The sequence below is a fragment of the Lepisosteus platostomus genome, chromosome 13 (genome assembly GCF_059453375.1).
Source record: "Lepisosteus platostomus isolate fLepPlt1 chromosome 13, fLepPlt1.hap1, whole genome shotgun sequence".
Classification (NCBI taxonomy): domain Eukaryota; kingdom Metazoa; phylum Chordata; class Actinopteri; order Semionotiformes; family Lepisosteidae; genus Lepisosteus; species Lepisosteus platostomus.
Window position 1 is genome coordinate 18,510,787 of NC_142623.1, and position 121,967 is coordinate 18,632,753.

Genomic DNA, 121,967 nt, shown 5'->3' on the forward strand with positions numbered 1-121,967 from the left:
AGACATTTATAGTTCTGGAAACTATACATCTTGTGTGGGACATTAGATTGTGAGAAAAAATACATCATGCTAATAAAAAGATTGAATAATCTTATGTAATAATCATATGACCCTGTAACTCAACTCAACTGGCAACCTATTGAATCTAAGCAGGTGTGAGCCCAGTCAGTACCTGGATGGGAGACCTCCTGGGAAAAACTGGGGAAAATGGTTGCTGCTGGAAGAGGTGTTAGTGGGGCCATCAAGAGGGTGCTCACTCTGCAGTCTGTGTGGGTCCTAATGCCCCAGTATAGTGATGGGGGCTCTATACCGTGAAAAAGGTGCCATGCTTTGGAAGAGACATGAAACCAAGGTCCTACTGTAACTCTCTGTGGTCATTAAAAATACCAGGGTGTTTCTTGAAAACAGTAGGGGTGTTACACCCAGCATCCTGGACAAATTTCCCTCTGGCCTTTACCAATTCGCCTAATAATCCCCCATCAATAAAAAATTGGCTTCATCACTCTGTTCTCATAGCTTGTGTGTGGTGAATGTACTGACGCACTATGGCTGCTGTTGCATCATCCAGGTGGGGATGCACACTGGTGGTGGTGGAGGGGAGACCCTGTTACCTGTAAAGCGCTTTGAGTGGAGTGTCCAGAAAAGCGCTTTATAAGTGCATTATTCATGTTGTGCAGCAATAAACGACTTTTCACTTGGAAACTGGATTTAAAATATTCAGACTGAATTCATTGACTGAACAAATTTAGAGTAACTTCTTGTAGCAAGGGGTATTCTGTATTTAATCTTTAATCTGTGATCTGAAAGTTTGGAAGATATATTAAAACCCGGTTTCAACAAAAGTGAAATAGTCAAGCCTGTAATACTGTCAAAAAATGAACTTACAGTATGTTGGAGTCTCAGATGTAAAGACTATGGATCCCTTCCAGAGATCTGTTATGACTATCTGTTATACTTTTCTTTTGTCAGGAGCACAGTGATAGAACTGAAGCTCTTTATGTGTTAAAGTCTCATGCACCAACTCCTGAAGAGTCTATTCAGTTTGTTCTTCATCGATAAAAAACAAAGTAGTTAGTTGTGATGAAAGCACCCTGCAGCCTTTTAGAGTCAGGTCTTTTTATTGAACAAAATTTTAGATTAAGATATTTTTAAATCATATAAAATATTAAGAAGGACTACCTCAAATGAGTAGTAAATGCATGTGTCTAAAATAAGTGTTAAAAACAATTTATTTTAAATTATCAAAAGCTTTTGACAAATGCTAAGAATCTTACATATAATGTAATGCACATTTAATTTAAATTAAATTAAAGAATTGTGCTTTATCCAATGCTTCTTTTGCACAGGTAACTTCTTCATATATGAAACAATCTTCACATTTGTGAAAACAAAAACAGCTTTTCTTTTTTTTTAAAGGAAAGCATTACTTAAGTAGTTATACAGAAGGCATTATAACTAGTAAGTAAACATATACTATAAGTATATATAAGTTAGACATTAAGTTATAAGTTATAACTATAAGTTAGACATTATAAGGCATCATATAAATATATAAATTACATAGATTTTAAACATCTATATTCAGCAGCACAGATTACTTTTGGGTTGTAAGCACTGCTGCCTCACAGCTCCAGGGTCCTTGGTTTAAGTTCAGCCTTGACAGTCTGTCTGTGTGGAGCTACTGTAACACATTCTTGGTGATTTTCTTGCCTGTGTTTCTATTTCCTCTCATCTAAGATAAGATAAGATCACTTCATTGGCCATACACAATTTCTTGTATTAGGAATTTCTTTTTTTTCAAGCATACCCCAACTTGTTCTCCATGAGACCCACAGACAGGGAGAGAAGCTTGGGGTCAGAGCACAGGGTCAGCCATTTATACACTGCCCCCAGGGAAGTTGGGGTTAAGGGCCTTGCTCAGGGGGCCAAAGGAGTAGGATTCCTCTGCCGGCAGCGGGATACGAACCGGCAACCTTCCAGCCACAGTCCTTTCCTCTGTGGCACTGTGATGGATTGGTATTTCTATCCGGGAGAAGAACAAGCATGTTCTGGGAATGGAATTCTGGGATTTCAGTTCTATTTCTTCAAGTTAGGCTTCATAGACCTTGACATCACCAGTGACGTTGTGATAATGCATGAAGATTTCTTTCATTTCACTTGCACATCTTTTCTGAACGATCAATCCTGAACTCCTTTCACTAACTATACAACATTTCTGCCACATTTAAATCCTGTCTCAGTTCTGCTTTGTCTAGTATAACAACAAACTGAGTTGTGACATTTCCACATCAAGGCCACAAAAGTTCTGACCACTGTGTTCACCTTTACATTCGGCCAGAATACTGTATGTCTGATTACAATACTATTTTATTATGTAATAACTTTAAAATAATTTTCACTTATTCATATACATTTCTGACATAATGAGAATATGTGATTGTGAATATTATTTTGGGCCCCTATTCGGATGGGATCATCACAAGATGAAAATAATGGCTAAATATTCTTACTGAATTCAGATTGAGCTGTTTATTTTTAAGTGTGGCCATCATGGGAAAATGCTTGGGAACTGAAAATGCTAGACTGTTATCATTTGAAGTCTTTATTGAAAAGCAAGACGCAATACAATTCACAAAATAAATAATTATGATACTTAGGATGACAAGGTTCAACATAGTTTCACACCCTTCTCTTTTTTGTCTAATTCTTGGTAAAGCATGACAATTAGACAAACATGCTAGATTTTCATTAAATATATAAGTGTTGTTTCTGATTTTAAATCCAGGGACCTACATCAGTGCACATGAAGTCAGAACAGCTGGGATATTTAGGCTCTCTTCTCGCATATCCAGGGATTTTTCGTGCTGGAGGCTACAATATATCATTTAGTTTTGCTGTTGCTCAGCTTTCCACAGTCTTCTTCATCCTTATTGCTGGGCTCTCTAGCATTCCAGAATCTAAATTACAAAGATGTTAATATTTGTTTCCTGTGGGTTTGTCCCTTTTTAGAAGCATGTTTTTATTGTTTGCTAACACTCACAGGTGTGTGGTCTGTACAAGATTTGCTTTTAATTGTAAAATCTGGCTTTAGTGCTAGAGTGAGAATGTGGTGGATTTTATTAAAAAGACAACATCAGAGGTAACAGCTCACAATTAAACTTATGATCAGTAATGGCTACAGATTGGAATAAATAAACTGGTTTTGTCAGCAGACCTGACTGTATAATTTTAGTAATGTTCTCAACCAAGTAATCCACACCAGTTCTTATTTCCAAATTTCAGAGACCTGTAACAATCAAATAAATTAACCCTAACCAGAAGAAATTATAATACTGTAGTACTGGGGGTGGAAATCACTCAGAGATAAGTTGCTTATTTTCTCTGTTCATTACACAGAACTGTGGCAGAAAAGGCAGTGTCAGTACTTACTTGTCACTCATGTCCACTGGTGTTCTATCCACCCATTTCCAGGTCCCTTCAGTATCACGGTCACTCATCCTCAGCCAGTGGTTGGAAGAGATTTTTCTGCTTAAATGCAGCTGATGACAAGGAGTCAATTGTTGATTAGAACAATAGAAGTGTTTCCTATAAATGTACAGTAAGTACCACCCTACAACCTTTTGTGTTTTTTTAAACATATTAAACCAAGGGTAATATTCTTATTGGCCATTCTTTTGCATTCTAATATTCTTATTTGGAAAGCATACATTTTGAAAGAGACCTCTCCTCTAACTGGCATTAGAGTTGATTTAAAAGTGTTGGACTAATCTCAAAGTAGACAGATACAGTCCAGGAAAGCCCCAATAGAGTTACTTTTACAGGTCATTCTAAATTACATGGTATGTAACACTTATGATAGTCATTTATCAATTAAACTAGATAGATAGATACTTTATTGATCCCGTGAGGGAAATTGCAGTGCAACAGCAGCTTAACACACACAACACAGCCACAGTGTAACGAATTATATAATAATAGTACAATACATACAATACAATACAAGAGTTACTCACAGTCCGGACACACAAAGAACAAACTAGAACAGAACAGTACACAGAAAAATCGTATCACACATATGAATATAAATATAGATGTAAATATAGATATAAATATAAATGTATTGCACAGGTCCCTGGCATATATTGCACAAAAAATGGTTGTAGACGGGAAAAAGAAAAAGAAAGAGAACAGATGTAGCAGTAGATGTGTAGATGCGTTTAGCCCAGAAACAGGTCACTGTCGATGTTGCCTCTGCCAAGACGCAAGGTGGATGCGTTGTACAGTCTTATGGCAGAAGGCAAGAATGACCTCCTGTAGCGCTCCCTGTCGCACCGTGGATGAATCAGTCTATTGCTGAACGTGCTCTTCATTCCTGCAAGCCTGTCATAGAGGGGATGGGAGAAGTTGTCCATGATGGCCTCTAGTTTGGACATCATTCTCCTCTCAGCCACTACCTCCAAGGGGTCCAGGTCAGACCCAATGACAGAGCTTGCTCTCCTGATGAGCTTGTTCAGCCTTTTAGAATCCACTGCTCTAATCCCAGAGCCCCAGCACACCACTGCGTAGAAAATGGCACTCGCTACCACCGACTGATAGAACATATGTAGCATCTTACTACATACATTGAAGGACCTGAGCCTCCTCAAGAAGTAAAGTCGTCTCTGTCCCTTCTTATAGATGGCCTCGATGTTCTTAGACCATTCCAGTCTATCGTCAATGTGTACTCCCAGGTACTTGTACGAGTCCACCATCTCCACGCCACTCCCATGGATGTAGACAGGAGTAGGTTTGACCTTTTTCCTCCTGAAAACTACCACCAACTAGTACTGTTTCAGTGAAGGGAACACAGGCACTTGAGAGTTCTATGATATTCTGATTTTTCCTACTGATCTCTTAATTAATTTATCAAAAGCGCTTGAGTTAACCATATAAAATTATTCCAAAGCCTTGAGAAATTAATTTTTTTAAGTTACCTGTAAATCCTGCTGGACTGGGGCTCTCCAGGAGCCGAGTTGGAGACCGTTTCTCTAAGCCCTTTGATTTAAAATATTTATATCTACTGTATACACCTATTATCAAGAAGCCCCTAGAATCATCAAGATCATCCTAGAAGCACAGGGCACTAGGTGGGATTACACACTGGACTGGATGGCAGTCCATTATGCACACATGCACGTGTGCAATTAGGAGCTCTAACATTGCCAGTATGTCTGTGGAAGGAGGGAGTAAACTGATTCAGAACAAATGCAGAACAAATGTGAACTTCATACAGATGGCACCCTGTTGCAGGACTGAACCATTGACCCAAGAGCAGTCATTTACCTCAGTCTACATTTAATGTGGCAGTACAGCATCGGGATCTCACCACAGTGCCACAGGGTTCATTCTTGGGCCCTTTGCCTTTTATCTTTTGTTTTTATTTACTGTGTATGCTTCCTCTCAGTCAGGTTATACACAAACATGGTCAAACTCTGGTTGACCTCAAATTCCCTGAAGTTAAATAGCGTCAAAATAGAAATGTTACTTCTGGATAAGCAGGTGGGTAGCAAATGTCACCTGACAAAGCTTGATAGCCTCACAGTAATGGTTGATGGCTTCCTCATTCATGTGTCATCTGTAGTCACTCTTGATTCTCTCTTGTTTTTTGAGCCTCATTTTGCACCATATCAATCCTACACTAAGATCTCTACATTGGTTGCCTATAAAGTAAAAAAGTAATGTATTCAATATAATATCTTAATGGTTACTTTCAAGGCTCTTGTAGTAGTAGTAGTAGTAGTAGTAGTAGTAGTAGTAGTAGTAGTAGTAGTAGTAGTAGTAGTAGTAGTAGTAGTAGTACCCTTTCCTCTTCATTGTCTAAAATAGCGAGACAAGCTCTCTGGGATGTGCAGCGCTCTTTAGCACCGGCCCAGTCTTTGGTACTGTAGCACTTCCCATTGAACAGGTTCCACTCACAAGTCTTCATGGCAAGTACTAAAAGTAGGAAAGGAGAATTAGGTTTCCATCCCCTTTTTGTACATATTTCCTCTTTAATCAATGTCATCCTGGATTACATAAGGAATTAAAAATACATTTTAAAAATCACTGAACACCCCCAACTCTGCAAGCTTGGTTCCCCATTGTGGATCGCTGAGCCCCTAGAGCAGTGTTCACAAAAACAAGGACGCCATGGATAAATAGGTCACCACCCTATAATTTCTACAGTGCTGGACACTTTCAACAGTCCCTGAACAAAAAGGTGTAGAAAATGAATTGCCATTGTGGACATGTAATGGCAGTAACACTGGGATGGGATTGGTCTTTTGTGGTTCTCCTCCACCCTTGCAGCTATTACTACAGGGGGATACTAGTCTAGTCATACAATGGCCAGGGGGTTGGCCCTCAGCCAAAATGGATTAAGCCAAATTTACTGTGACTAAACCACTCTATAATACATTTAATTCCTGGGTGTTGTTATTCCTAGTGAACTTATTTATTGCTATACTTTGATCATTTTCTGTCCTGAAGCTGGTGGAGCTACAGCACCTACTGTAACAGATTATACCAGTATGACAAATGCCTACATCCGGATGTGTAAATAAAGCCATGATTCAGGTGATGATGCAGAACCCAGGCTTCTAGTAACTCATTCCCAACAGAGTCACATAACACAGTGTAGAAAGCAGAGCCGTACCTTGTTTTATAAAATGTTTCAACTCTAATCCATGATTTTTCATTGATACTTAGACTAAAACCTTTAAGTGTGAAGAACAACATTTAAAATCAGTCAATGCTCTTTTCAGCAGTGTCTGAGGATCCTTCCCTGTGTGTGTTTTACACACAACAGAGGCTGAAGCTTTAGAGCTGGACACTGAGCTTGAGTCTGAAAGGAGCATTCGGCCAGAATACTGTATGTCTGATTACAATACTATTTTATTATGTAATAACTTTAAAATAATTTTCACTTATTCATATACATTTCTGACATAATGAGAATATGTGATTGTGAATATTATTTTGGGCCCCTATTCGGATGGGATCATCACAAGATGAAAATAATGGCTAAATATTCTTACTGAATTCAGATTGAGCTGTTTATTTTTAAGTGTGGCCATCATGGGAAAATGCTTGGGAACTGAAAATGCTAGACTGTTATCATTTGAAGTCTTTATTGAAAAGCAAGACGCAATACAATTCACAAAATAAATAATTATGATACTTAGGATGACAAGGTTCAACATAGTTTCACACCCTTCTCTTTTTTGTCTAATTCTTGGTAAAGCATGACAATTAGACAAACATGCTAGATTTTCATTAAATATATAAGTGTTGTTTCTGATTTTAAATCCAGGGACCTACATCAGTGCACATGAAGTCAGAACAGCTGGGATATTTAGGCTCTCTTCTCGCATATCCAGGGATTTTTCGTGCTGGAGGCTACAATATATCATTTAGTTTTGCTGTTGCTCAGCTTTCCACAGTCTTCTTCATCCTTATTGCTGGGCTCTCTAGCATTCCAGAATCTAAATTACAAAGATGTTAATATTTGTTTCCTGTGGGTTTGTCCCTTTTTAGAAGCATGTTTTTATTGTTTGCTAACACTCACAGGTGTGTGGTCTGTACAAGATTTGCTTTTAATTGTAAAATCTGGCTTTAGTGCTAGAGTGAGAATGTGGTGGATTTTATTAAAAAGACAACATCAGAGGTAACAGCTCACAATTAAACTTATGATCAGTAATGGCTACAGATTGGAATAAATAAACTGGTTTTGACTTACAGTTGTAAGTTCTCCTGTTAATGTAGATCTACTTGGACTAAACCTGTTAACCACAGTTCACCCACAGCTTGTGAAACTGTAAAATAAATGTATTTTTGTCATGCAAAACCAGCAACAGTCGATGGTGTTGTATGTACAATATCATTTATGAGAATTGTTTATTTTCAAGTTGAAATATTGACCTGGATTGTGAAACAATGTTTTTGCCATTAAAACTGAAGGCAATAACAATGGGATGAGAGACAAAATCTCACAATTATTTTTCTACTTTGGTCATTTGCTGAACTGAAGCTAGTGGAGCTACAGTGCCTTGCGAAAGTATTCGGCCCCCTTGAACTTTTCAACCTTTTGCCACATTTCAGGCTTCAAACATAAAGATATAATTTTTTTATTTTATGTGAAGAATCACCAACAAGTGGGACACAATTGTGAAGTGGAACGAAATCTATTGGATTTTTGAAACTTTTTTAACTAATAAAAAAATGAAAAGTGGGGCGTGCAAAATTATTCGGCCCCTTTACTTTCAGTGCAGCAAACTCACTCCAGAAGTTCAGCTAGGATCTCTGAATGATCCAATGTTGTCCTAAATGACTGATGGTGATACATAGAATCCACCTGTGTGTAATCAAGTCTCTGTATAAATGCACCAGCTCTGTGATAGTCTCAAGGTTCTGTTGAAAGCGCAGAGAGCATCATGAAGACCAAGGAACACACCAGGCAGGTCCGTAATACTGTTGTGGAGAAGTTTAAAGCCGGATTTGGATACAAAAAGATTTCCCAAGCTTCAAACATCCCAAGGAGCACTGTGCAAGCGATCATCTTGAAATGGAAGGAGTATCAGACCACTGCAAATCTACCAAGACCTGGCCGTCCCTCTAAACTTTCAGCTCAGACAAGGAGAAGACTGATCAGAGATGCAGCCAAGAGGCCCATGATCACTCTGGATGAACTGCAGAGAACTACAGCTGAGGTGGGAGAGTCTGTCCATAGGACAACAATCAGTCTTACACTGCACAAATCTGGCCTTTATGGAAGAGTGGCAAGAAGAAAGCCATTTCTCAAAGATATCCATAAAAAGTCTCGTCTAAAGTTTGCCACAAGCCACCTGGGAGACACCCCAAACATGTGGAAGAAGGTGCTCTGGTCAGATGAAACCAAAATCGAACTTTTTGGCCACAATGCAAAACGATATGTTTGGCGTAAAAGCAACACAGCTCATCACCCTCAACACACCATCCCCACTGTCAAACATGGTGGTGGCAGCATCATGGTTTGGGCCTGCTTTTCTTCAGCAGGGACAGGGAAGATGGTTAAAATTGAGGGGAAGATGGATGCAGCCAAATACAGGACCATTCTGGATGAAAACCTGTTGGAGTCTGCAAAAGACCTGAAACTGGGACGGAGATTTATCTTCCAACAAGACAATGATCCCAAACATACAGCAAAATCTACAAAGGAATGGTTCACAAATAAACGTATCCAGGTGTTTGAATGGCCAAGTCAAAGTCCAGACCTGAATCCAATGGAGAATCTGTGGAAAGAGCTGAAAACTGCTGTTCACAAACGCTCTCCATCCAACCTCACTGAGCTCGAGCTGTTTTGCAAGGAAGAATGGGCAAGAATTTCAGTCTCTCGATGTGCAAAACTGATAGAGACATACCCCAAGCGACTTGCAGCTGTAATCGCAGCAAAAGGTGGCTCTACAAAGTATTAACGCAAGGGGGCCGAATAATTTTGCACGCCCCACTTTTCATTTTTTTATTAGTTAAAAAAGTTTCAAAAATCCAATAGATTTCGTTCCACTTCACAATTGTGTCCCACTTGTTGGTGATTCTTCACATAAAATAAAAAATTTATATCTTTATGTTTGAAGCCTGAAATGTGGCAAAAGGTTGAAAAGTTCAAGGGGGCCGAATACTTTCGCAAGGCACTGTACATACTGTACAAGTAATGTAAATATTATACATACTGTACACCCTCAAGTTCTGTTTTATAATGTGCAAAATGCAAATATCATTCAAGCAAGACCCTAGGCTTCTACTAACACATTCCCGTCAGAGTCTCCCAAACACCATTACGATGTAGTAAGCAGAGCCTTACCTTGGTTTGTAAGATTTTGTCAACTCTAATCTCAGGTTTTCCATTCATTTGGAAACTTGAGAGAGAAAAATAAATATAGACATGCTTAGACTAACTTTTAATTGTGAAGAATATTTAAAATTGTTATTTTCAGTAGTGTCTCAAGAAAGGAGCTGAAGTTGTACAATACATACTCGTTAGTGAAGACGTAATTGCACTAACCACAGATCACCAACAGCTTGTAAAAGCGTAAAATAAATGGATCTTTATAATACAAAACCATCTGTAGTTGATGGTGTTGTATGAACAGATCATAGGAGGTGATCATAGGAGGGGATTTCACTCATGAACTGTTTATTTCGAAGTTCGTACCTGAGTTATCAATTTTTTATATTAAAAAACTAAACCATTAAAACTAAAGACATTAACAAAGGGGGAAAACAATGAAATCTCACCATTATTTATCATTTGATGAACTGAAGCTGAAAGTAATCTAAACTATTATGCCTATACTCTAAACTGCTGTTTTAAATGTGTAAAACACAAATGTAATCAAGTGATGATGCAGATACCAGGTTTCTACTAACATTTTCAACAGATTCACCCAAACACAATTATGATGTAGAAAGCAGACACTTACCTTCGTTTGTAAGATTTTTTAACTGTAATCTAAGACTTTCTATAGATTTGGAGACTTGAGAGAAAAAAAAATAGACATGCTTAGACCAAAACCTTTCAAAAGGTTTTCAAATCAAAACATTTCAAATCAGTGTTCTTTTCAGTAGTGTCAGGAACAAAATACTGTACAGCCACATTACACTTCAAAAAAGTAGTTAGGCTATGTATTTCACATTTATATAACATAAAATGTTATATTTTAAAGACGTGACATTAAATTAGGCTGTAGTTTTAGCAAAATTGAATATAACACAAGTGCCACCTAGTGATCTGATTTGAGCTGTGCTGAAAATGGCCAGATAGGACTGTTTTATTACTGCAGTGTGTTTTCTGCTGTCATGGGTTTTGACACACATTCTAAATGGCTGCATTTGTATGCACTGGGAAGGTTTTTGCTGTTATGCAACAATCACAAAATAATTACATAATTACAAGTAAGCAGACATCACCTACAAAAAACTTTTATTTGACAGAAATTTTAAAAAATCAACAATAACAAGACACATTTAAAGCCTTCCTTTCAGCATGTCTTGTTTTCAGTCATGTAATAGTCTAAATGCTGTGAAATGCTAGTCTGTGTACATCATGTGTACTGTTTTGCTTCTTCCAACTTTACTTCTTACTTATTACTCTTCTGGCTTGTGCTACTCTTGTGGTTATATTTTATACAGTACATATTTTTTTATCTAATTGCATGTGTGCAGACTTAATGCAGACTTTGTATATATTTTAATCCCCCTGCTAAGGGCATCTGCTAAGTGTGTCATAATTTCATTCCAAAAAGAGCTCAAGGTGGAACTGGAGCCCCTGCAGAAGTTAGACGTCTTTAATCAAATTCAAGCAAAATATGACTATAAGGCACAGTTCCTCAAGGTAATACAGTATTATAATGATAAATGCATGCCATCCCAGAAGGAAATCAAAAAGACAATGTAAAATAACTTTTGTTTTCAAATGTACTACACTTCATCCAGACCTACAGTAGGCCTAGTAAACTGAGAGCCAGATAAAGGAGTTTGAGAAACGTCACCGCTTTCTTCGAGATAAAGAGGCAGCCAGAATAGCTGCACTGAGGGAGGATAAAATTAATTTACAGATGGAATTTGCTTACTTACTCTGATGGGTCTATACCTTCCTCTGATACAGCGTGTCTATGCCTAGGGTGAAGTCAAAGTCCATCAACAGATGACTTTCTATGAATCCAACAAGAGGATTCTTGATGACATGGCCTGTTTAATGAGATACAGAATGACAAGGCTTCAGTAGACTTCATTGAGTAATTGTGGTCAAACCAAGTTTAAATTGAACTGTTATTCCCTTTAAAACCTGCATGCAGTGAGCCTACCATTTATGTGGTCCTGGAATATAAACATTCTTCAAAACACTATTTAGATTTATTTATGGCAAACTTGGACCCCTGGTTTTGATTAAAGATTAGTTGAAGATGTGAAAAATGGAGACAGGAAAACAAATACAGTGTTAAAATTTGTGGCCTGTTGAGGTGGTGTTGCCCTTTTCCCAACTTAATATTTCAGTTACCTGACAAGAAGGAAACCCCAGATAGAAGGAACAGTTCCCCTATAGGACTGAGTCAAAAATTAATTGGAAGTGAGGAGGAGATAAATAATTATATAAAATCTTTTTTTCTTGTTGTTCATTGCATGACTTTGTTGCATAAATGCTAGTTATTCATTCTGGAGAGATTCTGGGGTTCAGTTCTCACTGCAAAACCCAGACACAAGATTCTCAGAAATGACAAACCTGAATCTCTTCTCCATGGAGTAGTCAAAACACCTAATAATTGAAAGTGTTTCTGCAAAGTTACAAAATACAAATGTCAAAATCAGAATAACACATCTGCAGATCACTCTGAAGAAGGCAATCTGAATGATACTTCAGAATTATAAAGACGTTAGCAGTGGTTATCAATAAAAACACAAGACACTTGCTTTGTCATTAATTTATATTATTCAATTATACTATATATATATATTTTTAAATTACATCACATCTGTTATATAACATCTTCATAATCCTGCTCTCCTGTAACATTCATGTCAGGTCCAAACAACCAAAAAAAAACAATTTCAATCTTTCCATTATTTTACATCCATATCAGTGCAAAAAGCTAAAGCAATCCTAAAGAAACAAAGTATGTACATCTATACTTAGTTATTTTATAATAATGTATTTTAGTGGTTTATTTGAGTTAAAGAACAATTTAAAAACTTTTTTTGGGTAAAAGAAATGCTTTCAATTATATCACCAAACCACGAGTCATATAAAAAACGCTCAGTCTATCAAGATTCAGTGCAAAAAAGAACTTAAAAAACACTGAATTCTTTTAGTTCTTTGTCTTGTGCAAGAGAATTTATCAAAACTGAGACAAAAATAAAAATAAAAGGGTAATCAGAATCTAATAAACCAAATATATATCCTCATTTTCTAAAGCAATGTGCCCATAAATATTATGGTTCACAAGCAAAACCACTACAAAGTAAAAACAGGAATGTCCCTATAAAACTGATATAACCAGTCATACACAGCTGCAATTCTTTTTTTCATAATCATAAAGGAGAAATTTTTTTTATTCAAAAGTGGGGATGGGCCCAATTTTATGACAGTTGTGAGTCAGCACACCTATTTCTTGCAAATCAGCTAAGTGTACTCTGAACAGAAACAAAGTTTGGAAGTAGTTAAAAAAAGTTTGAGGTTCTTCTGGAGCTTGTCTTAAACCTGGTGCTTTATCATTCTCTACCACAATAAAATCGGCAGCCCTCAATCACAAATTCAGGGACTATTCAGGGAGTTATCCACTGGATTGTTGACATTAATAACAGATATGGAAACCAAGAGATGGTAGGATGAGGAAGAGTATTGAACTAAACATCATGTGACTGTTCTGTCTTGTAACAGACTATTGTAATGCTCTGGTTTATTATAATAAGGAGACATTGCAGTAATACTGTGCAGACCTTGTTGAATCAAAATCATATGTCAATGACAAGAAAGTGTAGTGTAAGAGAAAGTGTATTTTCACCACAGTGTCGTAATATAAGGATGATAAGAAAAGTTTCACAAACTGAATTAGCTTGGAGGAAGACATGATTCTTGTTCTTACTGCTCTGAACCTAAAGAGCCCGTGAGCAATCACACAGCAGACCTACACTCATTCCCTGGGAGTGAAGATGTGTGGTCTTCCTCTTTCTGTGCCGATCAGCAGAGCTGGAAACTAGAAAAAACACATCCACCCTTTGCACACACTCAAGCTGAGCACGTAAACTTCAAACTATAAAATAAACGTCTCTCTTGCTTTCATTAGAGTTCATGAAAAAATAGTAGATAATAGATTTATGCACTTTCCTAGCAACTGGAGGCCTCTTGACCCTTCTCCATCAGCTTTAGGTTGGAATTTACAGTTTGGGACTTTAGCTGATGTATTGGGTTGCTCAGGCTGGAAACAGAAATCAACGTGATTTGAACCAGATCTCAACAGAGAGATGTTCAACAAACAATTGTTTAAAGAAAATAATCAGGCATATTTTTCAGAACAGGCTAACATCAGGCTTGCACCAAGGCTAGGCCACGTTACCCAGAATGCAATACACCAATGCCACCCACAGTGAACAGTGTTTCTCAATATTTTGGATGCAACAGCTCAAGTGCTGATTGATGTAGTGTTTTAGGAAAATTAATGAGGAGAGTGAGAGAGGAAAGTGCTCATGAAACCATCACAGTAGAACGGCAGAATTCTCAGAGTTGACAGGTTAACGATTGCACAGCTAGGAACAGAAAACTGGAAAATCTGTAAATGCTGTATGCATTTTGTTCTCTGTCTTGGATCTTTGAAAGATGTATGTTTAAGCACAGCAGCTGAAAAGGTTTGGTTCCCAGAGTTACAGTCTGTACACGTCTCCCGCAATGGGACTGGTTAAGCCAGTATAGACAAGCTGTGTTGAGTGTGCCAAGCTCTTTGTAAATGATGTCCCTGGATCGAAAAAATTGTACAAAATCCAAAACTTTCTGTAGGCAGTTATGGTCACTACTGCTGCTCCAGTGCCTCTGCTATGAGTCGGAGATCTCAGAGCAGGTATTGGAGTCACTGGTTTTCTTCCGTCGGTTCCGAACAGACTTCAGCTCATCCTAAGGACACAAGCAATGGAACACTTGTAAGTGATGGACATAATTCATAACGCAATGCAATCTGCTTCCAGGGTGCTCTTCACACAGAGACTCCCAGTGAGCTGAATCCTACAATAGTGTCCCAACCTTCAATTAATTTGCAACTGTCGCATAATTCTAAAAAAAAAAAAAACACAATTAAGATCCAGAATGCCTTTTCACCCACTCTAAGCCATATCCTAGATGGCAGGCTGGCACTTGAGCCAGTCAGGATGTGGTTGGTGGGAGGGAACATCCAAAGTATTGCAGTGGTCCAAGCAGACAGTCATGTAAGAACTCATGCGGTGATGGTCGCTGCTCAAATTACAGATTTAAGTGGACAGATAAGATTATCTGTTATTAAAAAAATAACAGATAAGATTAAAAACAAAACTCAAACTAAAACCATCCTTCTGAATTAAGACTCAGTCAAAAAATTATCTCAGCTCTGTCGGTCAAACTCTCTTTGTTAGTCTCCACCCAAAACGATTGTTGGTTAGCTGATCCTGGAAGTGACCATAGAAATTTGTGCTGCTTTGTCATTTCACCCAAACAGTTTATCCAAAGCTTATCTTAAAAAACTGACAGTGACTTGCTCCTACACTACTGACAACTGTTTGCAGATGCCTTTGGTGTCATCAAGGAGGGGCAGTTGCATTCAGCATATGCCTGGAAAAAGCTAAATATTTCAACACATTCTTTGTTGCAGAATGCTGAAATAATGGCAAAATGACAAACGCCATGATTGCTCATTGTGATTCCACACTGCAGCACCCTGGTTAGGGCACTTTACTGCAAGGCTGTGGGTGTGGGAACCAGTAAAGAAACAGTCAGGTCCAAAAAAAAAAAAAGACAACTCAAACATTTTTTAAACTAGCTAAAACCACTTTTTCCCTCAACTATGTACAGTATTTTTCAGAGTGCTACTCTCAGGAAGGTAAAAAGAGCAGAGTCCTTACCACCTCAAACACCCCATTCTGTCCCCACTCCCCGGGGGACTGATCATCCTGCTCCTCTGGCTCCTCCTCCTCTTCCTCACCCTCTTCCTCTCGTACCGTGTCCATTCCATCATCCTCATATTCCGTCAGGCAGTCCGATTCCTCTGCTAAATTGGAGGGGAACAAGGTGGGGTCTTAGTTCCGTGGCAAAAAGGCCACAAGTTTATTCAGACACCTTCGTGGCTTCTTCTTTCATCCTGTAATGCTATCAAAATACACAGCATTCTAATGGTTCACTTTTCTTGATAACTTAACATACAGATGCAGCCATTCAAAGTGAGCGGTACAGACACGTACTGCAGGTAATTGGCTGCGGTGTCGCGTATCATGACGTAAGATGACGCGGGGTACCGCGGTGCGTGATTGGTTGACCGACAGGGGCACTCGTGGTCCGTTGGTCTGTCGTAGAAAGACTTACTGTAAACGTTTTTACTGTGCCAGTTGTAGATATTGAATTTTACCACTGAAGGGAAATCTTAGTAGCTGAGCATAAAAAGAATAGGAGCATACTGTAACGCGTGTGAAGGCCATAAACGATATTAATTTTGGAACATAAACATACAGTATATAGCTGGTCTTGGTACTTTAAAGAAAAAAATACACACCAGTATTCCATTTCTCCCTAAACATTTTAAGCTTCGAAGTCTTTAACTAACGTGATACCGGAGTCAACAAGCATACTTTTAGAATTTGATTAAAAGGGAATATAATATGGAATCGCGTATTTAAAGAATTTAATAACGGTATGATTATATCCGTGTACTGCGACAGGGCTGTGTAGGGCTGTTTCGCCTGCCTGTTCATGCGAGCTGTCTTGTAGCCTACTGGTCTAGGTGCGTGACTACCAACTGGCAGGTTGTGTGTTCGAATCCAGCGGGTGCTGGACTTTTCTTTTAACAAACATTTCTTCGAAAAAATAGAATAGCGATATTATGGACAATCAATTGACTTTTATATTTCAAAATATCGCAACATGATCGATATTTGCAATATTTTGAACATATCTTCCCTTCTGACAGCGGTTCCTGCTTCTATTGTGTGTGTGTGTGCAACAGAGTAAATTTTTATAGAGAAATGGAGGCTGGACAGTATGCGTTACAATATAAACATTTATATTGATTTAAATCGTGTTCTGATTTACAGATACAGCCATTCAAAATGGGTGAGGTATTTCGCGGCATACCCCGGTGGGCGTGTCGCGGTATCACGCATTTCACGTGTGTCACGTGACTAACTATCCGGCGTCGCCTTGTAAAACCGCCAGGGGGAGCTTAACCTCTCATGTACAGCATTTGAGCCTTTAATTTTGAACTGTGTATTACAGCATGTTAATCATCAGTCATTAAAATGTTGGTATATTTTATGAAAGCAAGATTGCTCAGTTGGACAAAAGTACACAACCTACCTTTATCAGAAATATTTATGCATCAAAGCCTTTACTGAAGATATTACTAATAGTATTAATAATGGATGACTTTGGACAAGCTGTATACTCAAAGTATAATTTCTTTAGCACATTTGTACAAGCACTTGGAATCTGTCCAAGCCATACTTTGTCAGGCATTTTGTTTTACTTCAACGGGCATAAAAACTTCCTTGCTTTTAACAGGGCGTTTCATAATTTCTAGCTACGAAAATGATTTAAAATGCGAGACCTATCATTCAACTAGAGCTTAAAATATCACAAGGAAAAATACACACCGGTATTCCATTTCACACTAAACATTGTAAGCTTCGAAGTCTTTAACTAACGTGATACCGGAGTCAACAAGCATACTTTTAGAATTTGATTAAAAGGGAATATAATATGGAATCGCGTATCTAAAGAATTTAATAACGGTATGATTATATCCGTGTACTGCGACAGGGCTGTGTAGGGCTGTTTCGCCTGCCTGATCATGCGAGCTGTCTTGTAGCCTACTGGTCTAGGTGCGTGACTACCAGCTGGCAGGTTGTGTGTTCGAATCCAGCTGGTGCTGGACTTTTCATTTTTATTTATTTATTTTTTAATCGCGTAACATAAACATATTACCGTATGCAAACTGTACTGTATACAGTATGTATATGTATATTTAATGTCTTAACTGTGCCCGTTTAATTGAATTTAAAAAAATTATTTAACACGAACATTAAGCTGTTTACATCTTCCGCCTGAGAACAGTCACCCGTTGCTACCCAACGCAGAATGGTGATTGGCTGACACTATCTGACACCCCTCTGATTGGAGAAAAAAGACGTGCTGGTTTGCTATACATACTGTACCAGGAAGAGGATTTCTTTCTATTCAAAACGTGTATTTTAAAAGTTTAAGAAGTAAAAACCTTACAGCGTACACAGATTTCTAAACTGATCAGGATCGTTATCTTTGTCTTATGCATAATAATGTTCACCGCTCTGTCCAGCAAATTAATAATAAACTTTATTTTATATAGCGTTTTAAGTAATTAGATTGCTCATAAACCTAATCACTTGCTTTTTCTTTTTATTTAGGCTCAGATTTCAACTATAGATCGTATTATTAATAACCATAATAACAACCAACCAACAAAAACAACCATATAAACATAATGGTGGTGCTGGACCTTCCAGTTTTATTTATTTATTTTTTAATCGCGTAACATAAACATATTACCGTATGCAAACTGTACTGTATACAATATGTATATGTATATTTAATGTCTTAACTGTGCCCGTTTAAGTATTGAATATTCATATCTAATTTTACCACTGAAGGGAAATCTTAACATAAACATACAGTATATGGCTGGTCTCGGTACTTTAAAGAAAAAAATACACACCGGTATTCCATTTCTCCCTAAACATTGTAAGCTTCGAAGTCTTTAACTAACGTGATACCGGAGTCAACAAGCAATATTTTTAGAATTTGATTAAAAGGGAATATAATATGGAATCGCGTATCTCAAGAAATTAATAACGATATAATTATATTCATGTTGCAAAAGAACTGCAACGGACATAAAAACTCCCTTGCATGGTTTCATTACGACCAGAATCGGTCTTGAGATATTTTTAACTTGATTTACAGTATTTGAGAGGTATGTCTTAACACCAATACTACAGTGCTTAAGTACTGCTCACGTATATGTTTCTAGGTTTATATTATGCATTTCATACGGTCAAGTTACTTTTGAGCAACTAATAAGAAGCGCGAAACGGTATGCGTTTTACTTTCGTTTTGTGCTGGGACCCGTGGATTGATTAGAGATATCAAGTACATACAAGTCATTTTTTAAATGTTGTAGTTCGTCTTGAAAAAATGTTACGAGTACATCATCTATCAACAATTACACAGGTTCTGTTTCCATATTGCGGATTTTGGTTACGTAATATTATTTTCACGTTGTGAATATGATGGGATGTCTGATGGGATGTTTCTAAAAATCCATCCTCTGTAAAACGTCTTCTCTAGTTGTCCTGCATATGTATTCGCTAATGAAGCTGTGTGTTCTGAGCCTGGATCTCTACATTTCTGTATGAACCAGCTTAGAGGGCTAAATACAGCTTGTGTTTAAATTGAGTGTAAGGCAATTTATGCTTCTAAAGTCATGGTCAGCATTTATTTTTGTACTGTGCTGTAAACTTGTTCTGTGCCAAGTCACATTATTTTATAGCGTTTTTATAGCGTTATCAAATACGGTGTTACTGTAGTTTACTGAGTCCCATGTCACATGGTCTGCAATTGAAACCTGTAAAACCGGTTTAATTCGTCACAGCCAGCACTCTTCAGGTGTGAGAGTCTTCTGCTCAGAATGAAACGCTAAAATGTTTGTGTATATTCTAATGGTAGTGGGGGCGGGGTGTGTGGGAACAGGTTTGGTTGAAATTGCATTGGAGATCTATGTTCTTCACACCTGAAACATTTTCTCTGAAAGCATTTTCTTCGCAGTTTAACCGATCTTGTTACAGCATGTTACAGTTTACTATTATTAACCATATTAATTTTAAGTGCTTAATGTAAAATCTTGTAAAAATATATTTTCATTGTTCAAATATACATTAAGTCTGACTATCATATAATAAGTTAAATACAAAACTAAAGAAAAAATAGGGTTAAATATAATTCAAAATATTTTGCTAACAATGTTAACTGTTTATGAATAATAAAATGTATTAACTAAGGAGTAGGATGGCACAGTTGTTAGTATGTTTTTTGTTTTGTTTCTTTTTCATAAATACAACAGTAGTACCTGATGTCTCAGTGGCTTTCAAAATTAAATTATGCATGCAAACCTGTGAACTAGAAAGATAACCAAGATATCCATCCATTATATTCCATAATATCCATGAAATATATGGCGCTGAAATACAGTATGTGTGACGCATAAAAGACACCAAGGGATTGGGTGAGCTCCCATCACAAAAAAAAAAACTGCGAACCTGCACTACAGCGACCATAGTACAGTATGGAGACCAAGGCGTTTTACGGGAAGAGACGGGGTGCTTCTGCCGCCCCAGCTTCCAAAGAGCGAAGGGTAAGCAAATACAGCAGACTTCATCTGAAATACGCGATAACAGCGCATATTACAAGGTATTATTGCCGTTTTGAATTTTAAATTCAATTATAATTATTTCTTCGTAGCCTGTTCTTCAAGAAAACACCGCACATGCGAAACGATCTCCCACCAGGACAGTAAAAAAGAAAGCGGTAAGACGGAAAAAAAGAAAAGTTTATTTTGACTTCTGTTCCGCGACTGATGAATACTACTGTGTGACTTTATTTCTTACATGAATTATGTTATTTTGCCACAGGCCGTGGGTCTCTGCTCTCGGCCACTGGCCAGGGTGCCAACCTGTAGAAGCAGCACCTGTATGGAGACATTTCGGCAGCAGCGGGAGCATTACGATGCATTACTGGGGAGGATTGGGAGGCTAGAGTTCCAGCAGTCAAACAGTTGAGCAGCTGTCTCCCGAAAAGTGCCTCTCCCCGCCGCGCAGGCTGCAATGCCTGGCGGAAGCTCTGCCCCCCGCAGAGCACACACCGCCTCAGGACACTCCATCCCGGCCTCTCAGTTCACCACCGCGCAGGAATCTGTTGATGCTGTCCCCGCCGGCTATCTCCCCCCAGGAAGCACAGCGGAATTCACAGATGCCAGTGGGACGAATAATTCTCCCAGATGTCCAACTGCTACCCATCACCCAGGAGATGGAGGGGGGGTTGTACTTGCAGTGCATCGGCATAGACGGGAAAGCAAGAGCCGACCGCTACGCCGCCCTCGTGTTTCGAAATCTTGTGACTTTTGAAATTTACTGGGGGTGGACCACGTCTGTAAATTTCGATGGGTCCAGAGGCAAAAGTGCCTTGCCTTGCAATCTCCGGGAAACCATTAGTACGATGGTGAATCGGAGATTCTCAACCCTTGCTGCGTACGACTGGAAAAGAATTCGTGATCGGATCAACGAAATGCTTCGTAGGAGGAGGCGGTCTTTTCCTCTTGTCTAACAGTCTGTCCACAAACAAAACATTCCTGTTAGACAAGAGGAATTGAAAAAAAACAATTTTGTCAATGAAAACCGGTGTGTGTGTCTCTCCCTGCTGGATGTCCCTCTCACAAACTGCTGAATGAATAAAATAATTTTATTGAAAACGAGTTTGCGATTGTCTGGTCTTTAAATTCTTGAGATACGTGATTCCATATTATATTCCCTTTTAATCAAATTCTAAAAGTATGCTTGTTGACTCCGGTATCGCGTTAGTTAAAGACTTCGATGCTTAAAATGTTTAGGGAGAAATGGAATACTGGTGTGTATGTTTTCTTTAAAGTACCGAGACCAGCCATATACTGTATGTTTAAGTTCCAAAATTAATATCGTTTATGGGCTTCACACGCGTTGCAGTATGCTCAGGCACTAAGTAAAAGGAGATGCTTCGTATTGCTTGACTAATTTTAAAAACTAAGTTATAAATGCAGACGCTCCTTCGATGCGCTGCTCTGGTGCGTCGGCTCCTACACATTGCCTGTCTGCCGTAAGCGTTACAATATACTAAATACTAAATACTAAAGCCAATACTGGCTCAATGGGCTTTGACGTGCTAATGCGTTGGTTTAACAGTCCGGGTGTGGCAGGCTTCCAATGTCAACTCGACTCGATTGGAAGACAATGAACGTATTTTAGCCCTAAATGAATTAATAGCAAACATGGTTTACATAAAATACATTTTTCCAAGAAAGTTTATAATAATATGATCTATAGTTGAAATCTGAGCCTACTTTAAAAATAAAGGAAAAGCATTTTCAGAGAGCAATCACGCTGTGTTTATGTAGAAAAAGTGATTAGGTTTATGAGCAATCTAATTACCTATTCGCTTAAAACGCTATATAAAATAAAGTTTATTTAGAGATGAATGATCAGTGTCGCAGTTTAAATAATGTGAGTCAGGAAACTAACACAGCGCCACCGGATTTAATAACGCAATAAAAACGCTATAAAATAATGTGACACAGTACAGCACAGTACAATAATACTGACCATGACTTTAGAAGCATAAATTACCTTACACTCAATTTAAACACAAGCTGTCTTTCTGTATGAACCTCTAAGCTGGTTCATACAGAAAATGTAGAAATGCATTAGCCTGATTATGATTAAAAAACACATAATTAAACACGCGTTTGCGATTTAAATCAGAACACGATTTAAATCAATATAAATGTTTATATTGTAACGCATACTGTCCAGCCTCCATTTCTCTATAAAAATTTACTGTTGCACACACACACACAATAGAAGCAGGAACCGCTGTCAGAAGGGAAGATATGTTCAAAATATCGCAAATATCGATCATGTTGCGATATTTTGAAATATAAAAGTCAGTTGATTGTCCATAATATCGCTATTCTATTTTTTCGAAGAAATGTTTGTTAAAATAAAAGTCCAGCACCAGCTGGATTCGAACACACAACCTGCCAGTTGGTAGTCACGCACCTAGACCAGTAGGCTACAAGACAGCTCGCGTGATCAGGCAGGCGAAACAGCCCTACACAGCCCTGTCGCAGTACACGGATATAATCATACCGTTATTAAATTCTTTAGATACGCGATTCCATATTATATTCCCTTTTAATCAAATTCTAAAAGTATGCTTGTTGACTCCGGTATCAAGTTAGTTAAAGACTTCGAAGCTTACAATGTTTAGGGAGAAATGGAATACTGGTGTGTATTTTTTTCTTTAAAGTACCAAGACCAGCTATATACTGTATGTTTACGTTCCAAAATTAATATCGTTTATGGCCTTCACACGCGTTACAGTATGCTCCTATTCTTTTTATGCTCAGCTACTAAGATTTCCCTTCAGTGGTAAAATTCAATATCTACAACGGGCACAGTAAAGACGTTTACAGTAAGTCTTTCTACGACAGACCAACGGACCACGAGTGCCCCTGTCGGTCAACCAATTACGCACCGCGGTACCCCGTGTCATCTTACCTGCGGTACGTGTCTGTACCGCTCACTTTGAATGGCTGCATCTGTAATTCGCAAACGCGTGTTTAATTATGTGTTTTTTAATCATAATCAGGCTAATGCATTTCTACATTTTCTGTATGAACCTCTAAGCTTCGCTAATGAAGCTGTGTGTGCTGAGCCTGGATCTCTACATTTCTGTATGAACCAGCTTAGAGGGCTAAAGACAGCTTGTGTTTAAATTGAGTGTAAGGTAATTTATGCTTCTAAAGTCATGGTCAGCATTTATTATTGTACTGTGCTGTAAACTTTTTCTGTGTCTAGTCACATTATTTTATAGCGTTTTTATTGCGTTATTAAATCCGGTGGCGCTGTGTGTTAGTTTCCTGACTCCCATGTCACATGGTCTGTGATTGAATCCCATGGAACTATGACTTTATTTTTTAACAAACATTTCTTTGAAAAAATGAAACGTTTCCCTTGGTCAGAGATTAAATAAAACCTCACTCGCACCAAACAAATTTATATTTCTAAATATCACAAAATACGTTCATTGTCTTCCAATCGAGTCGAGTTGACATTGGAAGCCTGCCACACCTGGACTGTTAAACCAACGCATTAGCACGTCAAAGCCCATTGAGGGTATTGAGCCAGTATTGGCTTTAGTATTCCCCCCCTCTCCCCTCAATTCAATTCAATTCAAGGTGTTTTATTTGCATGACAGATGGGTACAAGCAGTGTTGGGTATGTATATTGTAACGCTTACGGCAGACAGGCACTGTGTAAGAGCCGGCGCACCAGAGCAGCGCACCGAGGGAGCGTCTGCATTTATAACTTAGTTTTTAAAATTAGTCAAGCAATATGAAGCATCTCCTTTTACTTTTAAGTCCCTTAAATACATTGAGCACAGCTTTCTCACCACTTAAGATTGCTTTTGATACCATCCTTACACAAAGCAGAAGGGAGATCTTAGTGCCTGAGCATAAAAAGAAAAGGAGCATACTGCAACGCGTGTGAAGTCCATAAATGATATTAATTTTGGAACTTAAACATACAGTATATGGCTGGTCTCGGTACTTTAAAGAAAACATACACACCAGTATTCCATTTCTCCCTAAACATTTTTAGCATCGAAGTCTTTAACTAACGCGATACCGGAGTCAACAAGCATACTTTTAGAATTTGATTAAAAGGGAATATAATATGGAATTGCGTATCTCAAGAAATTAATAACGATATAATTACATTCATGTTGCAAAAGAACTGCAACGGACATAAAAACTCCCTTGCTTTTAACAGAGCGTTCCATAATTTCTAACTACGAAAATGCCAGGTGAAAGGATTTGTAAACATATTTTGTTAAAGCAAGTCAGTTTTTTCCGCAACACATAAAATACATTTTCCCAAGAAAGTTTAGCCTTTGTCACTAATGAAACCACTAAATAAAGACATAAATATAGAAATCTTAAGATTTGTTTTATTTAATGTTGGTAGCAGGATGAACTGTCAGAGTGTATATTTTGTCGCAGAGTTACTGCAAGATGTTAACAGTGAAAAAGGTATTTAGAAATGAGTTATTTCAAGATGAAAATTTTCAGAATAATTGCAAATCTAGCAGGATAGAGAAAGCACAGAAAACTGGCAGTTAGATTGATCAGATTAGTATGAAAAGTCATTTAGCAAATGGAATGAGAAGAGTGACAAACTAGTATACTTTAGATATTTTTTTCTGAACCAGGGAAAATCTGATCATGTTTCCCTATAACAATAATAAAAAACTTTATTTGATATATCACCATTAAAGGTGGCATCTCAAAGCAATACAGTAGATGTAAAAACAGATAAAAGGACCACAGATTACAAAGTAAATGCATATAAGAAAGACAAGCAGTTAGAGGTGCTACAAAAATTAGAAAATGAAGCAGATACAGACACTAAGTCTTCTGAAAAGAAAGGTTCTGAGGTTAGATTTAAACTGGCCCTGGTGTGTGTGTGTTTGTGTCTGTCTGTCCTGTGATGGACTGGCGCTATGTCCAGGGTGTATTCTGCCTTGTGTCCGGCGCTTACTGGGATAGGCTCCAAATCCTCTGTACTGGATAAAGAGATTAGAAATGGATGGAAGTAAAGGCACTGTGTGGATGGAACTATACGCAGTTTTAGAAACCCACTATGAAATGGCAGCATCTCACTGAGAATAAAACATTTTATAGTGCTGGCTTAAGGAAACAGCCTTTCCACCTCTCTTGCACATCAGTATCCATACCTAGTTATTTAAACAAATTGCCTCTAATTATAAACATCTTAATATGCTGGCTCTGTGGATCCGCATCAGCTATGTTTGCCCATTCCTTCAATTCATGTGCATCCAACACACAGTTCAACGCTAGCAACTACACAAAATCTAAAATATGAGCTCTACTTGCCACTTACAATACCAACAGTACCAGCTAACTTTAGTAGTGACATTTTCATGGATCTTTTTAACAATAAAATTTACAACATCAGACTTCAGACACAATTAAACAGGCCTCAAAAAAGTCTGGTACAAACATTTTCAGCATGGAATAAACCATTACTTTAATGGTATAAACCTTAAATGGATTCATATTCTCAATAAGATTTGATGCTCAGTAACATGACTTAGAAAATGACAGAAGACATACGTATCATGCTTATCCTTCTATTTTTCATAATCGTAAACTCCTTAAGGCAGTTACATTTTCTCTGTTCTGACCTGGAGTTACAGAGAAATTTAAATTCTAATAAGAGATTTGTAATGAGGAAAGTCATACCAATCACTCATACAGTACCAGGATTTGCAATTACAATACAAATACTTTCTTTCTGTATGTGTTTATTTTGCAGTTTGAGTCTATGGCATTCCTTTGGGGGTCTATACTCCAAGGCATGACTTTTTTTATGGGAACATGACATTTTTTTAAAGTCTTTTAATGCAAGCTTCATATAAACCCTTAGCAGTGGTTACTGTCTGGAGCAGGTACTTGAATGGCACAGATTCATTGAATGATTCAATTTCTTTTGAAAATATTTGGGATAATACATATTCCAGAAATCACAGCTGTTGAATTATCCAGCAATTAATTTCTCTCAGGGTGTATTTAACCCCTCATGGATGGCATTGTATGAAATGAGTTTGTAGTTCCCCATTTGCCTCTATTATGAGATGCTGTGGACACTATTTTATACATTTTAGGAGTGTCCATAGGAAGGTATGTTCTAGAAAGAGTGAACTTCTGTTTTGCCATTATTTTTAATAGGGACGTTACATGTTTACACTTGGTGCTCCTACTAGAGGAGAGGATATGATTAATCTAGGCTTATCACAGAAACTGAAACACATCTGGTTGGTGAGTCTACTGTGGGTAAAATGTTACTGGTACCGCATGTTGTAAAGCTCGGTATTTTCTCTCTTGGCCTGACTTTTTTTAATGTCTGAGTGTTAGAATCCATGTTGTTGCTGGTAAGGGAACGGTAGGTGCTGTGATTGACACAGTCAAAGCCTTGTACAGAGATACCATTGTAGCTGTTTGACAGTATTTTAGATGCCCTTTAGTTAAAAGCATGGGAGGAAGTACTGCCAAGGGGAGGGGGGGGAGCAAGGACTTTTTCTTTGAGTTTGTGAGGTTATTTTTTGTTATATTGTGTTTCAGAAAGCAAGAAAATAAAATTTACTGTATGATAAAAAGAGAAAGAGCTGGAGTAGATCCTCAGATCAGTTTGCTACCAGCAATCAAACAAAAAAAATGGAAAGAATTGTCTCCTCCTGATTGGAACCTTTCTTACTGTCTTATAATTTATCAGGCTACCTTTTAATTTCCACTGAGAGAAGGAAGTCACTTGTCATGCAGCTATTTTATTCTTCATTGCACAATATGCTCTAAGTTAGCAAATGAAACATGAACACTTATTGAAATAAATCAAGAATACGATTAACATGAATGTATAAACATCCAAACTATACTTTATCACATTTAATTATTGTTTACATCTTCCGCCTGAGAACAGTCACCCGTTGCTACCCAACGCAGAAACACAGCCACTAACTAGCAAAGAGAGGACATTAGCTAGCCAATATGATAAAGAAATAAATGATTATTTTGTTTATTTCTTTTGCACATTTATTTGAACATTTCCATCGATTGTACAAGCACTTGGAAACTGTCCAATCCCTAGTTCATCAAGCATTTACCGGTCTGGCGCCGGTCTGTGTCTTCTAGGATATAATGCCAGCGAACTCTTGTTTTTATGTCCACTACAACTACGCTGGGCAAACGTTCTGAGGTCAAATTCTTCCAGCACGGGGGTACCTTTAAAGCGGAGACGACGGCACCGACATTCTTTGGCGCGCCTTCTCTTTAAAGCCCTGGCCAAATATGAAGACAGTACGTACAGTTATAATTCAAACGGAATTAAAAACTACACATCCCAGTTACCATGGTGGTGCTTGTGATCATTGCGTTTAACCAACGAAACAGGGCGAAAAATCAGTCACATGACTTTGGGGCAGAGTTTCGAAAGCTTAACCTATCAGCAACAAAGCGAAATTTACACGATAGGCTACCTCAAACTGTCAGTTACACGACTGTGTATGTCGCTTAAGCCACTCCTATTTGGCATTTTAGTTATGGAGGCGAGAAGACGCCCCCCCCCGGGTGTCTGATTTGCCGCCATCTTTAACTGTTCGGTGTCCGAATCGGAGTAGCTACGCGTACGAAGTAAAGTTAATCCCAACTACAAAACATATATTTTTGTGGTAAGAGGGCGCAAAACATCAGTATTTACTGCTATTAATTACTGTACGATTTATAGTTGAAATCTGAGCCTAGATATAAAGTTAGATATAAAGTTAAAATCTCGACAAAGCAATGTAGGAAATACAGAGAAAATAAATCCTTTCTGACATCTAAAATCAGTTTCGATCAAGGTCTCTAAAACGAACAAGAAAAAGAGGATTTTCGGAGGGCAATTCCGCTGTGTTTATACAGAATAAGTGATTTATGAGCAATCTAATTTCTTGTTCGTTTAAAACAGTGAAATGTCAGCTGCAAAAGATCGCACCAGAAACAGCACTCTCTCTGCCTGTCATAGACGTTCAGGAAAGGCTGAATGAAGTCATGTCAAGTACAATAATTCGGTGATCAATAATAACAGTTGTAGGACAGTATATAAGGAGGATAAGGATTTTGAAGTTGACTCGAAATCTGATAGGTAACCAGTGCAAGGACTTGAAAACAGGTGTTATGCATCCCTGATAGGATTCTTGCTGTCATATTCTGAACATATTGAAGATTGCTCAGTGTGGATTTAATTTCCCCAGTGAACAGGATGTGCATTTATTAATTCTAGAAAAAAAGCCTTTCTTGATTTCTCTAGTTCTTAGTTTCTCTAGTTCCCTTTAAAATAAACTATTATTCCAAAATGCAGAGTATTACATGGCCAGTATTTACACATGATATTTGTGATTTAAAGAAATTAACACAAGCAGCTTTTGGAGATTTAAGTGTTGGCTGAGTTATTGCAGGATAAAAGACTAGAGATGTTGGCAAGAAGAAGATAATTTGGGGAAAGCTGAGGAATACACTTATAACAAGAACACTTCCTAATGGGGTTAGGCATACTTTTGATGAAGATGATGAAGTTAACAGACTATATGTTTACATAGATACTGAAATAAGGATTGTATTTTAGATTATGTGTAGTTGCTGGCATTGAACTGTGTGTTGGATGCACATGAATTGAAGGAATGGGCAAACATAGCTGATGCGGATCCACAGAGCCAGCATATTAAGATGTTTATAATTAGAGGCAATTTGTTTAAATAACTAGGTAGGGATACTGATGTGCAAGAGAGGTGGAAAGGCTGTTTCCTTAAGCCAGCACTATAAAATATTGTATTCTCAGTGAGATGCTGCCATTTCATAGTGGGTTTCTAACACTGTGTATAGTTCCATCCACACAGTGCCTTTACTTCCATTTCTAATCTCTTTATCCAGTACAGAGGATTTGGAGCCTATCCCAGTAAGCAACGGACACAAGGCAGAATACACCCTGGACATAGCGCCAGTCCATCACAGGACAGACAGACACAAACACACACCAGGGCCAGTTTTCCCATAAACCAATTAACTTACCAGTATGTTTTGGAGTGCGAGAGGGAGTCATATCACACATATGGAGAAAAACCATGTAACCCAGAGATAACATGTAAACCCCACACACACAGGATGGCAGGAATTGAACCTAGGACCCCAGTGCTGCAAGATAGCAATGCTAACCACTTCGCCACCATTATAAATGGATGGATATCTTAGTTATCTTTCTAGTTCACAGGTTTGCATGCATAGTTTAATTTTGAAAGCCACTGAGACATCAGGTACTACTGTTGTATTTATGAAAAAGAAACAAAACAAAAAACATACTAACAACTGTGCCATCCTACTCCTTAGTTAATACATTTTATTATTCATAAACAGTTAACATTGTTAGCAAAATATTTTGAATTATATTTAACCCTATTTTTTCTTTAGTTTTGTATTTAACTCATTATATGATAGTCAAACTTAATGTATATTTGAACACTGAAAATATATTTTTACAAGATTTTACATTAAGCACTTAAAATTAATATGGTTAATAATAGTAAACTGTAACATGCTGTAACAAGATCGGTTAAACTGCGAAGAAAATGCTTTCAGAGAAAATGTTTCAGGTGTGAAGAACATAGATCTCCAATGCAATTTCAACCAAACCTGTTCCCACACACCCTGCCCCCACTACCATTAGAATATACACAAAGCACTGAAATCTTTCGAGCTAATGATCAGGTGACCCGAGCAAGAGCGAGAGAAACACCAAGGGGTGCGGAACCAGGGAACTATTTACATGGAAAATGGGCGATCTCCCCAGATTGTCCGCCCGTTTCACTGTTACCTGGATACCTCTTTATTTAGAACTCACTAACACTGATTTTTAGTTTAGAAGGATTCAAGTAGGGTTTTAGATGAAAGGCAGCGACCTTAATCAAGCCCAAATCATAATTGAACCCATTCAGAGCCTACATTACATTTTAGCATTTCATTCTGAGCAGAAGACCCTCACACCTGAAGAAGGGGGAGGTGTCTTTCGCTGGAAATCTCGCCTGCTTCTACTTTACGAGTACAACCCACTCTCTGCTGGAGTGCTGGCTGTGACGAATTAAACCGGTTTCACAGGTTTCAATCACAGACCATGTGACATGGGAGTCAGGAAACTAACACACAGCACCACCGGATTTGATAACGCTATAAAAACGCTATAAAATAATGTGACTAGGCACAGAACAAGTTTACAGCACAGTACAATAATAAATGCTGACCATGACTTTAGAAGCATAAATTGCCTTACACTCAATTTAAACACAAGCTGTCTTTAGCCCTCTAAGCTGGTTCATACAGAAATGTAGAGATCCAGGCTCAGAACACACAGCTTCATTAGCGAATACATATGCAGGACAACTAGAGAAGACGTTTTACAGAGGATGGATTTTTAGAAACATCCCATCAGTGACATCACTGAAGTCAACTCCTAGGTACTGTAACTGTCGTGTGGATAGTTTCACAAGAATCAGACAAAGGTTTAAGCATCGCTTGTTCTAGATAAAACTGCAAAAAAAAAACAACAACCCATAATGTACTTCTTTGCGGCTCTGTTTGCCCAAATCATATATTCACAACGTGAAATCTAGAAAATAATATTACGTAACCAAAATCCGCAATATGGAAACATAACCTGTGTAATTGTTGATAGATGATGTACTCGTAACATTTTTTCAAGACGAACTACAACATTTAAAAAATGACTTGTATGTACTTGATATCTCTAATCAATCCACGGGTCCCAGCACAAAACGAAACTAAAACGCATACCGTTTCGCGCTTCTTATTAGTTGCTCAAAAGTAATTTGACCGTATGAAATGCATAATATAAACCTAGAAACATATACGTGAGCAGTACTTAAGCACTGTAGTATCGGTGTTAAGACATACCTCTCAAATACTGTAAATCAAGTTAAAAATATCTCAAGACCGATTCTGGTCATAATGAAACCATGTTTCGTGTATGTTTTCTTTAAAGTACCGAGACCAGCCATATACTGTATGTTTATGTTCCAAAATTAATATCGTTTATGGCCTTCACACGCGTTGCAGTATGCTCCTATTCTTTTTATGCTCAGCTACTAAGATTTCCCTTCAGTGGTAAAATTAGATATGAATATTCAATACTTAAACGGGCACAGTTAAGACATTAAATATACATATACATACTGTATACAGTACAGTTTTCATACGGTAATATGTTTATGTTCCTAAATCAATCTCTTTTATGAGCATGTGAAAGGCATGGTGAATCGATTCTCAAAAATTACTGTACTTTGCATGATTGGAAACAAATGCGTGATTGCGAAATGCTGTGGTGTTACTTTTACAAAGACGGTCAATGAAAAAAAGAATGTTGACCAGGGCAATACTTTGACTTTACACTTACAGCTTGTCCAAGGTCATTCATTATTAATACTATTAGTAATATCTTCGTTAAAGACTGATGGCCACAGCTCAAACATGAGAGGTTGAGCGTTATTAGCTCCACCTTGCGGAAATTCCGGATACTATTATTTTGCTTGTCGTATTATAGGAGAATTTACGGTAACTCACGGTATTTACCGGTAGCTTGCGGTAGACTGCGTACAGCGTACCGCAAAATAATGCGGTATCGCCCGCGCATTTTGAATGGCTGCATCTGTAATGAAATTCATTTAAAAGAGTAAGGTAAAGGGAACATGGGACATTGGTAGAGATATCAGGTGTTGCTGACAAGCACAAATCATATGGAATCAGTATCAGAGTGTTCAAATCCATAATTCTCTTCCATTTAGGAAGATGCTTGCTGGAACGGAACTTCATATACGGTATCAGGACAGCACAGAGGCAAAACATTATTTTTATGCATTTCTGAAGTAAATTATTAACTTGGGTGCATCTAAGCATGATGAGGAAGTTACTTATTCCTAATAAGGATCATGGCAATCTGGAGTTTAGCTCAGAGCCAAAGTGTGCAAGATCGGACTACACCCCGCATGGGACACCAGTCTGTCACAGGTCCTGTCTTTGCAGGGGTAGAGAGGAGACACAAAGCAGGTACCAGTGAGACAGAAAGAAAAGAAGAAGAGTGGAATTATGAACAAGACCACTGTGCAGCATGTTCTAGCTAGACGCATGTATAATCTGAGAAGCTGACCCATCACTGGCCTAAAGCTTTTGTTTCCGCCTGGATTTTAGATATGGTTTTGCCATTTCAGTTTCAGGATCAAGAACAAATCAATCTGAGCCTCACCTTCTGCAGACACGTAGCTATGGACCGGCTCAATCCTGGACACAATCTCAGCGAGGTCCGTGAAGTCTGCCCCAGGGCAAATCTACAGGGTAAGGAAGAACCGTCCTGGAGCTTAATAAACATCAGTTTACAGTATCCGAGGCTGTAGGAAGGAAAACAGCTTTAAATACAATTTCTGATCATACGGTGTACTCACATCCGCCTTCTTGCTCTCGTTGAAATCGGCTGAGCGCCTGTCCTTCAGCATGTTGTCAATGATGTCCCCTCGGCTCCAGGCATCGAACACTACTTTACCATGCTGGTAGCCCACGTCCTGAGAAACGGGGAGAACGGGAGGGATACTCTATTGGGCTAGGAGGTCCAAACAATTTGACGCATTTTGGTGCTTCATGCAGATAGGACCCAATTTCATTTATAACTCTATTGGTGTTAAATGGTGTCAAATTACTCCTATACCCAGAAATCCAATGCATATTCCACTCCCAATTTTCATAAAGAAACAGGTGCTTAAATAAAATGGCTCTGATCCCAATTTTGCTACGTGTACTTCTGAAATCGGACAATTAAAGGACTGAGCGATTTTGTGGCATGCTTGTCAGATAGTCAGGAGCTTCCAATTCAAAGAAGCCACTGCCCTTGAACAGACTATCTGTACTCACGTAGATCTCGTCAAACTTGCCAAAGTCCATGGTCTTAAAGCGGTCGATGGGGGGTCGGATGTACTCGCAGTAGGCACTGTTCTTGACCACCTCCAGCTGCCGGACGCAGGACACGTAGGCCAACCTGGACTGAATCTCAGCCATGTCGGGCACCTGTGGAGCACAGCATGGGAGCAAGGGGACAGTTAGAGGATTGTCTGGGAACAGTCCAACACAAAATGTGCAGGAACCAAGAACATCTGTAGAGCAGGCGTCTGGATTCCATTCTAGTCTTATCATAACATGTTAGAATTCTACGACTGAGATCTATACCTAGCAATATCAGCTTAGACTTGGTCAGGACACTAATGTTGTGGCATCCCTGCAGCAGCACATTGACATTATTCCTCAAAAACATTCTCAATCTGCAAATGCACACTCTCACATGATCTACTGTATTTAAACCATACCCTTTCCTATACAGCAGTCACAATATGTGGGATTGATTTAAAATGAAACATCATGTTTCCCCAACCAGCAGCATACTACAGCCTGTCTAACCAGGTGTTATGGATTTTTGTCTAGGTAGGTTTGGTCATTTGGTCGTTTGCAAATGCCTTGCCCTACTTTGAAGTAGAAGAATCCTTTGAAGTTAACCTGCCTGTGAAAACCCCAAGCAGCTGTGAAACTGGTGGCAACAATAGTATAATAACAACAATAACAATAGCAGACTGGTGCAGACACATTACTTGCAATTCATTTCTTGCTCTTTTTATTAAACAGCTGGCATGGCCAAACAAAGGAAGGCCCGTAAAAAAAAGAAACGGGAAAACCAACTAACTCTTTCTTGGCTTACTTTTACTTTTTCCGCCCAGGGGTTAATGCGTTTCCACAGCAGCCACCAGCCAGACAGGCAGTCCCCGTAGTTGCACAGGTCCGTCTCGTCCTGGCTCCCCACATCGATGGCAATCACCGTTTTGGCGCCCATGTTCCTGGCCATATCGGCTGTGGCGGACATAGTAGTGAAAAAAGAAACCGTGAATATAAAAAAGGCCAAGCGCTGGGCCTTTTATTGGGAAACCACTCTGCCAACAGCTATTTTACTGGACACTTCTCAGTTTCTTATCTTGAGCTGGGATTCAGAAACGTGTTTGCAAGGTGTGCGTCCCTTGATCTTGCCCATCCCATCTGTGGGCTGCTCTAGCAATGTCCTTAAAAGGATGACATCAGCTGATCAGGGAAAAATTGATTTATAGCAGAATAGCAGAGTAGTCCCAGTAAAGAGGCCAAGCAAGACCAGGATCCAAGAGATTGAGAAGACTTGTGAATCCAGGTGGCAAAGCCAGGAAAGTAAGCCTACAGTTTCAGCATGGCATTTATACCTGTGGTGAAAAAGCCAGCAATGCAATGAGCTTCAGAAGCAGCTGTCATCACAGGACTGGGGTTTTAAGTCCGTTTGGAAGAGGCAAGCATTTTCACCAACTTATCCTTGGGGCTGTACCTCGCTCATTGATTATTGCAACCCGTAAACGAGTGCAGTTCAGGAATCTTTCTGGCTCAGCTAATCACAAATGTCAACTAAGTCATGATTCACATTTAACATCATTCACTACGCCATTTATGATTTAGGTACATTAATCGATAATGCCTGTGATAAAACTGTAGTCTTAATGGTACCAGTTGTAGGATGGTGTGTGAGAAATCTCCAACCACGTTTATCAAACTGTCTTCCATAATGGTCGTCTGGAATTTGAGCAGTACGCTTATATTTAGAATTTGAATTGCTTTTTGTTTCAGAGACCCCACTGAAACTGAACCTTTAAAATGTACTGTATTTCAATATAATCAGCTCAACAAAAGGTTAATACACAGCAATTAAATAGGTTTTGGAAAAGCATCAAATCAGATATGAGTTCAGGATTCTGACAAGTAATTGTCTTTGGATGTTACACTGAGATGTTTATAAGAGCCCTTTAAACATATACAAATCATAAACATCATTATTGAAAATCCTATTCACTGTTTCTATGACTAAAACACTGATTGTCAAAAATCTGGGTGTATCCATTCTTTGGAAACCTCAGCCTGAATGCTATTATTTTGAAAATGCTACCAGTGTACTTCAAAATAATTTGTACTGCACTATTTTAAAATTTGGAATTTACCAATTTATTATGCTGTATATACATGCTATTTGGAAATGACAGGTGCTCAAAGAATTGGCTCTCTGACACCAATTCCTATGCTGCAGAGGGCGAATATGGACGTTCTGATATTCTCCCGCGACATGCCCACCCTTCAGAGCCAATGAGGTTTTGACATGCAACAACCTCCAGTACTTAACAGCAGAGAGGATTCTGATTGAAGGAGCAGCTTGTCTGTCGCTGATATCACAAGTCCACAGATGCCCAGCAAGTCCCAGAAACTGCTATTGTGCAGACTGCTGAGAGGCTCCTGCCCTATAACACTCACTTTAATCTAGTGGCACTCTTCACTCTAGTGCACTACCACTTGAGGAATCCAAGTCACATGGGCATGGCTTAAACCAGGGATGTCTGGTCAGAGGGCTCTGTTGGTGCTTTCCAGTACTTAAATTAGCATAAATGATTGGATGGATTATCTAGACCAGAGCTCAGCAATGCATTTTAAATAGCACAGCACAAGAAAAACAAAATTCCAAATGCTTTCTGTTTGTTAAACGCAGTGTGGAAATTTCCCCAGAGGCAACACAATAATACTTCTAAACAAGCCGCACGCACCTAAATTTGTTTAGGCTCAGGTGGCTTCAGTAGATGGGGAAATATGACGTTTTCTGCACATCAATTTGGGTCAAAACTTTTACTTCTGTACTCTTTAGAAGAATCCCATAGGTTCTGTTTGCACACATTAAGTACAGTGCCGATCAAATTTAAAAAGCTTCACACAACACTGTCCAAAGAGGGCTCTATTCAAGACTCACTAGATATTGTACTTATACGATATGTAAGTGACAGTGTGTGCGGAATACCCAGATTTCCCACATTGGTACAAATTAATTCCATCCTAATAATTGTGTTTTTCTCGCTGCAAAGCCAAACAAACTTTTCGACCCATGTTCGTTTCGCTATAAACAGACATCAGGGTAACTCGGACCCTAGAGGCAACACAGAAATGCAGGAAAGTTCGCAGGGAAATAAAATAAAGCTAGAGCACAAAAAGAGTGGATCAAGGTAATTTGAGATACAAGTTACAAGGAAAAAGAACAAAACACCTTTTTGTGCTTCACTTACAAAAATTAATTTCAAGTCAATGCTAGCGGGTATTTTTCCTATAAACATAAACTGTATTACCTCAAAACCATCTATCACAGGTTTAAGGGTGTGCCAAATTTCCATTCTGACAGTGCCTTTAATGTTAGGGAATGTTTCAAAATGTCTTTACAGTGTTTTCATTCTCAACAAGATTTCAAATAGCTCTGGTACGCTCAACACCAGGTCATCCGATAGCATTGACTGTACGCACCATGCTTGATCCTGCTAGTGCATGAATCATGTCAGAGCATGAAATATCTTTTACATCAAGTGTCTATTTCAGTCAAATCCTTGTGTGACTACATGCCGGTTTCCATTTGCCCTTTGAGTTCAGCCAGACTGAGAAAAACACTTTTTTTGGTATGGGGGAAGAACTCATTTTAATGTAGAACCAAGCAGGTGTTTGTCATTGTTCTCTTTGCTCTGTTCTCTTATTTTCTAAGGCACTGATATTTCACACAAGTCCAGTACCTGGTAAGGAAACAAACACGGAAGGAATATCCGATTTGAAATCGGTAATTGTAAATGTATACCTTTCTTCATCCATACATTTTCATTTCTGACCTGATAGTCAGGGACAGTTGTAGTCCTGTACAACATAGGATCTGATACAAGTATTCAAAATCCTCAAGGTACAGGATAGCTTTTGAATGAACAGGGGAACACGAACCATAGAGTGGAACCTACATTGCCGTGCACTTTAAATCACGAACAGGAGGCAGTTCTTTATGTAATTAGCCACTCCCAATCAAAGGGGCTAGGATAGGCTGTTCTTATATTCGTACATCGAGACTTTGGGCTTGTGAGTTCAGAATGTATAAAGAACATCAGTCACGCATGTAAAAAGATGCTAAATGTCCTGAAATTTAATCAATCAGGACCTGATGGCCCTCCAGAGCAGATGGAAAGGAAGCATGTTAAACTGTCCAACCCTGCTGGCTGTAAAAATGGTCATACTCACCCCTGGCCAGTGCTAATGCCCGGCCCAAAACTTTTCACCTTACCCCGGACTCGGGCTGGACCCGGGCTGGGTGAGGGTCCCCTTACTTGCCTGGCAGGTTGTTGATGTAGCCGCCATCCATGAGCAAGTTGCCATCTTTGGGGTCGCAAAGTGGAGGCAGGTACCCGGAAAGGGTCATGCTAGCCCGCACATAGCGCCACAGTGAGCCTGGCACACACCGGAGGGGAGGGACACATTTCAATCAGTCCACACAAAACACGAACCACTGCCCTTAGGCTGCTTCCTGCTGCCTCCTCCCTTCACCCCCTGGGCCGTGCGTGCATGCCAGAGTCGGGGGAGGTGGCCAAAGGGGTGACAGACTCTGGAGAGGCAGGAGGAGACACCCCAATCTCTAACCCCATTGTCAGGATGGGCTGCACAGCATCTCTGGATTTCTGCACCTGCAGAGACAATCCAGCAGCAATAGCCCACCGCACAGGATTCTTTTGACAACACTTAATGGGAGATCAGGAACGTATAATGCACAGCCAAAGGAGTATGGATAGGTCACTTGATATACAGTAGATGGGGCCGGACTTCACACTGGGCTGGCAGCATCATAAAGCAATGCAACAGTTTAAATAAATTTCTGTTCCACTGCATTCTAAAGAAATAATTTTGTAATTCTTTGGAAATCATGGGCTATAGGGCCACAGTTATCTAACTATAGCACAAGGCAGTCTTTGATCTTGTAAATGAGCCTTTAAAAGTGGGTAAGCAAACACATGAGTCTAACGAGCTATGGCTGTAAGTTGTAAGGTGCTGTGCAGGCACCCAACAAAGGGGTTTGGGATCTCTCAGTGAACACGTTGGGGCAGCCAGCCAGTCCAGGTCCTGCCCTCCTTGACTCTACCACTAGAGGGCAGGAGACTAGACGAGACATGGGTTGGAAGGAGACTGGCTCCTGACACAGGTGCTCATGGGATGCAGTTGGGTGGGCTTGGAGGGTGACAGAACAAAGCGAGGCACTTGTGTGGTTTTCTGGGGGGCAATAAAAAAGCTGTACAGAGTTAAATATCAAACAGAATTAGAAATAATCATGTTTTTGAAAGATTTTGGTGGGATTACATATGATACTCTTCTTTTGCGTAGCATCCAGAACATACACAGCTCCTTGAGAAGGTGAAGGACACAAAAAAAATGCAAAAAAAGCAAGCGAAGCAAGTGGCAAAACTTCCGAGAAAAAGCGGAAAAAAAAGGTTGTTGTGGTGTTTGGAGAAAAAGCTTGCTGCCACACAGAAAGAGCTTCCAGGCTTTCCTCATTGCTGGGAGAGAGCAACTTGTTGAAAAAAACAAAAACAATGAAAAGTTGCAAGCAACGGTGCTTGAAAAATAAAAATAAATAACCAAACCTAAGACTACCTCAAGCTGAATGCCAGGATTCAGGAGGGGCACGAGGAGATACCCCGATCTCTAACCCTGTCATCAAGACCGGCTACACAGTATCCCAAGATTTCTGCACGTGCAGAAGCAATCCAGCTGTAAGAGCCCACCCTAAAGGGTCATTTTCACAAGTTTTACCAAGGCACTACTATTAAAAAAAGGAATATATAATGCACACCCAAAGAGTGGATAAGTCACCTGATATTAATGAGGCTGGACTTCACACAGGGGATGATGGCATCATAAAGCAATCTGACAGTGTAAAGCAGTTTCTTTTCCACTGACCATGCCAGGAAATGTGCCAGTGTCACACAAGATTCGCCACCAGGCCCATAAAACGCCAAAGTGCATACCGTCACACAGTTTTGCCAAAATAGCTAGCTGGGTACAGCTGCAAACAAAGCTGTTACAACCAACAGCGAACCACAGAAAAAGAATCAAGGGAAAATAACAGAAAAATTTATGGAATACAGGCGGTATCTTACGGCCCATTTAAAAACAAAAAGAATGCTGCTTTCAAAAAGCGAAAGCTCCAAAGACACGGCATTCACATCTCCTTTAACAGATGATATACACGCATATACAGAAAAATGAACAGACTCCCACTTCTTGTACCAGACAAGTGCACCACACGAAATGAAAACAGAACTGAACCATGCATCTCCGACCCATGGATGACTACCTGCATGACTGAGCGAGCCTAGTCCAAAATTTGAGTCACCAATTCAAGTGGAGAAGTTTGGGACAGATTTTGGGAAAAACAATTTTGAGAAATGGTGTTTCCTTCCAAACCATGGGTTCCCAATGTCCAGCCGGTCAGGCACGTGGCGAAAAGGGTGCAGGGAAAGAGAAAGAACAGGACACTTTGAGGGAGAGGGTGAGGTTCAAGAGGTTCCTTGGAGGGGAGGGGGGGCTCGATTCTGACCTGGGACATTGTTTACATAGCAGCCATCCACAAGCAAGTGACCATCCTTGGGGTCGCAGAGAGGAGGTAAATAGGGGGTGTAGGATGCACTCGCTCTGACATAGCGCCAGACACAGCCTGTCGAATGAAGGTGAAGAGTAAATAAAAAATGGACAGCCACAGAGCAAGAGACCAAGATAGGGAAGGAGGGGGAGAGGACAAAGGAAAGGGAAAGGGTGGAAAAGAGCAGGGAAAAGCACAGCAAGAGCTTCCCGAATTGCAGCATTCTGGATCACGAGGACAATACACGTTTCAATCAACAACCCCTCAACTTGCATAGTAGCCATGCACACTAGATCTACAGTGCTGTAATCTTCGGATTGCAGGCTTTCGCCAGTTAATGCTGTAAACTGCGACAGAGCACAGCCGAACTGGCTACCAGGAGGCAACAGCACCTCACACTGACACTCCCCTGTCGACCAGCCTAAGGATCCACTGTTGCGCGTGTGGAACAATACCAGAAATACAGAAACGTGAACAATTACATCCCTCTCCTCCCTACTATTCATGAGCCTGGCACTAAACAAATGGATTACAACTACAAAAAAGTCAATTTTTATCCCTGTGGGATGAATATGCTTAAGAATAATACTGTATGGAATTAATAACAACCTTTCTTGCCGATTTCCTTCCCCAAAATGAATAAAAAGAGACCCCTTAATAATCAGCAGTGCTGTAGTTTTACAGATGTGACTATAGAATGAGAGAGTGAGGCTTAGTGTTAGTCCCATTAAAAGACAGACAGAGGGCAGAAGGACCCCACACAGATGCTAATCCACAGAGGCTAACCCCTCCTCCTCACCATGCAAGATCAGAGTACATCTACTGTTAGAGCAAGAGACAAATCTCTACAAGCATGAAAAAAGCATAGTCTCTAGTTTCGAACAAAGGATCTTTCAGGTTATCCAATCTGACATAATCACTAGGATCTAATGCAATCTCTAGGAAGAAAAGAAGAATGTGTGTGCAGAGGGATGACTTTCATGCACTGAAGAACTGATACCAGTTTAAAATGGAATAAAACAGAAAGCTGTTGACTCTGGCGCCCTCAAGATACTCAATATGCAACATGGAGGCTGCAGTTCAGGTCAGTAACCGCTGGCTAGTCCCGTTAGCTGGGGATCCTTATATGCCGTGGTATAATGATGGACAAGACTAATTACTACAGGGGTGCTTTCTAGTAATGATTCCAAGTTATGTTTTAAAGTGTAATCAGATCTCCTCCAAAACATCAAATGAACAGCCTCAGCACCTGAAAGCCAGACACATCGCTACAGCAAATGTTAAGCAAGACAGGCTGAATTCAAACCTGTTCAGGTCAACATGCTCATTTTAAGCCTGGAGGACTCCTTGCACATAATATCAACCTTATGCTTTTGTTAAAACTAAATTAACACAATGGAGGATATACCACCTCTGTATACCCAACTACACACATCAGGGTAGGGGAGATGATCTCAAAAGAAAGAAGATTCCAAAGAATGGAGAAGTTTGTGTGAGTTTCCAGATTCTACGTTCTGCAATAAAGGAAAGTATCTTTGATTATTTTTAAAGATATCTTTGCAATTTCCTTGCCTGTACAGCATACTCTAACTATGCCCCCCTTGAAATACTTTTAGTGGAGTAAAATCCAATTAGAATCTACATCAGTTAGTCAGCATGATGGGTTTTAGGGTTGAAAAGCAGTGCTAAAAACAAGCTCTTCAAAATATTAAATTAAATGTTCATAACCACAGCTTTTGACACAAGCAGATTTAGTAGATCTCTCCAGTAGAAGTCCAGGATTCACTTGAAATCCACCCACAGTAATCTGGGATGGGGAACATTGACTATATTCATGAATACAAATGCTGTGCCTCTAATTAATTTCTATTTGTATTGAAGGATGTATTTTGATAACAATGTTAATCATAACCACATGCAACATCACACATAATCTGAATTAACACCAGAGATTTTCAGACCACAATTCAACACCAAAGTTGCAAGATGTTGTGAAAATCAAACATGGGCAATGCCAGAAGTTGACTCCAGCATACACGCAAATTGGGTGTGCAGGACTGTTATAATACTCTAACCTGCAGTATTATGAATGCCATAGAGGTATTGCAGGTGATGAACCACAAACCCAAAGCAAAAGATCAAACCCAATTCCAGGGACTAAACAACAGAAATAGGAGAGACCTCACTCAGACAGGCGTGCCATTGGTTAGTGTCCATGCAGTTAGAGCTTCACCATGCAGCTGGACTACAGTATATAATGGCTGTAACAACTGATTTATCAAACCAACTACTGCTACTGCTTTTTCTCCAAATAGCAGGCGAGAGCAATATCCCCAACAGGATGACATTCCAAAGCTGTGTGCCCAAGTTCCTGAACTACTGTACGTTTCCAAAGCTGAATCTCAGAGGAAACTACGCTCCTTCTTTTTTTCTTTTCTTCGTCTCCCATAAGAAATTGACCTTGCAATAGCTCCCGCAAAATGGGAGAATGCTACAGAGAAAAAGGTTTAGGGAAATCCCATGCTAGTTTATGTTAAGCAGTTATTGTGCAGTTAGGAGCCTTTCATTCTAAGTCTGCCAACTGACTGACTGTCCCAACACATCTTACACATCGCTGTCGCTGTGAGGGGGGTGTCATGGCCTTACGGACAGCTCTGTGGGACAGAAACACACTTTCCCTCATCCCTGTCTCCCTCCCAGCTTCTTGGCAGTCTTATGAGAAGACTACTGGAGCTGTCACTTTGACACAGAGCCACAGGAAAACATATTACAGATGCCACCAGTATTTAAAAACTTGTGCCGTTATCATAGAACTTTATTTTCATGCATTGTTGGGGAAAAAGCAGTCTGTAGTCTGTAAGTTTGAAGCCAGAGCATTAACAAGACTCCAGGGGTCATTTCAGACTGTCAGAATTGCTGCTTTACTTCTCAGCATGATTTAAGCATTACAATATTTTTTTTTCTTAGTGAACAGACTAATCCTGCAGGAAAAGTTAATTGATAAAGAAAGAAGAGTCAAGGAGATGGATGTCCGTTTCCTGGAGAAAATCCAAATAGAGCCTATGTGCAACAATGACACATTATGTGTCTTAGACTGTCTGCATTATTAGGCGGTTCCGTTATACAACAAGAACAGAAAGAAAATGTGTACACTAAGAATATACAGTAAACTAACTTAACAGGACAAGCTACAGGCAGAAAATTAAATACCTGTAGAGGGTAGGAAGACAATTATGCCAATTTTCTTTGATTGTGAGAAATCAAATTGGAAAAACATGCTGGTCCTTTTGAACCCTGGAGCCAAATGTTAACATTAAACAAAGCAAAGATTAAATTAGTCATACAGCACTTCAAACCGGCTTAAAGATCAACACAGTTAAGAATGAATTAAGGGGAATTAACCCCCATCCCTTTAACTGGCAAAAACAGTAACAGTATGTCTGGGGTTATAAAATGTACCAGGACGTTTGATTGGGTTGTTGCAACATTCCAAAGTTTCAATATTAAAATTTAGCCTTACATTCTGTTCATTTTCTTGCTTGATTCCTCGGAATGTAAATGCATAATCTGCTCTACCTGGAAGATGTAAGCATGTCTCACCTAAACGTAACTGACTTACTTGCTATTAAAAATACTGCAGTGTGGCACATGAAGTCACAGCTAACATTCCTCCTCTGCTGTCCATTTTACTAAAACTGTGAGGTTCCCAGGAATCGGGTCAGTAGAACCCCGTACAGTACAGAAGCAAGTCTGCAACTGAGTCCTGGGTAGCGATCCAGAGGGAGAAGACTCTGCCGAATGCGTACAGAACACAGGTCCGCTGACTCACCATCTTTGTGGACACGCATTGCTGAAGCCGTGATATCGGTTGTCACGTTGAAGTAAGGCAGCCACAAATCCTTGGGGAGAGAGACAAACAACTACAGAAACAGCCTGATACACACACCATTGCTGAAGGATTATATTTATACAGTACCACGATTAAGCTCGCTGTTGTGGTTTTACAGTGTGAGAAAAAGTTTGGGAACCCTTAGGACTTATCTGGATTTCTGCATGAATGGCTCCTAAAATGTGATTTGATCTTCAAAGTCATAATAGTCAAGTCATAATAAATAAAGACAGTCTTATTTAACAAACAACACACACATTTTACATTGCCATATCTGTATAGAACAAATGGTTTAAACAATCAAGGTCACTGATGGAAAAAGCCATTCTTGCAGAAATCCAGATAATTCCAAACGGCTCAAAAATGTTTTCTCACAAATGTAACTGATAATTATCGTACTATCTCACCCCAAGGCAATGAAGACCTCCCTATTAAATGGTTTACTTTTTAAAACCAATCTATGTCCATGTTGACCAGACATATTAATTCAGGTCAGTCCTGTGCTACAGCTTTAAGAAAATATCTTTCAACGTGTGGACAATTTACAAAGATTGCTGAGCAATTGATGTTGTCCTTGTTGCTGCCCTGTTGTCCTTGTTGCAATAGAAGATATTATAAACCTCAGTAATGTATAAATGAGAATGGATAAGAAACACAAATAAGAAAGTTTTTGTATATGTGGAACAATTTAAGTGAATACATTTAAAGGAAAGACTGAACGTTTTGCCAAAAACTACATTGTATTTTTTGTTTTTTCTGAGAAAAAGTTTCTTGGAGCACATGGAAGTTAACAATTTAGGTGCATATTACTATTATTTGCTAACAGCGGTTATGAACCTTTAATGAAAGACGTGCAGTGAGTTCAAAAAGCGACACACTTTACAGTTTTAATATTCTGATTCTGAATGTACAGGTACTACAATAACCAGCAAATTAGTGGCAATTCGCTATGGGAGCTGAAGATTTTAATCATCCAAAATACACAATGTTACAAAATGGTGATAATACCTTAAAAAAGCATCTTACAAATGAAGAAAAAACAAACAATTCCAGCCCTATTTACAGTATAACACAGGCACAACAAAGCTACTCTTATCTGGAGCTCTCAGTGCAGAATCCAGTCTGCCGGCCTTAAGACTCACTTTTTTTTCAATTTCTGAATGAGGTGTACCTGTGCTGGCAGTGTTCCCTAGTGTAAGAGTACAGAGCTGAGCACAGCTCTTGCAGAGCTGGTCATCCCTTTCTGAGAGGGGCCTGACAGCCACAGCACTTTGCTGGAAGAGGGGCAGCTGCGTAGCTCAGTGGACATACAGTACCTCTATCTGCTTGTCCTCAAACACCTTGGAGATGCTGGTGTTGAACGCAGACCCTGAGAACATGGAGGTGATAGGATAGGTGAGGTCCAGCACAGTCTTAAACACCGAGTTCATGGACTAGGAGAAGAAAAGAAACAGTGAAGAACTCATTATTCTATAGCCACTGCATTAAAAACCAAGGTAGTAGTATAGAAAAACATATCCAGCCATGTTGCTGAAGCCAGTAACTTAATTTCTTTGAAAGAACATGACCAAACAATACCCTTGGAGTTATTAACTACTATCGAAGATGTGTTAGATGGCTACTCTTGTTTGTAACCTTTCTTACACTCTTATTCTTAGTCAAACAACTGGGGTGTTTTTTTTCTTTAAAAAATCAAGTACACATTTATGGTTACAACTCAATGGGAACTAAACTCCAAATCCAATTACGAGTCAATTCGGTTTGTTTTGTTTTAATAAGATTCTGACCGATAGTGTCTTACGTGAAGACTGAAGCATGTTCTGAGTCTCAGCACTCGGTGACCCACCTTGGACCACTCTCGCGCCCTCTGTTTGGTGCGTACTGCGCTACGCTCTTCGGCATACAGCGCCCCGATGAAGGAGCCAATGGATGTTCCACCCACAATGTCTATGGGGATGCCGGCCTCCTCCATGGCCTTAATCACCCCCACGTGAGAACAGCCCCTGCAAATCACAAGTCAGCATGTTACTGTCAGACTCCAGGTTTGCATCCTGTATATGGCCCGTTTTGACTCTACACCTCTTATTTTTCACCCGTGGCTTTCCATGGGTCATGGTAAAGGCCCAAGCCTGCCCCAAGAGGGTTTCTTAAAGCGTCTCTGAGGCTCAGTTAAAAAATTGCCATCAGTCAACTTCTGCCACATTTAACAAGCATATTCAAATATGTAGTCTCATTCTTCCTGAAGACCGTTGCACTCAGTAACACTAAAGGTACATGACTTATGTTCCTTTTTACAACAGAAAACTGTGCAGCACTGCGTTAAATTTCGTGTTCTTTTGTTATTTGGTGTATTTATGTTGATTTGCTCGGTGTATTAAGTGCATCCATGAAATATTCACAGAACAGGCAAAGTTTGTAGTAACTTATTTTTTCTAATGGACTTTAGAGAATGCCTGCACTTTCCCTATTAATGTACTGTATGGCACAAATACTTTGCTGTCCAAATAATATTTCATGGCACATCAAAATGAGTCAACTCATTTAATGAACTGCACTAAATTAGAAACTCCAATCCCCTGCTCTTCTGCCATAACAGATCTGACCGAGAGGACTAAAGACAAATGTTCTGCTCACTTACAATTTATTGGGGAGATCAGTGCTCTTATTTTTGACTTGTCCCACTACAACTGTTTGCGGTCTCTTCAGAAAGCAGTCCAGCACTACTAAGGAAGTTGGGATTCGTATTAGGGCTGCAGAGGCTTCATCAAGTTTCCTTCCTAGCACTGTGCAATGCTTCTCTTCCCCCCACAACACTTCCTGCGACGCTTTTTCTCAAGCTGTTGAGGGATTTGGTCACGTTACTGCAATGGCCAATCAGATACCTGGCGCCCCCTCCTCCTAGGACCAGCGCAATGCTGTTTCCTGTCAAAACCCTGGCCAACCGGGAGAAATCGCTGTACCGGTCCACCGTCTTTTCAAACACCTTCTCGTACATCTCCCTCTGTCAACACAACACACAGAACAGCACACAGAGTCAATAGGCACTGCCTATACTTCCTCTTTGCAAAATGCTATCCCAAGTATAAACCCATTCATATGCTCATAGTATGTAATGATTACCAATGCTTTTCAAACCTGGGAGAAGTCTGATCTTCTGTCTGTCACTACACATGTAAATTCGCACTAGTGCAAATAACAGAATTTTTTAAGTATCATTTTCAAGAGATGTCTATTTGTGCAAAAGTGACTCCAGATGCTGACTCAGGAACATCAGGTAACTGGTGCAAGCATTGGCCAAGAGTCCAGATCCTTGCTGTGCCAACCATGATATGGACAAAAGAGCAGACTGGCAGTTCTGTTAGTGGGCGTGGTGCCCTTACCAGCCTGGTGGGGCTGCGTCGAGAGAAGACACGACGAGGGCACTTGAGGTGGAGGTGCCCGGAGCACCAGCTGCGCATGTTGAGCCATTCGACGGTGCGTGCCGGGCCGGGCCCATCCTCCTTGTGCAGGAGAACGAGCTGCTTGAGGGCTCGGACTGCAGTGTTCTCCAGCATCTGCTCCAGCTGAGAGACAGGGAGAAGAGAGAGAGAGAGATCAGGGATCAAAGAAAGGCATCTGAAGCGAAGAGGTGACTCATATTCGCTCGTAGCTGTCCAGGGAGCGAGAGCAAGGCAGTGAGAAATAGACTGAGCACACGGACAGGAAGAGTTGAGGGGGATGGGAGAGAGACTATCTGCCTGCCCCATCCCAAGACCAGCACTAACAATTTCAGAGAATAAGGTAGTGCTTGGAGACTTTGGACAAAGGATGCAGAAAGAGACAGGAAGTAGTAAGAGACTGGAATGAAGTGAAAGAGCACAACTACAAAAATATTAGCGACCTGAGTGCTCATCCTCACTCAAATGATCACATCCTTTTGGTGACAGTTAATCTATAGGTGGCCTAATGGGTAGGAGACCTACTTCCATCACCTTTCTTGCCCAGGGCCCTTCCCAGATGTCCTATGGAATCCTATGGAATCCCAATCCTCTGGAAACCCACAGATGATACAGTTCAATCTCACACACCCATAGTGTCACCGCAGCCTCGGCTAAAGAAAGAGCATGTAGAGATTGGGTGCAAAGTGTTTCATCAAGGCTCTAAAAACATGGCTCAGCCTGTTCAAACTGGTATTGTGGCTCACAAAGGCCCAACCATTATTCTCTGGGGTTCCTGATGGTCCAACACTAAACGTAGGTACAGTATGTACAACCACACACATGCACAAGTACACCGAAGAGAAGGGTGTTTTACCTCTCCCAGAGTGGGCTCCTGGTCACCCAGCCCAATAATGAGGATGCAGTCAGCTTGTCGAATGCAGCGCTGGGTCCAGGGGGTCATGGTGCTGTCAGTCTGGTACAGCACGATGCGGTTAATATCCTCCTGCTGGGCCAGCCAGCCTGACAGACGGTACTCATGAATACTACAGAGACAACGCAAGAGCAGGGTCAATGAAAAGGAGCCAGAGAAAAGTCACAAAGTGAGATTTAAACATTTGCTGGTCAGTTCCTTTTAAACTTCAAAATTTCTCTCCACATGGGCCACTTTCCCTCCACAAATAGGCCACTATTGTTTAACCAGTCTTTCCGCTAGAGCTCAGTCTTTCTGCTAGAAACATGAGTCCATAGCATCACATCTCAATGACTATCAAAGCTGAGATCAGACCACACACTTATGTTCAAGAACACACACGACCACTGACCACTCACCTATCCAAAGCTGAAGCTCCCAGGCGCTCTCGGATGATGTCACTGGTTAAGAGGAGGGTGGGACCTGAAAAAAAAAATTAAAAACATTAATTGAAGACATTCCTTTATTCTCTTTCTCACTGACTTTATCACATAAACTAGCACCAGGGGCAGGTGATCAAGTGAGTACAGTCTGGCTGGGATCCTTATTACATGTTCTTTTGGTTTCTTCTGACAAACCCCTTTGATTTAGCGTTCTCTAGCCTCAAATATCTCCATTTTCCATCTTCTATTACTCCATCTTCTCTTCTGTCCTGTTGGGCTGAGTTGCAACCGTGTCAACCACAGTTCTCCTTGCACCAGAGAGGAACAAGACGTACCAATGGCATTGAGGGCATGACTCAGCTCCAGGTTAAAGGCATTGACTGGCACGTCATCGCAGATGGGCAACACTGCCACAGTGGACAGATTGCTGGCAGGGTTGGTAACGTCGTGGCTGGTGCCCACTGCGGATAATCCCAAAGCCGAACCTGAGAGAAAGAAGGGCTCCTTAATGCATGCTGTCTTTTCCCTTCAGGGCGAGTGCTTTCATTGTGCTTGAGAACATAATAAAGGTTTTAAATAAAAGGAGGCCATTCAGCCTATCTAGACCATTTAGACCTTAGTAGCTATTCCAGACTAATAATGTCTAGGCTGAACCTAGCCAACACCAAATCCTGATCAAGTAACAAGTGTACTGCAACACAAAACTGTCCAATGACAGACCAAGCCAAGCTTCATGTTCCTCAAAATGATATTAAGCTTCCATGACTGACCAGATAAAGGGCCTCGAACTTGCTGGAGGTTCCCCAAAATCTTCTGTCCCAACAAGTGGATCAGTCTGGTCACAACCTGAAAGAGTGGAAGATCATGGTCAATAATGAGTGGTAATTCATTATTTCTAGGCTTCAGCACAGCAATACAAACCCAATGAGAATGGGAAACAAAACACATGAATTTAGAATTTCACTTGGACTATAATGATCTAAGCATGAACAGTAAGAGAATCCAACAGAATGCACAAAAGATGTTTTGTAACAAAAGGAAACTTCATATTATCTCAAGTTTGTCTTCTAAATCTCCTCGGGGGTTTAAAACACCAATAACCGCTCTCCATGCTTGCCAATACCCACTGACCTGTGGGTACCTCCTCTTAATGTTGTTGAGGGTGCCCTCAGGCAGCTTCACCAGTTCAGTGTCACGGACTGCATGGACAGTGGTGGCTCGAGGCTGCCTGGTCAGTGCCTCCACCTGGAACAAGATAAGACAGTAACTGGGTGTCTATGCCAGGCACTTCAAAACACAACTGTAACTCCCACTCAGCTCACTGTGATCCAAACCCACTGTCTTCAGCATCCAAACATTCATGATCAGCTGCACAGGAGGCCTGAATCATGTCCATGGGATATTCATATAGAGTTCAGATTTTAAATTCAACATTCTCCACCATGCTTCTCCACCTTCTTTGCAGCCATGTTAAATATTACATTCTTGCTGATCAGCGACAGACAATTCTTGTTCTGAAAAAAAATAGGTCTTCATTCTACCTTGGGCCTCTGAATCTTCAATCTAATCAGTAAGTATCACCACCAAGCACCCCCGAGATCCCATTTCCAGCTGAGCCATTGCGGTCTGTTGGTGTATAAAATGTGTTGTTGTCCTCACCACTCCTATGAGATCCCCTCTTCCATACTCTCCCACCAACTCCTTCTTGCCATTGGCCTTGCGGATGACCGAGCGGAGACGTCCGTTCAGGACAATGTAGGTGCAATCTGACTGGTCCCCCTGCCTGGAGTGGATGGACACAAGGGGCAAGGAATAAGCAGGAGTCATCACATCCACACTACTAGGCAGGATACAGTGTGAGAGAATAGTGAATCCAGATAAAATGGAGATTCCTGTCTGGACTACATTCCCCAGAATGCTGTGGGGAATGAGCTGCTGCCCCACGTTACCTGACCAGGTGACACAAGGCAATTGGTCGGGGGACAATGTGTCCTCCTTGTTGTCTTCTAACATCAGCCACCATTTGACATCTGAGAACAGACGACAAATTCTCTGCCATGCAAGCTGTACCAAAGAAGGAAAGGGAAGGAAGCTACAGACTAACAAATTGAGTGGAACTAAGGAACTGTGAGGTTTGAGATTTTGGAAGAGTCTCAGAGAGGGATCGTTCTAGAAAACTGGAAAGAAGCTTGCCTGTCCAGTTTTGATAGGGGCAGAACAATGTGGTTAGGAACTCAAAGAAGAGCTAGGCCTTTATTTAGTTTGCAGTTTGTTTATCTTTTAGAGTAAATTAAAAAGCATTTTCTCTTTACCTACTGGCCACTTTGCTTGTTTGTTAGGACTGAGGTAAATATTTAGTAAATATTGGGGTCTTGAGGTCCTGGGCATTCTGCCTAGTTCCCGATTGATTGCGTAACACCTGCACTCTTGTTTGTCTCATTTGGTACTCGCAGCTCTGCTCTTTTACCCTTATGATAAGAACTTTGTAACCTGCTCATTATACTCCATACATATGCTGGGAAGATGCACTGCAGTTTGAGCTCCACTTTGCGATCCTAAGTGCTTGCTCCTTGTGTACACAATAAAGACTCCTTTCTCTGACGGAACCTGAGTCACGTTTCTGATTTAACAGGACCATTAAACGTTTATATTTTATGACGCCCTGCACCGGGTTGTGTGACACACAGCTCTAGTGGGCTTTTGATTATAATTGAGAAGGAAGTACAGTTGAGACAACTAGTGTGCAGACTACAGTCTGAATCCTTGCACAGCCTAGGTTCAGATAGGGGGTGCCTTATCACTTGGATAGTTCCTGGAGAGGAGAATTATAATCTTAATTCCAACTCTATTCCTGAAGTATCACAAGTCCCTCTGGCTTTCATTTGACTCTAAGCTCTTAACAGCAGTTAATAGGATCAATTCTTCTGGCAATATTCTGGAGGACTTCACTCACACCAGAGTTAAAAGTGATAAAAGCAGCAGGATCAGTGTCAGCTATCACACTTTAAGACAACGCCTGTGAAGAAGGGAGTCTGTTACCTGTAAAGTGCCCGGCCTGCTTCCACAGCCATCCAGTCAATGGCAAAGTCCATCTGGCGCACGAATGCTGACATCCGCACTGCCACGGTGTGGGCAGCACTGAGGACCACACTGGGCTGCTCCCGCATGATGCTGCAGGGGGAAAATGTCCACAAAAAAACATTTCCGGAGTCAAAGGGACACTCATACCACTGACATTGGAAATTTAGAAATAAACAGCATTGATCCCCATGGGCATACAAAAAAAACATGTAGATAGACAACCAGGGGTCATTTTTTTACTAAGAAATATCATCGATATAACTGATTCTGATTATGAAGACAAAACCTTCTGGAAAGCAGGTTTTTCAATCTAGAATTACCCGTTTCTAATACTTTCCCCTCATGTTCCATAAGTTTTCGCAACTGGCGATCAGTTTATCAGCCTGCGTTCACATCCTGTTCTATCCTCCTTATCTAGTTTTTCTACCTCTGATCCTTTAGAGGAGAAAATACAATTGCTTAATAGCACTCTTATCTTTTATCTATCAATGAAGGCAGACTCCCATAAACTTGAACATAGGTGGAGTCTTTCTAGCCTAAATGTACTGTACATTATCAGGCTTGGAAAGATTACTTGTCTGAATATAAGGATACGATACAGTCTACTAGATCCACCTACTTCTCTCACATCATTGAAAATAACAACTCTAGACACTTTTTCTCCACTATCAACTGACTGCTAAAGCCAAACTGCCACATTACCTGCCTCATCGCAACTTTTTTCGCAAACACATTTTTAGTTTTCTGTAGCTCCAAGATCGACAACACATTCTCTTCACGTATCATTTCCACACCTCTTCCCTGCTTGCCTAACTTTACAGATTCCCTTCTCTCTAACTTTTCTCTTCTTGACTCTTCATCCATCAGTAAACTGGTTTCGCATATGAAATCCATCACCTTTATATTAGATCCAATTCCCACACATTTATTTCAGTCCTTTTCCACTTCTCTCTACCCCATTGTCCTCAATATTATAAATGAATCCGTGAGCACTGGTGTTGTACCAACAGTCCTCAAAACTGCTGCCATTACCGCCAAACCAAAAAAGCCAAACATGGCTCAGGACAATCTAAACAATTTGCACCCCATCTCCTATCTACCCTTTCTTGCAAAAATTCTAGAACACACTGTTACAATTCAGTTACAGTACACCAACTCATTACAAATAACCTTTCCAAACCCATACAATCTGGTTTCCAACAACTTCACAGCACAGAAACTGCCCTGGTCAAAGTCACTAAGACCTTCTAATAGCTTCAGATTCTGGTTCTCTCTCTATCCTCATTCTTCTTGATCTTAGTGCTGCTTTCGACAGTGTTAACCATGATATCTTGCTTTCTCGTCTTGAAACTGTGTTTGGAGTTTCTGACATTGCTCTCAAAAGTCTTACCTTACTTATTAATGTCACTTTATCTCTCTTGGCGGATTTAGGCATGAAATTGGACTCGTCAAGTCTACTGTTCCTTAGAACACGATATTGCCCCCCCCAACGTTTCAACATTTACATGTTTCATGTTTCTACTTGGTCAGCTTTTAAGATCACATGGATTCAACTATCATTTCTATGCTGACGATACTCAAATCTATATCCATACCAAACCTGACACTGATGTGGCCGTCTCTATTCTATCTAATTGTATCCCCGACATAAAAACATGGATGACTCAATTTCCTTCATCTAAACTGTGACAAGAGTGAATTCATGCTTATTGGCACCCCCCTTCAACCTTGTAAAGCCAGTGCTGTAACCCTATCAATGGATGGCACTGTACTTGAACTTCAGTACAAACTGAAAAACCTGATTGATTCAGGCCTGACATTTGACCCACATCTGCAACATATTGTCAAAACATCTTTCTTTTACCTCAGAGATATCACTAGACTATTTCCTATGTTGTTGCTAACTGGGGCTGAAAAGCTGATCAATACATTTGTTTCTCCCGAACTGACTATGGTAACACTCTACTCGCTGGGGTACTCCAGTATGTCCAAAACTCGGCATCCAGAATCCCGACCAGGTCTAGTTCAAGTGATGACATTACTCCTATCCTGGAGTCTTGCACTGGCTTCCTGTCAAATTTCTATCGTCCTACTCCCCACCTCGCACCCTTCGCTCTTTTGGTCTCCCATGTGTCCCCCAAGCCCATCTACACTCTATGGATGACAGGGCCTTCTCCTGTTATGCCCCAAAGCTCTGGAACTCTATCCCCAAGGATATCAGAGAGTCACCTTCTCTAAACTCCTTCAAATCTAGATTCAAAACCTTCTTTAGAAGAGCCTTTACTTAACTGGTTCTGTTCTTTACCCCACTGTTCTGTATTCAGTACTCCCATCTACTGTCTCCTCTCATTGTGTATTCTCATTGTGCATATCCTGTGTATTTTTTTATTGTTGCTGTCATTTCTGTAAAGCGCTTTGAGAAGCCACCTTTAAAGGTGCGATATAAAATAAAGTTTATTATTATAAAGAAAAAACAAAATGCTTTTGCCCACTTGCTTGAGACTGTGAGTAAGCTGCACTGTTTAGCTTGCTACCAAGCTCCGGGTAGACTCACTCGTAGAAGTCGGACTTGGAGATTTTGAGGAAGGTGCAGTCTCTCACGGCTTTGATGGTGAAGATAAGAGGCTCTCCGGTCAACACAGCCAGCTGGCCCACCATCTCCCCAGGCTGCGTGATGAACAGGCACACATCCTCCAGCTTGTCAATCATGCGCTGATACACATGCAGGCAGCCGGAGAGCACAAAGTGAAGACTCACATCCTGGAGGGAGATTAGAGCACAGGGATGAGAGACAGAAGCTTTTCCAACCCATGCCCTGCAATTTCCGCACACTAACCACTGCTCTCAGGCACTATGAGGTCATTCAGCGCAGAAGCCAATATCTCTTCCCAGGGTGCCCTCCTATCCCTGTGCCTACCTGGTCACCCTGTCGTGCCAGCACTGACCCAGCCTTGGCGTGATGCAGTGTGATGCGCCCATTCAGCAGAGCTGCGTCCTGGATGGGCAGAACCAGAGAGAGACGTGGAAACAAATGAGCAAAATGACCCAGTCTCAAGTCGCAGTAAAGAAAAGGAGAGAAATCCTGAAAATTCTGCTCAGAAAGACCTGCAAAAAAATGCTAGGGTGAGAATCCTTGTCACTGCGAAGGAATACAGCAGAAGCCCCTGAGTTTGGCTTCAGCGCCTTAGGCCTGTGCGTCATCAAAATGCTTCCCCTCACTTCTTTCTGCTGTTCCGCTTTTGAAACACCTGTTGCCTTTTTCATGTTTTTTCAAGGCCAAAATGTGATACCTCTAAATTCCTCCTTTCTTCAGGTTTGTGCTCCCTCCTGTGCTTTTTACAATCACCTTGCTTTGGAAACCTGAGAACTTCTTAGAACTGGAGCTGAACTTGAAAAGGCTTTCAACTCTTTAGCAATGCTAAATTAGCTTGATTTGTTTTTGCTTCAGGAAATATCATACATCACCTTTTTAATCTAATACCCTATTACAACAGAAAAGGGTTCTGATGCAGAGATCTATAAGGAAGACAGACATACAGGTACCATCTGCTTTGAGGTATATAATAGAAGTGTTATATGCTGACAGAACCTGTTAAACAACAAAGGGCAAGCAACACATACAGTATTATTTGAAGGTTACCTCAATGCGCATGAGTTTGAGCACTTCGTTCTTGGCCTCCTCGAACAGATTATTGGCATGCTTGCCATGAAGTGGCCCATATAGACTGTCTAGGACGTCCTCTTCGGGGTACAAGTACACCCCTGAGGGCTGCTCCTCTACTGTTACAGACTTCCTCTCGCGGGGCTCCTGGGATACCGACTGAAAGGAGGGAGAAGGAAAAAAAAATTAATTAATTCTCAGTACGTTTTTCAAAAATATTAAATGCAATTAACTCAATTATTAACCTGTAATTGTTTTGAAATAATCTCAGTTATTAACTGAAACAGGTGAAGGAAATACTGCAAATACTTGGTAGCTACAGTGCCTTGCGAAAGTATTCGGCCCCCTTGAACTTTTCAACCTTTTGCCACATTTCAGGCTTCAAACATAAAGATATAATTTTTTTATTTTATGTGAAGAATCACCAACAAGTGGGACACAATTGTGAAGTGGAACGAAATCTATTGGATTTTTGAAACTTTTTTAACTAATAAAAAAATGAAAAGTGGGGCGTGCAAAATTATTCGCCCCCCTTGCGTTAATACTTTGTAGAGCCACCTTTTGCTGCGATTACAGCTGCAAGTCGCTTGGGGTATGTCTCTATCAGTTTTGCACATCGAGAGACTGAAATTCTTGCCCATTCTTCCTTGCAAAACAGCTCGAGCTCAGTGAGGTTGGATGGAGAGCGTTTGTGAACAGCAGTTTTCAGCTCTTTCCACAGATTCTCGATTGGATTCAGGTCTGGACTTTGACTTGGCCATTCAAACACCTGGATACGTTTATTTGTGAACCATTCCTTTGTAGATTTTGCTGTATGTTTGGGATCATTGTCTTGTTGGAAGATAAATCTCCGTCCCAGTTTCAGGTCTTTTGCAGACTCCAACAGGTTTTCATCCAGAATGGTCCTGTATTTGGCTGCATCCATCTTCCCCTCAATTTTAACCATCTTCCCTGTCCCTGCTGAAGAAAAGCAGGCCCAAACCATGATGCTGCCACCACCATGTTTGACAGTGGGGATGGTGTGTTGAGGGTGATGAGCTGTGTTGCTTTTACGCCAAACATATCGTTTTGCATTGTGGCCAAAAAGTTCGATTTTGGTTTCATCTGACCAGAGCACCTTCTTCCACATGTTTGGGGTGTCTCCCAGGTGGCTTGTGGCAAACTTTAGACGAGACTTTTTATGGATATCTTTGAGAAATGGCTTTCTTCTTGCCACTCTTCCATAAAGGCCAGATTTGTGCAGTGTAAGACTGATTGTTGTCCTATGGACAGACTCTCCCACCTCAGCTGTAGTTCTCTGCAGTTCATCCAGAATGATCATGGGCCTCTTGGCTGCATCTCTGATCAGTCTTCTCCTTGTCTGAGCTGAAAGTTTAGAGGGACGGCCAGGTCTTGGTAGATTTGCAGTGGTCTGATACTCCTTCCATTTCAAGATGATCGCTTGCACAGTGCTCCTTGGGATGTTTGAAGCTTGGGAAATCTTTTTGTATCCAAATCCGGCTTTAAACTTCTCCACAACAGTATTACGGACCTGCCTGGTGTGTTCCTTGGTCTTCATGATGCTCTCTGCGCTTTCAACAGAACCTTGAGACTATCACAGAGCAGGTGCATTTATACAGAGACTTGATTACACACAGGTGGATTCTATGTATCACCATCAGTCATTTAGGACAACATTGGATCATTCAGAGATCCTCGCTGAACTTCTGGAGTGAGTTTGCTGCACTGAAAGTAAAGGGGCCGAATAATTTTGCACGCCCCACTTTTCATTTTTTTATTAGTTAAAAAAGTTTCAAAAATCCAATAGATTTCGTTCCACTTCACAATTGTGTCCCACTTGTTGGTGATTCTTCACATAAAATAAAAAAAATTATATCTTTATGTTTGAAGCCTGAAATGTGGCAAAAGGTTGAAAAGTTCAAGGGGGCCGAATACTTTCGCAAGGCACTGTATTTAATCTCAAAGCTATAATAAAATTAGTCTAATATCAAATTATTAAAGTGGTGATATTTGGAAATGTGGCATTCTGTAGTAAATGAGTCAATAAAGAAACCATAAATGCTGTTTTTAATTGTCTCTACAGCTTCAGCATTTTCCAGTAATTAAGTCTTAGACATCTACTACAACAGTCTTACAAAGCTCTTCCTGCCTCGACGAGCCTGCTTACCCGTGTGAAAGTGGGCGTGGCGGAAGCAGTCCCATCTTCCTGCAGGGACACAGATATACGCCCCCTCTCATACGCCATGTCGAAGTCAGAGCGCAAGCCCTTCTGGATCCCTGCTCAGACACAATCACGGCATGTGTTTAAAGCTTTAATTAATTGTCCTCCTGTATGGAGGTGGACCTGGTCAGATCTCCGGAAATGAGCAAACCTGCCGCAGCCTACTCAGTAGTGTAGAGCCTATAGACCAGTGTGACTCACTTCAGCCTCTGTATAAGAAAAACCAAATGAACACCCCTATTTACTGGATGATGGCCAAAATAGTTTGGAGTCCTTTCTTCTTTTCAATCAGATGACATTAAGAATCCTAGTGTATCCTTAAGCAAGCATAAAGTGTGTCACTCAAAAAAACAAAACAAAGTGCTTCTGTCAGCCTTACCTGCAATATCCACTGGCATGGAAATGGCACGGATTAAGGTTGGCACTGTGGCACCATCCCGAACGTGATCACCACCTGCATAAATACCAACAGCAGGGCACAGCATTGAAGGATCATTAGCCGGCAGTGTGACTTAATTCCAAGGAACTGTCCAGTGAAACCTACACTGGGCAGAGCTGGGGTTGGAAAAAATTAAATTAAGCTTTTACAAGCTTAAGTAAGAACTGCAATTTCCAAGTATTGCTCAAAGCATCAATTTTGCCTGCATTCTGGATGATACTACAGGGATGCAGTATTCCCAAGTGTCCTCTGCATGTGTAACAGAATGTCATGAGTGAACAATTCACAAATGTCCTTGCATGGAAGATCAACAGTATTTACCGGCTAGCTCCCCTGACTTGGCTGTGCTGTCCCGGTGGTCCTCACAGATGGACGTGCTGATGAAACGCTTGCTGTGCCGGACGGGGCTGGTGCGGGACGGGTGAGAGGCCTGGGGCAGCAACCGCAGAGGCTGCATCTCCTGGGGAAGGGAGAGGAGACATAGGACAGGCAGCAAGTGAGGCACAACCTGATATAAAAGCATGCTACATGAACTTCCTGTGGATTTGAATACCTTCAGTTTAAAGAATGTCAGACCGTATCAGACTGTTGTTTTATACACAGAGGTCATCCCCCTTTAACTGGCCCAACTGGATTTCCAAAGAACTGCATGTGGTCCTCCAGAGAGTTCTGCCTCAAAAATGTCAGAGCAATTACATTTTTACATGTGGGAGATTAGCAGATGGATTTTCAAAACTTTTTTTTTTAATCCAATGTGCTCCTTATTTGTAAAGAGAGACGGTTTTCACCTACTGTATTTGTAAATGTATTGATCTTTGGGGTGCCTTAACAAGTGTAATTAAGTGTACAGAAACCCACGATATGAGACATGAGAAATTAGCTGTATTGAGTCTTATGGAAACCCTATGGCTTGCAAATAGTACAAGTACTGTAAAACTCCAGCACTCAAAGCAGATGGTACAACTGCTGAAAACAGTCTTATATGGGGAGACACTGCTCCCAGCCTCACACATTTTAAAGGTTCAAAGAAAAACATTCACAAGTTATTGCTGAAGAAAGTTACTTGCAATGACAAGCCCAATCCTGATGTCTCTGTGATTGCTCTTATCCTGCACTGTACCTTACAGGAGATGAGGAAATCTGAAGCGACTTACATGGCTGAAGAGCTCATTGGTTAGACCCAGGTAGTTGTGCAAAGCCAGCACTGTTACCCTCTGTAGACGAACCATAATGATCTGAAGAAAGAAAAAAAACCATACAAGCAAACAATTAAAACCAGTAAATGAAGGCCAGTTGCGTGCACACTCACGCGCGTATGGTGACTAGTGCACACAGATCGCATGAACAGAGGACAGAGCTCTCCTCACCTGTACCACTCGCACCAAGCTCTCTGGGTATTTCTCAAAGATGGACAGGAAGGCTTCCACAGGAAGTCTCAGCACAGTCGACATCTCAGCTGCTCGCGCAGACACTGTCCGGTAAGGCTTCTGATGACCCTGCAAAGCACATGCAAGTATAACTATACAGATGCCAGTATAGTGCCCCCTGTCTAGTGGCACTGGAAGTTCTGCTCCTCACCTTCCTAAATTTATTAGTACTGTAAGGCCCCACTGCAGGCGTTATTTTTGACATCATGAGCACCACCACTCACAAATAAAACTAATATTACATTCACTGCAGACCTAACTCAGACAGAAAATTAACAGATTGGAGAATGATTAAACTTCAAATATCAGTGAAAGCTGAAATCAGCTGGTCAGAGCAGAGATTTTTCACACCAGCCTAGGCTGGCCAGTGAGACTCACTGTGATGACATCCAGAATGCTCAGCAGGCTGTGAACACTGTCTCCTGGGTACACTTCTTTCACAACCCCATCCTTCCCATCCTGCACAACACAGAGGAAACAAAGTTAGCCTTCTAGCCAGAACTGAGGGTGAGAAAAGGGAGAATGCTAGCCCATGGAGGAACTCCTCTCCTGGGAAACTGATCCAATGACCTTCTGATCTAGAGTTCAGAGCCCTAACCATTGTTCAGAGCTAGAGTGACATATAAGAGTCAATGGATCGGGACTCTCCAAAACCAGAGCTGGAGACCTCAGGCCTCAACAGTGGGTGTCTTATTTGTTATATGATAAGTTGTAATAGTAATTATTTCCCTCTGGCAGTGTATTATACAAAAGGACATACACCACCAGAAGACAATGGTGAGTTCTGAACTGGAGGGAAATTTCCCAGGCCCTGCCAGCCCACTCTCTGACTTTTCTTTCCGACTTAGTTACTTTTCCCACTATTACACTCCAGTGTGCATATACCTCCCATTATTAAACATCATCAAAAGAATGTGGGCCTCAGAAGATTGGCAATTTGTAAGACATACGGTGTCTGAACTGGCTGGGGCTTGCAGAACAGGGGACAGTGCTGTTCAACGGCATTCTGTTCTAATGCATATCCAGCCACTTCTCTACATACTTCAAAGTCCTGCCTGCTAAAGAGCACTTCATTTCGAATTAAATGGAATGAGCCGAGATGGAAAGAAACAGAATGAAACACAAGGGCTGAATTTATTTACTCCTGTAGCAGCAGATACCAATACTGTGTGTCTGCAAAAGTGGGGGCACCTGCTCAGTACTTATTGTGGAGAGAGTAGGAGCTGTGAACCATGAAGAAATCAGTATTATTACCTCCCCGTGTAGAGATGAGGAGGGCTGTTTTGGGTGTGTACAGACTGAAGGCACAGTGTTCTGCAACACTAGTAACCCGAGTACCCCAGTAGGTCCTCAAACAAACCGGTCACCCCAAATTTAACAGGGTTGTGACATCAACCCTTTCATAGAGTGGGCCTGCTGTGACAACACCTACAAAACAAGTTCTTGTCAACACGTCTGTTTTTCACTTTATACTAATAGAATATCATCCGCAGTTAAGACTTTTCATTATTTTATGTTTAAAGTGGATGGACAGTCATTGAGAGAGATTGTGTATACTTGGTTATTGATCAGCTATTTGCAGCCAATTTCCAAATATGTCATCCTACCCCAGCAAATGATGCCAAAAATACCCTACAATCAAATTAACGCAAGTTCACACACAGTAATTGTTTGGCTCAGCTGCAGGAAAACGCTGCACTGGAGCCTTACAAAACTGATTCCCAATAATGAGGAAAGAGTCTGAACTGCTGCTGCAGAAGATGACACAGCTTGATGTTTTGTTTCCTGCCAGATCCTGCCCCAACCCACCTGTCCAGTAAGGCACAGCTCTAACTTCCCATCCTGCACCACGTAAATGCTGCTGTCTGGCTGTCCCGGCCTGAAGACATACTCCCCCTGCTGGAACTGCAGGAACACCATGTGCTTGCACAGCTCCAGGAACAGGGGCTTTTCAAAGTGGCCCAACACCCTGCAAAGAGACGCAGATCATCACTTCCGTGCCTCTTGTCTCGGGGATCTGACGGAGCAAGGCAGCAAGAGCGAGGAAGATGGACGTACCGGACGTTCTTCAGCATGTAGAGCACCTCGGAGGGCAGGTGGGAATTGGCCACGTCAAACTCCGTCAGATCGGCCTCCAGCACCGAGGGAGGGGGCTCCTTCATCTGCAGCGTGGGCATCTCCTTCTTAAACCGCAAGATCCTGAATGAGAGAGGGCAGGTGGGGTTAAATACAGAGCTGAAAGAACCGTGTGCAACAGGAAACAGTACTTTGCACATGTATTGAACGGTGATCTGTACAAAAAGAGAGGTAGGTGTCATGAATGAGCTACCCAGTTATGCTGATGAAGCCAGTTCCCTGGAATTCCTCAAAATGTAGCTGGATGGAATCCTCTAACGAATAAACCAAATGAGAGAGACTGACAGAGTGGCCTCCCCATCTGACATTCAACCACCGTTCTGCTCCAGCACCTCCATGTACAGCAGATCGATGGAGAAGGCGGCCTTGCTTTTGAAAATTCTGGACCAGAAAGTAGAGCGCCATCTACTGCTCCAATGGCTCCACTTACAGCAGCAACCTGGTTTTTCCTTGAGATGTCTCCCGTTTGAGTACTGACTAGGCCCAGCCTTGCTTAGCCTTTGAGATCAGGCCATATGGTGGCAATGCAATCTGATGCATTTGTAACCTTTCAAATTTTTTTAATTATCAGCAAATTAAATGAGCATTTCAAAGTGTGCACACAACACCCCTTAATCATGAAAGGGAGTGACAAATTCTACCAAGTGGACTTGTTCAGGATGAACTGTGAAACATGAACCAAAAATCTACAACAGAAAACCGAGACAAGGAAGTCAATTTGACGTTACACAGGAGGCTGTGAGATTGCGGAATAAACTACTCAGTCATATTGTCTAAGATGATACACTGGCTTCTTTAAAGGATCAACTGATTGTTCAGCAAATTGTTTAACGTCTACAAATTACAAGACCTAGATGAACACAAATGACATGCTCACATTTGCAACCTCTCTTGCATTTGCTCTTGGCATCTCCATTATATCTAGATTCCCTAATCTGATTCTGGTAATATTATTCATAGCAGCCACTCCACATTAGCTGCAGGAAAAAAAAAGAGCTCTTCATAGCTAATTAGCACCAGTGAACCACAAAATGTTTGTGCTGCACAATAGCACTGCCACAGAAGGCAATAAGGGGCAAGGCTGTTTGTACACAGCTACAACAATAAACTTTGAAGTCTTTTTAGAAACTTCCTTTTTCTTTTTCTGCTGGGAGATTGTGTAGACATAGGATATCACAACTTCAGCAAAAGGAAGAACAGAACCACAAAAGTGTCGCAAAATAAAGAAGTGAGATAAACTCTGAGGCTGCATTTTCAATTGAATTTGGAGCTTTTTTGCTTTCTCTTGAAAGCTAAATACTACCCCTGACACATTGTCAAATGTGTAAAATTGATTTCTCCAGCTCAGAGAATATCAAGCATGAGTGCACAGCAGCGCTGTCAATATTTTCTATAGATAAGATTCCAGTATGTGAAATTAGGTTTCATGGGAAGTACAAGATGGGACTGCATCCCTCCTCCGCCTATCTTTGCCCTTCTTATCACTGCAGTAAAAGTGGACAGAAAACGCAGAGAAAGTGCACATTGGTTGAACTTGTGTTAACTGGCAGAAGTCAACCCTGAAATGTGTTTCAGGGAAAGAACGTGTTTTCCCTGCTTTAGGGAAACAACAAAGACAACCATTCAATAACAGACTCATTAATTTCCGATTATATCAGCTGCAGTCGCCAGTACTTGCTTGGATGACAAACGAGAAAAGGAAACATCTATCCATTTTCTAATGGTTTCATTCAATTTACAGTTGCAGGGGAGCTGCAGCCTATCCTGGCAAGGAATGGGAGCAAGACAGATACACACTGAACAGCACTCCAGTACACTGCATCCCGCACACACAGATACAGACACAAACACACACACCATAGGCAATGTTCACAGAAGCCAATTAATCTACTAGTATGTCTCTGTACTGTGGGAGGAAACCAGAGGAAATTCACTCATACACAAGGAGAACATACACACTCCCCACAGATAGCACCCCAGGTCAAGAACTGAGCCCAGGGCCCCAGCATTGTAAGGCAGCAATGCTAAACACTTTACTACAGAACCACCATAAAAGCAAACATAACAAGTGCTAATTTTCATTTCATATGTGTGCCTATGCAAATGTATTCCAAATAAGGTAACGGGCTTGGAATAATCAGCATTTGGTGCTACAGTAGCTGACAAAACCTGACAAGGATCAGACAGCTGCTCAAAGGCATTCTTATCTGTTTCACAGTCTCTTTTTTATTAAAAAAGGGAACCTTACTTTTTGGCAATGTTGAGCATCTTCTGTTTCTTCTTCAAACGTGGACGGGAGGCTGTGGTCCCCACAAGAGACGATGTGGACTGAGAGACCTGGGTGCACAGAGACAGAAGGATGTCGGACAGGGCAGCATGCACAGGATAAAAACAGGTTATGAAATCAGGCCTGGCTAAAGCCTTAATCAAAATCAGTCTCAAGTTACCACTCTCACACCCTCCCAAGCCCCCCTTACAGAAAATATCTTAAAAGATCTCCCTCAGCAGGGACTTCCCAGTTATAAACAAACTACTAGAGAACCAAACAGTCTTGTACTGACCTTACGCATGATCTTCCGGCCGTAGAACATGACCTTGTCTCGCTTGCGGAAGCGATATTTGGGAGCTTCCTGAGCCTGGAGCTCTGGGTCAGAGCATGGGAACAGAAAAAAAGGAGATCTCTTAAAATGTACCGCTATCCCTGCAGATTTTGCTTCTTCCAACTCTTAAGAGGCTAATCTACCCTTCCACACAGATCAGTCCAGTGGACCAAGTATGAAAGTCTCTGTCTCCTACCTATTGGACAGGTTTTTGGGAAGATCCACTAAATGGAAATATAAAGATCTTGTAACTTTGTCCCATCCTAGAAACAATGCACAGATTCCATACTGAGCAGAAGCTACACCTACATGAACTCTACTAACTAGTTCAATAATTGGACAACTTAAACAACAAAGAAACAGCATGGGGTTTTTATAACTGAGTTATTGTGTGTGGCACATCTGACTAGATGTGTGATTTTTTTTTAAAAGCAGAAGTAAAAAGACCTCAGGGTGCTGAAATAATGGACATCTGACAACTGCTACTGTATATGTGTGTTTCACAATCCTGTTCTTGAGGTTAACAGGCGAGGTGATGTCTGAGTGATACTTTACAATATCCTTCAGCAGTTAACAGTAAGAAACATTAGCAAATGTTTCAGGGGCTATCTTCTCCCTACAGGCAGCAGCTGAAGACTCACTCCTTAGATGGACCCGCCGGAGGACGAAGAAGATCAGGATGGCAATGAGGATGATGGATATACCAGCGCCGATAACTATCCCCACCATCTACAGGGATTATTACAAGAAAACAGACATCATTACAGGATTTGACAAATAAAACTACAGATTCAAGCTATAGTCATAACAGTGGTAGCAATTATACTTGTACTACTAATAACAAGAATAATACCAATAACAAAGACACACCATGCTGGTCTGAAGCTGATCTTCCACAAAAGTCTTGATGTTCATCAGCCCATCCTGTCAAAGAAGAACACCAGACAGCTAAGTGAGAGCACAATCCAGTAGAGCCTGAACCGGCAGAGTCTATTTTCTCCAGTGCTAGTGGGCTGAGCTCTTCAGCTCTACAAACCTTCAGAACCTGTACTGTTCTTCAGTCCCCTTCCTTGCTCCAGGACATGGTGGGGTCAAAATTATAAAGGTGATTTCAGCCGCCTGCGATTCACATTTGCATGCCCGGTGGCTAGTGTGCCTGAAACTAGTACGTTCTGAATAAGAGTAGAGCAGTGGTTCCCAAACCAGGGTCCACTGGAGGCTATGGCTCCTGCAGAGTGAGGGTTAGAGAGGTGTTCCCCTAAAAGCTGAGCAACATGACACTCCTGGCTGGATATACAAGTCAATACATCCAAGAAGGATTTAAGATTACCACCCTCAAAATAATATTATAAAACCATACGATAGACAGTGAAAATGAATACAGAAATGTGCATGTAAAGTACAATCTTTTCCTTCTAACTCCCAGCAAAGATCAGCAAGGGTTTCCACACTTTCCTGGCCAGTGGCCCTCTATCTTAGCAGTGACCCCCACCCCAATCTCACACATCTGTATCCCCCATAGATCAAAGGCAATCTCAAACTCAGATACTAGTATTAATGACTGTGTTTAAAAAAATCAAAAATGGTAAAGAACCATGGTTCTGCCATTGATGAGAGTTGATGGATTATTAACTCGATCTTGCTGTGTGCTGGGATATTACTGGCAGGCCCCTCCCTAACCCCCTCGGAGGACATCCCTGGATTCCAGTTTGGTAACAGCTGGCCTGAAGACAATTATGGTGAATTTGGGACTGACTGCAGTTCAGAAAGCAAATTACATGACAGAGTGACCTAACAGGGTGAAGATCCTAAGAGCTTATCTTGGAAGATACAATTCAGTTCCAATGCAGACTGTCTAATCGGGAACTTCAAGGAGCAGTAGTCAACATTAACATTATTCTGAAGCAGGTGACTGGATAAACAAGACCGAAATAAAACTCGAAAACAAAATTAAACAGAAGACACAAGTGAAAACTACGGAAGTGTGTTTAAAACCATGAACAAGAGACACTTCTTTACCCAAAGGGTTGTGGGAGTGTGGAACAAGCTATCCAGCCATGCTGTTGAAGCTGATGTCCTGTCTTGTTTTAAGAAATAGCTGGATGAGATCCCTGGATCTAACTACCAAATAGGGTAGATGGGCTGAAACCCTAGTCTCATTTGTAACCTTCTGTTGTGATGTCTTTCAAGAGCAAACACAATCAGGACATGGGAGAGCTAGAGAAAGCCCTGCTCGGTGTTAAAAAAATAACACTGGTAACCTGAGATCTTGGGCAGTTGAGTGCGGCACCCCATTCAGCAGCATAACAGCAATGGAAATAGTCACACACAAACCACATAACCGCAAAACTAATTACTTCTCTCCAGCAGTCAACAAGGAGTGTTCAGCAAATTTCATTTTCTTAGCTTCATTAGTATTTTCAGTTCCTTCTTTAATAGAAAGTAAAAACATCTAGACTGCAATGTTTACTCCTGGACACTGATGGCTGTGTTTTGGTACACAGGGCACAAATTTCGATTTATTGACTAACATAGGCCTGTTCATGTTTTGACATAAAACACCTTCAGTGCAAAAGATGCTACTGTATGTGTTAAATGCAAGATAGTCTTTCCTTTAACCTACAGTACCTACTAACTTCTGTGGATTAAGCTGCTTGTACAATGTGTGGATGGACCCGGGATTCAATCCAACAGCACTATGCACTGTGAGAGCAGTAGGTTAAGACCATATGGAGACTTGTCTGAGCTATATTACCCACAAACCTGTGGAGAATGACCTGCCATCCCAGTTAACAGACTGATTAGTGTACCACAATTGGTCAGTACCGCAACTGACTGTTAAAAACCAGGAAACAGAGGTTTCCAGTATCAGAAAACAGATCCTCTGTTACGCAAGCAGCACCCGAGGGAGATAGGGGATGAAGCAAACTGACTGATGGAAGGAGTGACTGCTGGAACTTTCGTGGTTTATATCCCATGAGTTTTGAGTGTCTCAGAGTCTCAGAAAGCGACTTTATTTTGGAGTCCGTATAACACTTTGCTGCCTGACTTAACTCATAGGGATGGCCACAAAGATGTCTAGTTAGAAACACAAAAGAAGCTTAGACTTTTGTTTGACTGTTTTGACAATTTGCTTCATGCTGTAAGGAAAAGACCTTTCCTAAATCTTACTTTCTCTTTATTTTATGGCAGATTTGTGCATTTGTTTTACCTGGGCCCACTGTACCTATCAACATTCCTGTTTATGACAGAATGCTCCAGAATGTGATACAAGCGCTGCCCATTCCCAGGGCTGCCCTCCCTAAGCGAGCAGCTGAACAGTTCACTATGCCAAAAGGCCAGCTCCTCCCCACAAGGGGCTTGAATGCTTATATGACTGACAACACCACAACTGTCTCACCTGGATAACTTTCTGCACCCTTAAAGGAACTCTATTTGCATTTTATGGGGTTAGAAAGATTCAGCATTGATGAGTGCACTTCAAACCGCAATACAAATACACTAAATATACAGTAAATTTGAGGTCTTACAAATTACATCACAAAATAGATTAAATTTCCAGGTATGTGTAGTTCCATGTTGTGCGATTCAGAACGAGGCAACAAAACGTCTGGTGACATGAGGCGGCTCTATGACATTGAAAACAAGCAGGCTTATGAAAACATCTCCTTTAATCCAATAGAAATATTGCTTTTGATTCTCAGAGTTCTGCCAGCAAATACTACGTACCTGTTAACTGCATGCAGATCACATTAGAAAAGTTTTGTGATAAAATGTATGCTGCACAATTTGTATTTATTCGCTCACACATCACCTTACTCATTACAGTGACTAGTAAGCAGGAAGGGCCGCTTCACATCACAATTCTCGTGAATTCTCAACAACATGGTGACTATACAGTACTTACACAAAGTCCAAGGTTTTGTGCTTAATTCAAAATTTGTATTTTTCTATAACATCAATTTATTTTGTTACTGAGATTTAATAACAGGTCTGCAGTTCCCCTTTAAGGTGTTTCTTTCACGTGGGCACTAGAATACATATTTCTTCAGCTGCTCCTCCCTCCCACAGTGATTCACTGTGTCTTTCATCCAGCCCTTACATCAGAGGAGTCAGTGTCTGGTTCAGAGTTGCTCTGTCCCATTCTACAGCACCCTCTTCAGGAGGCTGGTCCATCAACAGCTCTGCAAAACAAACACCAGGAGGATGTGACTCAGGACCTTGCTTGACTGTGCTGCATTTTGGCAAAAGTTTTGTAAACACGAATATACTAGATGGGAAAATAGACATAACAGGAAAAAGTTAAATACAGCTTAAGACTTAAAAGGTCTTTCCTTCTGCTTTTCTGCCTTGTCTTGGTAGAATTTAAATATGTTAATGCCCTGGACGGGTACATTTCTTTTTCCCCACCACCCTTTTCTCTGTTCATGCAAAACAATCTAATCTGCCAGGGGTGAATGCACTAATTGGGCTTTGATACATTCTGCTCAAAGCATGCAGCTGTGGCCTTGAAGAGAAATTCAAAGATATAGCTGTTCATTCAATATCTTTCACTTTAATTTGTTTCCTTAGTTTCATGTTATGCATGACGTTTCTTTAGAGTCAGGACAATGATCTTGCCCTGCAGGTTCGAAATTGTATAGCGTTGTGCAAAAAAAGTGGCCTGGGAGGAAGGTGGTCAGTGTTGCACAACCCCAGGTGCTGAAGGTGTCAATGACAGGACTTGTGTATGTGATTCTGCACAGGGCCCTGCATTCCACAAAAGACCAAGATACAAGAGTGAAGGTTTTTCCGCCTTGAGTATCACTCTCTGATATCCCTAAATCAAGGCAGCTCACTGCAATACAACAAGGTTCTGTTTGAACTCCACAACCCAGTTTAAGAACTTGCTCAAGTCAGCTTTGCTTTGGTAAGGTTACTGGAACACTTAACAAGATTCCCATTTAGCAATTCAAACTCCAATAATGGGCTGTTAACAGAAAAGCAAGAAATATAAAAGCAGGACATATAATAGCCCAGGGGATTAACCACTTCAGCTGTTTCATTCCAGCTGCACTTAAGCAATTACCATCAAAGACCTCATCTTGCTCTGCAGAACTTACTCTGTTGGAATGTAATTTTGACCAGCAAATAAATCTGAATGAGGAAAAATACATTAAATAAATCACAGAGGCCACTTACATGACCACATACATAGAGTCATATTGTTACTTTATTTAAAACACTTTTTTTGTTAACTCATTTAATACACAGCCTAAAAGTATGTACACGATTGATGCAAGATATCTCTTTGAATGTACAAGTTTCTCCTAGAATGCAGCAGGAATGATTCTTAATTGTGGGAGGTTGGACAGGCAGTACCTGTAGCTCCAGACAGTAGCCCAGTATCTTTCTGAATTCAGGGTTCTCAGGGCTTTAAGATATGCTAACAAACCAGCCCAACCTCTGCACAGAAGGAGCTGAAACTCTCACCTGCTACGCAACACATTGTGAAATAATGACTCTCGGCTGCGATGACACTCCTGTTCCTCTATTGCCGGTGCCCATCAGGAAAACCCCCACCCAATTTGGGTAGAGAAACAGTTTTGATAAGAAGCCAATAAAAGGAGATGCAAGATGCAAGATACAGGACGCTGCCCTGCTCTGCAAATGATTAACGATAAGAAACAGCTAGTTTCTAGTTGAGGCTCATCAGCTGGCATGAGGAGACTTGCAGCACTGCTGTTCAATGGCTGTTCCTCTCCCCTCTTCCTGCTGTGCCCAGTTTTTGGACACATTCTGGGCTCCACTCTATATGTGCTGGATCCTGCTCTTTTGTATTGTGCCAGGATAGAATTTCACCCTTCCATTCCCGGCCTGTTTCTTTCAGTATGCTCACTTTCAACATTTAGATTTTTGTTCACCAACGTGAAATCCTCATCTATGAATGTTGAGCATTATGGATTTGTTTAACCCGATCTGAACATCTGCTTTCTTGGGCTGTCCGGAGGCTAGGGGTTGATAATCAGCTGTTCTTTTTCTGTAATAATTCTAAAATCCAGGATGCACGGTAGCATTGTAGTTAGCTTTGCTGCCTCACAACACTGGTGTCCTGGGTTCCATCTGAATCTGGGACACTATCCGTCTGGCGTTTGTATGTTCTCCCTGTGTCCGTATGAGTTTCCTCCAGGTGCTCCAGTTTCCTCCCACAGTTCAAAGACATGCTGGTAGTTAACTGGTAACAGAGGAAAAACTGGCCCTGGTGTGAGAGTGTGTGTATTTGTATGATCTATGATGGACTGGCACCCCATCCAGGGTGTACCCTGCGATGTGCCCGTTGCTTGCCAGCATAGGCTCCAGCTGCCCCACGACCCTGAATAGCAGTTAGAAAATGGACAGATGGATAGAATTCTAAAATTCATGCAGCCTCTATTTGTTTCATCCCGTCACCATGGGACAGACATACAGTACACTGGATATAAAAGTCTACACACCCTTATTGAAATTGCAGGTTTTTGTGATGTAAAGCCAGAAACCAAAATAAATCATGTCAGACATTTTCCCCATCTTTAATGTGACCTTGCAACCAACAAAATGCAAGAGAACTGTACTGTACTGTATCTTTTCAGCCCTTGAAAAAGGGAGGGGGTATTTTTTATTTAATGTTTTTTTTTCTTTATCCCATGTAGCTTACACTAACATTTTCCAGATAAATGACTGGTCTCACAGTACCCTTCACAGAGCCAGCTGTGTGACACTGTTGGGGGATCTAAGATTTGTCAGAGTCAAATGTTGTCGAGGAGGGATTCTGAAACAGAAAACTTTAGAAATGCTGTGGAAGGAGAAAGTGGTAACTAAACCACATTGAGTAAATTCCCATCTGAATGTGAAAACCCATCTTTGTAGTTTCATTTTAAAATAAAAAAAACTACATGACAACAATGTTGCGATTCGGTTTCAAGCTTAATGTTTCATTTTAACATGGATTCAACGAAACACTGAAGGCAGCACTCCAGGGTTTTCTCACAATACAGTAGATATTATTCCAGAAGTTTCCAGAGATGAGAGGGACACTAACTGTTAAGCAACTATTGTACTGTGAACCTGTGCTGAACTGGGCACACTTACCTGATGACTTCCCCATACAAGTCATCACTAACCTTACCTCTTGATATAAAATATATAAAAATCTGGTTAGTCGTTTCAGCTCCTTACACAGTACCCAATTCTTCTTGTGAAGTGACAGACACACACAAATCAATTAATATCTCTCAAACAGAGTCAATCAAGAAGGTCAAACCAATTGAAAATGTTATTGCCTTGATCTTGGGAGTAAAAAGCAACTTTAACTAAACTTCTTGCTCACATAAAATAAAAATGTTCCTGTGATTGGTTTATTCCAAGCTGAAAAGAAAAGAAAGCTTACACCCGAAGAAGGCTCCACAGCCAAAACGTTGTGTTTTCTTTCTTCACTTTTCAGCATGGAATAAACCTATTACTTGTTCCTTCATGTTCAAATGATTGTTAACATAAATGTTGCATTTTTACTTTATATTAAGACAGCTAACACAACTATCCTTTGTGCCCAGGCTAACTAAATTAAATATGGAAAATGATAAATGGAAACATTAATATAACCATTATTCTGTACATAGAGATGACAGGCTGCAAGGAAAATAACAGTAGTCATTTTATTTCATTTGTACTTGTGGTGCTGTTATGATACAAATTATGAAATTTATTAAACTTATCCTAAAATTGTAGTGATGTTCCAACCACCATAAAACGGTCCAATTTCAAAGGTTTCTTTAAGTATTAGTTTCACCAGAGGGAGTTAAATATTAGGTTTTACTAACCCTTTTAAGGACAGGAATTTCACTTCTCACCCTTTTTCAAAAGCACATTACATGCTCAAGCCTTGACTCCACACTGTAGTTCCTTTAGCCAGAACTTGAACTAGGGCTCCATTGTTTACTACAAGAGACTGCCTGGGGCAAAAGCACACTCTACAAAACTGTCCATTCTCCTGAAAAGGTCAATGATTATATGAATTAATTGTCTGTTGGTCACAGTGCAAGTTCTATGCCTTTGTTTGTGCTCTGTATTATTCCCATCAGCTATTTCCCTCTGCATAGATTATTAATTGGTATGCTAATTCAGCATTACAGTAAAAAAGTTTCTGACAAAGTCTCAAAGATGTCTCAGAGGAAAAGTACAGGGGAAGAAATAGAGGGTTGCACAAACAGCCGAGGCCCATTGATTTACTTCCCAATGTCATTTCCTGTCTCTCACTCCTTGAGGTTATTCTCCCTAGCGCTTTTTGCTGAATAAGATCTTTATTTACATAAAACAACTCACACAGATCAATTACAAGACTTGCAGCAAAGATTCTCCTACAGATAATGCAGTGCTCCAGCATGCATAGAGAAAGATATATTACTGTATAAACTCTGTTAAACTGTGACAAAATACCTAGCACAAAAGGAGACGAGATGAACACCTCAACATCTAGAAGCGCCTTCCTGAGCATCGCACAAGACATCTGACACAGACAATTAGTCAGCTGACGCATATTATACGGACAGAACTTCAGATAAATTGGCTACTTTCTGGGGTGCTCATTTTTCACAAACTATGCATAAAGAAGGTAGCCTCTTTAGAGTCATGTTGCACATTTAGAGATACATGCCCTGTCTCAGAGCTGCATCATCTTTCCTCTCAGAATAACAAACCTACATCTAATATTAATAACCTCCAAGTTACTTTTCTCTATGACATCCCAGTGATGCAAAAACTCTTTAGAGGTATCACCCTGCTGACTTACACAGCTGTGCCAAAGTGTGTGTTAGAAAGAGCTTCTAATATGGAACACATTGGCCTTTCTCCCATTCTGCAAAGGCAAACCAAGCCCAACAAAAGTCAATTTATATCAGAGTCGGTTTATTGAGCAAATAAAGCATGCAAATCACAGAGTGCAGTCCATTCTCCATTTGACATGTACCTGTGCAATATCTGAAAAAACAAAAACACTCCAGGCACATTAATCCCTGTTTGACAATGACAAGCACGACTTGGGTCAGATACAGTACAAGCAACTGGGGCAAGCAACAGGCACAAGGCAGGATACAGCCAAGACAGGATGTCAGTCCATCATAGACACTCACACCAGGGCCAATTTTCCCAGAAGCCAATTAACCTACCAGTATGTCTTTGTGTTTGTGTGGGTTTCCTCTGGGTGCCCTGGTTTCCTCCTATAGTCCAAACAAAATACAAACTCCACGGAGATAAAACCCCAGATCCAGAAAGGAACCCAGGTCCCCAGCACTCCAAGGCACCAATGCTAACCACTGCCCCGCCATCCTGTCCTCAGATATGAAAATAAAAACATTAAGTAACGTCGACAACCAAGAGGGTGTCACACAGCCTGTCTGCACTGACACTAGAAGTACAGTAGGTTGATCCTAAGACCACAGAACTAACCACTTCCTGGCACAGTGCTATACTACCAAACACTGGACTGGCAGTGTGTTTTCAGGATGCTCAACTAGCAAAGACATTTAAACCAAATGGTCAGGAAACCCAGTCTAAGTCTGGGTCATTGTTACTAGGCAACAGTGACCAGAATCCCCTACAATTAGGAGAAAACCACTGAGGACAAGGTTTGGACACCCTGAGGTGACTTCACCAGCTGTCAAAAGAGGAGCATGGTGGATCACAAACTGAAAAACACAAATAGCTGAGTCTGAACTGTCTTAGAATTTTTTTTCAAAGACACCGACGTGTCCTCTATTACTCTAAACAAGCCCAGGAATTTCTTAAAAGTCCGAGCTTGACACGGTTTTAACGACTCTTACCAACTGGAGCGCTAACTCCCCTGATGAGCACTATGCATTATACACTTCGAATAGTACTGCCATTCTTACACACTGAACAACTCAGAGAAGTAGCCAACGTTCCCAGGGTTTTCTTCTTTCTTTGCCGATCTGGCTCAGGGAAATTCAATCCTAAAGATGTGTAGTCAGAATATAAGTCTGCTACGCAAGAGATGGAAAAGGCCATCAAATCCAACTCCCTTCTAAAAATTCACAGTCCTACCAACCATGTTAGGTTTTCAGCTGGCGTTGCTGAAAAAAAAAGTGCTCGGCCGGTTCACAACATCGTCCCCGGCAATTTGCCATCTCTTAAAACACCGTCACTCTCTCTTCTGATCAAAGCAGAGTATTTCATGTGTACAGCTAATTTCTCTTGGGATCTCGCCTGAAATGATCCCGATCATTTGTCCACGCCACCCTAAAAGAGGCATCTTGTACGCAGACCTGGGCACAATAAATATGCTCAATTCTTTAATTGTAAATCGCACTACGCACCCATCAGTCGTCATTCAAACAAGGATGAGTAACTACAGTTTCAGTGACGGACATTTTGACGTAGTGTAGGCTGCAAAGCAAGTTATACTGTAGGTGTCAGAAATACCCCGATCAGCCCCACACCAACTAAAGAAACCAAAGGCTGCAGCTCTTAGCCAAGCAACGTAATGACGATACGAAGTCCATTTCTCGGGTAACACGGCCCAGATTGCAATACCCTCAAGTTAGGACACTATGTTTATCATGATCTTACATCATGCACAGACCGAGATAACCTTGAGTTTTTTTTTTTTACAAAAGGCACTAAACTAGACAGGTGTGTTTCAGGTGGTGAGTAAAATGTTCCACCTCTCCACAATGCAGTAATCAGATAAAAAAGAGGACTGTTTTTTTGCAACCGAATATGCAATCCGCCCGGTGCCTTTTGATTCAGCCTGTGATTTCAGTGTGTCAGCGAGACGTGATGCTACTGCGCTGTTAAACCGCAAAGCAGGAGCCGTAGCCGCCGACACCACCGCAAACCATCTGACACAGACTGCAAGAGCACGATCTCTGGAAACCGTTACCGGCCCTATCGAGAAGTTAACATCCAGGAAACGAAAAATAAACATATGCAATGACCACAGCTTTGTAAATTACGACTTTATAACTCTCACCTTAATTTTGCTGGGCGGCCTCTCTTGTCAAACATCACCACCAACGCCGGAAGCCCCAGCCTCGAAGCAGCCTGGTTTGAATAAGCCACCAGGTGAACCAATCGTAAAAGCCGAATTCCCGGGGTGTTCCCAATGCCATGTAGGCTAGCAGCCAATGGAAAAGAAGGTTGGACTTGCTTCTGAAATACAGCGCCGCTTGAGGAAGGGACGCCGCAGACGGGTGACGGCTTTAGGAACGATTGACAGAAAAGTCAACCAATAGAAAGAGCTTGATTCTGCGTCGCCGCTCCTTTACCGTATATTTGCTAAAATATTCCGTATATTTGCCAATTTACTTTGGGGGGTTAGTGCGCTTGATGTTTAAAAATACGAGGGACAGTTCTACATGTTTTTACAACAGCATAGTGAAACCGGCACATTTGTATTTAATGTGATTACAATGAAACAGAGATAAGGTTATTTAAAACTTAGTTTTAATTAGTTCTGCGATTCGAGGTAATTTATCATACAATCACATTCTAAGGCCTATTAACCAGAGGACGTGATGGTTCCTGTACGTGAACACAAGAAAACGAAGACATCTCTGTTGATCCTGTGCGCAACATAGATATTAATTTAATTAGTTTGATTCAATTTTTAACACGTTGTAATTTGTAAATGTCTGTAGAACCCAGAGACTCTCTGCATAACTGTAACAGAAATAGTTTATTGGTAACAGACAGTAAATGGCATTAATCCCCCTGGTTCTACTGTATTTGTTTCTTATCATTGTTCCTTTATCAATGCAAACGACTTTGGTCAAGTTGCTGTTGCTTTCTAAGGACAAACATCCTTATATTTTTAGATCAAGTGTGAAATGAGAGGAAACCATGTATTCTAGGCCAACTTTCCAGTAAGAAAATCTGAAATTAAAAACATTTAAATTCCTGTCTGCTGGCATGACCATATTTCTGGAACAACTCGAAAATAATTATTTTATCACTGTCGGTTCAGAATTGAATACTTAAAAAAAACTTTATTTTAGATTTCAGTTTTTAAGAACGATACAGTACAAGAGGCTAAAAGTCTACTGACTTTGAATATGAAGATGGTCTGATATTCTTTTGAAATGAAAACAATGATAAAGGTAAATACAGTTAAAAATAAAATGGAAAATAATGTAAGTTAATTGCTGTGGATAACAATTAAGGTGGTACATTTAATGTTGAAAACAAGTTTTAAAGGACAGTATTTCAAATAACAATGTTATCAATATAAACATATTCAATATACTAAGAGAAACGATCATATAGCAATGTGTGTACTGATATCCAGTGATTAATGCTGTTAATACCATGCCAACATTATCCCCCGTAGAGTTATCATTAGGAGGTTCAGAAGATGGACAATTTTAGCTTGGTATTTGGCAGGAATGAGTGACAAGCTCTAGGAATAGGGTGCCCGTTACCCCTATTTACACTTGGTTGGGCATATCGGACACTTTGTCCTTCACCTGAAATGTCAGCTCTAATCCCCATCACTTATAACAGGTCCACCTGTAAAACACAAATCATAAATAAGGAACAAGAGAATGTACAACAAGGGATGTTGGAGCAAGGAACAATCTACCAAACCATAATGTTGAAGCAGATACTCTGGCTTCTTTCGAGAAACATCTGGATGTAATCCTCCAATCAGAACAGGATGCATTGCATTACACAAAGGGTTGTGGGAGCATGGAACATGTTGCCTTGCCATGTGGTAGAAAACGATGCCCTGTTTTCCTTCAATAAAACAGCTGGAAGCGTTCTTTGTATCAATTAACTACTTAGCCTCCGCTCAACTGGGACCGTTATGTGCATACAAATACCCCCATTAACTAACTTCTCTCTGTATTTTTTTGTTGTTCTGTAAAGTGCTTTGAGAAGCCACTTTTGAAGGTGTCATATACAAATTTAGTTTTTTTAAATTTATTAGTATTATTATACAATACTGAAATGTATGGGGTTCAGAAAACCAAGCATAGACTAAGAGCAGCCTTCTCTGCTCTTCCTTCTACTTTATGACTGGTCTTTGCCTTTGTTATGTCACCAACTTGAGTTCTAGTTACCGACCTTGTATTCTGAGCAGTCCACTGTCTGAATTGTTAGCACCTAAGGCCGAACAGGAAAAAAAATGTGAAAAAAACTTCTGCCTGAATCATCGCATAGATACTGTAGCATTCCTCAGCAATCGTAACAAATAAACACTGGATTATCCCAGACTGTAATTGTAGTAGCTTATTCTAAAAAGGGTTATAATCTTATTGGTAGAAATTACAGGAATCCAAGGGTCTGAAGCAGAGGGTCAAGGTTTAATTGTCATTTTAGTGTTTTTAACTTTGTCTACATACCTTGTTGTTTGAGCTGGAAAATTTCAAAAGTTAGATTTCTGATGCTTGTAGAGATGTATGTATCTAAGGACAAATAGGAAGAAAAACAATGAGCTAAACAGCAAGAGACTGAACAAATGTGCAGATATTTCAAGCCACAGAAAATAGGAAAAAGTCTGAAAATTACAGAGGAAATACAGCAATGCTCCAACCAGTAACTGGCAATATACAGTATATATTGTACAGTATATATATTTTTTTGCTTAACACAAATACGATCAGCAGAAAGGGCAGGGTTTTTTCAACACCTGGTGAACACGGTCAGAAAGAAAGGGCTGGTCTGAGAACAGATTATCTTAACAAGTGGCTCAATTCAAGTGTCTTTCATCTGCAAAAGATGAAACGCAGTGAAACAATTTGTCGTTGACTAGGCCTTGACCCTCATGCACCTGTTACTCGGAATACCAACCTTGCTTTTTCAGCTGGGAAATTCCTGATGTGATGTTATTGCCTAATGAAAAGAATGAAATAGAATGAGATACAAGGTACAACAATGTTGGTACAGTACATCCACCAGCTGAGAAGTGCAAGACAAAACATTCTGCAGTAGTTATTGTTGTGCCTTCTGGGCTTCACACAGCTTGGCAGATGTGAAAGGAATGTCTCAAATCGCCGTTTGCCTTTGCTGCATTGCTGTGGGTTTTGCTATGTCACCTATGACCCACTCTACCCCTGAAGCAAACTGTGACAGGTCAGGAGTAATGAGGATTGTGATTTCAGCTAACCTGCCTTTGGAGGGCGTTAGGGCCTTTTTTTTTTTGTACATCATGTATTTTGTGTAAAATAAAGCACAAGCTGGGTTTTGTTACTCTGGCTCCATGTCCACCAATGCCTGATTCCCTACATAGGACCAAGCAGTAAAAATACAGTATAACACATACAGTAGGTTCACCTGTGGTGCATTAATTAAATAATTAGATAATTGGTGAAGGTCTCTCACACATGGGGTTCATTTAGATAAGTATTTTTAGGGACTCACTGGGTAGTTGGTGTTATGTGGGTGTACAGTAGGTTTTTATTCAGTGACAAATTTTGTAAAACTGAAGTCTTCTTGCATGATATCTCTGTGGTTCATCATGGTTTTCCTTGTGCTCAGGTCTCATGAGCCATCTGCTGAGAGTTGCATGGCAGGCCTAAATGTTTTATCAACGGAGTGAACTTGAATACGTGTTTATGAGGCATTTGGTCTGTTCCATTGTATCACTGATACAATGCTCTTTTCATTTAACACGATCAGCAGAAAGGGCAGGGTTCTTTCAACACCTGGTGAACATAGTCAGAAAGAAAGGGCTGGTCTGAGAACAGATTATCTTAACAAGTGGCTCAATTCACGTGTCTTTTTCATCTGCAAAAGATGAAACGCAGTGAAACAATTTGTCGTTGACTAGGCCTTGACCCTCATTAACCTGTTACTCGGAATACCAACCTTGCTTTTTCAGCTGGGTAATTTCTGATGTGATGTTATTGCCTAATGAAAAGAATGAAATAGAATGAGATACAGGGTACAACAATCTTGCTACATCCACCAGCTGAGAAGTGCAAGACAAAACATTCTGCAGTAGTTATTGTAGTGCCTTCTGGGGTTCACACAGCTTGGCAGATGTGAAAGGAATGTCTCAGAAGCTGGTAATAGTAACAGAGTAACTGAGCCTAACCAAGTACTGCAGATGAGTCTGCTAAAAAAGGAAATTGCCTTTGCTGCATTGCTGTGGGTTTTGCTATGTCACCTATCACCCACACTGCTCCTGAAGCAAACTGTGACAGGCCAGGAGTAATGAGGATTGTGATTTCAGCTAACCTGCCTGTGGAGGGCAGTAGGGCCTTTTTCTGTACATCATGTATTGTGTAAAAAAAAACACCAGCTGGGTTTTGTTACTCTGGCTCCATGTCTACCAATGCCTGATTCCCTACATAGGACCAAGCAGTAAAAATACAGTATAACACTTACAGTAGGTTCACCTGTAGTGCATTAATTGAATATTTAGATAATTGGTGAAGGCGTCTCACATATAAGGGTTTAATTAGATAAGTCTATTATATAGGGACTTACTGGATAGTTATGTTATGTTATGTTGGTTTACAGTAGGTTTTTATTCTTCTTGCATGATATCTCTGTGGTTCATCATGGTTTTCCAAGTGCTCAGGTCTCATGAGCCAGCTGCCGAGACTTGCATGGCAGGCCTACAGTAAATGTTTTATCAACGGAGTGAACTTGAGTACGTGTTTATGAGGCATTTGGTCTGTTCCATTGTACAGTATCACTGATACAAAGCCCTTTGAGCTACCTAGCCCCTCTGACAGCCCTTTAAAATGCCCCTTTCCCAGGCAACAGCAATCCCTGGTTAGAGGGGAAAGAAGATTCCACCCCTTATAGAGCAAAGGGGGCAGGAATTCAATACTTACTTTGGATCCTCAGGATATCCTGCACAGCTTTCAGGATTCTCATTCCATCAGAAACTTTGGAAATCAATAAAAAAATCAATTTGCCCTAAACCATCATCATCAGGATCACCCTATCAGTTAATCAGTAATATTCTAAAATGGATTGCTGTATGTGACCTCTGTTTTAATTACGTAACACATACAGTACAATACTGTGCATGGTGTACAGGGCTCATTCCTTTACATTGAACATACTGTACATGACAAACTGGCTCCTTACCTATATAGCTGCAGTCCTTTGTGTTTCTTCATTTATAGATCCTAGGATCCACTTTTTTATTTTGCATAATTGTAGCCACATTGTATATAGTGCCATGCATATACTGTATATTGGGACAGTGAAGGCCAAATTCCTATTTTTGCTGTATACTCAAGCAATTCAGATTTGAGATGAAAAGATGAATATGAGGCAAAAGTACATAATATAACTTTTTATTTCTGGGTATTTCTTTGCTTTTTGTTATTTTGTTTTAGAATAATAGCATAGGAAACCAGCAGCCATATCATCCTGCAGTTCTCAACTGGCTACCAGCTGAAGCTCAGCAGGGTTGAGCCTGGTCAGTACCTGGATGGGAGACCTCCTAGGAGGCTATGGCTGCTGCTGGAAGTGGTGTTAGTGGGACCAGTGGGGGGCACCCACCCTGTGGTCTGTTTGGGTCCTAATACCCCAGTATAGTGGCGGGGACACTATACTGTAGTAGGTGCCATCTTTTGGATGAGATGTTAAACCGGGGTCCTGACTCTCAGTTGTCATTAAAGATCCCCGGGCATTTCTAGATAAGAGTAGGGAGTAGCCCGGTGTCCGGGCCAAATTTCCCCACTCGGCTTTTACCATGGCCTCCAAATTTCCACATGTATGATTGGCTTACACAATGGACTGGTGTCCCATCCAGGGTGTACCCTGCCTTGCACTCGTTGCTTGCTGGATAGGCTCTGGCTTCCTGCGATACCGTATGATATAAAGTGGCATGGCAAATGACATGACAATAATCTCATAGAATAAGGCTCTGTATCTTGTGATTTTTCCACTAGAGGGTGCTGTGGACCCTTAGGCCTGGTGTGGTCTGATACAAGCCTAACTGGATTCATGAGCATCATCTGGGGCTTTTGTAAGTACTGTATGTGCACAAAAATAACAGGAGCTGTACTGCTGTCGTTATTAAGGGAACTTGTTGCACTCCGTACTTGCACATACAGAATTCCTTTAATCTACCCAGTACAGTATAGCTTTCTGAGCCAGCTACTGGCTAAGACAAACTGAAAACGTAGCTCCCCTAAATCATAGCTAATGGTTAAGAACTCCTGTAAGCTACTGATCAGTTAAGCAAGTAAGTTGATTAGTTAAGGAGACTCAAACAATTAATCAAGGGTATTCAGTTTTGTATTCCAAATGAGTTCTTAAATAATTTAATGAATCACCTTCATAACTGACCACGATTGAAATGTTCGAAGTCTTGAGAGATTGGTTGCCAAAAAACTGTTTGCTTGTTCCTGTCTGCAATTGGGCCTGGAATGCCTTATTCTACAAAGTGCAAACTCAGATTTTTGTTTTGTGTTTTCTTTGGTCACCTGCAGGCACAATATTTTGTCAGCGTACCGTTTTCTTTCCACATGGAGTGCATCATTCTCAAGTGCTGAAGCTCCTCTGTCATGGCACTGTCTGAAGTACAGATATAAAAGAGGATGCTGAGGTTTCTTTTTTGAAGCTGATAGACATCTTTAAGCCTCTCTTTGTATTCTGAGGTAATTTTAGCAAGGTAATAGTTCCTTTATAGCTTCAGGACAGAAAGCAGCCAATCGTATTACTGTACATCGCTACTAATTTATAGTAGACACAAGACGGCAACCAAAATACCGAACTAAAGCAAGGTAATATTTAACAAAAATAAAACAGCAAGTGCTACAGTATGTGTTTTTCATTTCTTTTTGTGAAAGCAGACCCAAATACTGTACCAGCAGTAAGACAGGGTGTTAGAAGTGATTTGATGGTCTCCAATACTCACACATCATGTATCCCTTCAACGTTAACACAAACCAGATCAGAGAGGTGAACAGCAAGAGGACATAAAGGAGCACAATGGAAATTGTGAAACCTGGAGAGGTAAAATATCAAGAGCTTGGGTAATGCTTCAGTTTAGTACATGCAAATTCTATTTATAAAACCCTTATAATCATTTACAATCTTTAAAAAAATCAACAGAGTATTAAAAAACTGGTAGAAACTCACTCCCTCCACTGGTCTTTGGGTTAGCAGTTAGATTGTTCTTACTGTGTATCCAACCATCCATTTTCTAATCACTTTGTCTAATAGGTTCAGGGGGCAGCCGAAACCTATCCTGGCAAGCAACAGGCACAAGGCAGGATACACCCTAGATGGGACACCAATCCAGCATAGAGCAAACAAAGACACACACACTCACGCCAGGGTCAATTTTCCCAGAAGCCAATCAACCTACTAGTAACAAAGAGCATATATCTTTAATATTAATCAGTAAGCTCATGGTGTGCCTCCTGTAACTGTCTACAGTGACTTGAGCAATTAAAACCTTTATTAATATAAACCCAAAGGGCGGAGTAGAGACTCTCCAGAAACAGCTGCATTCATAGAAGGATATTAGTGAATTTGCTTCACCTATTGCGAAAGCTGGTTCCCCAGCATAAAAATACAGAGAGTAGAGAGGGGTTGTCTGCTCAGGTTTTGGGATAGACCCTCGAAGTCTTCTAGACAGAGGGAGATTTAAGCTCATGGCGGGATTACTTGAGGTTAACAGAAACACTTTTGTTAAAATTTAAAAGAGACATGAAGATGTTAGTGAAGGGTTACTCCAATTAGCAGCCTTGGTTGTTGACAGTAAGAGCAGGCCTGCCAAACGGGAATGACCAGTTTGAGGTCTAATTCTGCTGCTACTTTATCACAAAGAAGTTGGGTGTGCAAACACACGGACAAAAGCTTGGTTAGAAAGGTTTTGTTATGTTAAGTTTGGTCCGGCAGCTTCCATATTCCTGTAAAAAGGGGAGTTTTACATATACTTCCCTCAGACTACACTACCTGTTTAGGGGGATTTGTTATAGAGACGTACAGTACCTTTGGATTTGAAGGCTTTCTGGTGGACTATCTGCCTGATGTGATCTTCATTTCTCTGTGGTGCAGTCTGATTTGTGTTCAGCACCTCTTGGTCTTCTGTGGCTGCTAAAGAAATGTTATCTCTGACATCTGCTTGATATGTAGCTACAAGAGATTAGAAAATAAAGAATGTTTCAGATACAGAGGCGGCACAGTGGCGGAGTGAATAGCATTGCATTGGAAAAAAATGGCCCTGCTTTGAGTGTGTGTTTGCATCCACATGTGCCCTGAAATGGACTGGTGTCCTGTCCAGGATGTATCCTGCCTGTGCTCATTGCTTGCTTGGATAGGCTCCAGCCCCCATGCAACCGTGAATTAGAAGAAGCAGTTAGAAAATGGCTTAATGAATGTTGCAGATACTGACACCAGGGCTAAAACCCTATTCCAAAATAATGCACAACTATTGCTCACCAAAAGATAACTTATTTTCATTCACTGCTTTGTAGGAATAATAGAAAAAAATCTATATAATATGTCATTTAATAATAAAGTGTATGTTAACAAATTTAGAATACACTTTTATTATACATTATCTCTTGTTTAAACTAAAACAATCACCATTGCACAAGTGATTTGAAAGAATAAAAACAGCAAAAACCAAAAGCAATGCAAAAAAAAACCTTTAAAAAGCATCAAAGAGGACAACCTGGATAATAGTATGCATTTCTCAATTTATGAAGAGTAGCACTGTTAAACGTTTCTTTTGATATGTCAGTAAAAGAGTTATGTAATTCAAATCAATTTTTCTTTCATCAGAAAGACCCCTTCTTCATACTTATCTTGGCAGTTCACATGGAAAACCTGTCTAAATGCATCACTACCTTAGGAATATAAGAAAAGTTACAAATGAGATACAACCATGTAGCCCATTTGGCAATTAGTAGTTAATTGATCCAAGGATCTCTACCAGCTGTTACTGAAAAGAAGCCAGGGTGTTAGCTTCAATATGGCTGAGTAGCTTGCTTCAGTGTCTAATGACCCCAGCTTCCAAATTATTAATCAGAGATTCTGCAACAGATTCTGCTGTTAAGTCTGATAAAGAATCAGGTTTTGTGGTCCTTGACATTTATAACCCCCCCTCAGTACAGTTCCACATTCCACAATGGCTCATTAACAATTATGTGTGAGGTAAAAGTAAAAAAAAAAAAGCATTCTGAAATTACATTTCAGAATTTAATTTATAAACCTCCCTACTCGGGTGCACACTGTCAGATGGATGAATGGACTAATTTACCAAAAACTGTACAGTATTATTGAAGTGCTTGGCTTTCTAAAGATAGCTTTTCCCTGCCAAAACAGGAAGTGTCTTTTGTGTGAATATAAATGTATGTACTGTATATTTTCTTTACCTGATGGCTGTTTTCTTTCATTCTCCTGCAACTGCTTCATTACAATCGCATGGTGAAATTTAAAGTTTTCATAGATCTCACTGTTGGCCATCTTCTGTTGAGACCAGTAGGCTCCAATGCTGTGAAGAGAGCTGCTAGTTTGGTTTTCTACCTGTGACCTGTAAGCTCAGTTCTCAAACTTTAAACTGAGGCTCTCATCTTACACATCTGTATTTATAGTGTTACGAGGGAATGATCTATTCAAGACACCCAAACTGTTCAGCGTGCAGTCATGTAACATTGCTTTCATTCTGAAATTAAACCACAATGTTACTATCAAAGACAATTTAAAAAATGAAGCACATTTAAACAGAAATTAGATAACTAGTGGCAAAATAAAACATTCTGAATATCAATTATAGAAAAATGTTCAAAAAGCTCTCAATGCTGAAGTCTGTTTAGACTCACTTATTTACATGGGTGTGGGAAAATACAAGGTGCTATAATTGCTAGATTTTGAAGCATTAGAAAATGTGTTTATAGATGCAAAAGCTGTAATAATGTGCTGCAGTGGTGACATTATAGGGCCGTCCTTCGGATGAGACGTAAAACCGAGGTCCTGACTCTCTGTGGTCATTAAAAATCCCAGGGTGTTTCTCGAAAAGAGTAGGGGTGTAACCCCAGCATCCTAGCCAAATTTCCCATGCCTCCTAATAATCCCCCTCTATGAATTGGCTACATTACTTTGTTCTCCTCCCCCCCCCCCCCCACTCTGACGGCAGGCGGAGCGACGCGCCGGTTGGAGTATTTCTCAGTCACAGTTAATGGCAACGCCAGCAAAGATATGGTCCAAACCACCAAATGGAGACTGATGTGCCCACAAGTGGACCCTGCTGATGCGGGATTAACGCTAGGAAAGAGAGAGAAAGAGTGGTGACATTATAGGGTGTGAATGTCACAGGGGGTCAATGCAAATCAGTGTTCTGGATAGCTACCATTTGCATCAATGTCTCACAGAAGCAGTCGGTTTGACCTACTATAGCTGATGCAGCTTTCATCTGAAGGTGTTCACTGCATCGTATGGCCCCATTCCACCCACTCAGGGCTGGCTTTGCTGCACAATAGTGGAAAGGATGGTGCTGCTTCCTACACCTGATATTGTAAAGAGTGTAGGACAGGCCAGCTTCTGTACTAATTACATTCTTGTGTTTCAGACTTAGGGTGGCGTAGTGGTTAGAATTCCCTCACAGCAGTGGGATTCTGGGTTTGCATGGAGTTTGTATGTCCTCCTTGTGGGTTTCCTTCCAGTGCTCTGGTTTCCTCCCACAGCCCAAACACGTACTGGTAGGCATCTGGGGAAATTAACACTGGTGTGAGTGTGTGCATGTCCTGTAATGGACTGGCATCCTGTCCATGGTGTACCCAGCCTTGATCCCCTTGTTTGCTGGGGTAGGCTGTGGCTCCCCTGTGACCCTGAATTAGAAAAAGCAGTTCGAAAATGGATGGATGTTTCAGACTTCAGTACTGATTGAGGGGTTTAAGCAACACTTCCCCATGCTTCAAATCTATGACACATTAGTAAATTAGTAGAGTAACAGTTGGTATAGAGTTAAACCATTCTTAATTATGAACATAAGATTGTAATAATGAACACAAATGAGAAGAGGCCATTTGGCCAATCAAGCCCTTTTGGTAGTTAGTAGCTAATTGGTGGGAGGATGTCATCCAGATGTTTCTTGAAATTAGCCAAAGTATTGGCTTCAACAACATGGCTGGGTAGCTTGTTCTATCCGTCCACTGCCCTTTGGGTAAAGGAGATGCTTTATGCATTTATGCAAACTTCATGGCTGCTGATACAATGTCAACAGCACTTCTAAAAATGTTAGTATAGATAATGTCAAGTTGAAGTCTATACAAGAGCCCCACAGAGGCTCATGAGGGCAGACATTTTCCTGGTTTGAACTTGAACTTGAACTTTATTGCCATATGTAACCGGTACTGGTACAAAGGAATTCTTACTTACAGAAAGTCTCTCAATTGTAAAACAAGTGTAAAAAACAAAACAAAGTGCAAACAGTGCATAAAGACAATATACAAACAAACAGTAGACAATGTACAACTGTGACTGGAGATGACTGGAGATGTGCAATAGATAAGAAATCATAATGAGGTAGATGGTGATGGTGTAGGTGTGGTCCGAGGGGGATGGCTAAATGTGTTCGTCAATCTCACTGCTTGTGGATAGAAGCTATTGAAGAATCTAGTGGTAAGTGTCCGTATGCTCTTACTGTATATCTGTTGCCTGAGGGCAGTGGGGTGAAGAGCTCATGCCCGGGGCGGTGACTGTCCTCTGTGATGGCCAGAATTCTACCACGGCAGCAGTCCTCATAGAGCTGTTTAATCTCGGTGAGACCGCAGCCGATGATCTTCTGGGCCATATTGACCATTATCTGCAGTGCCTTTCTTTCTCGCGAAGAGGTGTTGCCATACCACACGGTGATCCCGTTGGTGAGGATGCTCTCGATGGTGCAGCAGTAGAAGTTCATCAACACATGTATTGGCATCCCCCATGGCTTGAGGCACCTCAAGAAATAAAGGCACTGCTGAGCCTTCTTCATGATAGAGTAGTGCTAAGCAAACAGAAAGCACACGGCTCTTCCCCTGAATGGGACACTGATCAACCACATCAAAAAAGCTGGTCCCCACTTATACCACTGGGGTAACCAGTAACTGGAGTAAAGAACCTCACTCAATGTAAGAACAGCAATGTCTGCTGCAGGGACTCACACGGTCAACCCACCAATCATGACTCCGAAGGCTTAGCCATTACACTGTGTTGCCCCCACAGAGAAGTTATAAAGTTAAATGAAAATATTAACTTTAAAGAGACCACATAATTGATAAATGCTAAACAGATTGATCATAGCTGAAGCACAAACTTTTTCCTTTCTTGAGTTACAAAGTTACAAAACAAATTACTACTGAAGTTCTCCAGAGCAACACAAAAACCTATGTACAGTATTATAGTCCAAGTAGGATACTATTTTATTATTCTGGACAGAAAGGCTACTTATATTAACAGTCTAATACAGTATAAGTGTCATTATCCTTGTATTATCCAAAGATATATTGATTAGTACTTTGAAATCACTTGAATTTTTTTACTTCTATGTAACCCAAAAGCAAATTTGAAACAGTTTGTTCAGAATTGCCTTTTAAATTTAAAGCGGGACAAAACAAATAAAAAGTAGTATTGATCATTCCTCTATGTTGCTGTTGTAGAACGTAAAGTAAAGACACCCTCCCTCCACACACACAGACCTTTCATCCTCTACTTGGGAGGCTGAGAACTAACAGATGCAAAAAAAAACATTAATGGGACAACACACACAGCTAGATTTTCAAGAAATACTACAACTTGTCTTACTTCACTTGACAGCCCCATGAAGTATCAGGCCTAGCAGTGAGTCCCTGTTAAATAGACCTATCACAAGGTATGGCTTTGTAAAACAAATGAGGAGAAAACCAGAGGCTATGAGAGACTGTGGCTGAGGAGCTATTTTATCTTTAAGAAAACCTTTGCAAGCGTGGTGAGACAAAAATACAGGCTGACTCCGCTTGTTTAAAAATAAAACCTAAAAAAATAGTAACACCCTCACCAGCCCAAGGATTTCACACGTACGGTAAGGATGGCTCACGTCTGCATGTCCTTTATCATTTTTTTACTCCCCCTGATTGCGTCTTTCTCTGTCTCTCCCTCTTTCTGTACAATATGAATTTTATTGGCATATGATAACGTTCAATCAGAATCAAGTATGAAACAACACTTAACCAAAAGCAACAGCAAATGTGTAAAGACAGCAATAATTGTTATTAATAGTAATAAACTAAATAAACATTTTAGGAGTCCTTTCCTATTCTGTATTCAGCTCAGATTTTTTCTGTTGTCTGTTTTTATGGCTTCTTAAAGGCAAGTTCCTTAGATTTCTTAAGACCTACTGTATTGCTTACTATGTCAAAATGTCTCACTGTGATTTTTATTCCATGCACAAATTAATGGGTTACCGACTGCTCAGAGATGGCTCCATCACACTAATTTGGATTCACACATTGTGTGAATTATCTGAAAAGTACTTATCTCTTCCTGTAACAACAGGGACAAAAACGTCATTTCCTGTCAGCTATTAATTCACCCCTCAACCACATTCATTTCACAGGCTGCATTGACCAGACATTCAGTATACAGACCAGACGGGTTTTGCCAGCTGACAGTAATAGCATGACAGTGGTAAATTCTTTCAGCCATATAATATGGGGAAGAATTGATGACCTATGTATAGTAACACATTCAATAATAGGATGTCAGTAATGGCTGTGCAGCCTCCAGCAGTCAACACAAACGTACTGTAGCTGTACAGAGAGTCGACAGGTCTCTGTTGCAGTCAGTCTACTTGTAAGACCATGACTCAGTATGTCAAAAACCTTGTACTTAGATTTGTAGAAGCCACAAATGTTTCCTTTTGATAATCTAGGTGTTTTTGCTGAATGACTGCTCAGGCCAGTTCCGTGGGGCTGCTTATACAGTAGGTTGGTCAATAAGGCAGAGAAATTTCCTTTTCAAACCTCCACTACAGGTTAAGGTGCCCCAGTTTCTTTTTTAATCTCTGGACAATACAGCAACTAGTTGTGCTGCTCAGGCTCTGGGAAATACACAACATAACATAACATCAAAACAATTACAAACAAGAGGAGGCCATTCTGCACATTATCCTGTTTCCAGTTAACACCTCACTGAGCCAAGGATCTCATCTAGCCATCTCTTGGAAGAAGCCAGGTGTAACAGGGCAATGGGACCTGAACTGTAGATACTGGGTTAGGATGCAAGAAGAAAGCATATGAACACTCCAGAGATCGAGTCTTGGTCCAAATTCCTCACCAGGGTATTGAAGAAATTGACTTTAGCTACTGTATAAGCAAGCTGACTTCTATTGTATACTGTACATACAGTTTAAGCTGACTATAAAAGAGGTTAGCTTACAAGGAAGGTAATCTATTTCAAAAGCAGAACTAGACCGATAAAATGTAATGCGTGTTGTAATCTACAATTTCAGAAGCTAAACATTTTGACAAAGCTTAGAAAAGTGTTTCTTTTTGTCTGTTAATGTGCCAGGGGCAGAAGTAGCTCAGGTCTGAGATCTGTCTCTCTCTGGCCAAACAGAATCAGACAGTTATCTCTCTAGTGTAAAAGATGAAGTAGGACAACTGACAACAACCGAAGTTTGTGGTCCAAACCAAGGACGGAAGGCTTGTCTGGCCACAGCCAATCAACTACTTTCCCATGCTAGAATTGGGGTTTAGATATATAGGTCCTCCAAACCCCACCATCCGGTTAGGAGGAGGTGCTACACCAGGTAGCGGGTTGTTCCATAGTCTTACAACTCAATTAATAAAGACGTGTCTCATCTTTCTGGTTTTAAATGCATTCCAAGGTAGTTTACACTTGAACCCTCTGCATTGCGTTTCACTATTCACGGTTGATTTGACTTTGTAAATGTCCTTTCAGATTTTGAAAGCTTGTATCCAGTGGTCTTAAAATCTTCTTTGTTCAAGACAGAAAAAAATCAGTTCTTTTAGCCTGTCTGTATAGAATATTTCTATAAATGTATCTGGTTGCTCTTGTCTGGATTGATTCCAGAGCAGCAATATTGTATTTTCTCTATAATGTGGTGACAGATAAAGTACATAATGTTCTAAATAAGACTTTTCTTATATAATTTTATATAATCATATCATTTGATATAAATTTTACACTCTCCTCGGAATACCTCAACTTGGTTGTCTTTTTAATTGCTTCTTTGCATAAAAATGTCAGTTTCATGGATACAGCTTCAGATCTGTAGCATTCTGTACCTCAGATTATATCTTGGAAGACTGATCTGACATTTCTCCAGACAATTCATGAGACCAGTGTTGTTCATCTTCTATTCTTTCACATCTTGATGATAGAACATGTCTTCATTCACCCCAATTTATTTTATGTTTGTGATGGCTGATCTAATTTGCACACCGTGATGAGAACATGAAACTGACATGTTACAGATCCAGAACAAATTATGTTTGGTGATCTGAAGAGGCAGTTCCTCTTTTAAAATTATAAATATCGATGATACGAGTATCAGTTCAGGGTTTTAGCTTTCTACCGTGGGTATCAGAATAGATCAGCTAGCAGTGTTATAACAGTAACACTTTTGTACAGGATGTCACATCCTAACAATTATGAAAACTTTGAACTATGAAAACTTTGAAATCCATCAAGCATCTGCCAAAAAGACGGACAGCGATAATCTCCTAAATCCTTTAATAAATAGTTCAATTTCTGTGATTGATTATAAACTGTCTGCATCAGCAAACAAAATTGTCTTCATGAACTGAATCAATTTTTTTATGTACAGTGTCTGAATTCAATTTAATTTCTCATTGAAAAATACCAGAATACCTGTGACTGTTTTCACAGTCCAAAACTGAACTTACTGTACTATCAAAGAGACACTATCTCTCCCATTATTTTGTTTCCATGAGACTGCAAATAAATTATCAGTTGAGTTTCTTTGATTAGGATGATAATGTGATTTTACCTTTGGTCTGGGAGGATTAATCCTCTTTTTCCAATCTAGCAAAACAATAATTCCTTGTAATGTTAGAAACACCATAGGAGGGATAGTAATAATGGTTTTCCCCCCAATTGGCACTTGTCAGGCATTAAACAGTTTAGAAAGAATATACATCTGAACAACCAAGGTAGGGCTCTCCTTCCTAAGTTGTTTGTACTTGTGGGTGATTCTGTTGGGAATGCGTTTGCAGAGGCCTGGGTTCTGAATGAACAAGCGAATGATGGGTGCCTTTACACATTTTAAAATACATTTCTGGTACTGACATAATATAAGAACTCTTTTGTCATATAGTACGTACTGTGGTTTCACCAGCTTCAGTTCAGAAAATGCTAAAAGGAGAGCAATAGGTGTGAGTTCAGTTGGAATAATGACACCCAGGAATGAAATGTTTATTGAGTATTTGTCACAGTAAATTTTGGTTAACCCGCTTGGCTGAGGGCCAACCCCCTGGCCATACAGTAGGTCAAGGATGCTGAGACACCCCTGCAGTATGATTAGTGGTAGCTGCAAAAGACAAATGGGAGGGAACGAAGGTACTTATGCAATTTATTTATGGTATTTCTTTTAACTTGAGGAAATGACTTCAAGAAAGATTGTTTAGGACAGCTGAGGCCAGTTGAAGTTGACTTTTGTTATCCCCCCCTGAACTTTTGTTATATTTCATCTTCCATCCCAGTGTTATCATCATTATTTGGTCTGCAATGCCAACAATTGACACTTTCCACACTATTTTGTTCAGGGACTGCTGAAAGTGACCAGCACTGCAGAAACTGATGGCCCATTGACATTGTTACTTAAGCAGGCTGCCAGAACAGTCCATGGTGTCCTTTTGTGTTGTTTGTGATCACTGCTCTAGAGGCTAAAAGACCCCAAAATACAATAGAGACAGTGCTTGCAGGCCTGTGGTGCCCAGTGACTTTTTAATCTCTGTATTTTTAATTCTGTATTTATTCTGATCAAATAAGAAATATGTACTGTACAAAATTCAGATTAAAACTTTATTCTCCTTTCTAAATGTTAGTACTTGCCATGAAGACTTGCCCCTGTGCGTGGAACCTGTTCAATGGGAAGTGCTACAGTATTTCTTTTCAAAGGAGTCCAAAGACTGGGACGGTGCTAAAGAGCACTGCACTTCCCAGGGGGCTTGTCTCGCTATTCCCGACAACGAAGAGGAAAGGGTAAGATTCCAACGCTGCACTGCCACATTAGGTTTTGGCTGAGGTGAATAACATGTCTTGGGTCAGTGGTTCAGTCCTGCATTGGGGCACTTTCTGTATGGTGTTTGCATGTGTGCACATTTCCTCTGGATGTGTCAGTTTCTTCCCTACTGCCACAGACATATTGGCAAGGTTAGAACTCTTAAATTATCCCCGAGTACTTGTGCATGCATGCCTGCATTTGTGCATGTGTCACTGTGCAAAATGGACTGGTGTGCTCTCCAGTGTGTTATCACACGCTGTGCCCTGTGCTTCCAGGAGTCTTGATTGTTGTGACCCTAACACGAATAAGGGTCATAAGGATAATTAGTGGATAGATAAGGAAAGATGTTTAAAGAAATGGTCTCCAACTCTAGCAGTAGAGGGCTGCAGTCCACCAGGATTTACAAGCAGATTTTAAAAGAAGCTTTTAAATTACTTTTAAAGGCCTGGGACAAGTTACAATTAAGTGCAAGTAATTACAAGATTTTTTAACTCTAATTTTTGTATCTTTCAGCTCTCAAGGACAGGTTTTCACTTAATTGGAAAATCCATCTATTTTGTAACCATTTTATAGAGAACAGGGTGATGGGGGAGTTGACAAAAATGGGGTACATCCTGGATGAGACCCAAGTACATTGCAGGACACACTCAAAAACAGACACTCTACCCAAGGTTAATTTTTCGCAAACCTTTTGACAACCTACCTACAAAAAAGTATAAGCTCCATGTAGATAGCACCCCATTGCAAGGCAGCACTGCAAAACACTGTAACAAAGTCTTATTTTAGAGTGTTTCTCCATAAAATAATACAAAAGACGTTTCATTGTGGTACTTACATTTTCAGGAAAAACTCTCATTGCTCTAATTAACAACTGACTCATTGTCATCAGATGTATTTAAGCAGAAAAATCTCTTCCAACCACTGGCTGGGGCTGAGTGACAGTGACAGGGAAGGGAGCTGGAAATGGGTGGATGGAACACCAGTGGACATGAGTGACAAGTAAATACTGATGCTGCATTTTCTGTCATGGTCTTGTCAATAAATGAGCAACCTCAGAATGATTTTCACCCCTGGTCCTGCAGTGTAAATGATTCTTCTCGTTACATCACACAGAGTTTGAAATCATTAAATCATTTTGGCCTTTGATTTACTTAATAATTTAATTTGATTTCCCCCCTCTCCCCCAACTATTTCAACTGGAAATAAGAATTGTGGTACGTAAATTTTCAGGAAACACTCTCTGATTTATGGGTTTCATAAATTAATAAAATGATTTAAGAAAAGAAATCAGAAAAAAAAATGGACATTTGAAAAGCAAATCAGTACTCCTCCACTACAGTCTGATCTGCTGACCAAACTCATCAGAGGGGTCTAATCCATAGCCATTATGGACTGCAAGAGTAACTGGGACATTTGGGATTGTGAAATGACTGTAAGCCCCATCACATCCTAACCTTAATCTTTAAACTCTTACAAATCTTGTACAGAACATGTTAACAAGCAGAAGGTTTCCTTTCAAGGAAAAAGTCAAAACTCTGGGAAACAAGTGTTTTTCTTTCTAGAATTTAGATACTGGAATGCTGGGGAGCCCAACAATGTGGGTAATTAAGACTGTGGGGAGCTGAAGAAGAACAAACTAAATGATATACCTTGCAGCATAAACAATCCCTGGATCTGTGATAAGACAGCCTAGCTATCCTAGCTGTTCTGGCTTCATCTGCACAGACTCAGGTCCTTCGATTCTAAAACAGCCACCAACACTTAGATATTTAAAGACTTTCTAGCATGTTTGTCTAGACATCACGCTTTACCAAGACTTGGAGTCAAAGGGGTGGGTTTGAAACCATGTTAACCTTGTCATCTTAATTATTTCTTTGTGAATTTTATTGCTTGTTACTTCTTAGCATAGAGGCAGAAACTGTGTGATAGCAGTCTAGTGTTTTCAGTCCCATAAAAGCCACACATTTTCCCCATATTGGCCACACATAGATAAGATCACTTTATTGGCCATATACTGTACAATTTCTTGTATTAGGAATTTATTTTTTGCAATCCCCAACTTGCTCTCCATGAGACACACAGACAGGGAGAGAAGCTTGGGGTCAGAGTGCAGGGTCAGCCATTTATACAGTGCCCTGGAGCACTTGGGGTTAAGGAACTTGCTTAGGGGCCACTGGAGTAGGATTTCTCTGCCAGCTGTGGGATATGAACCAGCAACCTTCTAACCCCAGGCACAGATCCTTAGCCACAGAGCCACCGCATCACCCCCTTTTATCCCCCAAAACAGCACAAACAGACTACAGTACAAATTTGGGGCCATTATTTTCATATTGTGATCATCATCATTTATGTCCCATCCCAGTAAGTGCCCAAAATATTTGGATAATGTTCTGGTCATGTCAGAATTCATAAGGGTTTGTGACCATTTTAAAGTTCTTCCATAATAAATTATTCTCTAAAATACTCTTCTCTGAGGTATTGGTGGATAGAGAAGGTGAAATCCTCACTCTCCATGAAATATCACTGACTTGTTCCTTCTCATTCTTTAACTTTTTGGCCTTGATGTGGAATTGACACAGCCCAGTTCATACTAGACAAATATTACAGACATAAATTCCAGAATTCCATTCGCAGAAGCACACGCCTGCTCTACTCCTGAATGGGCATCCCAGTCCATCACAGGGCCACAGGGAAAGGACAATTCAAGGATAGTTATTACCACAGCCAACATGCCATTGGGAGGTGGGAGGACTGAAGATCACTAGGAAACAAAATCCACAGGAACATGTAAACTCCACATAGACTGTCAAGGCTGGGCTTAAACCCAGATACCTGGAGCTATGAGGCAGTAATGCTTACCACCTAAAAGTAATCTGTAAATGTTGACATTTAAAATCTTTGTAATTCCACTTAGATATAATGCATTTTCACTGTCTACTAAAGTAGTGCTTTACTGTTTGGAAAATGTAAGAATGCTCTGGATTCTTTACATGTTTTTTTAAAAAATGTGAAGATTGTTTCACAAACGAATAAGTTCACTGTGCAAAAGACTCATAAGATCATGCAAAAATAGTCCACACACAGCCACATCTGCCACTATCTAAAACACATTTGTTTCTTGGTAGCATTTTCTAGAATGTTACCTACTTTTTGGATTATTTTGCAAATTAAATTAGCATTATATTATTTGCATGTTTCTTAAGCATTTCTTAAATGCTTTTGATATTTAAAAAAAAAAGATTTTAAAGCATTTACTATTCAGTAGAGGCAATCTTTCTTTATATTTTTACATGCTTTAGAAATATATTGTAACAAATGCAAAATTTTGTTGAATAAAGAGATCTAATTTGAAAAGAGTGCATGTTTTCCAAACAAGTTTTTTTTTTACCAGTGAAGAACAAACTAGAGAGAGACCTTTCTGATGTAGGTATTCTGAGACTTGAGATTCAATCCAAGATTTCAACTTAAGCTCAGCCTGATTATATCATTTTCACAGTGTCACAGTGTAAACACAGACAAGTTTGACTAAAAGAAGTTACAGTAAGTTTGTTCAGGCGATAAATTGACTTTTTGGAAAAGCAAACCATTTCCAACTGAAAAGTATTTTTCCTACACAGCATGAATAATACACTTATTCAACCTGCGTTTTTGTCTCTAGCATGACAGAATCATTTACAATCCTCACGATCTGGTGTCCTGCACAAGCAGTACAGACTTCAGTACTGGAAACAAGGATGGTCATATCATTTGTTATATTTCAAACAGAACTGACCGATTCTCCTTAGCTTATCAGCAGGAATACACACAAACAGCACAAACCAAGGATAAACACATTGCTATAAGTCCAAGGCACAGTGTCAGGCAAAATACAAAGCAACAATATCAAGACAACAGAAGAAAAGAACAGGTGGAATAAGCAGAGATAATATTGTAGCGTATACAGGTTCTTCTCAGAACAAAGGACCAGTGGAGATGCAATTAACGAATGAAGCGATAGCTTTATTCTCTATCAACCACATCAAAACCAAACACAGGATCTAAACACACATGAGGAGACTGACAACACGTACACATCTTTAGGGTGGTAATTACTTAACAACAAACTATACACCTATAAGACTACACAGGACACTAGAACTACTATGACATTATTTACACAGGTAGGGTCAGCCGCTGGTCATCGTGCTGACCCTCAGACTCTCCCCGGCTACAACTCCTAGCCTGCCCACCGGTACTATGAGTGCCTAGGGGCGCTTCCTCTTCACCACCAGGCGAGGGCGTTACAATATGTAATGCAAATAGAAAAGGAAAACACTAAATTTTACAAAATGATTTCACTTTTTAAAAACACCCCTCTCCCACTTTTCCAGATTAATTTGTGTTCCCATGAGTGGAAAGGTAGAAGGAGTGAGTTTAGGGCTGAAATGAGGAAGCACATTGTTTTAGAAAACAGTTATGCTGGTCTGGAACAAACCGCCAACCTTTGTTGTAAACATAGATTCCCTGCAACCATTTAAACAGAACAAGTGGACAAGAAATTCAGGTCAATAAGTTACCGGCAGTCATATGAACACAACAGCCTGAACTGTCATTTACTGTGTTTTTTTTAATAATTCATTATGGTCAGCTGGGTTCCAGAGAATATTATGAAGGGAAAATTGGCATTTGTACAAAAGTACTGTAAGTATTTTTTAGAATGGACCAGTGAATAGTCACTTTATTGTATGTCAGAAAAGGAAGAAAGCAGCAGAACTCTGATGTCCACCATCCAGTGAGCCCAGGTGGTTTTCTTTTTATATAGTGACCGCTCACTGTGTGGTTTTAGTATTCATGAAGAGAAACTAAACATTTGACCTAAGTAAAGTCAAGGTTTGCAAACTAAACTTAAATTACTCAGTGCAGTATTATTTACTTACCTGTTTCATCTTTGTTATCATTCCAGGATAAATGAAAAGGAAAGATATTTTTTGGATATCGGGATATCTAATCTCATTATTGTTATTATTTACAGAATATGTCACCTTTCCAAAACACTATCAAGTCTATCTTTTCCACCATTTTCATCAGCTTACAGACTCACCTCTGGTTTAAATGGAGGCTCACCTGTCCATCAAGAGGAGCTGTGGGTGGAGCTGAGGGAATTTGAGGTGAAACACATAGCATAATAGTCTAAAATGTGTTTGAGTGTAATAGTATCTGTACTGTAACACAGCTCATTTTATTGTAGGCCTGATATTCTTAAAATTGATTTCTTGTTATATAACGTACAGTATATGTACAGTATGTATGTACTGTATTTTAATGACACTTTCAGTTTTTTAAAATAATATACTACTGTATATAACACACCCATTTACGCAGCTGGGTATTACACTTGAGCAATTATGTGTGAGGGTAAAACAGCAATAGTTTATCTGTTTGATCTCATAACCTTTCACATACAAGTCCAGAACATTGACTACTCCACCACACTGCTGCCTTAGGTGTGTAAGAGCACCTCCATAAACAGATATTGTTTTTTCCCTTTAGTTTTGTGTATGACAATTTGTTTATGACCGACCCTGGACTTAGTGACTTAATCACATTCAACATTTATTATAAATAATTAAATTACTAAAGTTACTAATTCCTATTTTTGTATTACAAGTGTATAATTAAGGACTGTTGATTTGCCTTTGTTTAATGAGGTTAATTGAGTTTAATTAAAGGTCTTAACTGAACCATGTTCTGGTTTTGACCACCATGTGAAGCTATGATCATATGTGTAGCTGTTTTTTTTTCTCAAAGAGTAACAGATCAGAGTTAAAGGTGGAATATCACTACCTCAGTTCAAATAGCCTGTTGCAACAGGACTGGAACTGTTGCTTCTTTCCAGTACAAGACATTGAAATACCTTACCTCTCCAGCTATTTGTGAATACAGTACATCATTACCTCAGTCCACCACGCAACAGCTTTATTAAAATAATTCCACTCATTTACACAAGATTGTCCTCTGTCAATTAATTTTAATTTATTCCACAGCTGTCAATCTGAACCAGTAGTAACACAATTCAGGCACTATAAACAATGTGCAGCAGAAATGGGAAATACATTTCTTGTTGTCATCTGAGCACTAAAGGACTGATGAAATACCGTGGCAACCATACCATTGCCTTATTTAAAATCAGACAAACAGAAAATGATGTCTACAGTTTGTGTTTTGTGGTACTTTGTTTTCAGGAAATGGCATCAGACTTCTTGAAAATGAGTTTCACACATTATTTTCTCTAAACAATGTAATATCAGGATATTATAGCTATATTAAGACAAACACAAAGCTAACAATATTAAGAAGCAGAGTATGGAATTTACAAGGTATAAAATGTATTACTGTAAATGTTGTAAATAGTAATAGTTTTCTTTGACAAATATTAATATCCATCCATTTTTTAACCTCCTTATTCAACAGAGGGGTCATGGAGAAGGCACAGCTAGAAGGTAGGTTACATTGGTCTATCACAAGGCACACACAAAGTCACTCACATCAGGGCCAGTTTCTCTCAGGAATTAATGAACCTACCAGCATGACAAAGACAATATGTGTTTGTACTATGGGAGGCTCCGGGAGCAAACTCACATGAACACAGGGAAAACATACAGACTCCACACAGATGCTACTCCATATCCAGAATTGGGACGCAGGGATCCAGTAATGTGAGGAAGCACTGTTAAGCACTGTGCCACCATGCCAGCTATTGTTGTTGTTGTTGCTGCTGTTGCTACCATTAGGAATGCTGATACATTATTTCACCTTTGATTAAAAGCTATTTTTTTTTTCAATACAGACTGACACTAATCTTAAAATATGAGATTTTCTGGCAGATTCCTATGAATTACCCAAATATTGCTGCTGATGATACAGAATGAAGTCTGCTGTGCTGGGGTCCTCAAGAGCCTGTTTCATTAGAGGTAGGGACAGGAAGGCTACAAGCTCTTTTCACAGATCCATCTTTTAATCTCACCACAACGTACATCATTCAGTTTAGCTTCTGTCAGCTCTCCACAGTCTTCCTCGCCAACATTGTTGGGCTCTCCAGAATTCCAGTATCTGAATAACAAAAATAAATATATTTTCTTAACCTTCTACAGGTTTTATTACAACCCACACAACATTTTCTCCAGGTACATGCTCACTTGACCCTTACCATACTGTACCTCTCCTCTAGTTTGACATGAATTATTTTTGGTTTCACTGAAGATTCCTAACAATCACATCTCTGCTGTACTATAATAAACCAGGAGAGCAGGTAAGAAAGAGAGTGAATGTGGGTAAATGAGCGAATCTATGATTTATCCACTCCCACACTCCCACAAATGCTTCACAGTTAATAGAGATTTTGAATGAACCATTATTGTTCACAACATTATCTGATTTGTCACTACAAGGAGAGAGAACACTTCCTTCCAAAGCACTGTTATTTAGTACAAATCTAGACTGCAAGGCAGATAGAGTAATGATTCAACACCACGCCCCTCCATGCATCATGCTTTGGCCTACACCATGAACTGTTGTGTTGCAGAATGGCTCTGCAGGGGCCAGTCCCATGATGCTTTCTGTGTATTGTGAATTTCAGCTTCACAGTGTAATGTATTGGTTATCACTTCATGCTTCACATTGAAGTGGTGGAGAAAACCCCCAGAATATTGTCATCATCCCTTTACCAGAATATTGCCATGACTTGCACCTTTTTGAAGCTGACATTTTTGAGTTGACCTTGAGTATATCCATTCCATGGGTACCACTCTACTCTGAGATTATAGCTTCAGTGTTGACAGCAATATCCATGTAGCACTGCAGGAATGGCTCAGGGGCCAAGAAACATCATTTTGCTACCAGGGCACCTTTAATCTGTTGCAGCAATGCTGCCAAAACTTACATTTCACTCATGATCACTGTCGTTCCATCCACCCATTTCCAGGTGTTTTCAATCTCACTGTCAGTCAATCCCAGCCAGTGGACAGAAGAGATTTTGCTGCTTAGATATTTCTGGTGAGCAATGGTGAAAGATGTGAAAGATTAACTCAATCTGAGCTCATTAGAGATACTGCACAGAAAACTGCCTGTAATTGTAAGAATCATGACATGGTCTCTGCAGTACTTATCTGTTATACCAATCTGGTTGGAAGAATACTGCTGTTTTTATTGAGGAGTTGAACATTAAAAGCAGCAGTGGAAGAAAGGTAGTGAAAACTTAAACAGCTAAGATTCTTGACATGTTCCAGGCTGAGAAGGTAGATTAGCACAGTTTCAAAAATGTTTCTCTACAACAGAATGTGTACAGAATATGTCACAGGCTCTCCTTTACACTCTGTTCAGCAAAAAGCAAGCTAGTCTCAGCAGAAAAGACATGAGGAAGATCTACTTTGGCTTTCATCTTGACTCTTTATTATTCTCTTTCTTAGTTTACTCAATAGCCAAAAAGCCATGGATTTCTATCTTTAATCTATCGTCCAGTTTTCTGCTAGCTAGCAACCAATCTAAGCTCTTCTTCACCTTTTCTTATCTTCTCAAACCTCTTCTCCATTCCAATGTCTCACTTTCTTTATCTTCTTACAGTATCTCCAGAACATTAGATGTCAACATAGGATTTTCAACATCTTATAGAAATCCAAGAAACAGTAAGCCCTGAAGAGGTACAGATAGTTAGTTTTCTTTAATGGAACAAACCTCCAAACCACCCTAGCAGATACCCAACACAGGTGTCGTGGTTTAACTGGGGGCTGGGAACAGGAACTGTTGTTATTGTAACACTACTGCCGGGTAGCTGGATCATGACTGACAGTGTACTCTGAATGCTGTACTCTCACATCAAGATGTACTCTGGGTAGCATGAATGAGTCAAAGGTAGCATGTCAAAAGAAAGGAAGTGACTTCTCCCCAAATATCTACTACAGAGGTATCAGATATTGACAGTGAACTTCCTGATGTGTAATGCCTAGACTGAGATGATGTCTCCTACCTTGTTTATACATACTCCAGATGTTATTCATCATGTTTGTATCCAATGCTGGTTCCGGTATGAATATGTGGACATTTAAGGTTAATGTTCTAATGACAAGGGACATCACTTAACTCTGTTTTGTTTTGAAGGCAACAACGCCTCAGGACCTCGTGACCGTCAAAAAGGGGGGATATGTAGCGGCGATGCTTGTTAATAAGACAGAATTAAGTGTTGCTGTGCTTTCCCAAATGAGGCCCCATCTCTCTCTTCATCTCTATGGTGCAGCCACAGAGAAGCTATTCATGCAGGCTGATTTAAAGATGTTTTCTTTTGATAAGGGACAGCTCCCAAATGGGGATGCACTTAGATAAGCCTGACTATCATGATCAATGGTCATCCATTGGCGCCTATCTGTCTAGGGAGTGCCAGATGGACATCTGGACTGCATTCCCAAGTGTCAGGAGTAAGTGACTCATATCTCACCTTGATCAACCAATCAGGGACTGGTAGGGCCGAGTAACCCACGTGGGACTCTGATGCCCATGGAACTTTCAGCCAATGAATGAGCTGAAGTTCCTCCAGGTAAAAACAGGCAACACAGAGCTCCAAGACTATTCGTGGACTTTTCTAAGGAGAATTTTAAAGGAGAATTCCAGGGGAGGACGGCCCAGGAGCAGAAGGCTTCCAAGGGCAGGACATTCTCGCAGCGCGCCTTCTGACCATCCTGAGACTCAGCCCGGACAACCACGGAATGGCCAGTGTGTCCGAGTGCCAGAACTTTCCTCTGTTCTAAGAGTCTAGAGCGGAGGTTGCCAGAGAGTAACCAGAGGATCCACCCGAGGTTAGCATCAGCAGCAAGCCTCGTGAACAGGTTGGAACTGTGGACAGTTCCAACCTGTCAATAGTGAAACACTATTCAGAACTAGCGCTTCATCAGGAACGAACCGGTCCTCTTCCTGACTTGCTGGGACCCACAGTCATCTTTTCTCCTGTGCACAAACTGTGCTAGTAAAAGCCAACACTAACTAGCTGGTCAGTGAGCATCAGCAGAGCACCGTCGCAAGCAGCACAGCACAGCCTGGCACGGAGCCAGAGAGCCCGCAGGAGATCTGAATCCCCAGAGATTGGATGAGTATTCAACTTCAATGCATTACAGCTCGAGAATTCAATTGTTATCCCAACCAGTTGATATCAATTTAATTCCTAAGAGTTATGTACTTGTTTTGAGTATCCAATGTAGAAGTTATAACCAAGTTCATTTACGAAACGGTCTAAATGAATGATATACTGAACGTATGTCCTCTTGATATATGTAACTCTTCGTAACTGAATGAATATATGCCTTTTGTATTCTGATAACCCTCTCGATAAGATCTGTTAGGTTTACATGCATATTCTATGTATTAATAAATGTATCCTCGTGTATTAGTACCTGTGTGTGTGCGTTGTTTGAGTAATATCGCATGGTTGGATTCTAAAGCCATTAAAAGAATCATTTTGTGATTTACTGCTACAATTAATAATTGTCCCAGTAAATGCCCAAACCCTACAGAACTGATGCCCCGTGAGAGCACACTACAAGTATCTCCAGAAAATTAGATGTCAACATAGGATTTTCAACACCTTATCTCCTCCCTCACCCCCCACCTCAAGCTCACTGAACCCCACCTACCGTGTCTCTACTGGTTCTGCTGGTTTCCTTCCTAGTTCCAGGGCCTTAAACATACCAGCTTCATTCCGGACCTCCTCCTCCATGCTCATCTCTTGTACACTGCTGCCCCACATCTCCTTCCCTGTACTTCCTATCTCCTTAACCTGCTTTAACCTGGGGCTGATTTCAAACATGTTGCATTTTGTTGCATTGATTTTGAGGAGAATTGCCTTGCAGACCTATTTAAAAACGTTCACAGAAAAGCTGAGGCATCATGCAAATTTGGAAGGCAGGACAATGTGCGTGACTATGTTGTCACAGTTCTTACACTAAGGAAATTAAATCTAGCCCTTCATCATTCTGTAAGAACTATTTCTGTAAATAAATGCAACCAAGTGCAATTTTTCAATGTCTGTTTTCAGTGCCTCACCTAAACTCACCAAATAGATTTCTTTACTGAATTTTTGCAATTCATTATCAAGTGTAGAAGGAAAGAAAGCATCTCATTCTCACCAGCTCTTCTACATTATTGATAATGGCAAGGCTAGAGGCCTGGTTGACACAGTACTGTTGAGCTCCACTCCAGTCTCTTGTTTCTTTTGAAAAAGAGTAACAACTTCCACTGAACAGGATCCAGTCACAGGGGCACACTTTTGTACATCCTATAAACAAATCAGGTAGTGAGATTTTTGTTTTCTGTTGTTGTTTATATTGTTGCTTTTCCAGCAAAATAGATGTTTTTTCATTAAAGAAAGTAATTTTTATAAGGTTTGTTTTTCAAAGATTCAGTCAACCTAAAATAGAATGCCAAGTAAAACCGAAGAATTAAAGAATCATGGTGGCAGTAATAATGTCTTCATTTAGAAGACTTCTTAGAACAATATCTCTTCAGCATGTTGTTGCTATGATTGATTAATTGTTTGAATGAATGGTTTAAATCTCAATCTGCCTGCATTTCTGCATGGTCATTACCACTGTAGCCTTCCAGTTCCATTTGCTTGGATTTGAGTCCAGCTTCCAGTATCTGTCTGTGTGGAGTTTGCATGATTTTCTCAAGCATGCAGCATTTTTCTTATGTGTTCCACTTTATTCCTACCTCACAGCAATGTTCTAGCTGCGTTTGACTGACTATCATAAATGTTCTCTTCATCTGCCCCTTCCCCCAATGATGGACAGGTGTCCTATCCAGAGTGAGAGACATACTGTGCTCTCAATCTTTCCTTGTGCTTCTAGAATACATTGCAGTGCTATGCAGTGCTAGCTGCTATGCTCACCAGGATAAGTGGCTTTCTGTTCATGGACGGATTATTTTTCCCTGGCAAACTATATAAACTCTACCCACCAGCACTGCCTGATGTGACAATACATAACACAAGTAATCTGACCATAAGTACCAACAGTATTATTGAGAGCTGATCCAGTATCTTAAACTGTATAATTGCTTTGCTGACTGGCCTGATGGTTCATGCTGTCAAACATTTTGTTTTATTAATAAATCTTTGTAGTAAGTACAAGTAACACATTTGTAATTTACTGGGAATTCAGAATGTACTAATTAATTATACTGCAGTTATTTTTATTGGATTTGACCTGAGTGTTTCTATTTCCTGTCCTGATTTCCTTGGCAAGTACTGCACTAAGAAAAGAAAACAGTATACAAGCCTGTCACTTGAGGATCTCATAGCATATCAAACACTTCTTGGAAATGCAGGTAAAACAGTACATTATTAGAGGCTGAGAATTCTCTTTTTGACCACTTTAAAACAGTAAGAGCAGAGGTCCAAAATGAGAAGCTTTTGTCCAGTTGAATGTGTTATACTGTCTGTAATGTATCATCTCTCTTGATCCAAAATCAAAGCACTGACCTTGGGCTTGGAGCTGGGCAGATAAAGTGTTCAGCCTGGATAACATCTGAGACTCTGAAAATACAGACAGAACTTCTGTATTCTACTGTGTCCAGTGCAAAGCAAAAAAAAAAACAGCAAAACCATATCTCCAATGTCAGCCTAAATATTTAAACAAGAATGCAGTCTATATGATTTCAGAATTACATTTTAAGGCATTCATGAAGAGCACAATTCAAGACTCTCAAAATAATAATGGAGTATTCTTACTTATCTTTCACTTCACAGAGTAGATGTTGTATCTTGTACTATATTATTGGTTTGCTGAAAGGTTTGTTTATTTATGCTGCAGCCTGATTTTTTTACTTGATATCTAAATAGTGAAAAATGAATTAATGTATTATTTTGTGAAATCATAATGTGTTTTGTGTAATTTGACCTGACAATTTCTTGCAGTAAAAATGTAGTGTACCATTTTAGCATATCCAGCAGTAAACATCGTATTACATCATCTTACATGATGATTTTATAGCATATTGAACACTTCTTGAAAAATCAGGTAAAACAGTACATACAGTAGCTAGAACCTTTGATTTCTCCTTTTGATGACATTAAAACAGCAAGAGTAGAGTATCAGGATGAGAAGCCATTGTTGAGCCTACTGTGCTACACTTCTGTAATGTATTATTTATTCTGATCCAGAATCAGAGCACTGACCTTGCACTTGGAGCTGGAAGATGAAGCTGTTCAGTCTGGATGACATCTGAGACTCTGAAATTACAAATGGAACATCCATGCTCTCTAGTGTCCAGTACAAAGCACAAAAGAGGCAGTATTTGTATTGCCATGCAAATATTGTTTCAAATATGTGCTGACTATATGATATTGGAATTTGATTGTAAGGTGTTCAACCTGAGAATGATTCACGACACTGAAAATAATAATGGGTTATTCTTATTCATCTTTCAATTTATAGGTTCCATGATCTCTATTGTCTGCTACAAAAAAGAGAAAGTATTTGTATTGTCAGCCTAATTTTACTTAAGTAAAGGTAGCAGAGTTTGTGATTTTGGAAATGGATTGTAAGGTGAATTTATGAATTCAGCAAAAACCTATATCACAGACAGCATAGACTAGTCGTATGGTCCAATAAGACAAAAGGTGTTAAAAACCACACAAGAGAATTTGACACACTTGGGTCGGTAATAACAGAAACTGGGCTAAGATGATTTTCATTTTGGGTACTATGCATGCTTGCGACTTAAATTAATTCCAAACCTTGACCTTTCAATGTCATTTTTAGATGAGTTTCGCTGAACTCCAAGGCCAAGACAAATGTCCGTACAAAACAGGCATGGAGCCAAACGAAAAAAAGACATGTATTATTGCAGACAATTTACATAATGCAAACAACAACATAAGGTATTAGGGTAATTAGATTCCTTTGGAAATACTGAACAGTGGTTTGCCAATGACTCTAATGTCTAACTCAAATGCTACAGTCACTTAGTCTAGCAATAAGCCTCTGGTAATCAGAAAGGCACTATCAATTGACTTGCTTGAAACGTGCATTAATTTAGCCTAGATTTCAGCCTATAAACTGTGGCTGATAAATCCATTTGGTCTTTGTCTGAAAACCCTGTGTCAGTGCTACAAGATCCCAAACATAAACACCCTCCCACACACATACAGCTCCTACCATTGCTCATCAACTCAGCTTGTTTCATTTCCAGGCTTCGGATTTCTGCAGAACCTTTGAAAATAAAAAAGACTCCAGTCAAATGGGAGAACAGTTTAGTTTCTTTGGTGCTTGAATGTGCCATACAGTACAGTATGTGACTATTCTACAGCAAGCTGAACACAAGTAAGACAAGAATCATAAGCTGGGGAAAGAGTCTAGAAAGAGATGCACTGAGAGCTTTTGAAGAAGAGGAGTTTTATGTGAAATTTCTCATTCTGGATACATTGTGCTTTTCTCTCAATTTCAGTTTCTTAGGTATAACGTCTTAAGCAGGGATGTGCTTGTGATTCTTCCATGACCAATGAAAGATGCAATGTGACAACTAAAAATATTGTGAAAAAAACAGGGAACCTGAGTATAATTTATCAGTCCCTTAAAACACTGAGTATATCCTTTCAGAAGTAGAAACTGTTCTGTCCTGTATGTGTTTTGCATTCTGTTTGAAGTGCTTGCAATCCAAGTTAGAAAGATTTAAACTGTGTAGAGTAGAAGCAATTTGTACCATTTGTTACCACATCCTTCTTTCTACCTGGCGTTAAACAACAAAAACTACACAGACATGCATTTTGTTACAAAAGTAAAATGGCCACTATGACTATAAAAAAGTGAATGAAACCCTACTCCCTCTAATGTCGGTTTCCACATGTTTTCATATACTGTTTTTTGTATATGCATCTCGTATTTGGTTTCAGTTTCAGAAAACATTTACAAATGCATCATTTCTCATCTAAGAAAAATAATATGCCCGACCAGGATGCAAATGCAGATATGAATTAATGTACTGTATGCTTGTAATTCTGAACTTACTGTTCTCCTTCAAGGTGATGTGACTCATTCGGAGGTGCTGAATCTCTTCTGTTAGTGCAGAGTCTGAAAGAGAGAAACAAATCCAGATCGAGAGGCAAAGAGGAGCTATAATTTCTGATCTGCTGTGAAAGTGTCAAGTCAATGAACTGTCACAAGCACAGATCAAGCTCACATCTTCAGGAATGGATTAATTTTAATACTTTCCTATCAGAATGGCCCTTGGCTATTAAAATCTGCAAGAAAGAGATTTCTCTGGGTTTGCAAGTACAGGGTTTCTAATCATTTTATCCAATACAGGACCATGGGGAGCAAGATCCTATTATGCCAAGCAATGGGTGCCAGAGAACACCTGAAGGAAACCCACTCAACCATGGAGAGAATGTATAATCTCCACACAGATACCACCCCAGGAATTAAATTCAGTGTCCCAGAACTAACTTTCACAAACAGTTATTACAAATCTGCAACAGATTTTTCATCAAATAACTATGATATTTTAAAGCATCGCACATTGAAACTCTTCCAGGTCTTACTGAAGAGTACCTTCTAAGAGCTTAAATGCAGGATTTTGTTCTTTTGCAAAACAGGAACACAAGAATTGTAATGTCGTATGGTTCATTCAATAGTAATTCTCTGCCAGTTTCTGGACTTACACTTTATGAAGGCCAGTAAGATGAAGACTATCCAGCCTAGAGTGACCATCAATAGCAGGACATACAGCAGAATGATGGACTTGGTCCCAGCAACAGCAGCAGCTGGATCTGTAAAAGGAGTATAAGACATATTTGCAGTCCCATAGGTAACTTTTTATAATTGCCACTGTTGAACATCCTGCCTTTGGGGGAAGTGAAATTTCTTTTCTTTTCTAAAAAAAAATAGAAAGTTTTAAGTCACTTATAAAGCAGCAAAAGCAGAAGACCATCCTCAGAAAATAATTAGAATCATCTTAATAAGAAAAGGGTTGATATCTGAAAAAATGCTGATCTGGGCTCAGCCTTATGTGAAACCTTCCCTTCCCCGTCAATTCTATTCATGACATGTGAAGGACTTCAACCTCATGTCCTACTGAAATGGAAATTATGATACATATACAGTATAGCAGATATGACAGAGACCTATATCGAAGACAAGGTATATTCTAAAACTATAAATAGGAAGATCACAGAACTCCAATGTTGGAAAATATATGGAAATAAATATTACTCTATGTTTTATATCATTGGTGTTGGCAGAGACAGAGAAGAACTAAAACACAGGTGTTTGGAAAGATACCAGAATAATAGCAATAGTTTCTTATACTGTAATTATGCAGCATTTTCCATCCTGAATGAATACAAATGCTAAAGCACTACAGTACATGGTTCTGGAAAGTGGCAACATGAGAGAAATTATCAATTCAGTAGTTGGTAAAATTCTAATAATGATAAAAGGTGACTTTAAATATAAAGGAACAAGTAATAGGTTCATTCCATGCTGAAAAGAGAAGAGAGAAAACACAACGTTTTGGCTGTGAAGCCTTCTTCAGGTGTGTCTGTTCCGTGAACACTGTTGTAGAAGTCTCAGAGTATTACCGGAGTCAAAAGAAAAAGTTTTAAATTTTAGATGAAATCCTTTAGGAATTATATTATAACTACGACTCTTTAAAGGAATAAGAGGTGGTTAGAAAGCCTGGTCTTGGAACAGATCACTGTGAACAGACAGAATGCTGGTTTAGTGAGAGAGGGGGGCAAGTTGCCCAGGGAGGAAGAGAAGGAACGATGATGAGATCTAGAAAAAGATTAGAGGAAGGCATAGTGGGTCGCAGCAGAAGTACAGTAGGTTGAAGTAGTTCAGGTGGATGGCTGCGTCAGCATGCATAGTCTGTAAAGGAACAAGTAATAGGTTTATTCCATGCTGACAAGAGAAGGGAGAAAACATAACAAAGTAGGCTTCACAGCTGAAACGTGCTTTATCTCTTCTTTTTTCAGCATGGAATAAACCTATTACTTGTTCTCTTGCAGACTACGCATGCTGACGCAGCTATTCTCTTGAACTACTATAAATATAAAGGGATAGTGTTAATAATACTTTGCCATTAACAAGCCTGACTGATGAAATGACAACACTGAGACAACACCCATCATTTACAAGGAATGAACCAGGGAGGCAGCTGAAAGGTTGAGGCTGGGGTGAAGGAAGGTGTGAGCAGCCAGCCAGTATTTAGCAGAAGTGCAAGTATAAAAATTGACCTCCCTCTGAACTTCTCCCCTTGTGAACCTTCCCTGTGAAGGCAGCTTTTTGAAAAAAGGCACATCATCAGGTCACATTTAGCAGTTAATGGCTTAGTCATACTTGTGCTGGATTTAAACTCTGTTGAAATTACTCCTTTCTCTGAGTTGTCCTGATTTCTCCATTCTGGGGTTTGGCTTCTCTTCTTCATTTCTAGGGTGTGTTCAATGTTTTCATAGTCTGCATCACTCTCATCATCTTCATCGTCATAACAATAACGCCCTGCAGAAACAAACATCTCTAACCACTCATCTTTAGTCATGTGTAAAAATTCTTAAAAATAAATAATTGATCTGAAATTATTTTAGATATCTCAGATAATTAAAGCAGTTCTGTCAGGCATTGTCTTGATGCTGCAAAGTATTAAATGTTCTAACATCTGTGCTCATTGGTTCATTATTTAGATATTGCTTTTACTGTGATCATCTTGGTAAAACTTGGTAAAAGTTACCTGATATAATGTATACAACATGCAAATTGGTAAATATAAGATCCTTTCCAAAGTGTTTTTGTCTGCTTGTCAGATTCTAATGGCACGGGCTTAAAGATCTAAACTGTGCATGGGACAAGTTATGTATACATACAGTATAAATGTGCTATTTTTTTGCTTTGGAATATACTCTATGAAGTAAGTTTTGCACTTAAGTAAAAACAAAATGCATCAAGTCAACGTGTGATTAACACCCACAGAACAAGAGAAATATTGGAAATTAAATTTTCCCTATTGATGTTTGAGTTCTGCTTACATTTTCACCGCCATGTCATGTACACAGAAAAGAGTAGTGTAATCATGTTGAATACCAAGGCACTAGGACAGGTAAATGTTAGTTAAAGCATATGTACAGTAGATAGGTAATAATGCATAAAACTCAAACAGTAGAAAAAACTAGACAATTCAGTATTGAGTTGTGTTTTCAAACCTTGGACAAATACAATGCTTCTAATATTTTTTTTTAAAGATTGTTCAATAATCTATGTTACAAAAGAATGCCTCATTGTTAATCAAATGCAGAATAATAAAGAGTCTGAAATGAATGTAGTACGTACATTTTTTTTTCTGCCAACATAAAATACAGATTCAGCTGCATGCAGCAAACACTTTAAGTACAAAAATAATCCGTGTTCTTCAAAAGTTGTTCCTCCAGGACCCTCTCTTGAGAGAGAATAAGGTTTACCTGATGGCGGCTGTGTTTTCCTAGTCTGGAATTGTTTCTGAGCCTCAACGTGGAGAACATCATTATTCCCATAGATACTTGCCATCTTGTTGGTCAATAGAGCAGATGTGTCTCTTTGATCTGTTAATTTTAAATGGCAACTTATGATAGCATGTATGAATGGTTTTAAAGAGGAAATATGTGGCAAAGTGGTTTGATGTGTCAAAAAAAAAGAGAAGCTCTGCTGCCGGTAGTGTATGGTAATCAGATGTTTCTCTCTAGGGGCTTGTGTGATTTTCACCATAAATTGAGTGATGCTCATTTTGGCTGGGGGATTAAATAGAGACCATGAATCTACTACATCTGGGTCACCCATCCTATATCCAGGAAGTGGACAGAAATATTAATTTTTCAGTCTTTTCTGGTAATCCTGGTAGCTTCATTACCACCTTGTAGACTGATCTTTCCAGATCTCAGAAGTTCAGCAAGGCCTCGTCTGATCAGTACTGGAATAGGAGCCAATCAGGAAATCCAAGTTGCTGCTGCAAGTGTTGTTGGTGGGCCAGTAGGTGTTGATCTTCTCCCTGGACCACACTGTCCAATGTCCCAGCATTGTGATTAAGTAACACGTGGTGTAGGAGGTACAATCCTTCAGAAGAGATGTTTAACTGAGGTCCAGATTACTTGGTCTCTAAAGTTTCAATTAAAAAAAAGACTTTCCTGGCTTTCCTAGCTAAAAACCTTCTCTGGGCTTGGACAATCTAGTTTTTATAAAGTTCCTCCTTAATTTCTCACTTGTTCTACCTGAGCTGCTGTACAATGGGTCCACTGGTACATAATGGTACCCAAGTGAGCACTGCACTTCAGCAGTGGATGAATCAGGTCTCCTTCCACTACTATTTCAGTGTAAAGTGTTACAGTATATCAATCCAAAAAAACTGTTGCTGAATTATAAAAGAAATCATGAAGCTTACTCCCTATTATAGTTGAGCAACTGGAGTTTTGTGTCAGTGCTTTCTGAATAACATATCTTGTTTCTTTGAGCACAATTAGTTACATAGCATTGGGGTTTATTGAACCCCGAGGATTTACTGATCTTGAGTGATTCTAGTGCCTGAAACATTCCTGTGACAATAATGTTTAATAAAGAATTTTCCTTCCATGTCCGAGACATGTTGACTTCTTCCTTAGTGAAAAAAATGCAACCATTGTACATTCTGCACGTTTAAGAACATTCCAGAAGATTTGCATATAATCAGGACTGTGAAATGTTAAAAATCAAATGATAAACCTGTTTTATTTCATTAATCTATTTTCGTTCTTTGCTCTCTATTATGAATACATTTACTTTATATGCACCTTATCTCCAGATAAAGACAAAAACATTTTAGAGTCAAAGCCGGAATATCTTGATGAAATTAGTCAATATTTATAAATACTTGGATGAGTAATACTGTATCATGCTCATCTAAGGGTTTTTGACTGTGGGTGTCTCAGTTAAAGCCTATATGCAAACAGTTTCCTTTTGGATAGTCAATCCTTCTCCCAATCAAAGGCTTACATTGCGGTAAGTTATTCTTATTTTTGTGGTACAATTTCTGGAGAGAATACTTTAAGCAAGACACACTGACGCTTTGATGTTTACAGTTATGGTTACAATTAGCAGAGGAAGCTTACTCCTGTGCTTAATTTGCATGCATAGTTTTGAAGAGGAAATCTCTCTTTGCTTCACTGATGTCACTTAGGTAAGAATAAGGTAAATGTAGAACTCATTAGAAAATTGGAAATGCAACATCAGTTTGAAGAAAACAATCAAGAAACTAATGTCTACAACACCCATTAATGCACACCATCCAAGAAGATGAATATTTAAAGACAAAAGCAAAACACTGGAATATATATGGCAACATACTAAAACATATTAAAAGGTGCAATAAAGTTGCTATTTACCACCACTTTTAATACACTGTATTAGGAACTGGCTTTGGGGGAGCTGGAACCTACAGTATCCCAGCAAGCAAAAGTAGGGTACACCCTGGACAGAACATCAGTCCATGCAGGGCAGACACAAACACTCTCACACCAAGACCAATCCCAGAAGCAATATTAATCTACCAGTATGGGTATTCTAAGAGAAGCCCAAACAAGAAAGTGGTTGAAACACACAGACTTTAGGTTTCTGTGCAACGTTCTCAAAGACTTGTGTCTGGTGACTTCCACCAGTGCTTATCAGTATAAACCTTCTTGTACTACAGGGGCCTCACTCCCAGGCCTCACTGTGTCAGAGTGGGCTTCAGTGAGGAAGAGGCTGTGACCCATCTACTGTGGTCCTGCCATTTTGCTAAGGCTTTCTGGGCCCGATTTCAGGACTGGTTACAGGCCCCTTCACCTCACTTTTCCCTGACTGCTCCCTTTATTGCAAATGACATCTCTCCTGTCAAACTACCCTCTGAAATGTTTTAACAGGATTTGGGCCATAGTGAATAGTGGAAAGGATGCTGTCTGGAGGGTGAGGAACATCCAGTCTAGTGAGCAGGTAGCCTATCCCTGTACATTATTATTATTACTATTACCTCAGAAATCGGTGGAGAGTAGGGAAGGGGGAAGCAGAAAATCTGTGGAAAAGAGAGGGCATAGGACTGTGCCTCAAAACCCTGTGATATCAAATGAAATGATAAAATTCTATATTTATTTAAGGACAAATGGCATTTTTCATGGGAAAAAACATTAATTTTCTAATCATCTTATCTACTACTGGGTCATAGGGAAGCTGGAGCCTATCCGAGCAAGCAATGAACACAAGCCTGGATACACCTTAGACAGGACTCCAGTCCATCTCAGGGCACACGCAGACAAACACTCACACCAGGGCCAATTTTCCCAGAAGCCAATTTACCTACCAGTATGTCGTGACTTTGGACTATGTTGGTAGGGAAAAAGAAGCACCTGAAGAAAACCCATAAGAACACAATGTGAACATACATGATCCATTCAGATAGCACCCCAGATACTGAACCCAGGGCCAGGGCCCCAGTGCTTTGAGACCTGGATGGAAGACCTCCTGGGAAAAAAGGTTGCTGTTGGAAGAGGTGTTAGTGGGGCCAGCAGGGGGTGTTCACCCTGCGGTCTTTGTGGGTCCTAATGCCCCAGTATAGTGACGGGGACTATACTGTAAGAAGGCGCGTACTTTGGATGAGACATAAAAACATAAGACTCTCCCTGGTCATTAAACATCCCAGGGGTTTTCTTGAAAAGAGTAGGGGTGTAACCCCAATTTCCCATTGGCCCCCTAACCAATCATGGCCTCCGAATAATCCCCAACTATGAGCTGGCTTCATCATTCTGTTCTCCTCCTCACTCATAGCTGATGTGTGGTAAATGTTCTGGCGCACTATGGCTGCCGTTACATCAGCCAGTTGGATGTTGCACATTGGTGGTGGTGGAGGAAAGTCCCCATTACCTATAAAGCACTTTGAATGGAGTGTCCAGAAAAAGCACTACATAAGTGTAAGCGATTATTATTATGATAATTTGCATGTTCAGAAAGCAAGTTGGTTACTTTTACAGTACCTTGTGGTGCTTGTAACCCTCGTGAATCCTTCAAGATAAAAGTCTTTACAGAGCTGTGAACATTCTTTTTAGACTTGTTTATAACTGTACAAACAGTAGGAAGGAAGGAGGAAATAAGCCGTGCTCTAATGAACAGCAGTGTGGGGAAACAGCGAACACATTTGCCCTCTTGTGGTAGAAAGTTGCTATTTCTTTTCACTGAATCATTCTGTTACATGTTGGGAAGAGAGAATATGCAAGCCCATTGTATGCTCAGTCATTTCTAACTATACATTTCATGGATTGAATACCATAATGTAACAAAGTGTTCAACAAACATTCATTATACATATTTACTAATAAGGGAAAGAACAAATTGCTATTACGGTTACTGCTCTTTAGAATACTGAAACAAAGATCTCTGATCATAACTCACATTTGAGTTGCAATATTAAAAATTCATTATATTCATAATTGTTTGTCCAACGCACTCAATGTGCTACACTATCACTGAAATGTACAGTAATAGATTTAAAATATGAGAAAAAATAGTAAGATTAAATAATTTATTAAAAGCTGCAATGGCAACACAGGTCTTTAAGCAAAGTTTGAAGCGGATGGCATTTGCTGAGTTTCTGATGTACTAGGCCAGCAAGTTCAACAGATACAGTGTGTTGCTACACACACACTCAATCAAACAAGTTTAACCTGCCTAATGGCCACCTCTTGTCTGCTGGCTTACATTCTAACTGCTTTCAGCTGTGAACACTGACCTTGTGTTTTTAGGCAGTAAACTTAGAAAGAGATATCTAAGGGAAAGAAACAATTCCAATTAAGAGAAGTATAGCAGATGGAACAAACATGCAGAAATTATGAAAATGTTTTTTATTAAGATGAATATAAGTGTGATAAAATTTTGAACTACTCAATCCACGAATTACCACAGTAAATCCTCAGGATAGCATGGTTAGACTGGTAGTTTATACACAGAAGATCCTGAAACAGACTTGTAATCATTGAATAGAAACACCAACACACAAACACACTAACACAGCCACACACTAAAACAAACACAAATACACACTAACATACACAGGGACAATGTAGTGACACCAATCATCCCCAGCCAGCATCTGTTTAGCAGGTGGAAGAAAACCAGAGCACCAGCTGAAAAGACATGCTTACACTAGAAGAACATGCTGACTCCACACAGACAGGTCTGGACTTAAACTATAGACCAAAAAAACAGCAGCACTAGCCACCTGGCTGTTTGCACACTTGCTGAGAAATGAATTGATTTTAAATTAGATTTCACTTGCAATGTCATATACAGTAGTTGCAATTATAAGTGCTTATTACTGTACCTTACATTTTTCATTGAGCAAGGTTCTGTTTCTACTTTCTTCATAAATAAAGAAATGTTAGAGACTAATAAAAGAAAAACTAATGTTGAGAACAGGAGATTGAAAATAACATGTGCAAATTACCCAATAATAATAGAAGGTGTGTCAGTTCTAATTAACATAGTTATTCTCCAGCATAAAGGTTTTTATTAATATCTGTAGAAATCACTTGTTTTTCCCCACTGCTGTTAAAAAGGTGAGCTGAGCGGAGAAGGTGTAGACAGGATTTGAGATCTATCTTTTCACTCTCTCACCTCCTTTGAATACCTTTACTCTTAAACGTTTTGTCCCTCTCTGTTGTTGATTTTACTTGTTTATTGTTCTCCTAAGTCCTGTCCTGTCTTTTTATCTGAGAGATCTGAACTAATGACAACACTAAAAATTATGACCTGTCTAGAATTAATGCTTGGTGATTTTAATATTCATTTTCTAGGTATAGTGATAAAAAGGGTGTTTATTAGTATAGGGAATATTTATCAGTGAAATCAGTATATTGGTTGATGAATTATTATGTTTTAAACTGTGTTCTATAGCACATTGTAATTTATTCATTATCTCCTGGCACTGTAGAAGTTGTTTATGAATGTGTTATTCAATTCTGCTTTATCTACCATCAGATATGCACTTTGCATTTTGCTTGGTACTGTAGTAATGATATTTATTTTAAAGAAGCTTCATTTATTAATTTAAGTGCATCTTTTTCACTGGAAATTTGGTCATTTCTATATTAAGCATTAGAGAGTGAGCCATATCTCTCTCTGAGATAGACTGAAGACTTGCATTTTGACCAAACGTTAAAGGTGATGAATTATTGACTATGGATTATGGATTATGCATTGAGAACTTGGAATGTCTCTGTTTTTAAATCACTTAGCTAAGGGTGATGTCAGTGGGATTAAAGTTCCTACCAAACTGTAGTTATGAGCTCCAGGATACTGTAACTGACACTGCCTTTAGATAAGGCCTAGTCCCAGATCATCCTTGTTTTCACGCACATCTTTCAAAAGATCTTGAAAAATAGTTCATGGGACCTGGTGGAGGTACTGTAAGTTGATTGATACACTGTAGCCTGAGCTATGGATGCTGCCCTCATTATTTTGTATACATAATCAGAGGCCTATACATAATATAAACTGTTGCTTCCTTTTCTTAAAAAAAAAACTTGAAATATGCCAGTACTATCAGTATTTGAGCAATCTGCATCACAGTGCTAACTAAAACCACAATTGTGGTTTGCTTGCTTGCATCTAGGAAATGTCTCACAAGAACTGAAATTGCAATGCATCAAAAAAGAACCAACTTCCCCACTATCTACATGTTTTATGGACAGCATTTGGAAATGAAGAATTTTAAAAATATACTATTGTACTGTATGCTTAAAAATTATTCCACTGTAGCAGTATTTATTAAATCGACAGTATCAATTGAACTGACAATAAAAAACTATGATAGAACTATATTAAAAACTTTAAACTGCTCAATTATTGGGAGAATAAACATGGTAATGGAAGAAATTAACACTCTCTTATATTATAAATAGAAGTGAGGAGATCCGACTGATTCAATCTCAACCTGATATTATTCTGATGAAACATAATCTAGTTGAAAGAAAATGTAGCAACTTGTGAGCTATTCAAAACCATCAGCATGGAGTTCTTATGTCCTTCTCATGTTTGTGTGTTTCCACTGGGCGCTCCCATTTCCTCCCACAGTCCGAAGGCATACTGGTAAGTCAATTGGCTTCGGAGGAAACTGTGTCTGCCTGTGTCCTCCAATGGACTGCTCTAGTCCAGTCCATTGGTCTGGTTGCAGCGCGGTGATGTCATCCCCTCCCTGCGCATAACAGGGACCTCAGCTTCCTGGGCTGAGGGAGGTCTCCTTCAGCTCAGCCAGCTGGTTCTCTGTTGTGTGATGTGGGAGACGCGGGTTCATGCCCAGGTGTTGCGGGGGGAACCGGCAGGGTGGAGCAGCGAGGGCATGAGCCTGAGCAGAACCACGAAGGTCACACTAGCATCCCATCTGGGGTGTATCCTGCCTTGAGCCTGTTGTTTGGCAGGATAGGCTCCAGTTCCCCTGGAATTTGAAGAAGTGGTTAGAAAATGGATGGATTGACTCTTGAGTGCATGCCTCTGATTCATTTCATATCAGCCTAATTTAGAGGTTACACATTTGTGCAATTAATAAATAATCTAACCGTCAATTCTTACTTCCTCAGATACTTTCACATGATGTGTGGTTAACTTCCAAAAGGAACTGAAAATACTCTTAGAAGTCATTTCTGGGTTCTTTTGCTTATCACTGAAATGAGACCTTCCAGTGCAGCTGTTCGAAAGAATCGTTTTTGTTGGTTTAATTGTATTTTTTAATGGCAAACACACAAACTGCTTCCTCAGGAGTCAGGCCATGTCTTTGCCCTGGCAGGCCCTGTTTTGTTGCACAGCTTGTCTCCTCTCTGTCATCTCCAGATACGTCTCGACATTTTCGTAATCGCTGTTGTCTGCACTTTGATCTGCAGGAACAATCTGATGCTGTGAAGTATAGAGTGACTGCAGAGATCACCACCCCTTCTAAAAGGTTATTCACACAGCCAAAGCAGAGAGTAAGCAAAGCTACCACTTTGTAGCCTGATTTTATCAGATCTCAGAAGCTCATCAAGGCTGGGCCTGTTCAGTATTGGGGCAGGACACCCCCAATAAAAACAGGCTGCTGCTGTAAGTAGTGTTGACTACTGGTCGGTGGAGCTCTCCTGTCTCAAAAGTTCTACACATATACAATCTTGACTACTTGGCCATTAAAGGTCTTATGACATGTTTAAAAAAAATTAGGATTGATAACCACTGTGTCCTAGTTAATTTCCAGTCGGCACTTATACTGTATAATCTGCTCTTCCTAAAATTCCCTTTTAGATTAATTGATCAAGTAAGTTCTAGTTCTAAATTGGATATCATAGTTCTCCATCTGATATCATGTTTAGTGGGTCTGCTGGTACATACAGTAAAAGCTACAGTACCTCACATTGGATGGGTATTATATATTAATTATTATTAATGGTCTGTTTCTACAACATTAACCCTCTATTGATGAGCACTGTAAATAACAATAATTTGAATTTTGCAGCCAGTTATCTGAAGTAAAGTATTATTGAAGAAGCTCTTCACATAAGGAAGAGCAGGCCTCCCTTCCTACAATTTTGCGAAGGAAGGGAGGCCTGCATTTTGAGTAAGATGTTTAACTGTACAAATCATAGTTTTCATAATGGTGTGAATCTGACACCCTGTGAGAAATTAATGGATCTCCAACACCAATGGACAGTTTTAATGGGAATAATCTGTTAACTTCCATGGTGCCATGCAAATATTGGTACCCAACAACAACAACAACAACAATAATAATAATGTGGTCAGTGCTTCTGAAGGTTTTCACTTGCTAAGGCAACTTTTCACTACTTTCAATTCATTATTCAGTTCAATAGATCATGTTTTTTTGCAACGTTCTCAGAACCTTGTTGTAATTGGACTTCCGTCACGGATGTCGGAAAGGACGAATCGTGGAATGACAGGAGAGCGAAAAGACCCTATGCGTACCGGCAAGATGGGGGTTAGCCGGGGCTCAGCTGTTCAGGGAATGCTGTATAGAAACCTATGCCCTCAGGTAGCGGACGTGGGGGGACCTGGAGCTAGGCAGGTCTCAGGACATCCGAACGTCAATGCTGAGCGATGGTGAATGAAAGACCCAGAAATATATAGCCCAGGGAAAGAGAGAGACCGGAAGGACAGCAAAGCAGGAAACTAGGGACAGGACAGAGTAGGAGCGCCCCCTGGCTGCAGAGGGTGTGACAACTTCCTCCTTTAACCACATAAATTGAAGAAAAGTGTGTTAAGATGAACATAGTAGTTAATAGTTCAGGTGGGTAGCTGCGTGAGCATGCATAGGCTACAAAGGAACAAGTAATAGGTTTATTCCATGCTGAAAAAAAGAAGAAAGAGAACACAACATTTAGGCCGTGGAGCCTTCTTCAGGTGTGAATCCATCAATACTATCATCCTTAAAACATAATATCATTAAAGATAATAATGTTCTCTGTTCGATTTTGTAATTAAGTCCTTTTATTATTAAAAAAACAAAAGTTATTGGTAAGCAAGAATAAATTTGAATTATTCAAATTATTCATAAAAACGGATGCTCTTTTATTGGAATATAACTACTACTACTCTATTCAACTTTAAGGAGATCAAAACTGTGGCCTGCTGTATTAATGGGATCTAGCATAAAGCTGTAGTTAATAGCTTTAATCCTAACATCTCATCTTCAATCACAGCACTGGAGATGCGGTTAGAAAACTCCAGTCCTGCTGGAAGACTGCTGCCTGCTGGTGAAATATGGTATTTTTCTCTTTCTGTCATTCAGTTTAGTTGTGAATACTTGGATTTTACATTTGTACTTCTTTGGTAATAGGAAGGAAATATTAAAACAATATGTATATATATATATTAATAATACATGATTCATTAAGGATGTCTATAGCTACAGTACTTCAGATTATTTATGTAGTAGAAATTAAAAATATAACTTTTTGATGTGATACGCTTATAAAAAAGTTTTGTTCTTGTTAGCATCTGAGCTGAAAAGCCATAAGAAAGGTATGATTAAAACAACATAAAAGCAGATGAGATATAATTTACAAAATGTAATTAAATCAATGAAAAATGGAAAGATTTAATGACAAAGGGAGTGTACCGACCTAGGGCTCCTGCAATAATAGGCAATGGCCATCTCCCTGCCACAGCTACTTGCAGTCACCTGAACACCGGCATTCCTGAACAAGGTCCATTTGGACTCAATGTCCCCGACCACCCCCGGGATAGAGGTGAACATGTTCTGAAGGTGGGAATTGAACTCATCCTACATGGTAGCATCAGCCGAACATTCCCAGGAAACAACCTCACTCTTTAATAATAATAATAATAATTGCTTACACTTATATAGCGCTTTTCTGGACACTCCACTCAAAGCGCTTTACAGGTAATGGGGACACTCCTCCACCACCACCAATGTGCAGCATCCACCTGGATGATGCGATGGCAGCCATAGTGCGCCAGAACGCTCACCACACATCAGCTATCAGTGGGGAGGAGAGCAGAGTAATGTAGCCAATTCATAGAGGGGGATTATTAGGAGGCCATGATTAGTAAGGGCCAATTGGAAATTTGGCCAGGACACCGGGGTTACACCCCTACTCTTTTCGAGAAGCGCCCTGGGATTTTTTATGACCACAGAGAGTCAGGACCTCGGTTTTACGTCTCATCCGAAGGACGGCGCCTGTTTACAGTATAGTGTCCCCGTCACTATACTGGGGCATTAGGACCCACATGGACCGCAGGGTGAGCGCCCCCTGCTGGCCCCACTAACACCTCTTCCAGCAGCAACCTTAGTTTTTCCCAGGCGGTCTCCCATCCAGGTACTGACCAGGCTCACACCTGCTTAGCTTCAGTGGGTTGCCAGTTGTGAGTTGCAGGGTGATATGGCTGCTTTAGGCCTCCTGGGTCTGTCCAACCAACTCCATATTCATCTGAGCCAGCCAGGTACTCATGAGTATCTCCACATCCACCCAGGGCTTTTTACACAAGGAATCTTTTTACACAAGGAATTTACACAAGAGCAGGGTTTGGTCCATCCAGAGCAGGAGAGAGAGCAAACCTGATCGAGAAATCTGGTTTCAGAGCTAATGTTGTGCGTGGAGGTAAGACCAATTATATCTAGCTGGTACTTTTCAACCTTCCACACCAGCTCAAGCTCCTTCCCTCAAGTGAAGTGATGTTCTGTGTGCTGGGATCGGGATTCCATTGTCAAGGTCTAGTCCTTTTAGATCTGTCCCACTCATGCCAGTTATCCGACTGGCATCGCAACTGACCCACAACCTTCGCCTTGGCTGGTAAACCATGTATCTGTACTATACAATTTCCTGGAACTGATGCAGCACCTCTCATCTCAAGGGATCTCTAAGCACTTTACATCTGTTAGAGTAGGAGGGTTCATCCACTACTGGGGTGTTAGCCCCATCTGTGTGACTTACAGCAGCCTCACTGCACAGCAGAGAAGACTCATACTTATTATCCATAAAACCCCCTGTTACTGCAACTTAGTAGTAGCTGAAAGGGTGAAGACTGGGTACAGGAGGAATGAAAAAGATACATACTGTATTAGGGAGAGAAGGTGCTTATGCATATCATTTAGACTATGAGGAATTTAACATGAGGAATGCCTTCAGGAATGATTATGATCTAGGGCAGCTCATGCCTATTGGGCTCTGTTGCTTTTATCTCTCCTGAACATTTGTTAATGAACATTTGTTGTAAACTCTACTCTATTTTACATATGTTAATATTGCTATTTTTTCACAAT

General features: G+C 40.1%; 3 protein-coding genes across 8 annotated transcripts; all 3 read right to left on the reverse strand.

Moving 5' to 3' along the window:
* Window positions 1-12,462: 12,462 nt before the first annotated feature.
* pnpla6 (patatin-like phospholipase domain containing 6) lies at window positions 12,463-75,203 on the reverse strand. Of its 6 annotated transcripts, none has more exons than XM_088603705.1 (37): window positions 74,991-75,203; window positions 68,091-68,172; window positions 64,859-64,912; window positions 64,630-64,717; window positions 63,950-64,032; window positions 63,637-63,725; window positions 61,311-61,451; window positions 61,062-61,221; window positions 59,631-59,711; window positions 59,193-59,321; window positions 58,980-59,060; window positions 58,147-58,285; window positions 57,766-57,840; window positions 57,333-57,442; window positions 55,145-55,324; window positions 54,422-54,499; window positions 54,059-54,264; window positions 51,463-51,594; window positions 50,083-50,206; window positions 49,555-49,668; window positions 49,194-49,269; window positions 48,759-48,908; window positions 48,400-48,463; window positions 47,945-48,113; window positions 47,032-47,214; window positions 46,534-46,652; window positions 45,498-45,654; window positions 44,968-45,084; window positions 43,592-43,661; window positions 39,721-39,837; window positions 37,464-37,580; window positions 33,979-34,127; window positions 33,144-33,296; window positions 32,681-32,797; window positions 32,485-32,566; window positions 15,637-15,779; window positions 12,463-14,656 (listed from the first exon to the last, which is right to left on the reverse strand). In XM_088603705.1, the coding sequence occupies exons 2-37, from the start codon at window positions 68,130-68,132 to the stop codon at window positions 14,579-14,581; spliced, it is 4,167 nt and encodes a 1,388-aa protein (XP_088459831.1). In that variant the 5' UTR covers window positions 68,133-68,172; window positions 74,991-75,203; the 3' UTR covers window positions 12,463-14,578. The 6 variants fall into 6 exon arrangements, with proteins under 6 accessions (XP_088459831.1, XP_088459830.1, XP_088459833.1 ...); XM_088603704.1 differs by having other exon boundaries at window positions 15,634-15,779; window positions 74,991-75,201; XM_088603707.1 differs by lacking the exon at window positions 68,091-68,172 and having other exon boundaries at window positions 15,634-15,779; window positions 74,991-75,201.
* Window positions 75,204-75,978: 775 nt separating this feature from the next.
* On the reverse strand, window positions 75,979-84,655 carry LOC148650166 (uncharacterized). The gene is made up of 10 exons (XM_088603711.1): window positions 84,316-84,655; window positions 82,928-83,071; window positions 81,846-81,935; window positions 81,440-81,502; window positions 79,804-79,857; window positions 78,827-78,868; window positions 77,810-77,851; window positions 77,362-77,424; window positions 77,084-77,122; window positions 75,979-76,525 (listed from the first exon to the last, which is right to left on the reverse strand). Exons 1-10 carry the CDS (start codon window positions 84,404-84,406, stop codon window positions 76,497-76,499), a joined length of 657 nt encoding a protein of 218 aa, XP_088459837.1. The 5' UTR covers window positions 84,407-84,655; the 3' UTR covers window positions 75,979-76,496.
* A 13,497-nt stretch (window positions 84,656-98,152) lies between these two features.
* Window positions 98,153-110,762, reverse strand: LOC148650167 (uncharacterized). The gene is made up of 10 exons (XM_088603713.1): window positions 110,635-110,762; window positions 109,523-109,681; window positions 107,845-107,952; window positions 107,192-107,254; window positions 106,343-106,396; window positions 105,361-105,414; window positions 104,665-104,718; window positions 103,313-103,461; window positions 100,084-100,193; window positions 98,153-99,254 (listed from the first exon to the last, which is right to left on the reverse strand). Exons 1-10 carry the CDS (start codon window positions 110,717-110,719, stop codon window positions 99,131-99,133), a joined length of 960 nt encoding a protein of 319 aa, XP_088459839.1. The 5' UTR covers window positions 110,720-110,762; the 3' UTR covers window positions 98,153-99,130.
* Between the last annotated feature and the right edge of the window lie 11,205 nt (window positions 110,763-121,967).

Coding starts and splice junctions, on each gene's coding strand:
- LOC148650166 (XM_088603711.1), bottom strand. CDS start 84,406: ATGGCCAACAGTGAGATCTATGAAAACTTTAAATTTCACCATGCGATT. Junction 81,936..82,927: donor GAAAGCCTTCAAATCCAAAG/GTACTGTACGTC, acceptor TTACCTCTCCAG/GTTTCACAATTTCCATTGTG. Junction 77,425..77,809: donor TTCCCAGCTGAAAAAGCAAG/GTTGGTATTCCG, acceptor ATTTGTCCTTAG/ATACATACATCTCTACAAGC.
- pnpla6 (XM_088603704.1), bottom strand. CDS start 68,132: ATGGGACAGAGCAACTCTGAACCAGACACTGACTCCTCTGAT. Junction 64,033..64,629: donor CCGGCGGGTCCATCTAAGGA/GTGAGTCTTCAG, acceptor GCTCTGACCCAG/AGCTCCAGGCTCAGGAAGCT. Junction 45,655..46,533: donor CTAGGAGGAGGGGGCGCCAG/GTATCTGATTGG, acceptor TGTGATTTGCAG/GGGCTGTTCTCACGTGGGGG.
- LOC148650167 (XM_088603713.1), bottom strand. CDS start 110,719: ATGGCAAGTATCTATGGGAATAATGATGTTCTCCACGTTGAGGCTCAG. Junction 100,194..103,312: donor TCAATAATGTAGAAGAGCTG/GTGAGAATGAGA, acceptor ATTGCTCACCAG/AAATATCTAAGCAGCAAAAT. Junction 99,255..100,083: donor ACAGTGATCATGAGTGAAAT/GTAAGTTTTGGC, acceptor TTTGTTATTCAG/ATACTGGAATTCTGGAGAGC.